Below are 116,052 nucleotides of genomic sequence, written 5' to 3'. Positions count from 1 at the left end.
GGGTATAAACAAAGGAGGCAAAGAAAAAGGTAAAATAGTATAGAAAATATGTTAAAAGGCTTTTTTATGTCCAGGGGAAGGAACTTGGTTCACGTTTTTCGCCTTTTTTCGCAAGTCGTCTTTTTTATCGAAGTGGTTGGCGGCATTTGAAAAACATAGTGTCTTACATCATCATCAAAATTTTACTTCAGATACATTAAAAAAGAAAGAAAAAATGCGATTCATATTCAATGATCTTCTTCATCTTCGCTTTTGGATTCAACTTCTTGACCAGGGGGTGGGGTGGCTACGTAGAGGTTCTCGGGATTGTGGAGCTTGACCTGATTGTCTGTAGGGACATATTTGTAGCAAACTGTATCTTTTGTTCTTCGTCGCGATTCTGTGACCAGCACGGCTTCAGTACTTTATTTTTTAAACCTATTCCGCTTTTTTGGCTTGACATAACAGATCCAAGAAAAAATTCTTTCTGAGTCTGCTTTGGAATATGGCAGGGAGAACACCCTCTCGGTGAGTTCTGTCAGATCTGAAAAATCTCTTTCGTCGGTAAAGTTTCTCATTTCACGTATTTATCTCCACATCAAATCTATAGTGATTTTGCTCATATCTATCTTTCTGGAATCACTAAAAGTATATGGTAGCTTGCGCCACTGGGAGTTAATATTTGTGAGTTTTGGAATGAGACTTTGAAATTAATTCACTACGACACCTAGTGACGGAATACTGGTTCTTTTAGTTCCCAGGGCAATCTTGAGGTTTACAAACTGAAGTGACTTAAAAAAGGATCACAGTGCGGGAATCGCTTGAGCGTCTGTGTCGCTGCGGTAATGTAAAAACATAAACACCTTTTTCGGAGAGTGCTCACGTCCTCAGGGGTTATTCTACCACTCTGCACTGATGTTAAAAGATACTGGGAAGAAGTCTTCTAATGACCGGAAATGACTCGGATTTGACGGATTAATCTCTGTAGAGTCTCTTAGAAACCTTTTTGGATAAAGTTGCTACAAAGAGCCTTGATGAACTTTTCACACTCAAACTGCAAATCTTCGATTAGAATCTTTACCGATTAGAATAAGGCGTTGAAGGAGTTGAAATCGTTGAGAGCATACTTAAGAAAAACCAAATACACTTTCGCGAGCGAGTTTTTCATTTCTAACAAGATTTTGTCTGCAGCAACTTGGCGGTCTTCTGCTAAAGCTAGCGTGAAAAACTTTTCAAGAGCACAGCACAGATCGAGAAGTCTCGCAATGTTCTGGTGAGCAGCAAGCCATCTCGTGTCTGCGAGTTTAAGCAGCTGTTCAAGGTTGTTTTATAGTACTCCTGAAACTCCATAAGAATCGCAGTTCTTTTTGAACTTGAAGAAACGTAATTAACAACCATCCTCACAAAGTCATCGACATTCTTTGGTATTTCGACTGTAGCGGCAGTAGTACCGCTGCTTAGTTTTAAAAGTGTGATGCTGTGATTCTTTTGTTTTATTGAGTACAACAGCAGATAATTCAAAAGAATAAATAATCCTAAAAAAAAATTATTTGCACAAGTTTTTAAGAACTGTAGCTTGTGTCGCGATTTTTTAAATTTACATGCATAAGTATAATTAATGTGAGTTTAAAGTTCTAAAAGGTTTTAACAGATTTGTCAAATTGTTTGAATTCAAATGTTATATCACTCAGTCTGTTAAGAACAGATTTGAAATTCTTCCCTAATAAGAAAATTGTTGTCATCCTGTCTTTTCAGCTAGGAAACTGTTATATTCAAATCGGTAGCACTGTTCCAATCCAGCAACAATTTGAATTCTCGACACGTTGGACATGGAAAGTTACTTAAATAAAGTAACCACTTTTATCTTGAGTATCCACTTTAAAAAAATAAGACCTTTCATTTTAATTTTGCATTTCAAATTATGAGCTAGCATATTTGTATTCATTTGGTAAAATTCTAGTTAATTGAATTTTTGCTATCTTGGAAAGTTGTAGGGTTAGGGAATTGAAATTTTAGGGGTAGGTCTACACAAACAACATTTGAAAGTAGACAACATAAACAACATTAATGTAGATCACCAACATTGAACAATAATTATTACCTTTTATGGTATAGTCAAGACTGGAATGTGGGCATTTGGAACATCATGCCACACTGGAATGTGGGCAAACATAATGCAGGAAACTTCCAAGATTGGAATGTGGGCATATAAAACATGTTTTTCCATAGAAAAACAAAATTTTTGAAGTTTTTATTTGGGCAACCACCCTGTCATAGCACCACAGGAATCACATATAGGCTTAGCTGGCACATTTTATATTACATCAATGAGACAAAAGTTAAAAAAGCCTCTTCTTTCATGAATATATGTAGAAAGTTTCCATAGATTAACACCAAAAAATTATATTGCATAAATAATTACAAGAAGAATTGCTAAGGATAACCTGCACTTAATCATAATTTAGAGTGAGAAACCCCTTAAGTTCAAATTTTCTCATGTTTATTCACCCCTGTTTAAAGGCCATGAAACATCAAAATATTGTTATCTTGACTTGACCAAAGGGCTTGTTTAAATGCCCATGGTCCAGTCTTGACTATAGCCTACCATAAAAGGTAATAATTGTTGTTCAATGCTGGTGATCTAATTATGGAATATAGTACAATAGTAGCTTAAAAAACAGTGTAAAGTTAACTTTTTGTAACGTAAGCAAAGATTTATGCTTTTAATAGTAACATAGGACCAAATTGACCAAAATATAAGCTGTAATGCACCAAAAGCTGCATCATATAGAGGAGGGGGAGGGGCATGGTTAGGGACCTCAAAATACTTTCCCATGGTGTACTTTTTTCTGTAGACCTACACCTGAAAATTTCAATTCCCTAACCCAATAACTTTTCAAAAGAGCAAGAAGTCAATAACTAGAATTTTACCTTCATTTCTTAGCATAAATGCAAACATTTGTCAAATATAGGCTAGGCCCACAAGAAAAGCTACAACATTCAACAGTGGCTCTGAAAACTATAGTATGTTCTAGGGAGGTATTTTGAAGTACCTAACTCTGTTCTTTCACCCTCTAGAGAGCATTGACCTTTGATGGCTTTGAAAAATTTTTGGTTTACAAAAGTGAAACCTTGCCTAATGGATTTTCTGCTCAAAGGAAGTAGGCTGCACAAAAAATATACTCAGCTCCACAACTTTGCTCAATTCCAATTTAGGCATAAATACATGAGCAGTCCACCACATAAGAAGACATGTTAAGAAAACAATTCTTACTTCATAATATGCACAATAATCTTAGTTAATACGTTTTGCAAAGAAAAAACCTTTATCTTTGCTTCTTTCTTGTTTTTACCTTAATTCCAACTTGGTTTCTCAGAACCTATATATTCCCAGTGTGCAAATATATACCCAGAATTGCATTCTGAATCTAAGTATAATCTCCATTTGTATCACAAATGAACTTTACATCACCCCCATGTTTTGCAAATATGTACCCTGATTTGGATATATTTAAGCTGCATATTGATGCAGCTTAAAATTCTATTCAAATAAAAATAATTATATTTTCAGAAATAAAACCAGAGAAAAAGAAACTGAAAATCAGGGATGTAATTTGCTATTGAGAAGGGGGGAGGCAACTTTCCTGGACTTAGATGAAGTTACATCACTGCTGAAAATTAAGCAAGCATGTTGTTTTGTCAAAATTCCAATGGGTCAAGTAGATCAAATTTGAACCTGTCAAGTAGACAAATTCTAAGAATTGCAAATTAGAATATGGCTAATATATTAGCTTAGTAATATCTTCCCAGCATATGTACGCCCCCCCCCCCAAATATACAAATATATACCCAGAATTGCATACTGAATCTAAGTATAATCTCCATTTACACCACAAATGAACTTTACATCACCCCCATGTTTTGCAAATATGTAACCTGATTTGGATATATTTAAGCTGCACATTGATGCAGCTTAAAATTCTATTCAAATAAAAAGAATTATATTTTCAGAAATAAAACCAGAGAAAAAGAAACTGAAAATCAGGGATATAATTTGCTATTGAGAAGGGGGGAGGCAACTTTCCTGGACTTAGATGAAGTTACATCACTGCTGAAAATTAAGCAAGCATGTTGTTTTGTCAAAATTCCAATGGGTCAAGCGGATCAAATTTGAACCTGTCAAGTAGACAAATTCTAAGAATTGCAAATTAGAATAGGGCTAATATATTAGCTTAGTAATATCTTCCCAGCATATGTACCCCCCCCCCCCCAAATATACAAATATATACCCAGAATTGCATACTGAATCTAAGTATAATCTCCATTTGCACCACAAATGAACTTTACATCGCCCCCATGTTTTGCAAATATATACCCTGATTTGGATATATTTAAGCTGCACATTGATGCAGCTTAAAATTCTATTCAAATGAAAACAATTATATTTTCAGAAATAAAACCAGAGAAAAAGAAACTGAAAATCAGGGATGTAATTTGCTATTGAGAAGGGGGGTGGCAACTTTCCTGGACTTAGATGAAGTTACATCACTCCTCAAAATTAAGCAAGCATGTTGTTTGGTCAAAATTCCAATAGGTCAAGTAGATCTATTTGAACCTGTGAAGTAGGCAAATTCTAAGAATTACTAAGTAGAATAGAGTTAATATATTAGCTTAGTAATATATTCCCAGGGTATGTTTTTGGCCCTGGATTCATTACAGAAAATTTCTATTCTTCTAACATAACCCCTTTCCAAGATAGCGAAATCAGCTCCTCTAAAACCTCATCATATCTTGATTAAAATGTATTGCTCCTAAATATAGATAACAAATTCTTAATCTTAGACCTAATGTGTATAGGTTTAGATAGCCTAGTTGAGATTAGCAAACAGTTGGAAATAGGCTGGTTAGGATTGGCTTGCTATAATGTTGGAAAACATGATCTTTTAACATTTGAATTTGTACAGAAGTTATCTGTAAAGCATAGCATATTCAAATGTATTTATTCTTTTTCACTAAATATGTCTTCAAACTAATCTCTCAAAGATTGAGTCTGTCTATGATTAAGATAGCCTACTTGTTTTAACATTAAGAACCTATCTCGAAAATTAGACTGTATTTTCTAAGATTAAACTCAAGGTTTAAATGTGTATCCAAGATTAGGCTCACCCATTGACTATTAGTGTATTTAAAATAGTCAGCATTACTTATGGCTAAAATACTCAACCTTAAATTGCAGCTTGGAGTGATATAAGGATTTTCCATCCTTGTGATGCTCCAGTGATGAAAAAAATTTTTTTGGTGTAGGTTGTGGTTGTTGGTCTAGACTCTTGTGGAGGACTCTGTAGCTTCCCAATTGAAAGGAACTCCTGGCAGAGCCATTCCTTATCAAGGTGGGACTTGAACATGTCAGTTAAAGATGCAGAAGCTATTTCCTCATACAGTTGATTCTACAGATTGATGACTTTTTGGCTGAAGAAATGACTTCTATGTCTACTTGTGGACTGCTGCATGGGGAGCTTCATTGAATCTCCTCTAGTACCAGAATGCAAGGGCTGTGGAAAGAGACCAGGAAGGGCGTTTTTAGAAAGTTTTTTTTTGGTTAGAATCATATCACCCCTTTTTATTTAGTATGTCAGTGTTGACAGCTTCAAACAATGTAGTTTTTATTTGTGTAGAAATTTATTCATGCTGCTAATCATCTTAGTAGCACAACACTGGACATCCTGAAGCAAATTCTTATCTCTTTTGAAAAAGGGACTGCCAATGACATTCCAACCTCCAGATGTGGTTGTACAAGCACCTTATATAACTTCATAAAAACTCTTGGGTGTTAGCTGGAGGTAGTTCTTTTTATGATACCAAGGGATTTGTTTGCAGAAGATGAAACAGACTTAGCATAGCTGCTAAACTTTAATTAGTGATCAACAGTAACCCCAAGATCTCTTTCATCAGAAACAGCAGAAAGGAAGTTGTATTGAAGGAAATACTTATGATGCTTTTTTGTGTTTGCCAAAATGGATGACATCACGTTTGTCAACATTAAAAGCAAGGAGCCACTTCTTAGCCCATCTTCCTAGACTGTCAAGATCTGTTTGAATTGATTGTTGTTCAGAGGGAGTAGCCACTTTTCCAACTAGTCTTGAGTCATCAGCATAAAGGGTAATAAGATTTGAAAGAAGGGTGGGTAGATCGCTGACATAGAAGTTTAAAAGTGTTAGTCCAAGAATAGTGCCCTGTGGCAAAAACTTAATCATGTTATTATTAAGAAAACACATCTGTTCCCAGCTCAATGTCAAGCTCAGTGCATAAGAATAGTTTTGAAGAAAGAGATCTAGGAGCACTAATAGATAAACAACTAAAATCCCATGGCTACTGGCAACAGGTAGTCACAAGAGGTCCAAACAAAGTGTTTTTATTAGTGATAGTTCTAATAATGGCAGCATTGAATCTGACGTATCTAATAGCCCAAATAGTGACACAAACAGCCAGAATAGAAGTAGAATGCATTAGACAAGCAATGGTCTAAAAGTTGTCTTGAGGAATATACATTGTTTAAAATTCCATAAAATAAAATATACACAGTCATTGCTAATTATATTGAAACTTGAAGAAAGGTTGTCTTTATTTGGGGTTAAGACCTACCCTGGGAGGCCAGCATTCTTGATCAGATGAGAATATTTTCAAACTGTAGGGACAAACCTTGGTCTGTACTGGAGGTTGTGGTTCCATGTAGTAATGCACCCTTTGAATACAATTTCTTTTGTTGATCCTGTTTATTTTTTTCAGATAGCACCAGGCTTGGAGATAGCACCAGGCAGGATTGGGGGCTGTCTTTAAGCAGCCCAGAGCTTGCCAGAGAATTTGTTATAAGCCAAGCCAATTTTCTGGAGGTTTTGTTTAGTTGCATCTTTGCATTAAATTCTATTACAGTCTGTTTTTTGGTGATTGTTGCTCCAACTAGTTTTGTTGCACAGGAATATGGGGCTTATCTTTTAGAAAGGCAGACTTCAATGAGGAAAAATATCCTACTTTTTGGGTTACCTACAGGCTAGTCAATATGGTCTTTCTATAGCACCTTTGAATCTAGTAGAGCTTCCAGAGAAGTATCATTTTAAATAATGATATAGGTTCTTATTTTAGCCAATAGAAACTTATAACTGTACTTTTTAATTTTGAAAAATCTGCTTACCCATATTAAATAATTGGAAGTTTATCAGTTTTGCTTACTCAAGTGATTTTTATTTATGATGCTTTGTTGCTCATTTTGCAATAAAATTAGTATACCTTGTTTTTTTCTAGGTGGGACATGCTTGGAGAAATTTCAATGGACAAAATTTAGCAGTGAGTATTGTAATATCATGCATGGAAGGTATGCTAACGCCTGCTTATTTTGCTTGCATTTTAATGCTTGTAGTTGCTTTATTATGCTTTTTCGTATAGGTGACGGGTTTCAATAAATTCATCATTTGATAAGTATATCATATAACTAAAAATACTGATAAAAGCTTGCAACTATGCAAGTGCTGATGAGATGTTCCAAGACAAAATTGTAAGTTGTATCAGGGACCTGAAAGTGAGCGAAAGACTTCTTCTAGAGGGTGACGCTCTAGCGCATGCATCAGCTGTTGAAAATTATCAAACCTACCAAACAACCCATGCACAATGGAGAGCATTTGAAGAGCAAGAACCCCACCAAATAAAGACGGAGATAGATACTATCCACAAATACAAATATCAATTCCAAAAGCCTGAAGGTACAGCAACCCCTAGGAAACCTTAGCAGTGCTATTTCTGTGGAGGAATGTACTCACCCAGCCATATTTCTCCTGCAAGAGGCAAAACCTGCTCAAAGTATAAAAAGCCAAACCACTTTGCACATTTGTGTAAAAGCGGCAAATTTGTCAATGCAGTAACAGAGTTCAAGGATAACCCAACTGACAACAGGGACGAAAGTGACAATGTCTTTTTGTATGCCATAGAAAGCAAAATCTATAATAATAAAAACAAAGCTCTTATCACATTTGAGATAAACAACTCCTTGTCTGTAAAATTCAAGGTAGACAGAGGAGCACAAGTGAAAATCTTACCTACCAAATTCTTTGATGCTTTGCCCCATCAACCGCCACTAATACAACGTACCCAGAGACTCACTAGTAACTGTAGATCAAACATTCCTGTCACAGGTGTGTGCCAGATGAAGTGTAAGAACCACTCCAACAAAGCTGAAACCATGCCTTTTTTCATTGTTGAAACCTACTCGATGTAAATTCTCGGTTTCAGGTCAAGTATAGACTTGAATTTAGTTAAACTACTTCTGAGTGTCAGTAAGGATGATGAAATTCCATGCAGTGACACCCATGCAGTCAACAGGACAGAAGTTATGTTGACTGCATAGGAAAGCTTGATGGAGAATGTCACTTATACCTGAAGGATGACGCAACCCCTACTGCATACCCAGCAAGAAGAATCCCATCATCACTTCAAGGAAATTGGAAGCTGAAAGACATTGCATGGAAGTCGAGGAACGTAAATAGTAACGAAGACCACACTGCCTTTCCATCACAAACACCAAAAATAAGAAGCACAATACGGAATATCTCAAGACAGTGGGAAACAAATTGGAATAAATATTTCGGCCCTCAGCACTACAAAAATAGATAAGAAGAAAAAACTTATAACAGTATAAAATCAATAAAACTAAAATGAAAAATTTTTCAAAACCGTTCCAGTATCCTTACCTCAGCGAAGTTCAACCAAGACTGATAAATAAATTGTGATGAAACAAGGCAATTCATTGAAATGAAAGTGAATGATTTAAAAACACGTTTTTGATCCCAATCTTGCTTTTTTGGCCGCTGATCTTATAGGTCTATTTGTGACAGGTTCCGTATTAATATCTATTGATTTTTTATAATATTTCGTAAGGTCATATTAAATATTCATTCTAATTTCTTTCCCCCTTTCTTGAGAAATTCCTTTTGTTCTTCTTGTTTTTGGTGTTTGAAGTCAAGGGAATAATTGAAAAGATCTCCAGACCAACTGATTGGGCCAATTCAATGGTAGCGGTATAAAAAAAAGGACGGCAGTTTACGCATATGCATAGACCCTGTCGGTTTGAACAAATCCATCAAAAGACCCTTCTACCCAATCACTTACCCTGAAGACGTAATATCAAAACTCATGGAGCGAAGTTCATGAGCCAATTGGATGCAAGATCTGGGTATTGGTCGTTGGTCTTGGAGGATGAATCGGTAGACCTAACAACATTCAACACAATTTTTGGTAGATACCGTTTTAAACAGATGCAATTTGGTATCATATCATCCCAGGATGAATTTCAAAGACAAATGGAATAGGCCCTTCAAGGAATAGATGGATTTGCTGTTATCATCGATGATCTTCTCGTTTTTAGATCATCCCTTAAAGAATATAACAAGAGGTTGAAAGCTGTACCGCACAGAGCAAGAGAAAAGGGCATCAGATTCAACAAAGGGAAATGTCACTTCTTTGTCACCCGCGTGACTTATTTCGGACAAGTTATCAGTGAACAAGGAATGTAACTTGATTCCGAAAAAGTCAAAGCCATCAACTAGATGCCCACACCGTCAAACCCAGGAGGCCCATTCAAGACAGAAACAGTACTTTGACAAGCATTCTAAGCCTCCATCCACGCTCCACGCATGTGACACCGTGTATTACCAAAAACAAGCAGAGAGTCAGTCAGTGGGGTATTGCAGACATCATAGCATCAGCAGGTCGCCCAAGATCATTCCATATCACGATTGAAGATGGAACTATATTACAAAGAAATAGAAAGCACCTACCAAATGCATTATTCTCGACACGCGTACAGAACAGATAGCAGAGAGGAAGTGATGTATTCACGACACCTACGAACAATCCAAAGTTCATCATACCCCGTGCAGCTGTGTCACCGCCTACCATATCATTCAGTACACCCTCACCAAACAAATCCAACACTGGTACCACTGATAGCCCACCCCCAGGTAAAGACATTGAGTCAGAGGAGAAGTCAGTGACCAAAACCAGATACAGACGGCAAATCAAGCCACCCAATAAGCTAAACCTGTGACCTTTTGAAAGTATGTAAATATTGTAAATAGTGCCCCAGTTTCTCTCAGTTCTGTGTGTTCAAGCAGTGCTGCAGTGAAGCCCATCATATACATGTTATTGGCTATGTGTTGATGATACTATAGATTGTCGAGAAGCAAGCCTAGCGCCTTTTCTGTAAGCTCTTTCAAAATAAGTGACAGTGCTCTAATACAGAATAAGGAAGATGTAATATCATGCATGTGATTTACGCTAACGCTGGCTTGTTTTGCTTGTATATTAATGCTTGTGTTGCTTGGTTGCAGTTGCTTTATTATGATTTTTGTTATATGTGCCTGGGTTCAATAAATTAATGATCTGGTTGAATTCTACAATTACCCTTTTTAAGCAACCCTTTGTAAAGTCTACAAAGTATCATCAAATTTCCACATATTTCTTTAAATTTCACTTGACAGCCAGATGAGGTGACAAAAGAACTTAGAGTATCTGACCGTTTACTGATCACTGTTTAAAATAAGAAGATAGAGGATCTCAGGAGATATGGAATAAATATATGATAATTGGTCTTTACCAACAGGTTCTTAGTTTATTGGCTGTGTAAAAGTATACTTATACATCAACTTAGGTGCATATATGTGTCTGCTTTAAGGCAAGAGATTATTGGGTGAAATTAATTAGAATAATATAAGAAACAGCAAAATTTTTTACCTCTTGGAGACAAGATAAAATATTTAAATGTCATTACCATTTTTGGGTGTTAGCCTAATCCCTTCATAAATTTAAGAAAGTCCATTTGAAAGTTACAGAATTTGAATTGCATAAAATGATTCAAAAATTGTATCCAAAGTATAAAACGATGGATGACACAGACGCAGATCAAGCGCTCAAAATTCACGAAGATAAAAACTGACAAAAGGCTGACCTATTTAAATAAAGAAAAGATGTAGCATCATTATAATAAAATTCAAAGCCATATTTCAAAATTTATCTGGAAATTTCTCACAGTCTTTGACATCTGTTGTGTTGGAAAATTGCATTTGGGAAGTTGTGTTTCCTGAAAGTGGTGTGGGAGAAAGTTGTTATTTAGCTTATTTTGTTTAAGTATAAATGTCCTAGTGTTGCTTGTTTATTGTATCTTTGCAAAAATTTTCTATTTCCGGAATTCTTCTCTAAAAAAGTTAAGAATACAAGGACATTATGCTCTGTTTAAGGAAAATTCTTCTTCAAACTTAATTAAAAAAAAACTCATAAAGTAACTCAGAGGAAACAAACCTCATTCATAGACAAAGGACATGATTTTACCAAATTCTATGTCAAAAAGCTCTTGCGTCTCGTACAAAATAAGGCGGTTATACTCGTCTGTAAAATTGAATTGGCACAATAAAATACATAATGTTAATTTGGTATACCCAACATATGTGTTATCAGCCCCTTGTAATTTCTAAATCACAAATCTGACCATAATTTTCCATATCTATTAATTTCATATACTTCAAGATATGCCTTGATGAGTTGAATCACTGGATTTCTATCTTCTTATTTTTGGTGCTTTCATCGAAAGCTTTGATCTTAAAAAAGTATGAGCCCTATTCATCCCTCAATGACTTACTTAATTTTTAGGTAGGAATTTGTCTTTGACTTTTTAACAAATTTATATATTTACCTATTGCTGCATGCCTAAGCACAGGCTTTCTTTACAACGCTTCGTTGTACAAAAATGTAAAACGATAGAATAGGTTAAAATCTACTAATCTAAATCCAAAATATGTATGTATTTCAGGGTAAGTGCAATGCTTAGAATTGGTTGCTACCTGCAGACTTAACAGGATAAAATGCGACTAGATATGTATTAATTGCAAAATAGGCCAGTCAGGAGTGCTGTTATTTAATAATTTGATTTTTCTATCCTTTATGGTTGTATTTAGAATTTAGTACTAAAAACTTGTAGCAAGGAACACTTTCAATTTGTGGAATAAATTTTCTTTCCAAGTCTCTGAAATTTTTGTTTTCTTGTGATTATGGTTCTACAGCATTCTGCTATTGTCGCATATCAGAAGAAGAGTAACGCTGGCCTCGTTAGTCATCCTGCGAGTGGTGCTCTTTACTCTTGCTTCAATTAGACAATTAAACAGGGACCAATGTCTGTACGAGGCCCTGATTCAAAGACGACTCACAAAATTGTCTGATTCGATAAACCTGGCTTATGCCTGAACTGTGTTATTATTTAATTAATTATTGTGCTAGTGTGCTTACTTTATGAATCTTAATTTTGTCTTATTTGTCATTTTCTTTGTTTCTTCTTCTCTTATACTCGGTTTGTTATTGTATTTACAGTGGGTAATAAATAAATTCAATTAAATATAGATCTGTTCTAATAACGATTTTGTTTGTTTCAGTCATTATTGTCATTAAGAGATCCGCACGCTGAACATCATGAGCTGTTGCGTCAAGGCTGGAAGTTTGCCGAGACGTATTTACAGGATGAGGGCCATCTTTGTCCCCTTGTTGTTTATCATCTCAGGTAAACACTAGTTTTTTGTAGCTTTTGATGTGGCACGTTTTAAAAAGTGTAAGGGCTGTTTCCCATTCCTTCAATATGATGTGAGCTGTAAGCACAGGAAGGCTTAGATAATGACGAGAATAACACAACACTTTGACTTAGATAATGCCAAATTTGTTTACGTCATACTCATTCTGAGCATGAAGGATTTTATTGGATGGTTAAAATAAAAAAAAATGGTCCTTTTCTTGTTGAATTATTTTGAGACGCTAATACATAATCTCTATAGAGTTTCAGAGTTGCCGTATAGCCAAGCTGAGGTCAATCTATTGTACCACTACAGGGTTGTTTGCAGAAAGTGCCTTGCTGCTGCTGAGTACCTTTATTGCATCATTTGGCTCCTCTTATTTAGATTAGTATGGAGACGCTTTCACATAATCTTATCACCAGATTCAAATCCTGACCCATGCTGTGGGTTACACCTGGTGAGTTAGGTCATGTACTATCAAGCAGAAACCCATGCCTCTGCTCCATTGCAGGAACGACAGTATGGTTAATTCCTATATAGTTTGTTTTTCTATACAGCTAAGAACTGATAAGATAGCTCTGGGATTGGCTGACCTTAGCTGAATTCCAAAAGAAATCAGACAAATTGAAGTTTAGTTCTAGTTCTACGTGGATCTGGAATGTGACTGAATTTATTATGGATGGGTCTGGCGTTAGATAAATCTTGATATCATCTAACCATTATTGTGAATGAGTCTTGACGAATAATTTTGCTATTATTTTAATGGGAAATATAAGGACTAGCAATATTCTGTGAAACTAAAGGGACTGGAAGCTAAAGCCAGCTTCTGAAAAAAAACAAAAAAAACAGTGGTTAACGTTTAGCCTATTCGAGTAAACACTTACAAAGAATTATACAAAATGAATGAAACAAATTAATGAAATGAAATGAAAGGCTTAAACCCTAGCGCATCTTAAAATGAAAATAGCTGTAAGCCATTATTTTAACTCTGACATATTTTTCATTGAATTTTAATAAACATGTTATTTTGTATTTCTGGCCATTGTTTCATTTCGAAACAAAAAAAAAATCCATAGAATTTTCTGGAATTTTTGAAAAGTCTAGATTTTCTGGAATTTTTTTCAATTTTTGGAATTCTAGAAAATTCTAGAATTTTGACATTTTATGGTCAAAATTTTCTGAAACTAATTTGGAATTTGGACTGAGACAAAGTAATTCTAGGGCATATGGTCTTCCCTAACCTGAAAATCTCCACTCCCTAAAATTATTTTATCTTGTTCCAAGAACAAACTAATTCTAAGTATTTGAGAGTTTTTTCTTTTAACAAGTTTCTGTTGATTGGAATTACTTTTAGGTAAAACCTGAATATATTAGTCCTTGCACAACAAGAAAAGCGTTTCACCAAGACAGTAAAAATGTATCGGTTTGAGTTTAGTGTCTGGCTTCATAAGTGCTCATATTGTGGATTTTCTTTTTTATATGCGGTAGTGTGGTCTTCAGAGGGCCTTGCTTCATTTAGAAGATTAAAGTTTAGATTTAGTTTTTCAAAATAAGAACTAGTGTAAAATTTTTAAGTTGGGGTTTAAAATTTAGAATCATTTAAAAATGCTTAAAAACTCACAAGTGACAATCATATTAATATTAAACTAGGGTTATAGAAAGTGATGAACTAAAATACTTGGAACAGTAAAATAATGACCAAAGGTGAAAAATACATTACAAATAAAACTTAAAAACAGCAACAAAATAGTGATCCAAATTAATGAACTACCGTAGATGGTAAATGCAACAAGAGAATTTCAAATCCCGGGAAAGTCTGTTATATGCTTTCGGATTCAAATACAACCTTGTACTAGTGATGCCTGACGATAATAGGTATGGTATTTCAGGAAGGAAAACGCACCTTGCTTTGCTTCATAGCAGCATTGGAATGAACCTTTAGCGTGTTTTTCTAATCAGAACCGTGTATGCAAACCGTATTGCTAGGTGACCTGGAGGGTGGCATAAATATACAACTAGTTGGAGGTAATAGACTTTAAAGGGGCTAGTGTGTGATGTCAACTCTTATTGATGGAAGAGCATCGCCCAGTGTGATAAGCCGCGTAGCACCCAAGATGTGCCCAGGCTCGCGTAAAGCCTATGTAGCTTCCAGGGACTTCTTTGTCCCAGCTTAAGCACGTTTATGTAGACTTTGCAAAGAAATTGTTTGTCGTTGGCGTCCACTGGTGGGATCCGTCTGTTTACTTCAAGTCATGACAATTTTCATTATTTAGGTGATGTGAAAATTGTGAAATAGTACGTTACAATAAAGTTTTAAGAGAAGAGAATCTTTAGGAAAAAAGAAAATATTTCGACTAAACTTGCACTCTTAGATGAATAATTAAAACGCGCCTAAGTTATCTTAGGCGCCCCTTTACTCCTTAGTTTTATGGATTGTCGAGGGATATGTGAATCAGCTGATGGAAAAGCTTTAGTGACAGTCCTATCATTACATAGTAAACTATATAATTACATTAAAGTGGTTAGTAATAAGCACTGAAATATTTTGCTAGAATTGGGCTGAATCAGGAGCTAAGTGTGTCACGTCCTATCTCCAATCAAAGGCATCATTTTGTCCTAAAAAGTACGGCATTGATAATAGGGCACCATGGTATCAAAACGAAGAGGCTAATCTTTCCGAATCTTACATAAAGTGTATGGTTTCAGTGTCTTAGCCAGTAATATTAACCAAATAAATGCATTTTGGGAGGTTTTTATCATTTTGGCTGTAAGAATACTTATCGGTTTGAAATATAACGTTAAGAAGCTGAGTCGCTTAAATTGGAGATAAAACAAATGTAGTGGTGATGCTAGGTAACGAAAAAACAGATAAAGTGGTTTGTGTAACTTACCTAGATGGCAGTATTAGCAAAGATATTGAATCCAGTGAACATTTAAAGAGTAGAATGGATGTGGTGGAGATTTTGTTTTTGTTCAAACTGAAAGAAGCATGAATGTTAGGACAACAAGCCTACAAACTAAGATTTAATTGTTGCGGTCATACAGAATGTAAAGTGCGGTTCTGAACTGTGAATGTTTCTTCAGGCTGAGAAAGTTTTGTTAAATGCTTTCCAAAGGGTCCTGGTCGAGTGGATTGGTGCGCTGGATTCGGGATCCCTTGTCTGAGGGGACGCGGGTTCGAATCCCAGTGTATCCAATTCTTCAGTTTGGGACGGGGGTCAGTGGCCTGACTCTGTAAGCTTAGCCAGAGTCGACCCAGCTCTAAATGGGTACCTGGAGAAATCTGGGGAAGGTAAACAGGAAGGGTGTGCGAAAGCACAGGATGGCTGGCCCCCAGCCCCCCATTGCACTTCCTGGCTGAAGGGCCGAGAAACGGAGATCAGCACCGCCGGTACGGACTGTAAAGTCTAATGCCGTATCCTTTACCTTTTTTTTTTTTTTTTTCCAAAGGAAATGTCTAAGGATAGTTTTAAGGAATGTTTCAACCGAGCAAATATCAAACAATATTCACTACAAAAATGTGGTTTGATTCTATTTTCTAAGGCTTATGAAAGAAAATTTGAAATGGCTAGGGCATTTTTTATCCAAGAAGGATATCAGATTTCTAGAGGCTGTTCTTCTTAAGATAAGGTAAGATTTATATCTTATCACAAGCCCGGGGCCGTATTCGCACTTTAGTGTCAGTATTAAATCATAAAATTGCAACCAATGAAAAGTCAACAGATAAAAACTCGTAAAGTTTAAACAGGAAAAACAAATTTAAAAAAAAAACCTAGCTAGCAAAAATTACAAAGTTCGCAATTGCAGAATAAACACTAAAACTATAAGATAAAAGTGGAGTGAGAAGGTGGTGGCTATTGATTTAAAATTTCAACTATGTGAGGGATGAACGTTCATCTATATCTTTCGATGGAAACTCTTTTTGGGGCAAGAAGGGTTATTTTTCTTGAAATAGAACGTGGGAGGCGAGTTTAGTGGGGAGGATAAATGTTCGCTAGGGAAAAGAAAAGTAGTACGAGGGTTATGTACGGCATTGTGTGCAAAACGCAAGGAAATTTGTCCTTTCCTTCCCTTAAGAGTGACTAGATTTGCTCTCTGAAGAAGGGAAATGTAAGGCACTTTAACCTCATTGAAGATAAATCTTAGGCACCTTTTTTGAACTGCCTTTTATTCTGTCCGACCATTTATTAGAGATATCAGGATGCCAAACAGGATATCCTGTCATCCATATAAGACTAACGAAAAGTTGGTCGTCCTGAAATAGCGTAGGAAGAGGCTATAAAAAGGTATTAAAAGGACCTTGAGACTAGAGAAGATGGGTAAAGACTGAAGCTTTGAAGAGATCAGGGAGGAGGAGGAGCCTATGCAGCTATGTCGGCCTTACGTGGTTTGGCACTGCATTGAGTTTTTAGTAGTTGTAGTTATGGTAATATTTTGCAACGTAAGTTTCTTTAAAAGACTGGAGTGCCCAAATAAAGAAGTGCAGTTATAGTTATTATAGTTATGCAGTTATAGTTATAGTTGTAGTTATGGTAGTATTTTGCAATTTAAATTTTGTTTAAAGACCGAAGTGCCCTAAGACAGAAGTGCACAAGGCTGATATTCTCTATCCAAGCTTATGGGGTGCTACGATTCTCCAGTGCATTTTGTGACCAACCAAGTATGCTCAAGCATTGAATTTTCCTCAATAATTAATATCCCTACCTCACTTCACTAATATACGATAAATTTGCTTTTCTTTCCAGGGCTTTGACCTTTTACACTGAAGGGAACCACCAAGGACTTTATGCTGCCCAATTTGGAGTTGTTAAGACCTTTAGGACAATATTCAGCGAATCTACAAGTTCCTCATGGCTCTTGAAACTGATGTCAGTCGTGTTAAGGGATGCCAGAGATGTGGCTGTTTTAGCCAATGATCGTCTGAGCAGAACTGGTGAAGCAAAGCCAGGAGAAATTCTTGAAAAATGTGAAAAAGAACTAAAGGAGGTTTTTAGAGTATGCTCTGGAAAGTAAGTATTGGCGAGATTGTCCTTATCTATGTTGTTTTGGAGGAATTTAACATAAATGATCCGAATTGCAGCGGTAGCTAGCAACCTAGTAAAAGACGATCACGTCCCTTAATAAAAAGTACAATAGTCCATAACTCTTAAAAAAAGAGTCAAATCAAAACTAGAAGTGCACTATTAGAACCACCTTGTCCGGAGCCCCTATATAAGGAACTTACCGTCTCTTGGCTTGAATAACGAGAAAAATATTATTGACTTGAAAATAAAAAAAAAACGGCTGAAACTACGATATTTTGCGTATACGGCATCCATTTTTCTCTCTCCTTCTCCTCAGATGGCTTGGTACTGGAACATCGTAGAGAGCTGTTTCATGGCTCATTTTAAGGAAATTGATGTGGTTAAAAACCTTAAGTAATTAAAAAAAAACATTTTTTAAATGTAATAATTTATTTACGAAAAACTGCATTTTTCTATAACACATGTTATTGCTCCTGTTATTAACATTAGGAATTTGTCAGATCTACGTGCTATTGTAATTAACAACAAATTATTTAAAATAAGATCAGTATTTTACAAAGAACTTTTACCATTACAAGAAGTTTGTAGACATAGTTATGTAAAATGCAGTTATTTTTGGGGGGTTATAACGAAAAAAATCTGAATTAACTGCCGACCTTCATCCAAAACGAAAGATAGTTGTTCGACACGATCATTTGAGATGGATAATAACAAGCGGTTTCAATGTAACAAAGATTCATAGAACCCTCCATTTTGATCAAAAACCTTATTTGAAAGTGTTTATCGACACTTTTTCAAGAAGCGTTTTGGAGTAAAAAAAACGGTTGAAAGGGAAATCTTTAAACTCATTTTGAGCTCAGCCTTCCGTAAGATTTGCCAGTCTCTATATTCGTGGTCGATGTGGCGTTGTTACCAACCCCAAAAGGATGTGCCTGAATTGTTGCTGATAAAAATGTCCTATCGTTAACCATCATAGACTAAAATGTTGTCCCTCCATACATATAAAACGATTATTTTATGTAAAATTTATTGTTGTTGGTAGAGCAATTAGAAATTTTCGAAAAAACTTATGCTGGAATTTTATTACAATGTGTGTATGTGCTAATACCCGGGAGTGGGACAAATTCAAGCATATTTCGGGGCCAGAGATTCATTATTTCTAGAAGCTAAAACTCAAAATTTACTAAATGATTTGGAAAATGGTAAGTACATTAGCTCCCGAATCGACTTTATTGATTGAAACAAGTCCATTTAGCTAGAGGTAGTGAGGCACCAGGTCCCAAATAATCTTTTGTTTTTAAAATCCGAGACGAGCAGCGGCTTGATTTCCAATGGTTTGCTTGCATGTACTAATATATAGTGTGTGTACAGAATAAGGAAATCAAAAAAGTTTGCTTGGGAGTGCCTACACACTACGTCATGAACAATTTCGGTATGAGTGTTTATAAAAACTGCGTAAAACGCAACATTATTCCAAAAGCAAAAGTCATAGCCATTCGTTCTTTAAGATTAAAAATACACTTTGAGTGGAGAAAAACGTCATGTCGGCCGTATCGGACAAGGCCTTTTTGTGTCAGGACGGTGTAAAGGTGCCTCGCCTGACTTCCTGTAATGGAGAAAAATGCCATGTCGGCCGTATCGGACAAGGCCTATTTGGGTCAGGACGGTGTGAAGGTGCTTCGCCTGACTTCCTGTAATGGAGAAAAACGTCATGTCGGCCGTATCAGACAAGGCCTATTTGTGTCAGGACGGTGTAAAGGTGCCTCGCCTGACTTCCTGTAATGGAGAAAAATGTCATGTCGGCCGTATCGGACAAGGCCTATTTGTGTCAGGTGCTACCCTGTGGTGACTTCCACACCTCAGACAGAGATGTATATGTACAGCATAGATATCATCTCAGTCTGAAAAACTCATCAGGTAGAGTCATTGCTATCCATAGTAGGCGGTATGGGGGTTACTAAATATATCCAATTTTCTCTTTAGTTGGGAGGGGGGTCCATCTTTTCCTTCTCTTTTAATCAGCAATTTGGAGTATATTTTCCGTGGGGTAGAGTTTTTGTTGTTACTTCTATATGTATTCTTTGTCAATATTTAAAAAAATAATAAATAGAAAATTAATACTATAGTGTTTTTTTTTATCACTTCAAATCACCTAAGTGTTTTCAAACGTGTTATTTTTCCCTGCTGTAGATTTTTTATTAAAATGTTTTTTCATTTTCTGTATATTTTGTATTGTATTCATTGTAAAAAAAAGTGATGATGATCAAAACAATGTATTGACCGTTTAATAAAAAAAAAATTATAAGTATTTAATTTTTCTTAGAGTATTTATTTTGAATAAGAAATATACTCTATTTTTTGTTCTTGAACATAGAAGTAGTAGGAGTGAGACGGAAATTACTATTTATTCAATAGACAAATGCATTTTACGGTTAGTTGTATTCAAACCAATGTGTATCAATTTAAAAGTCCATTTAGATGGTTTATTTGTGGGGCATCAATGCCTGGCAAAAAGATAGTTTTAATGAAAGTAATTCAAAATCGTAATAAAATGTCCCAACGAAAATAATCCAAATCCAAAAAAAAATATCCAAACAAAATAATAACCTATAAAGGTCGCATGCATGACAAACGTATCAAAACCCTACGAATGTGAGAAATGGTTAAATAAATTAAAAAATTTGTTAAGAAACGAAAATTTTGTTAAATTGTGGCCCGAAAATGTTTGGGAGACGAGGAAGGGTACAATCAAAACTTTTTGATTATCAATATTTTGCCCCGGGCGCAAGAGAGGACAGAACCGTCACTGCTGAGAGCTAATTTTATTATAGGTAATTTGTAATACTAGTTAATAGTACCAAGCCACCCAGGGCCAGTATAATGCTTATTCGGCCCATTTTCACTCTTTTCCCTCTTCTGTCAAGTACTTATTCCCTTTACATCCTTTTTAGTGACCTCTTCCCACCTCTTGGAGGATGTCTGCTTTCCTTGGTAGAAGAATAATTTTGGCAGCCTATCATCTCTCATCTTTATAACGTGATTTCAGAGTTAATCCTTTTTTCATATATATAATTTATTGTTTGCAGTCTTTGCAATAAGTAGCTAAAACTGTCCTTAGGCAATTTCAGACAGTTCGGGATAACAAACCGTAAATAAGGAGTGACTCCCTCCCAATAGTAACCGAAACAGTAAAAACAGAATTTTGACTAAAATTGATGCATCAAAAGAATAATACATTCTAAAAGTTCGAAAATTTGCGATTTTTTTGCTTCACTGACCTTCGAATTCTGAATTGAAAGCCCCCCTACCCCACGTATACAAGACACTTTCCTTTCGTTTTGAGTTTTAATGGGGGTTTTACCTTCGATTGAAAATACTTCTTTTTATTTTTTCCTTTTCAGCTCGTAGATACTAGATATAAAAGGAACATGATGAACTTCGTTTAATTTGTAAAGGGAGCCCTCTCTTCAACAACTGGAAATTACAAGTGGCCGAAAATAAAATAATGTTTGACCAGCAAAATCTCTGAGACTGGTCTAGCCCAAGGGCGAAATCGAACGTGGTTTCTTATAGAAAAGTCTTAATCATACTCTTTACGATCAAGAATCAGAGTTGTAGTTTAAAAAATTATTTATGATAAAGTTTCCGAGATTTTATAGCACAGTTAGTTTTATTTGAGGACCCCCCCCCCCCTTCCTCTCTTGCTCCCGTGATGGGCTAGCAGGTATTTCTATTTTGGTAATTTTCACCTGTAAACTTTTTTATTAGCAACGGTAATATTTGAAATTTATTATTTTCTAGGTATTCCGGAGGAGAGGAGCAGAATAAAAAGCAAGGAATGCTGCTTACCGTCAATCAAATGTTTAAATTGTACTTTCGTTTGAATAACTTGGAGTTGTGCAAACCTGTGGTCACAGCTGTAAATATTCAAATTGATGCTGGGATTCAGTTTGAGAAAGCTCATTTTGTAACCTACAAATACTATTTGGGCAAAATTGCAATAATGAATTTGGATATTAAAAAAGGTTACCTTTTTTAATATTACTCTTGATCCTACTCCCTCTATTACTGCCAGGTTTTTCTGCACAGGCTCTCTCTGGCTGCTATTCCAGGACCGTTTTGGGGAGTCTGTTTCCCACTGATGACGTGTCCTTAGTAGCACTATGCTCACTATTTTTGCATTCCCTCATTTTAATAATTGTTTTCTGATTTATTCCTTTTTTTAATATTTTCAATTAATTTTAATCATTATTGAGAAATATGACTTGTGGTAATGACTAAAATAAACGACACTTAAGAAATCTCAAATGAAAGGTACAGGACATTGTGTAAGATTAATTTGACATTTTCGGGACCACATTTATGTTACTAAAACCAAACCAAATAAACGCACATGGTCGAAAATAAATTGTTTCTTCTATAAATATTTTTAAATATTACTATATGGAAGGCAACTTGTATGTCATTGCAGTAAAATGCTATTCAATATTAAATTTACGTGTACTATGTATTGGTTAAACTTCTGAAAAATAAAAATACACAATAGAAAATAATTCATTTACTTCATTAATATTGAATTGTCAGTACACAAAAAGTATAAAATTATTATTACTTAAAATATATTAAACTTTAGGGTGGGATTTGTTTCTCTATGCAGCGTGCCATCTAAAAAATAAATTTTTGGCAGGTTTAGATTTTAAATCAAAATTTAATTTTAAGAGGGAGGGAAGTTTTATTATCCTTGTGTAGTTTTCACCTTTTATTGCACGAATTTGTCAATGAGTAAGAACAAGAACAGTAACTGTTGAATCTTAAAGTTGCAAATGGGTGTGATTTTCTTTTAGCATTTCTTTTATCACAAACCAGAAAATGCTATTCAAAATAGAAGAGTATTAAGTATTAAGAGTATGAAGAGTATTAAGAGTATCAATCGTGCGTAGAATAACTATGTCAGTGCCTTTAGTGAGGGTACCTTTTTCTTCGTAATGTTTTGTTTTTTCTTTGTTTTCTTTCGTTTTTATGTTCTATTTTTATCATACCCCCCCCCCCTAAAAAAAGACGCTTTTGCTTGTTTGTACATTGTTATTCAGTAAATTCAGTATTTTGGATAAAATAATTGCAATTGCTTTTATTCGTAGCCCTGAAATTGGTATTAAGTTCGAAAGACCCTAGTTGAAACCAAGAAAAATTAAAATGCTTGGTAGATGTTAAATCTGACAAAAATACCTTGACAAAACAAAATAATCCTACGTTGGTCTTATGTTTAAGTTTCTTTTATTTTAAGCGGACTTCTTATAAATTTAATTACTATCAAAAAGGATATTGCTTAGAAAGGCATGTCGTTGAATTTTTTGTCTTCACATATCATTCAACTTAAAGAGAGAAAAAAATCTTATAATAAAAAAAGGACATGAGGGCCGCATCCAGGATTTTAGTCCGGGGGGGATACAAAAGTTTTATTACAAAAAAAAACTTCAAAAGCGCGTAAAAAATTGGTTTGTATTCAATTCTGTTTCGTTTTTACTAGTCTGACAAACATTTTCGAGGGGGTGGGGGGGGGGTCAAACCTCTACCCCCCTGGATACGGCCTTGGGTTACATTCAAGGTCATTATTTCATCTGTCCGTAGAATTTCGATCTATCTGCAAGATAGAATTTTATTAATCTTCACAACTTTGAAAATTAGATTCTGTGAGGAGTCAAATTCACGCCTGGCTTTATTGCATTATGTATTATTACGTTACTACTCAAAACTGACGTATCACGTTATTATAATTATCACGCCGGCAGTCAGATATCATGTCGATTTTTTCTAGTCAAATTTAGAATTTGGGATGGATTCCTGTGCATATTTTTGAAAAAGAGGGCGTAGCATAAGCAACACCCTGCTTTTGAGGTTTATATTCCCTGTGAAATACGAGATTTGTGACAAGCCCACTGCTGTAACTTCCACTAAAACGACAAGACACTTGTATCATTGGGATTCATCAGCTACAGATGTCTTCATTCACCGAGCCAGAATTGTGATACTGTTTGGACTTTTTTTGCTTACGGAATATTCTAAATTTGCATAAAAATAGGTGAATTATTCTGTTTTCTCCGTATTTTAGAATATCAAAATTTGAATTTAACTCAGTAGTTCTTAATAAAGTGAAATGTCGGCTATCAAATTGGTGAGAAAATCGTTGTTTCTGTGATGGACGGTTGGGCTTCACAGGGAACATAAACCTTAAGTGAAACAAAATTAAAGTCTTATTTATGATGCTACTTATTTCTTTTTACATAAAAAATTTTACCGGTTAGTAAATTACTATAATATGTTGAGCAGTAAATTTGAAATCAAATTAATTAAGAGAAAAAAAAGGTTTTTGGGAAAATATTGTTGGCTTGAGATTGTAAACTATCTTTCAATACAACTAACAAAACCTGGTATTGTTTGGTCTGCTGATCATGGCGGACATTCAGTTGGTCCTGTCCATGTCCTTTTGGGTTATGCCAGAATTTTATTATGGAGGTCTTAAGTTCCTAGACGCAGAAAATGTAAAATTTTCTTTTTTAGAAAAACTGGGTAGCAGAAACATTTTTGTTTGTTTCCACCCAACAAATAGACACGCATTGGTAATAGTAAAGAGTAAATAAAATTGAATGATACCTTTTATAAAAATAAAGGAATACTAAAATGGCTTTTATTTTTTCCGCTTAAACGTATGCGTCGTTGGGAGGTTGGGTGGATGTCGTAAGGGAATATATAAGAGTAATGAGAACTTCTTGGGAGGGTGTAAAAAGAGAAGCTTTGAATAGATTGGGATGGAGGAGAAGCAACATTGGCCTCAGGTGGCTCGGGGCTGCAGTGAGTTGTTAATAATAGTAGTTGGTCATGAGCTGTCCTGTTCCTGTTCCTGTTCATGAGGTCCTGTTCATATCTGTGCGATGGATTTTTTTATTTTCATTTTCCGATTCAAAAACGAATACCAATAGTAAAACAAAATATTTTATTTTTCATGGCTCATTCAAAAATTGTTGGCCTTGTTCCGGCCGATGTTTTTGAAAGAATAGAACAGAAATTTTAACAATGTCGAAATGGTTTGATAAATTCAAGATTCAAGTAATTGAAACACAGTAAGTAATTGACTGAAGTCTTTGTAAGCAGTATAGCTTATTGATTCTCTCATGGAGATGGTTTGTTCATGGAGGATGTTAGTTAGTTTCTAAATTTTTGTCGGTTGTTATGCCGGGCTCAGTTAAAGTTCTAAAATGTAAGGATACAGCATAGCATAAAAAGAAAAGAAATGAAGACCATTCGCGACATCAGCAAATACAAATATCCGTTTAGTCGGAGAAGTGATAAATGGTTAATCCCAACAGCAGCGTCAAGTCATGCGAACTTAGGAGAGGGTTAGAATGCATTATTCAATATCCTGGGTATTTGAAACCCAATGATATTTTAACAAAAAATTTCAATGGAAATAGCGAGCGAAGTCATTTTCAAACCCCCAAACCCTCAAAAAAGGTAATTTTTGAAATCTCGGGACAGGGTATCTAGGAGGGGAGTCTAACCCCCTTGATCCCCAATATTAACGCCATTTCCAAAAAAAGTTATTCGGATGTCCACTCAAACAAGGTGATTTCTTTCATAGGTTGGCGGCAAATCCAGCTGCCGTGGATAAATTTTCTACTCCTTGGGACCCTATGAAACTTACCTTGGGGGGGGGGGAGAAAGAAGTATTTCTACATAAGAATCTTTACCATAAAAAGATTCGTACAGAATATGTAGAGTAAATATTCGAAATACACCTTTTTCGGATTTGGATGAAAGCTAGAATCAGCCACCGGTCCATTTTTCTAGTTATTCAGTGGTGTTCATTTTTGAAATAATGTCTTGAAAAACTTAAAATGATCTCACTTTTAATCAGAAAGGCGAACAGCAATTCACCTAGATATGTCTTGTATTCGTTTTCGCTTGACGAATTGTTTTTCTTGAAAATTTGTTTATATATATATATATATATATATATATATATATATATATATTGCAATTTTTTTCCATTTTTGAAATAATGTCTTGAAAAATTTAAAATGATCTCACTTTTAATCAGAAAGCCAAACAGCAATTATCAAGATATTTCTTGTATTCGTTTTCGCTTGACGAATTGTTTTTCTTGAATTTTTTTTTTTTTTATATAATTCATTTTGTTTCCATTTTTGAAATAGTGTCTTGAAAAACCTAAAATGATCTCACTTTTAATCAGAAAGGCGAACATCAATTCACCTAGATATGTCTTGTATTCGTTTTCGCTTGACGAATTGTTTTTCTTGAAAATTTGTTTGACTCTGGTTTTATTGTTCGTAATACTTCTGTATTTTATATAGTGGTAACGTATTTTGTTGTTCTTTTTTAGCTGCTGACGATCTCGACGTCGCTTTTCAAAATTGTCATAAAGATAGTCCAAACAATAAAAGACGAATACTTGTTAACCTCATTCCTTTGAAAATGTTAATGGTGAGTATACAATTCCTAAGAAATAGATTCGCTCTGTCTCGCTTTTTATCCTTTTGTCTCTCTTTGTTTGTGTTAAAAACACGCACAAACGCTGATATTCCCAGCCTGTTGATGACAGGGTTGTCAGGAAAGCACCATAAAAAGCTTAAAATTAATAATTGTTGATGAATTTCTTCAACAACTTAATTTGACCAGATAATTAATTTCCCTGGAAATACTTATTGCCTAATCTTCTAGACTAAAGAAATTAACACGTCTATTAAATTATAAAAACTTATTCCTATGTTCCATGGCTATCTGAACTAACAAACCTGCCCGTCTTATAGACTCCAAATTCGTGCTTAATTATAAATCTAGGGCAAATCCATTATGTGTACCAATGAGCTCAAGCCTCAAATTACTCACTTTGCCCATGGAACCTTGTAAGTAGTTCGGGCATTTAGCCCTCGCGCATGGAACACGTCCTATATCACAAAGGGATTACGTCAATTGTGATGGGAATATTAAAAAATTTCCCTTTTTACTCTGTTTTACGGCTAATCAGCCAATGTTTCTTATGGTGTTAACTCGTATTCTGTAGCCCGCAGCATAGGCAAAGGGTGTGGAATTTTACTACTCCTAATCTTGACAACTTTAGACAGAGCGAATTTGTGGCATCACTACTCATTGCATGCTAGCATATCACTAATTATTTACACGATGAATGGTAAGCAAAGAAAAGAGCATCTTTCTCAGGGAGAAATACGCGTTAGTCAAAGCAAATGAGATAATGAACAATCAGGTTGTTTTCTTGACTTGTTTTCCTTGACTCCCAAGTCATGGATTAAAGCTTCGTCGCCATTCCTTCACACTGGGTATGAATAAGGACCATTACTGTAACGAATCCTTCCTAGATACTTTATTATTTCCCAAATTAGAAGAAATTTAGCTGTCAATTCAATATTCTCTTTTAAATCCATTTCATGATCCATGTTTCAAAATAATTTTGCTGTACCCAGACATTATTTATCTGGCAGTAGTACCATCCTACCATTTTCCACAGAAAGACTTTAAAAGCTCTCGTTAGTTTAATCGTCAATCAGTTCAGTGCCTAGGTTTGGTCATACACTCTTCAAGGTCAATGAGTTTTCTCGGAGATTCATTTCAGAATCTTCTAATATAAAGCTCAGTCGATCAATTCCCCAAAATGGTATGGATTGAATTGAGGTGAAATTCAGTGTATATAACTGTAAATTCTGTGTGTTTTCCAATAAAACTGTGGCTGTACGTCTGATGCCACTTTTATTTTTGCATATGGTAGTATTTTTTTCTAAATTTGTGGCGCCAAGTATAATTAAATATCTGATTTGCTTCTAGTATTTTATTGATATTTTTAGATGATTGTTGAATCTTCTTTTGAAAGAGTTCACAGAGAAAATTTCTGGGGTAACTTCAACTGGAAGATCATTCCAGGTCCAGATCAGTGTATACCGTCAGATGAAGCTTTTCTTCAAGTACTCTGTTCTCGGCCTGCTAGCCTCAAGATAATTTGACCGACCTGTGTTCCTTTGTATCTAAATTGTTGGTTGGACAGTTGGGAACAAAAATACTAGAAAGCTGCAGAGAAAGAGGTAAAGTTAAGTGCTTGTGATTAAGAACTATCGACGCTACATAAAACCTGGCGCTAACAGACTGGAGAGAGTCGTAAGGAACGACTAATCCTGCCCCATTATCTCTATTTTGGATCTTTTGGAGTGGTGCTAGCAGCATTTTGGGAACACCAGCATACAGGAGGGCATCCGTAATTGGCATTATGTCTGATACAAGGCTTGTAAAGTGGGATGATCGAACTGAGCGGTTGAAGGTTTTCGCAGCAAATAGCTATCCACAGCTTCCTTAAACAGAAGGTTTTCACCCGATCGAGGCGGGTGTTCCAGAGGAGAGAGATCTGTAGTACTGTCCTCTTTCTTTAGTTGCTACTTTCTTTAGTTATTCCACTAACTCTTTCAGTCTATGTACGATAGGATCAGCTCCTTCTGCTCTGTTACTCCGTCGTATTTCAGTTGTACAGTTAACAATTTAATTTCAAACATATTTGACAATCCCTATAACATAGACAAAAAAGATATACTCCTTCTAATACTAACAACTCACTGCAGCACCAAGCTGAATGAGACTAACACAACTGTGCACGCTCCTCCTCCACCCCAGTTTTGTCAAAGCTTCACTCTTTATTTTCTCCCTTGAAGTTTTAGTTTCCTTTAAATTCTTCCTTGCTAAATCTTCCCACCCTATTTGGGGACAACGTGTTTTTCGTTTGGTCCCAGATGAATAAGTGGCAATTGCCCTAAAATCTTTCATTATTGCCCTAAAAAGTGGGATAGAACCATATACTTCGCAGAGCTTGTTGTTTTACATATGGTGAGTCGCACAGATACCTAAAACTATCCGAAGATAATCCTACTAGACAATATTAAAAAAAATTTCCTCTATCTTTCGAAGTGCCAGCGTTTCAGAACCGTACTTGGCCAATGCCATTGTCGTAACTTCTGATATTCTAATATTGGCTCACAAATTTTTCTTCCTATTCCTCTAAACTTTTTTCGACTATGACAAAATAACCTAGACCTTGGCTATTCAACTTTATACATCTTCACTGCATCGAACTTTTTTTTACTGATAATACTACACAGGTAAGGGCTATCCACTTTATGGACCTTCTCGTTACAATTACCTCGCCTTCTATTATTCCTAGTGTAAGTGACTTGGCCTTGAATTATTTCAAAGCTTTTATTGGATGCACTGTATTATATGTAAATGATTTCAAGGTGATTTGTGGGTGTCCGCGTCATCTATAATAATATAGACTTTTCATCCCTTAAGTTTTGCTTTCCCTTCATTCTCTCTCCGACAAGCTCCAGCTCTGAAATTTCAGTGGAATCTGACAAGCTGGAGAAAGGAGTAAGGCATTTGTTTATAGTGGCTCAGAGGATGAGTCGAATGGCTAAACTTATTTTCCAGCAATCAATCAGACTATATCATAATTTATATTTATCTTGTTTGGCGTGGAGACCGTTTGGCACCCTTTTGCAAGTAGCCTCTCGGGCATGATAGAATTCTTGCACCCTCCTCCCTACTGTGCTACTGGGAGAAAAGCTGCTAAGAAAGATTTGCTTCTTTCAAGACAGGAATGAGTTTCCTATGTGTAACAGGAAGCATATTTTTATCCGGAGGTAGTTTCAGATAAATACATAAGCGAGAGTACATATATCAGTGATAGTGAATCACTGAAGAATTTAGTCGACTTTTAGCGGCTTTGAGGAGTATAACGGGATGGATGAGGGAGTCAAAGTCGCGTCTGATGTCGTAATTAGCGAGAATTAGACATTCTTCTGAGGATTTGGTATCAGTTAGTGCAACCGTATAGGCTATAGCTGTGTATTAACTTCAATCAGAATTTAAGCATCAAAATATACATACGCAGCTTAAAAAAAGTGGATTGTCTGATGGAGTTCAAACATTCTTTTGTAAAACTGGAAATGGAGGGACTCCAACTGCTGAACTGGATTTCCACTCCAAATCTCTGCTCGATTTTCCTTCATTTGTAAAATTTTTTTACTAATGGTTTTTTTTATGTAATTTTAGGTTTTTAATTCCCATGATCAAGGAATTGCTAAGAATTGCAGATCATGACTCTTTAACAACATCACATTAACATTACCCTTTAAGCTGCCATTGTCTAATGTAGTAAATCCCACATATTTTATTATAGTACTTACTTTCACTTCTTGATTATTAAAATGGAATTGATAGCTCCCTTCTTCATGTTCTTTCCTTTTTTTAAAAATAATAACTTTACTAGTTTCAACATTCAACTTCAGTTTTTTCGTCCCTAAATATTCCTCTATCAGATTTAGAAGCATCTGCAAATTTATGGTGTTTTAGCGACCAATGTGATACCATCCGCAAACAATAAAAGGGATAATTTTTTGGACGTTCAACTAAATTTGGGGGCCTACCTTTTCTGTGAAAAATCATCAACATCATTTATAAAAATTATTAAACAGCTTAGGAGATAGAGTGCTGTGCTGTTTTACTACTAGCTTAATTCTAAACAGTCTAGAAACATTATTCTCAGCTTGTATTATACCACTCATGCAAGAATGAATAGTCACTATCAGTTTCACGAATAAGCTAGGGAGGCCTATTCTGAGCTCTGCAACTTTCAATAAATCTCTATCCACACTGTCGAATGCCACATGAAGGTCCAGAAATCCCACATAGAGCCAAGTTTTACCTTTACGTGTTTTTCAATAAAAGCTTTCAAAATAAATGCTTCACCATCCCGTATCCAGTCCATAAACCTCCTTGTTCCTCATATATGATATTATTATAAGTCAATCGATTAGCTAGACTTGTATCTAGTATTTTCTCTATTACTTTGCTAGGGCAGGAACCAGTACTATTAAACGATAATTCTTGTGTGCTTGCGGGTCTCCTTTCTTAAAAAACGGTATAAATAGTAATTTCTTCAATTCGCTTGGTCATAGCCCTGAAGCTAGCACCTGATTACACAAAAAAAATTTATCAGCATAAAAAATGATAGAGATTTCTTAAGTATGGCTCTTGGTATACCATCCTACCCTGCAGCACACCCTCCTTTTGAATTTTAAACGCCAACTTAATCTCCTGATAAACTTCACCCATTAAATCAAATCATGTTTTTTCGTTGAATAATGAACCGCTCCTGGGACCTATGCTAACAAATATGTTTCATAGTTGCTTTATTTCTTCTTAAATATCCCATTTTGTGGAGAATTTTGTGTGATAACCCCAATAAAAGGGATAGGACATAAGAATAGATAATCATTATTTAAACTTGATCACATATTTACTCCAAAGTGCAATTTGTTAGTGATTAGATGTTGAGAGCTTCTATCTTTGACATACAAACTATTGGAAGTAAACTAAATTTTTCAGTATGTATTCGTTTTCTGAAATTTGATTCTTTACTCCAATCGAATAATAATGATCTGGATTTTCATTTTTTGCAGGGAAAAATGCCCAGTACAACCTTGCTTGAAAGATATAACTTGAGACCTCAATTTGAAAATTTGGCAAGTGCCGTGAAATCTGGGCATGTGAAGGCATACAGGGATGCAATCAAAGAACAGGAGGAATTTTTTACAGAATCCAAAACCTTCTTGGTCATCGAACACTTAATTGTAGTTGTGTTTAGGAATCTCTTCAAAAGGGTGTAAGTAGCTTGTATCGGTCTTTTCCTTTAGTCTCTTATTTTCATCTTTAAAAAAAGATGCCAGTTTTGCCTCTTTTTAAAGATACAAGTTGATTTTTGCATTTAAGTCTAGTTGCCATCAAGCCATGGCTAATTCGTGCCAAAGCCAAGACAAATAGTCTTAGTGAGAGGCGAAGCTGGCATAAGCTTTTTTCAGGATTGTATAAAAGTGATGTCATTTTTACTTATTGATAGATAGATACTGCCATCCTAGGGTAGAACTGAGGTATGAACCAAGGTATATATATATATATATATATATATATATATATATATATATATATATATATATATATATATATATATATATATATATATATATATATATATATATATATATATATATATATATATTTATATATATATGCCAGAGAGATATATATGACATATATATGCCGAGATTATTATATATAATCTCGTCATATACACACATATATATATATATATATATATATATATATATATATATATATATATATATATATATATATATATATACATATATATATATATATATATATATATATTTATATATATAATCTGTATTGTTTATATTGAGGGAACTCTCTATACCTTTTTTGTAGTAGTGAAATTTACCCTCAGGTGCCCGTTCGCTCTAGGGGAATACTTTTGGAATAAGCCTGCAATGTGAGTGCTTTGGAATGGCAGCTACTTATTTAAAAACTTTTAGGAATCTCGTCAGAAAGGAGTAAGTAGTCTCTATCCTTTTTGATACTAATTGTTTTCTTTTTTTATCTCTTTATTTTTCTCCTTAAAGAAACAATAGTTCCTACAGGCGATACTTTATAGTTTCTGTAGGGATGCAATTCATTCCTGGAGTATTCATTCTACTTTAGAACCTCCGGAATAAGCCTGCAATGGAGTTGCTCTGAGGTAACTGTTGCTCTGTCATCTTATCTATGATACGCAAATGTTTTCATTGTAATATAAAAGACTAAACACGTTTTCTTGCCCGCGCAAAAGGTGGATTTGAATCCAGCTCTTTTTAGGAGAGTACAAATTAAGGAGGTGAGGAGAGCATTCAGTCCTTCCTTCCAAAATCTGAATTTTCACCATTTCTCACACAGTATTCTGTATTTTTATTTTCAAGTTTTTTATATCGAAATTTTAATTTTTTTTCAGGATTTCTTTCTCCATTTTTTCCTTTTTCTCTTTTAAAACATTTCTTTTTCCATATTATGTTTCTCGCTCGTAATTTTTAATTGCTTTTTAAATCTTATTTCGAATTTTTGTTTGTTCAATTTTTGTTTCTACTGTTTGATTTTTTTTTTTCAAATTTATATTTCAAACTTTTCTTCTGTCAAGCTTTTGCTTTTCCGTTTTTTTTTTGTTTTTTTTTTGGGGGGGGGGTTGCTAAACTGTTCCCAATGCTAGTTCTGTAGGCATCTTACTTTTTAACTTTGTATGACTAAACTACTGAAGGAAATAGAATTTGAAAATCATGACATCTTGGTAGGCCATTATCAAGAAAAACAATTCTTCCTCTTACTTTTTGTCCTATATGACTTTTTTCTATTAATCCTGTTTTATTGTTTATCATATAGGCTATGTTATGTAGATATATTCTATATATTTATATATATATATATATATATATATATATATATATATATATATATATATATATATATATATATATATATATATATATATATATATATATACATCCTGATATTTATAAATATATATATTTATAGGCTTTAGAGACTCTTTCTTCCAGGCATCAAATATCAGGAGTAACTCAAGTGCCAATTTCATATTTTGAGAAGGCCCTTGTTCTCTCTGGCTATCCAACTGACAGCTTTGAAACAGAAGGAATTGCGGCATCTTTGATCTACCAGGGGAAAATGAAAGGTATGCTTTAGAAGGGTCTGAATAAAATTCTGTAAAAAAAAAAAATCTTGATTTAACGAAAAATCGATAAATTTTTAACTTTGAGAAATATATATATATATATATATATATATATATATATATATATATATATATATATATATATATATATATATATATATATATATATATATATATATATATATATATATATTATTGTCTTTGTGTGTATGTTTTGCGAGTTAAGGGTGCTAGAATAGGTTTGAAAATTAATGTTAAGAAGACTAAGGCTAGGAGTTAGTGAAGATGAAAAGATGACGTTGGGTGACGAAAATATTGATCAGATGGGCAGCTTCACTTACCTTAGTAATATTATTAGTAAAGATGGTGGGAACAGTGAAGATGTGAAAAGTAGAATAGCCAAGGCTCAGGGTGTTTTTTCCTAGTTAAAAAAGTTTCGAAGAATACGAAAGTAAGTCTGCTAGCCAAGATTAGAATATTGGAAGGTTCAGTTATGTTAAATATGGTACAGTGGTTAAATATGGCTCTGAATTATGGGCGCTCTGGAAAGCAGATGAAGATTACCAGATGTTTTCCAGAGAAATTGCCTCTTGATTGTTTTGGGTACCCGGCTGACTGACCGTATTTCAAACAGTAGGCTGTACGAAAAGTGTGGTTCAATCCCGTTTTCCAGGGCTATGATGAAAGAAAGGTTGAGATGGCTAGGGCATGTTTAGCGGATGAAGGATGACAGATTGCCGAAGATTGTCCTTTTCGGCCAACCGTCTACGACTAAATGCAAAGCGGTTCGATTTAGTCTGGGGTGGAAAGATGTCGTAAAGAAAGATTTAAAGGAAATAGGAGCTTCCCGGGAGGGTGTAAAGAGGGAGGCTTTGAATAGATTGGGATGGAGGAGAAGCGTCCGTAGCTGTGTTGGCCTCAGGTGACTTGGTGCTGCGGTGAGTTTTTAATAGCAGTAGTAGTAGTAGTAGTAGTATATATATATATATATATATATATATATATATATATATATATATATATATATATATATATATATATATATATATATATATATATATATATATATATATATTATCAGCAAAATAAAAGAGTGGTTTGAACCCATGTGAAGGTGTATGAATTAGATTTGAACTAAATAAATTGACCAAGTTTTCTCTGTGCATATTTTCTCATTATCTGTAGCTATACTCGGCGAAATATTCTCATTCCATGCCTCTGTGGTGAGTTTTATCGGAAATCTTTCTTCCACTGTATTTTTCCAGTTTGCCATAATTTTTAAAGACCGTAAAGTCCCATTCAATAAGTTTGTGTCAAAAAGAAAAAGATAGACCCTGGTCAAAATGTGAATTATCATATTGTCGTATCATGTTTGTCTTTTCATAACCCCGTTTGCCAATGAAATGAAAATTTTAACCTAGTGAAAGAACGAAAAGTTGAATGTCATTTGATTGGTTCTCTTGTGTAAACGTTTATTGCTAATGTTATTTTTATGTTGCTTTTATTCCCTTCATGTGTGTCCTTATTTATTTTCCTTAAACAGGCGGCAGTATTGGCTCTGTTGGACACTAAATCTATTGTGGAATAGATCAAAACCTCATATATATCAGAGCCTGGAACACTTCACAATGACAAAATTTAAGTCATTTGGCTAGTTTTGTGCTCGAATGATCTAGGGCTTGAACCCGCAAGTAAAGATATAAGCATTATTCCCGCCTCAGTTTGAGCATTCAACACGGTTGTGTTTCCACTTATAGACAAAATTGTGAATTTAAAGCCAAGAGTTTGTGACTGGGCTAGTTTATTTCAGATTTTTTCCCGTCTGCAGCTATAGTACCCTTGAACGTATCGATAGAGCATTACATTTCACGGAAACCTAGTGAGTTGGGATCTGATGTATCAGTTTTTTAATGTTTATTTAATTCCACCACCTCCCTCAGTGTTACCAACGTTTTAAAATCCAAAGCCAACGCTAATATCTATGTACCTTTTACACATAAAAACCAAAAAAATTAATTTTTAATGTATCAGTTAATGTAAAATTTGACCATTTAATACTAAACTGATTAAATTATTGTGTATTCTACAACCAGTTACCTTTCCATAAAAGAGCATCCGCCTCCACGGTGGAACCAAATTATAATTAATTCGAAAAAACTGTTTTTTAATCACCCGTAAATCACTCTGTTTACCATTTAATTTCCATAATCTTAAGTACCTTCAAAACACTCTATATTAAAACACTCAAATACCTTCAACCACACTTTTTATAAATATATAATCGTGCTACTTTATACTTGACCAGTTAAATCAATAAGAGTCTATTTTCACTCTCCCTGGTACTATAAATTAAGTATTTGCTCAAAAATGTCAACTATTTCAAATAAAGTATCAATTTCCATCTTACCATTTTCATTTGCTTACTTTTGTCTACTCCTTTTCATCACTTATTTTGAAATTTATCTTTCTCTCTTTTCTTTTTCTCATTGCCGTATTTATACGTGTAAATTATTCCAAGTCATGACTTACTTAAGTTAAAATGAACATACGTTATTAATATTTGTCTCGTGTCTTGTGGCTTACACTTCCTGATAATTAAAGCATGACCAATTCAACTTAATCAGATTTCATTCTTACTGTCTTCGGTGCACTAGCTCCTTAATTTATATGATATTAGTACTATAATTGAAGCTGGGCTTGAAAAAAACAACCTCAAGCCTCCCCGACGCAAGGTATTCTCTCTCGAGAATATCGAACCTTAAGTTTAATATTTGGTTTAATATACATAAAAATGTAACAAAAATGCATATAAACCAATTTTTGATGCGTCTTATATTATTTTACCCCCTTAACATAAATGGTGGTTGCACCTTCGGTTGTGATTAAGTGTTGTATTTTACTCCTAAGTATTTAAAAAATTAGCGATATCTCTTAAATAATTTTAACTTGTGAGAATAAGTTTCGATTTTGACTTCTTTTTTTTTCTAGGATATGTTGCACACAAACAACAGAAAGTTGTACTTTCTAAGCATACCCCATTTCCTGCGTTAACATCGTGTGACCCAAATCCTTTTGAAACAATGTAAATTGACTAGTGAAAAAATTGCGTTTTTGTATTTTACTTTTATAAATAAAAAATTGGTTTAATTTGTGTTTTAAATTATCTAGACATAATTTGTGTATTACATGTACGTAGCTTTGGTTTCCAAGTTAGTTTCAAGCTATGTTTTTAGGCTGTTTTTGAAACAACATACTGATTTTCTTCTATTATATCTTTTTAACCTTTAGTTATGTATTTGAATAATTATACTTAAATGCTCTTGATAATTTACTCCTTTTTCAATAAGTTGATGTTTATGTCGTAATCCAAATCTTAACCAGATATGAAATTTTCAAATTTCTAATGTAGTTACTAATGTGAAATTATTTTATGTGGAGTGAGCATTTCTTCAAAACTTCTACCCTCTCGCTCTCGCGGCTGTATGAGTTGCGCTACCTTTGGGGATATTTATATTTTATATCTTGACCTTTTTGATTAAAATTAAAACCTTGAAGTTTTAATTTGACTTTAACTTTATTTGAGAACAAAAACTTGAAGACCTGCTTTATTCTAACAAACCGTGGGACTAAAAATGGCGTGGGAAGAAGTCTAGTTGCACTTCAATCACCCTAGGCCCTCAATAAACGCCCTACAACTCGCAATAGGGAGTTATATTCTATTATAATTTAAATCACGATTTTTTCTAAATTTTTAAGATATATATCGTTATATCCTTCAATCAATTAGATTTAATTTTATTCTCCTTGGTAAAATAAGTGTACAAGTAACTAGCATACTTTCTGAAGGGGGAAACACCCCTCCCCCAGAGTACCTTGGTGCTGATAAAAAGCACGCTATTTAAGATAACGCTATATTAAGATCACGAAGAACTACCTAGTAGATTTGTAAAGTCCCATAATTCTAAAGTGAGAAATTTTGTGTTTTAGCGTCAGAGCTGCGTGTAAATTTGTTCTCTAGCTTTTCTTTTTGTAGGAGGGGTGAATTTATCAAACTAGTAGTCATAGAATTTTAAAAGGTATCTCATTAGAACGAGGGGTGCGGTGTCTTCTATTATGGGTGTTCTTGGATACGTCTCCTGCTGTTCAAGTGCTAAAGGCAGTGGAAATGAAATCTGATTGGTCTAACTAGTTAAAAGGAAACTTAAAGTGTTGTAGACTAAAAAGATGTGCTGTACTTCAAAGAACCGAATTTTTTTTTCTTTAAAAAATAAGTTTATATTTTTTATTAATTAGTGTGTTTATAGAATAAAATTCCCGTGAAAGAAGATGTGGCTGTCTTTTGAATCAGCAGTGTTAACATTTTTACAAATGCAAAGTGTTGTTAAATATTTAATTTTGCTTATTAATTTTCATAGTTCAAATACACTTTCTGCCTTTTTTTTTAATTAAACAAAAAACAAGATTTTTCAATTGAAAGTAAGGAGCAATATTAAAAACACACAGCAATTGTTCCGTATATGAGTATGGGTTACCCCCTCCTCAATCTCTCTCTCTTTATGCTGTAAGTTGTTAGTGCTTTTAAAAAAGCTTAGTATAGGTAGCGCAGTAGTACTGCTTAAATAAAGAGTGATGGGCGTAGAATGTATTGTTTATTTATTTATCCTTTTTTTTTTCTTTTCTTTTTTTTTACCAAGGCACTTCGCATAGAAGGTATTTTCGTAGAAATTTTAGAAGGAGCATGTTCGATTGGAACTTGAAAGTTCTAACCCTCTTTTTAATAGTCAAAAGTGATTGGAGGGCAACTGACCCCCTCCCATGCTTATTAACTCCCCAAATAGAACCAATCAAAATTTTGATATAGCCATTTTGTTCAACATACTTCAAGAGTCTAGAAACTATCTCTGGAGACGTCAACAGCCCTCTGGGTAAGGGCTGTAAGTTATTCAATTTGCCCACTATTTACATGTAGTATTTGTAATTGGGAAAGAGGCCATATTTGACCTTTAGTGTTCAAAAGAACCTAGAACATTCAGGTGAAGATTTCAGAGAATGTAAGGGAGTGGTTGAACTAAATCAAAACATATTATGTGCATATAGGTTATCAAAAGGGCGTAACTTGGAAATGACTCAGGTATTAAGTTGGAACTTTCGGGGGATGATTAATTGACCAAAAAAGCAATAAATGCACGGTCCTACTAAAACTAATGCTGCAACTGTTATTGCTACTAATGCTAGTGCTACTGCAACTACTACTTCTTTAGCGATTGTTACTAAGGCTGATGATATTGAGTTGAAAATTTGAGGAGCTAAATGAAAACGAATTAATTGCACACAGCTTTTCAAAAGGGCGTGTCAGTGACATCTTTGGAACGGCTTACCGGGTCAAGCTAATGCTTCTAGGGCAACTGGGCAATATTTACATACTACTAATGTTAGTGCCACTACTGTTACTACTACTACTACCAATACAACATTATTACCACTACTACTGCTTATATAAAACTAGTACTGCTAAGGGTATGAAAGTGAATATTTAAGAGAATATTAGCTCAGGGCTAACTGCCTGCCAATTAGCGCAAGATTTAAAAAATATTCTAAAGAAAGATGTTCCAATGAAAACAGATATACTTGCCCGCTTTAGTGCATTGCTTGAGCCGCTGCCAGGGGCTCTCTACGATAAGGGAAGGGATATTTGGAAAAGATGATTGATACTTCCAGGTGTCTTAAATAGTATGTCACCTCAGTTTATTCGTAGAATCTGGAAATTGTGTTAAATAAATAAAAAATCCCAGAATAAAGTAAATTTAAGGTTTCGTTTATGTATTTTTCCAAGTGTTAAGTATTTTTTCAATGGCCGTGTTTCCAAAGTATTAAGTACTATTATTAGGTTAATGTAGTGTTTCATATAAGTGTTTTATGATGGTCGGTGATCAAATTTTATGTTATTTGTACCTTTCGTTTATATTATTTTACTGTGATCATGGCCGTATGTTTGGCTTTAAAATACACTCATCTATCTATCTATTGAGGGGAAAGTTGAACTAAACCAGAACTGACTATGTGCATGATGGTTGTCAAAAGGGTGTTTTTCAGGAATGGCTGAAGGCATTAAGTCGGAACTTTCTGGGAGTGCTTTGGGGGAAGATCAATTGACCAAAAGGGAATATGTGTACGCTACTACTGTTAATACTATCACTACCACAGCTTCTGCTAATGCTACTACTACTCCAACTATGATTTCTGTTGCAACTAACACTACGGCTAAGAATATTAGGAGGAATAGTTAAACAAATGTTGAGGGGGGTCATCTGTTAGTAACCTATTACTGCTAGTAACAGTAATACTCCTACTACTATCACTGTCATTAATGCTACTACACATTTTTTGCCTCCAGGTTGTCAAAATGCTGCTTCAGTAATCTCTTAGGAACAACTTAGAGTTTGAAGTTGAAACTTACAGAGCTTGTTGTAGGGGGTGTTGAACTTAACAAAAGGCTAATATTTGCATGCTATGACTACTACTTCAACTGATACTACTAATACCATTACTGCAATTATTACTACTTCTTCTAACATTGCTACCAAAGCTAAGGGTATTAGACTGAAAACTTTTAAGTAATGTTGAGAAAGTGTTGACCTAAATCAAAACGCACCATGTGCATATAAGTTGTCAAAAGGACACATCAGCAGTGTCCGAAGAATTGTTTGCGGAATCAACCTTTCAGTGTGTGTAGGGGGATTTTGCAAAAATCAAAAGGTTTTATGTGCACACTGCTACTACTTCTGCAATTATTGCTACTACTAAAGCTAAGGCTAACTGAGGGGAAATTTACACAAAAAAGTATCAAATTTACCTAACAAATTTGATCTTCAAAAATAAGAAAGAATCAGGAATCGAATTCTTTGTGAAAAATACCTTCATATGTAGTTATGCAGATTTTCGTCGTAGTGCGAAATTAAAAAAAAGTGTCTGTGAGACAAGATGGTTGGAAAGAAATACGACAGAGATGCAGTACACAGCTAGTCTCACAAATATTGTGGACGCTCTTTGCGTTATTTCTGAGTGGCAAGAAATTGAGGCACCCTCTAGAGACAAATTTCTTAGTGCTGCTTTTTGTAGTAGTGAGTTTCTTGTTACGGTAGTTTGCATGAGTGATGATTTAGGAATGACTCTTAGTCTAAGCTGATATTTACAGAATGAAAATATTACAGTGGATAAGGCAATTTATTTAGTTCAAGATTCTTTAAGTATTCTGCATGAAAAGAGAGACAATGCTGAGGAAGCATTTCGTTCAATTGTGGGAAGTGTAGCGAAATAGCTGAATCTCTTGATGTAGAAATCATGGTTTCACGCTTAAATAAGCGACAAAAGCACAGGGGAAATGCCCAGTGGAAACTAAGAACAATGCTAAAGAGTTTCCATCTACATTCCCCTATTAGTAAATGTGGCCGAAGATTTAAAAAGTAGACGAGACCAAAGGCTGTGGCTCTATTGCTTGCAATGATTATCCCTACCCAAATGATGAGTGACAACCACCATGATGATGAAACAAAAGACAGAATTATGTCAAAGTTAACAAAAATGGTAGGCATGTTTAATTAATTGCTTAATGTTTCACAAAATGGGTATCTTATCTGGAGAAAGAAGCGGGAAAAGTACTCAGAAGCTGACATGCCAACATATGCATTATCAAGTTTAGCCCTGTGTGACTACGATATTTTACCACTCACTTCAAAGTTATTGCACATTTTGGCCTCATTACCTGCAAGTATTTCCAGCGCTGAACGATCTTTTCCAACGGTAAGAAGGCTGAAGACATGGCTGCAGTCATGAATGAGAGAAGAGTGATTGACAGGACTTGAGCTTATGAACATCTACAGGGACGTAAAAGTCGACCTATACAAAGTCGTCGACATTTTTGCTAAAAAATACAAAAGAAAAAGAGTTTGTTTTTATTTTTTAACAATTTTACTTCTGATTTGATTATCTGTAGATGAATCTTTGAAGTAAGCTGGAATCTACACTACTGTTGGCAGTCACGAATGAGTGTGTTTTGAGTGGAACCAAAACAGTGCGTCAATGGACACAACATGACTTTTTACTCTTACGAGAAGGAATGCATAGTGATAGAAGATACCTAACTTCACTTATTGAGTGTGTTCTGAATAATACACAAGTACCATTGTATTCTCTAACTCATATCCCGCTTACTAGGGTAATATTTATGACAAGGCCACTTTTCACCCTCCCTCCTCCACGATTTGAAATTATTTAAATTGCTCAAATTTGTAAGATCATTCTATATTTTCGACATGACAAAAATTAGGTGAATGCATTTAGTAGAACGGTCGTCTTTGGGTTAGGGGGGGGGGTGTCCTACCCTGCCGAATACGTCATTCCACAGTATTATCCTTGATTACAAGAGGTAAAATATGAGTTCAACACCAACAGGAACATTTTGCCACAAGAAATAATACACAATAAGCCCTAGGGCCATGTCAACAATCGACGTATTGGAAATTCATGGAATATGAATGGAAGTTAAATCCCTTTCCACCCATCTTGTCTCACAAATACTTGACACCCCAGCTCCCACTACATTAGGCAAAACAGTATTTCTTTTGAATGAAGCGGTAAAGAAGGAAACTGTTTCCTTCATAGAAACTGTTTCCTTCATAGTGCTAGTAGCGCTTCTTACACATTGTAATGAAGACGATTTTGATACAGAAGATTTAACGCATCATTATAATATGGGCACCGTATTGCATTTGTAACTTCCTTCTGTACTTCAGACACTGCACCCCAAACCTCAGAGGCCATGACATTGCATCCATCTGTGCCAATAACAACGCAGTCTTTTAATGGCAAATTTAGTTTTTTCAATGTATCCAGAACTAGCTTGCCAAGAGCTCAGCCTGTTAAAATAGGCTCATTTGAATTAGTTGACTTTTCCAGGATGGATTTTTAAGCATCAGCAAATTGCACAAGATATTCTCTCACATACATCGACTACATACCTTAACACTATGTTAACCTGAGATGCATGAGAAACATCAGTTGCTTCTTCAAAAACTATACTATAAAACTTACTATTTTAAACTTTGTTTAGTAAATTATTTAAAGTTTCTTCTCTGATACATTCTATAATATGATTTTCGGTTGTCTAGCTTATGTATGTAGCTCTGGAAAATTTCCTTCATTTACGGGGGTAAGTTCAATCCCATCAATAATAAGACGGCCGTCATCTCTCTCATCTCCCAAAGCTAAGTTTTGGCCTAAAAACATAATGGAGTGAATTATTGGTTTCAATCGTTCTCTATGTTTATTTACATGAGCTAAAGAATGTTCATTTATTGGTTCATAATAATTTTCTTAGGGTTTCGGTGGGCCAAAAGGAACAGTTTTGCTGTTTGAATTGCTTCTCGGTGATCTAAATTTTGGCTGTTTTTTTAAGATCGTCTTCTTTCCCCAAAAGTTTGCAAAGGAGTAGAGTGGGGTTAAAACAAGTTTTTGAAGACTAGCATTCTTTTCCTAACCACCAACATTCCCTGTGGCGAACAAAGAGCAATATTTACAATATATTGCTTGCTGACTAGCGACAAATATTTTGCCAGTTGGCTTCGATCAAGAAATCGTTTTTCTTCTTTTCTGTCCAAAAGTCGATATTTCGAAAAACCGTTGATTCTTTTCCAATTAACAATACAATTTCATTGCGAAAATTCAGTTCATTTTCTGCATCGGGCATTGAGCTGAAGATAAACGTTGTGTCACTTTGAATTGATAGTAATGAAGTCGAGATGGTAGATGTGCTTGATTCACTTACAGATATACGTTTATTACGTGCACTTAAATGTTATGTGGGTGTTTCTTCCGACAAAATATTTGAAATAAATTTTATTTTTAGCTTTCACCATTGATAACAATTAACAAATGTATTATTGTAAATACTTTACCGATAAACTACAACAGTAGCATAGTGATCTTAAACTTACTAAGGCTGTCATAATAGAATAGTATTTATTTATGTCTCGTTGAAAATTAGTTTCACCAATACAACAATCCATTTAAGAAGTTATATTTTGATAGAGAAGAAGATGATCTGTCATGTGGGGGCTTAAGCACTTATATTTAAAAAGGAAACAACGAAAATGTCTCATTATTTAAAAATTTACTAATAAAAAGAACAAAGTGTTACTATTTGCAGTAAAAAAAATTACATAAATAACATAAATGCTCAGCATTAAAAAAAATTGTGGAGATAGCAATGCAACATTACCATCAAATTTGTTAATACCTGAAAGTAAATCATTTTCAATTTAGACAACCAGTTCCGGAGTTATTGGCGTTACAAGGCACACAGACGTACGTGCGTATGCATTACTCATAGAAAAATGTTTACCAAAACAAAGTTATGAGAATAATGTGTATTTAGTTCGTACCAAGTTTTTCCAAGATCCATCCCCAACCAGGCCTCCTTTCCCCCTTTCCATAACAGATCCAATGGACTCAATGCTAATACTTCCCACTGCATGAAGTAATAAAATATTTGGACCTAAAAAAAGGAAGTGGTTTTATAATAATAATAAATAAAAAAAACAAGTTTTTTTAAATGAAAGTAAGGAGCAACATTAAAACGAACAGAAATTACTCCGTATATGAAAGGGGCTTTTCCTCCTCAACGCCTCGCTCTTTACGCTAAAGTTTGACTCTTTCTCTTAACTCTATTTTTTTTTAAACAGTAAGAAACTTAAGCGTAAAGAGCGGGGCTTTGAGGAGGAAAAACCCCTTTCATATACGGAGTAATTTCTGTTCGTTGCAAGTTTTAATGTTGTTGCTCACTTTCATTTATAAAAACTTGTTTTTTTTTAATTTAATTTCTGGACGTTTTTGAAATGGCTCTCCGCACATAAATAATTAAAACGAAATTTGCATATTAATTAATTGCAATTAATCGGAAAAGGAGCGAGGGAGAAGGCCTAGTTGCCCTCCAAGTTTTTGATTACTTAAAAAAGCAACTAGAACTTTTAATTTTTTATAAACGTTTTCATTAGTAAAAAATATAAGTAACTTACGTAACGAACTTCTATATTCGTATGTTTTAATTGCGTACATGAGGGGGTTCAACCTCAGTCGATATCTCTTTCTTTACACCAAAGCTTAGATTTTGTCCCAATTCCTTAAGAATGACCTCTGAATCACAAAGGCCGTAGAATAAATAGTTGAAATTACTAAAAATACTTTAGCGTGAAGAGTGAGGTATAACGAGGAGGTAAACCCCTATATGCGTAACAATTTTTGTTCGTTTTAAGTTTTAATACTGCTCCTTAATTTCAGTAGGAAAAACTTTTCATATCTATTTTTTCATTGTTTTTTCAAATAATGCTAGAAAATCCTGCGCCCCCTTCATTGAAATTCTCTTTCCCCATGAGAAGTTTCTCCATGGAAATATCCTCCCAAATACCCCCCCCCCCCGTCAGCTCTCCCCCCTAAACCAACTAAACCAAACAAATTCCCCTGAAAACGTCGGTACACTTCCCAGTAACCATTACTATATGTAAACACAGGTCAAAGTTTGTAACTTGCAGCCCCTCCCACAGGGACCGCGGGGGAGTAAGTCGTTCCCAAAGACATATTTATTAAATTTTTCGACTATGGTGAATAAAATGGCTATCTCAGAATTTTGATCCGGTGACTTTGGGGAAAAAATGAGCGTGGGAGGGGGCCTAGGTGCCCTCCAATTTTTTTGGTAACTTAAAAAGAGCACTGGAACTTATAATTTCCGTTAGAATGAGCCCTCTCGCAACATTCTAGGACCACTCAGTCGATACGATCACCCCTGGGGAAAAAAAAACAAACAAATAAACACGCATCAGTGATCTGTCTTCTGGCAAAAAAAAATGCGAAATTCCACATTTTTGTAGATAGGAGCTTAAAACTTCTATAATCAGGTTCTCTGATACGCTGAACCTGTTGGTGTAATTTTCGTTAAGATTGTATGACTTTTAGGGGTGTTTCCCCCTATTTTCTAAAATGAGACAAATTTTCTCAGGCTCGTAACTTTTGATGAATATAACTGATCTTGATGAAACTTATATATTTAAAATCAGCATTAAAATGCAATTCTTTTGAGGTAACTATTGGTATCAAAATTCCATTTTTTAGAGTTTCGGTTACTATTGAGCCGGGTCGCTCAGTTCGTTACCACGAACTGTTTGACAAAGCAAATTTCCATTTTTAAATTGCAATTCGATGTTTAAGTCTAAATATGAGTATAGGATAGATTAAGGCCAAAACACACTGTTCCTTGTCGGGACTTGTTATGTGCATCAGCATACCCTATATAATATAGACATCTTTTAAAACACCCAAAATACAATTGTCGAAATTTATGTTTTCCCGACCCATTACAGATGTCAGCCCACCCACAACCCGGTAACACACTTCAAACTAGTTTAATTTAAAAAACCTTTTAGAAATTAAAATATAAACCATCAAGTAGGAGAAATAAAACTATAACCATAGATAAACAGTAACTACTTGCTATAGAAAGTAGAGATGAAACTTGAAAAATACCGAAACTCATTCATCCCATCTGCTATTCCTTTCTCTGAATCATGTAGTAAATACATATACAACTACGCTTCATTCTTTCATCTTTAATAATATATATATATATATATATATATATATATATATATATATATATATATATATATATATATATATATATATATATATATATATATATATATATATATATATATATATATATATATATATATATATATATATATATACATATATATAAATAAGTTGTTCGTCTGAGTGACGTCATTTCATCAGGTCGTCACGAAGTTAGTTGTCGTCATGTTTGCTATGACGATGACGTCATTAAAGGTATCTAAGAAAATTGTTCAAAGACAAATTTTTAATTGTAAGAAGATCGTGGACGGAAAAATGTTTAATTGTAAAATGACTACAGAACCTAATATAGACATCTTTTAAAACAGCCAAAATACAAGTGTCGAAATTTATGTTTTCCCGACCCATTACAGATGTCAGCCCACCCACAACCCGGTAACACACTCCAAACTAGTTTAATTTAAAAAACCTTTTAGAAATTAAAATATAAACCATCAAGTAGGAGAAATAAAACTATAACCATAGATAAACAGTAACTACTTGCTATAGAAAGTAGAGATGAAACTTGAAAAATACCGAAACTCATTCATCCCATCTGCTATGCCTTTCTCTGAATCATGTAGTAAATACATATACAACTACGCTTCATTCTTTCATCTTTAATAATATATATATATATATATATATATATATATATATATATATATATATATATATATATATATATATATATATATATATATATATCTATATAAAAATAAGTTGTCTGTCTGTCTGTGGATCAGGTGACGTCATGTTTCTGTGTCGACTGACGTCATGAAATTAGTTGTCGTCATTTTTGCTTTGACGGTGACGTCATTCAAGATATTTAAGACATATGTTCACGTAGAAATCTATTAATGTTTAAGTTTACAATGACTGATGAACTTACCATGGCAAAAGCCGATGAAGATGCTCAAAGAGTCTATGCCAAAAAACTTGCTGCTGATAGAGAAAGTCAGAAAAGAAAGCGTGCCGAGGAATCAAAAGAACAGCAAGGAAACAGGCTTGAGGCTGATAGAGAAAGAAAGAACAGAAAGCGTGCCGAGGAATCAAAAGAACAGCAAGGAAACAGGCTTGAGGCTGATAGAGAAAGAAAGAACAGAAAGCGTGCCGAGGAATCAAAAGAACAGCAAGGAAACAGGCTTGAGGCTGATAGAGAAAAAAAGAACAGAAAGCGTGCCGAGGAACTACCAGAGCAACGCGGAAGCAGACTTGCTGCTAAAAGAGAAAGTGAAAAAAGAAGGCGTGCCGAGGAATTACAAGAACAGCAAGAAATCAGGCTTGCTGCTGATAGAGAAAGTAAGAAAAGAAAGCGTGCCGAGGAATCACAAGAACAGCAAGAAATCAGGCTTGCTGCTGATAGAGAAAGTAAGAAAAGAAAGTGTGCCGAGGAATCAGAGCAACCTGAAAGTTATCGCCTGGCATTCAGGTACAACCCAGTCGATGATTATAGCTTGAGTAGATGTGTTCAAATCGGGACAATGTCTAAAATTTGTCCCTATTGCAAGGCCTTGAAATTCAATGGTGAAACAATGGGAATGTGTTGCGCCTCAGGAAAAGTTAAACTTCCTCTATTGGCTGCACCACCAGAGCCATTGAAGACGAATGAATGCTTGCCTGAAAAATTCTAATTTATGGGCACACGTAAAAATATTAAAATTAACTACAAATATGCGTGTCCGATTGCAAAACGATGACTCTGGTCAAACATTTTCAGATCAATTGCTGACAATTGGAAACGGAAAGCTCCCAGTAGACTCAATTTCAGGACGTATACAACTACCTGCTGATTTCTGTAATTTAGTGACGTCCAAAAATGAATTGATTGAAAAAGTATTTCCGAATATTCTAAAAAATTATAAAAATAATAAATGGCTAAGTGAAAGAGCGATTCTCGCACCCAAAAATATAGACGTCCACGAAATCAACAATATTGTTTTGACCAAGATTCGAGACCAGGCAGTCCTTTACAAGTCCGTCGACACAGTTTTGGAACCAAATGAAGCGGTTAATTATCCATCTGAATTTTTAAATTCCATAGATCCTTCAGGGTTTCCACCACACGTGCTACAACTAAAAATAGGCGTACCAATAATACTTTTAAGAAATATCAACCCACCAAAGCTTTGCAATGGCACGCGACTTGCCGTAAAAAAAAACAATGGAAAACCTAATAGAGGCCACAATCTTGACAGGGCCTTATGAGGGTGAGGCTGTTCTTATTCCTCGCATTCCCATGATTCCAACGGATCTGCTTTTTCAATTTAAAAGATTGCAATTCCCAATTCGATTAGTATTTGCAATCACCATTAACAAAGCTCAAGGTCAATCATTAGAAAAATGTGGTATAGATCTTAATACTGATTGTTTTTCCCATGGACAATTGTACGTTGCATGTTCGAGGGTCGGTAAACCTGACAATGTATTTATATGCAGCGACAATTGGACAGCGAAGAATGTTGTATATTCGCAAGTTTTACATAGTTAATTTGTATTGTATCTATCTATCTATCTATCTATATAAAAACGAGTTGTGTGGATGCATGTTTGTTTGTTTGTAAAAGAGCGTTTGCATATGACGTCATTATTAGTACATACGGCTTTGTATATGCACAGACAATGGGAAAGCCAAGAATGTTGTTTATTCGCAATTTTTACGTAGTTTGAAACACATATATAAATCTATCTATATTCACAGGTGGGACACAGGGACACAACTACAATGGCGCATAACTAATATGGCGCGTAACGACTTACGCGCGCGGGGGGGCTTGGGGGGGCGCGAAGCGCCTCACCAACTAGGTGTTGGGGTGGCGCGAAGCGCCACCCCAACAGCTAGTCTATATATATAAAAATAAGTTGTCTGTCTGTGGATCTGTGGATCAGGTGACGTCATGTTTCTGTGTCGGCTGACGTCATGAAGTTAGTTGTCGTCATCTTTGCTATGACGGTGACGTCATTAAAGATGTTTAAGACATATATGTTAACGTAGAAATCTATTAATGTTTAAGTTTAAAATGACTGATGAACTTACAATGGCAAAAGCCGATGAAGATGCTCAAAGAGTCTATGCCAAAAAACTTGCTGCTGATAGAGAAAGTCAGAAAAGAAAGCGTGCCGAGGAATCAAAAGAACAGCAAGGAAACAGGCTTGAGGCTAAAGAACGCAAAACCGTGCAGTTAGATGAAGATCCACCTGGACCGCGAGAGTCAAAACATATCAAAACTGAAAATGATAGCGATGATGATTGGGTTTAGGATTTTGACTTGGATAAGGTCATCAATGCCTACCAGAATTTAGTTAAAAAAACAAAGGTTCGGCGATATGTATTTCATAGTGAAGCTGAAAAATAAAGAAGAAAAAGAAAACTGAAAAAAGAAAAAATGTAAAAAACTAAAAAATACTAAAAAGAAAAAACACTCAAAGAGAAATTACAGACCGGGACACAAATGACGACCGGGACAGAGGGAATATAAATAACGACCGGGACACTCAAAGAGAAATTACAGACTGGGACACCCGGACACAAATGACGACCGGGACACAGGGAATATAAATGAGGACCACGACACAGGTATTTAAGAATATCGTTCAAAGACAAATTTTTAATTGTAAGAAGACCGTTGAAAGAGAAATTTCTAATTGTAAAATGACTGAAGAACCTACAATGGCAACGGTACCACCATCGAAGTAGATAACCAGTGGGTTGTTCCATATTCCCCATTATTATCAAAAACATTTAGTATTTGAGAACTGTAAACGGTACTATACATGACACTTACCGTAGTGCATGCCAAGCTCTGAATTTATTGGAGAATGACCAACACTGGGATAACTGCATCAATGACGCGTGCGAAACGTCAACCCCAAGTCAAATTCGTGCATTGTTGGATTCGAGACCAGGCAGTCCTTTACAAGTCAGTCGACACAGTTTTGGAAACAAATGAAGCGGTTAATTATCCATCTGAATTTTTAAATTCCATAGATCTTTCAGGGTTTCCACCACACGTGCTACAACTAAAAGTAGGCGTACCAATAATACTTTTAAGAAATATCAACCCACCAAAGCTTTGCAATGGCACGCGACTTGCCGTAAAAAAAAACAATGGAAAACCTAATAGAGGCCATAATCTTGACAGGGCCTTTTGAGGGTGAGGCTGTTCTTATTCCTCGCATTCCCATGATTCCAATGGATCTGCCTTTTCAATTTAAAAGATTGCAATTCCCAATTCGATTAGCATTTGCAATCACCATTAACAAAGCTCAAGGTCAATCATTAGAAAAATGTGGTATAGATCTTAATACTGATTGTTTTTCCCATGGACAATTGTACGTTGCATGTTCGAGGGTCGGTAAACCTGACAATCTATTTATATGCAGCGACAATTGGACAGCGAAGAATGTTGTATATTCGCAAGTTTTACGCAGTTAATTTGTATTGTATCTATCTATCTATCTATCTATATAAAAACGAGTTGTGTGCATGCATGTTTGTTTGTTTGTAAAAAGAGCGTTTGCATATGACGTCATTATTAGTACATACGGCTTTGTATATGCACAGACAATGGGAAAGCCAAGAATGTTGTATATTCGCAATTTTTACGTAGTTTAACTCCTGCAGACGAAATGAATGCTTGCCTGAAAAATTCTAATTTATGGGCACACGTAAAAATATTAAAATTAACTACAAATATGCGTGTCCGATTGCAAAACGATGACTCTGGTCAAACATTTTCAGATCAATTGCTGGCAATTGGAAACGAAAAGCTCCCAGTAGTGGGAAAGCCAAAAATGTTGTATATTCGCAATTTTTACGTAGTTTGAAACATATATAAATCTATCTATATTCACAGGTGGGACACAGGGACACAACTACAATGGCGCGTAACTAATATGGCGCGTAACGACTCACACGCGTGGGGGGGCTTGGGGGGCGCGAAGCGCCCCACCAACTAGGTGTTGGGGTGGCACGAAGCGCCACCCCAACAGCTAGTATATATATATATATAAATAAGTTGTTCCTCTGAGTGACGTCATGTCATCAGGTCGTCATGAAGTTAGTTGTTGTCATGTTTGTTATGGCGATGACGTCATTAAAGGTATCTAAGAAAATTGTTCAAAGACAAATTTTTAATTGTAAGAAGATCGTGGACGGAAAAATGTTTGATTGTAAAATGACTAAAGAACCTACAATGGCAACAGCCGAGGAAGCTGCTCAAAGAGTCTATGCCAAAAAACTTGCGGCTGATAGAGAAAGTAAGAAAAGAAAGCGTACGGAGGAAAAACTACAAAAAAAAACTAAAAAGAAAATACTAAAAAAACTAAAAAACTAAAAAAAAACTAAAAAAGGTAAAAAACTAAAAAAAGGTAAAAAACTAAAAACTAAAAGAGAAAGGTAAAAATTACAAAAGAAAACTAAAAAGAAAAAAAAACAACAAAAACTAATAAAAAAAAACTAAAAAAACTAAAAACTGAAAAAGAAATAAAAAAAGGAAAAAAAAACTGAAAAATAAAGGAGAAAAAGAAAACTAAAAACCGGGACACAGGGAATATAAATGACGACCGGGACACTCAAAGAGAAATTACACACCGGGACACAAATGACGACCGGGACAAAGGGAATATAAATGACAACCGGGACACTCGAAGCGAAATTACAGACCGGGATACAAATGACGACCGGGACACAGGGACACAACTCAACAGGGACGATAGAGGGGCAAAGGGGGGGGGGGTATTTAAATGACGACGGAGATACAGGGAATATTCGATTAGCAATCACCATCAACAAAGCTCAAGAACAATCATTAGAAAAATGCGGTATAGATCTGAATACGGATTGTTTTTCCCATGGACAATTATATGTTGCATGTTCAAGAGTAGGTAAACTTGACAATTTATTACACAACTAATACGGCGCGTAACTAATACGGCGCGTAACGACTTACGCGTGCGGGGAGGGGGTCTTGGTAGGGGGCGCGAAGCGCCACACCAACAGCTAGTTTAGAATAAGGTAATGACAGTGCACACGAGAGATGTTTAGTAATGGCGACGCACATGTGGGTGTTACGCAACGACAGAGCATAGGTAGGATGTTACGTAATGACGATGCACACGTGGGATGTTACGTAATGACGGTGCAAACATGGGATGCTCCGTAATGATGGCAATCACATGGGATGTTACGTAATGACAGCTTACATGTAGGCTGTTACGTTCTAACGGCACACGCATCGGTGTTACATAATTCTTTAAGATATTTTTTTCTTCGTTTTTTTTTTCTTTCAAGGCGTTTTTTCTTCTGGATTTCATTTTCTTTCAAGACGTTTTTCTCAGCGAACCTTTATATTTCAAAGATTTTGTGTCTACATTAGGATTCGAAAGGAATCCCCCCTCAATGGAATGGAGCGCTAACCAGTTGACCGCAGGCGGAAAATCGATTAATAGAATTTGCTTATATTTGAAGTACACCTGCTTGTTAAGTAATGCCTTAGAAAGTATTATCAGATAATCTTTCAGTTTTCTCTTAGAGCATTGCTCTTAGCAACAATTTTTTTTTTTACGATCTTCACTACACTGAATTTAGCACTTATATTAGAGGCAATTTTAACGAAAAAAACCATAGTTTCAAGCGTTGACTGCTTATTTTCTTCGCTGGTAAGACATCAACGTCTTTACTTAACAATCATTAAAAAGCGAACATTTTTGTTAAATAAATGATTCTTGTGTCTTTTAAAAGAGCTTTATGAGGTTTGAGATCGTTTAAACTTCATGGAAAAATACCCATTGGCGTTTGTTCTGATGACTCCTAAGAATGAAACCAGCGTGACACAATGCACCAGCCCAAATGACACCCTTCTGGCGCACCTTATCAAGCCTAAGTGTTTTTGAGCTTTTTCTCTCAAAACTAAATTTATAAACTAAGAAATGACCATCGTTTTTATTTGAACAGCGGAAACTTGCTATTTCATAGGAAAATTGCGATGTTCCATGGCAATTCCCAGCCTGTGACACTAAATGGCTAAAACACGGAACCCTCTAGCAGGCATAATCACACATTTTTCGGGCATTTTTCTGCGAAAATATTCGTTTACACTAGATTAGATCGTTTAAAATTGATGAAAATCCCATTAGAGATTCTTCTGATGACTCCTAGCAATTGAAGGGGCACATTGTACCAGCCCCAATGACACCCTGTGGAGGCACTTTATCACACCCAAAAGTTTTTCAACCTTTTTCTCTCAAAATTAATTTATAAACTAAAAATTGACCACCGTTTTTATTTTAAACAGCGAAAAATTGCCACTTTATTACTAAAAATAGCGTTTCTTCTGATGACTCCTAGCAATTGAAACCAGCGTGGCACAATGTACCACCCTCTGGTCCTAAGACATTTTCCGGATATTTTCTTGCTAAAAATCATGCATTAAATCCATTGGTTCATGTTTTTGGAAGCCGAACCTCCGTAATACACCGTTTAATTTAACGCCACCATGCCACCCTATGGCTCGCCCTCTGGCATCGTCTAGAACCCCTCATCGTTCCTAAGACATTTTAAAATTATTTTTTTATAAAGTATATCTAATTATACTTCCCCCACTTCTTGCCCCTCGGATACAATGGCTCCACCTGCAATTCTGCTGGCTTCCACCCCGGTTACACCAATTCCAGTTCCCACTATGCCCGCTCCGATCCCAATTCCAAATATGGCTCCGGTTACGTCAGTTCCAGATTCCCCACTTCTGCCGTCTGACTCCACTTATTCCGCTCCAAGTACCGCTGATTCCAAGATTTGGTATTCAGCTCCTTCCGTAGTAGTCTATGGCTGGAAAATGACACCCCTCTGGCACACATTATCAAAACCTAAGGTTTTTTTCAACTTCTTCCCCACAAAAATAACTTTCTAAAATAATTATGACCATTGATTTTTATTTAAACAGCGGAAACTTGCCATTTCATTGATAGAATGCGATGTTCCATGGCTATTCCCAGCCTCTGACACTCAATGACTAAGACACGGCACCCTCTGGCAACCAATATCACACATATGACATTTTTTGAACATTCTCCTTCCAAACATCTGTTTACACTAGAATCGTTCGTTTAAACTTAATGAAAAATCCACAATAACCTTCCTTCTGGTTTTCTTGGCAATTGAGGCCAGCGTGGCACAATGTACCACCCCAATGACACCCTCAGGCGCACATATTAAGAAATCAAAAATTCTAATAACAAAATACAAAACACTTATTAAAAACAAAAAATAATTCTTAGAAAACAAAAATACATACTAAAAGATCATAAATTCTTCTTACAAAATACTAAATTCTTCTCACAAAAAAAAAATATATCCTAAGAATTCACAAATTCTCATTAAAAAACAAAAATACTTCTTATAAAGAAAAATATTCTTGAAAAGAAATATATCATAAATAAGTCCCACAAAAAAAACATAAAAAAACAAGTGCCATAGTTATATTGTTTGAAAAATACAAAACACTTCTTACAAAACAAAAAAATCTTATTGCAAAGCAAAAAATGATTCTTACAAAACAAAAATACTTTCTAAAAGATCACAAATTCTTCTTACAAAATTCAAAATACTTCTTATAAAAACAAATATGATTGTTAAAAACAATAATACATCCTAAGAAATCACAAATTCTTATTACAAAACACAAAATGCTTGTCATGAAACAAAAAATAATTCGTAGAAAACGGAAATACATTCTAAGAAATCACAAATTTTTCATACAAAATACAAAATACTTATTGAAAAACAGAATATTTTTAATAAAGGAAAAACACATTCAAAGAAATTCTTACAAAACAAAAATACAAAAACAAAATCAGAGATTGTTCTTACAAAATACAAAATACTTCTTACAAAGCAAACATAATTTTTAACAAAACAAAAATACATCCTAAAAATTCACAAACTGTTCTTACGAAATACTTGTTACAAAACAAAAAGTACTTCTCACACAACAAAAAATAATTCTTAAAGAACAAACATACATCGTAAAGCATCATAAAATCTTCTTACAAAATACTTTTTACAAAACAAAAAAAATCTTTAAAACAAAATGCATCCTAAAAAATCACAAATTCTTATTACAAAATACTTCTCATGAAACAAAAAATAATTCTTACAAAACGAAAATTCATCCTAAACAATAACATACTGTTCTTACAAAATACAAAGTGCTTGTTACAAAACAAAAAATACTTCTTACAAAACAAAATTAATTCCCACAAAACGAAGAATATACCCAAAGAAATCAGAGAGCGTTCTTAAAAAATACAAAATACTTCTTGCGAAACAAAAAATACTTCTTACAAAGCAAAAAATAATTATTACAAAACTAAAATATATCCTAAGAAATCACAAATTTTTATTACAAAATACAAATACTTCTTACGAGATTATTATGAAACGAAAATAAATCCTAAACAATCACAAACTGTTCTTACAAAATACAAAATACTTGTTACAAAACAAAAAAAAATTACTTATTCCAAAAATTTCTTACAAAACAAAAAATAATTCGTACAAAACAAAAACGCATCTTAAAAAATCACACATTCTTCTGACAAAAATACAAAATACTTCTTACAAAAAAAAAATTCTTAAAAAAATGCATCTTAAAAATCAGAGGTTGTTCCTAAAAAATACAAAATACTTGTTACTAATCAAAAAATACTTCTTACAAACGAAACAAAAAATAATTCTCACAAAACGAAAATACATCCTAAACAATCACAAACTGATCTTACAAAATAAAGAATACTTGTTACAAAATACTTCTTACAAAACAGAAAATAATTCTTACAAAACAAAAATACATCCTAAGAAATGAGAGATTATTCTTATGAAATACTTCTTGCAAAACAAAAAATACTGCTTAGAAAGTAAAAATAATTCTTACAAAACAAAAATACATTCTAAACAATAACAAATTGTTCTTACGAAATACAAAATACTTGTTACAAAACAAAAAAATACTTAATAAAAAACAAAATTAATTCCCACAAAACAAAGAATATAACCTAAGAAATCAGAGATTGTTCTTAAAAAATAAAAAACACTTCTTACAAAACAAAAACACTTCTTAAAAAGCAAAAAAATATTATTACAAAACTAAAATGTATCCTAAAAAATCATAAATTCTTATTACAAAATGCAAATACTTCTTACGGGATTATTATGAAACGAAAATAAATCCTAAACAATCACAAACTGTTCTTAAAAAATATAAAATACTTGTTACAAAACAAAACAATATTCTTACAAAACAGAAATACATCATAAGAAATCACAAATTCTTATTACAAAAAAAATTCTTCTTACAAAACAAAAAATTATTCTTACAAAACAAAAATACACCCTAAACAATCACAAATTCTTATGACAAAATACAAAATACGTCTTACAAAACATAAAATAATTCTTACAAAACAAAAATGCATCTTAAAAATCAGAGGCTGTTCCTAAAAAATACAAAATACTTGTTACTAAACAAAAAATACTTATTACAAACGAAACATAGACAATTCTCACAAAACAAAAAAGCGTCCTAAACTGTCACAAACTGTCCTTACAAAATAAACAATACTTGTTGCAAAATACTTCTTACAAAACAAAAAATATTCCTTACAAAACAAAAGTACATCCTAATAAATCATAAATTATTTTTATATAACGTAAAATATTTCTTACAAAACCGAAGATAATTCTTACAAAACAAAAATAAATCCTAATAAATCATAAATTTTTATTACCAAATGCTTCTCATAAAACAAAAAATAATTCTTAAAAAACGAAAATACATCCCAAACAATCACAAACTCTTCTTACAAAAGAAAAATACTTGTTGCAAAATACAAAATACTTCTTAAAAAACAAAAAAATATTCTTACAAAAAAATATTCATCCTAACAAACCATAAATTCTTTCTACAAAATACAAAATACTTCTTACAAAAACGAAGTAAAGTCTTAAAAAACAAAATTACATCTTGAGAAATTAGATATTGTTCTTACAAAATACAAAATGCTTGATACAAAACAAAAAAAAACTTCTTACAAATCAATTAATAATTCTTACAAAGCAAAAATACATCCTACAAGATCACGAACTATTCTTACAAAATAAAAATACTTGTTACAAAATATGAAATACTTCTTGCAAAACAAAACTGATTCCTATAAAAATGTTAACGATACCCTATTACGTAACAACTAAAAGTAGAGTCCTATTACGTACCATTCGCATTCTGGCTGTCTCGGAACGATTGGATAGGGCTCTCATTAAATGCAAGGCTATGGTTGTCATGGAACAGTGGGATAGGGTTGTCATGGAATGATGGGATATGGGTGTCATAAAAAGCATTATGCTGTCACTACTAATTTGAAGTTATTTTCGGTCTTCAAGGAGTACTGACAATGGATACCAATCTTGGCGTTCTCATGCCAGGCTCGAACCACAATACTTTCACCGTCACCGTGCAACCTCCTTGCTACTGGTTTACCCTTTACTGTGTTTTCTCCAACATCACAGAAAAGTTAAAGCTGATCACAGAAAAGTTAAAGCTGATCACAGAAAAGTTAAACACTGACTAAGCATGAATAATTTTACTGTGTGTGATGAAATTTGAAAACGATGGATACTTTTCAGTTCTTATTTCTTGAATATACATTCGTAGTATCCGATATTATAATTGAAGAAGGAGTCATAATAATCTCTTTTTTGGAGAGGAGGGGGAAATCTACTAACTCTGATTATAATACTAGAATTCATATTATTGACAGTATTCAAAACATTGTCTTAAGATATCCTTAGGTACTTTTTTGACCGACTGTAACAGTAAGCTGTACGAGAATTGTGGTTAGATCCCAATTTCTAGGGCTATAATGTAAGAAAAGTTAAGTTGAATAGACCACGCTTGACAGATAACCTAAGACTACTTTTTTACTATTCTGTACTGTACCTCTCTTGTACTCATGAAAATAAAAATTAAACCTGTATTATGTAGATAATTTTAAGAACATGCCTAATTAGGGACGGGATTAAGTTTTCATGGTGAATCGTCGTTTAAAATTCCCTCCAAAAATAGGAACTAAAAAAGAACTGATAATTCGAGAAAATGTGGATAATGCAGGAACAACGAAGGAAAGGGGAGGGAAACAGAATTTGTTATTTACAGAAATATAAAACCACGCATTAGAATAAAAAGCGAGGTTTCAAAAGGCGATGAAATAAGTAGTACAAATTCTGTGATTTCACAAGCAACACGGATTGATCCAGCCGGGACAATTGCTATAAAAACAAGTGACATAAAACTATTTTCCAAAAAAGAGGTTACAGCTGAAACTACCATAAAAATCGTAAAAAATGACTAAAATACTTGTGAAATTTATTATTTCAAAGAAAATGACATATGGCTGGGACGGATCTAGTAAATAAATTATACAGAAACATTAATATCAATGGAGACGCTAATCAGAATACAGAAATAAGTTCAAATATTGCATGACTGCCGGTAAATACAAAGAATAATTTAATACTGGTATATTCAGTCACTGAGACAAGTTTAACAAACACAAAATTATCAAGGCGGCAAATTTGTACAAGAATCCTGAAAATAGGATACAATAAAGAAAAGAGAGGAACAACCTATCAAACCGTTATTTTGATATTATCTGGACCAAAAGCAATAGCTGAAATGGGAGAGAGAAATTGAGGTAGAGAGAAATGAGAGACAGATAATGATTAGACTGAAAGATTTGATATAACCATTATTCAACCTTCATATTTCTGTTTCTGTAAATTTGTCCTTTATTTTCCTTATATTTGTCCTTATCTATAAGTGGAAAAGTTTCATCCGCCAAAAGCAACAAAAAGCTGACGGACCTACACAATAGGCTTTATTGGGGCTTGTTATCTCACCGTAGTTTAACCCGTTTGTTTCATTAGTTTTTCTGCAGATTTACTTTCTTGTTTCGTGTCCTTTTTCCTATTTATGTCTTCTTGTTTGAAAGCGGTTCATAGAAAATTTTCCTTTTGTGTAGCACTCGAGGCAGGTTAATCCTAAACAAAAACCCTCTGGCAGTAGTCATCCCGTGTGTATACCTATTTTACTTTAGAAATAAATATATGGTTGTTATCTAAATCATTAAAATTAATTTCTACCTAAAATATAACCTTGAAGTTTTTTATATTCTCTGCCTAAAAGAAGTTTATATTAATTTTATACTAGAATACCAAGAAAAAGAAGTCTGACATGAATAAGCAAGCAGATATAGTTTGGGACAAGTAATTCAATAATATATCAGAATTTGTGTTTATAAGTAGTGAACAGATATTATGAAAAACATCACAAAACATTGAATAGTCCATAGGTAGTGGTTAAATTAATCACGGTGAAACTTCGATACATAAATTAGCATACCTGATGGAGCACACAGAACAGCTATTTTTGTTTCTTTCTTTTTTTTCAGATGTGCCTCAATCATTCTTTAGGGTTATTTATTGAGAAATAATACATTTTTTTACAGTTCATTCGGAATAGGATTCAATACCACACCAAAATAACCAGCATATGATTTTGGAAACACGGTGAGACGTACTAATTTGTGCGTCAGTCAATGGCGAGTAGTGAACTATTGAATATTCAAGGAATTGTTGTACATAACATTCAGTATATTATATCTTTAAACTATAATTTAGTACCAATTTACTTTTCACAAATTATTTGTAGTTCTAAATTCTTATTAGCCCAATTTATCTCGAACACCCAGTATTTACAACCATTCGTGTTTTACACGATTACCCCTACCCCTTAAATACTTGGATATTTTGGAAGCTAAGTCGAAATTTGTATCTTATTTTACTGTATTATTTTAAAATTGTCTTATTTTGAAATTTGGTTAACATTCACAGTTATTTCATTTGACTTAATTTGGAGATGAATTTTTAATATAACTTCATTCTAAAGATATTTAAATAGTAACAAAATAATAAAAGTTTGACTAAATAAAACAATTTTTATTTTCGTTTCTTTTGCTAAAATTCCTTTTCAATACTTCTTCAAAATAAAATTAGTAGAAAGTTGTGTGAATAAGCATCCTTAAATGTATGAATAAATTTGAATTATACACAATAAATACTTATTTTCAAATACACACATACTAAATAGATAAAAGACTTTCAAAAAGAAAATTGTGGAGTCACTGTTACCCATAAAGATCGAAGCTGTAACACTTGAGAAATAACTCACAAAAAGCATTTGTTAAGCTGCTGTCCAAGGAAGGGTTAGTAGGGCAGTCATGTTTAGTCACACTTCTTACATACATTGTCTAACTGGCCCTCCATTTGAGAACAGCTTAGGAAACACTTTTCGGTAATTATCTAAGAAGCAGAAAAATGTGACCTTAACGTCACATTTGTGCCAGCGTCCGCGGTAATACAAGAATCTAAAGCGAGCATTTTGGGTTAACAGGGTAGCTTTGATACAAAAAGGAATAATGATAACAAGGATGAAATCAGTTTTTCTCTTATTTTCTTTGGTTAAAGCAGCCTCTATGTGGTCAAACAACTAGATAAAATATCTTATTAGTTCATTCTGAATGAACCTGGGTAATAGAAATACCTCAAAGAATTCGAAGGTCACCTTTCTGTTTACGACCGTTACATTTTTGACCATTTGTAGTCGAACGTTGGTGACCTTAAATGACACGCACGTTTGCGACCTTAGATGTGATATGACATAAAATGTGAGACTTTCAGGCGTAACAGCAAGGATATGGCGATTTTATTTTCCAGGTTGAAAATATTTTACAAAATTCAGCCAGGATTTAATTTAGCATTGATGACAGAATTGCATTAATTGTGGATTTGTGGGACTTAGGTCGTCCTTTCTGACTCCAAAAGGGGTCAGGGATCAATACTAATTAGAGTTGCGTTCGATTTAACAGAACTTAGTTAACTAACAAGTCTACTTATTTCGCTTTTAGGGTTTTATTTACCAGAAAGTGAACTAAGGAAGTTTACCAGGCTTTTGCTAATAGAACGGACAGTTCGGCAGATAATTCGAAGTTGCTATAACGTGAGCCGTACAGGAAATTATGAACAAACCATCGGGTTTAGGAAAAGAGGCCTGAAACAGTGAAAATGATGAAGTAGGCCGAAATCATCTTGGCTAACAAGGAATCAACTTTCTTTTTGAAAATTTTACGCCTCTTGTTTCCTTTTACAAGAGGAAAAGTAAACCCCAGCATTAAAAATACAGTCACAGCGAGTAAACTCTTTTAATAAAGAGCTGCGTCATTCAATCTGGCAAATCCTAAATGTATCATCATATTTTTAAGAGAGCGAAGACTTTTACCGTAGAGGAAAGCATGAGCCGAATTAGAATTTTTGGCCAGAATTTCTTTGTAGATATCTAACAACGAAGAATTCTTAATACAAGTTTCATAATCAACTCTTCAGTTAACTAAGAATCTGTTTGTTAAAAAAGTTCACAGTTAATGAAGAATTACAGAAAAAACATCAAAATCTACTTATTAGTTAACTTATGAACTAAATCGAACGAGGCTTAGATTTACACTCTACTATGTAAAAGATATACGGTATTACACTAGGTCAATGAAAATCAAACGTTAAGGCTTGGGGCATATTTATGATTAATTCTCTCCATTTTGGATTTACTGTTATTCTTTACTTGCAACGGACCATTCTCAGAGAATGCACCTTTCAAAAACATGCAGTTAACTATTGGGAAAAAAGCTTATGAATTACAACCAATGTTTCTACTATAGCCAAATTTCTACGACAGAAAATCGAGTTTACCGAAATTTCACCGAAAATCGATGTTGGCAAGTACGCGAACGTTTACACGAGATAAAAATCTGGAATTTTTAGGGAGACCTGAAGAATCCAATTTTGCTTTGGGGAAATTCGCGCAAGCCCAAAAATATCGGGATAGTGAAAGCATTGATCGTCAAAAGTATATGGTGATTCTACTAACAAATATGTTCAAATTATGGTGTATTATCCAATCCCCAACAGGTAAAAGTATGTAACTACACAAACGGTCACTTTCAGATTTATTATCAGGTATACTAAACAAATATGATACATAAAAGAAGTCTCGACCCAATGGGGTCAATATACCTAATATAATTTATAGCTGATTTAATCTATCAATAAACGGAGATAAATATATAAAAATAACTAAGTCATATATTTCACATATGATTTCCTACAGAAAAAGTTGAGCATAACACCAGTAGGCTAAGAAGGCTAATAATGTTATTGGCCTTACTAATATGGCTAATAACCACTGGGCTATTAGCTGAATACCCAAAAGCCTCGTTTTGATTCTAAAGCAATTCTCGGGTTCGACATGGGTCTACTTCCACCAAAGTTGGAAGAATTGACAGGTTACAGCATTTCAGCATTATAAGTACATAAGTATTTCAGCAGGGGTTAGGCTTAATCAATAGGCGTTGTGTTACGCCCATACATTTTAGAAGAGAGCAAAAAATAAAAATAAAAAAGGGTATCTCTTTTTTTCTTAGCTTTCATTTATCAAAATTAAAGAAATAAGAATTTAAAGAAAATAACGGAAAAAAGGGATATAAAACTTTCAAGCAAAGTTAACGAGTGAGGACAATAGATTTATCCCATTTAATTGAAAAATAATATCTGTAGCTTCGAATCAATTATCAAAAGTTCAATTCTAAAAATATTAAGAAGAATGAAAAAGGCGCAAATAGCTTTTAAGCTTCTGTGTATATTCCAACCATCAATGGATCTGAACAACAAATCAAACTAACACATAGAGGTTTAACTAACGAACTAAACTACACATGATCCAGACTACAACTCTCAGATTCAAACAAAAGAAGAAAAAAAGTGTCACACATCATACTGTGAATTACTACAGCCATTTCTTTAGGGTGAAAACAGACACCAATATGTACCTGATCTGTTCAAAGTTAGAGGCCTCCACAAATTTTTAAAAATGAGGCCTCTTATTAATATGAATACTTCCAGAATGAGATTCTTAGCTTTTCAGGCCAACATTTATGACCTAAACACTAACTCATCACAATTTTCTATGTTAAAATTTGATTACTGCATAAAAATACTTCAAAATTCATTTCACTCCATCGCATTTACATCCTTAAACTTTTTTTTAGAGGTGAATGGGGGTCTGAGTTGTCAATAATTAACTTAAGGAACATAAATTTAACATTTATCAGGGGTTGTTTTTTTTTGAAATATCTAGTTCTTGGGGAGTCAATTTGAGGCTTGATCTAAACGACCCAAAGTCAAGTTTAAGTTAATTGCACATAAATAAAAGTTCACTCTACACTTAACCTCACAAAACATTTTGCAAATATAGTATGTTGACATCTGCTTCCCTATGGTATTGAACCGCTTTAAAAAGAAAAACCTATTAAAAATAGTTGCCGAGTTTGATGAGGAGATCAAATATCTACTAGAGAACTACAACTAATATCATTTGGATCATACGATTGTTGAAACAGTATCTGTTAGTCGATGTGCTTCATGTTTCTCATCAAGACTCTTTTGACAACAGGGACAGTTATCGATTCTACTCTTGAACGAAGATCGTATTTTCTAGAAAAAAAAACAACAAGTGAAATAAAAGGCTGAAAAAGAAATGAATTTAAATTATTGTAAAATGTACCTAATTTCACTTGATACGACCTTTTTCCTTACGTTTTCACTTTTTAAGAAAACAGATGCAGTTTAGTCTATCCTGTGCCATGAAAATTAGCTATAAAAGCGACATTTAATACAGTCGCCAAGTCAAACAGCTCACCACCTTTTAAAATTACATGAATACACACAGGAAAAATTATCTTTTAACTAAGGTCCTAAAACACTTTTTTTGCATTATTCCACTTCTGCTGACAGAATGAGCAAAGAAATGTTGAGTAAAAATACTAGGTACAAAATTCATTTCCAGTAACCAAAAACTAACAGGATTTGTCATCAGATTACAAGTAATCCATAGAAACTACATCCCATACTTAATTAAAAGCTAAAATTAAAAGTCCTGTTAGGTGCATTCCAGGGAATCTACTTGAGGAATGTTCTCAAATGTTTGAACAGGCTATAAAAATACTTACGCCCTTTACGATCCTTCATTTGTCCTTTATTGGTGTGAAATTTTTACATCGAAACATTTATTAAGACAACTATAAACGAAAATAAAAAAAGTGCAAAAAGCCATGGATATTACGCAGTCATTGGGCTAGTATAAAAAGGAGGAATGCATTGTATTCGGTTAGTAAAATTATACAACGAGATCTAGATCAATATATTTTTAAATATTATAATAATGCACTTAGTAAATTTTTAAGACAAACAAAAGAACACTGCTATTCGAGAATGTTCGAGCTGAGTAGTGATAGCCCTTTGAGGACCCGAAAAGTGATTATAAGTGGTTCGATCAAAAACTGGAGGAACTGATAAGGATAAACGTGGGAGTGAAAAATACCAAGCAAAACTTAACGATAAATTGACTGGCAATTTTTCTAAACAGGTAATGAAACTAGACCGTCAATAAGAATCATAGGATAGCGCAATAGTGATGGCTAAGTGAAAAGCGATGTGGTCACAATGCCATATTTGTTTTTTTATTTTGCACTAAGGCACTTTGCAGGGAAGGAGTTGTCACAGAAACTTTGCAGGGTATTCATTTGAATTGAAATTGAAAGTTGTAGTGCCCATTTAAGACCTGAAAGTGAACGGAAGGCTACCCACCCCATTTCTTACTGGGCTTATTGTGAGAGATATTCAACTACCCAAAAGGCAATCTACTTCTAATACCTCCACTAGTAATACTACTACTATTGTTGCTAATACTACTGATACTACTATTACTACTGCCGATATTACCAGGGATGAAGCTAGGGTTTTGATTTTGGAGGGGGGACATAAATAATGTGCCGACAAGATCGTCCAGTATAGCGACAAATGAGGACACACAACCTAAATTAAGACGCTAAAGACGCTTAATACTCAAAGCCTTGTTCCAAAGTTTGACCAGAGCTCCAAACTTTGGAGGGAGTCATTCCTACATACCCCCCCCCCCCGTTAGCTGTGCCCTCAAATACCACTACTACTAAAGCTAAGGGTATTAAAGGGAAAATTTGAGCAAACTCTGAGAGGATGTTAAACTAAATCCAAACACGCTATGTGCATGCAGGTTGTCAAAAGTACGCATCAGCAATGCACTAGGAACTGGTATGGGTGTTAAGTTGAAACTTTCAGCATGTGTTGAGGGGTATGTTGATAAAAAAAGGAGTTGCTATGTGCATACTACCACTAATGCTATTGCTACTACTACAACAATTGCTACTACTGAAGCTAAGGGTATTCTGGTGAAGCTTTCAAGAAATGTTTAGGGGGATGTTGAACTAAATCAAAACACTTTTATGAGCATGCAGATTGTCAAAAGGGTGGACCAGCAATATCTCAGGAACGGCTTATAGCATTAAGTTAAAACTTTCAGGGTATGTTGAGGCAGATTGTGAATTAACTAAATACACTATGGGTATACTATTGCTACCACTGCTACTACAATTACTATTACTAATCAAGCTAACCATATTAAGGTGAAACTTTCAGAGAATGTTTAGGGGGAGTTTCAACTAAATCAAGACACACTATATGCATATTGGTTTTAAAAAACACATATAAGCAATATTTAAGAATGGCTTGGAGCAGCAAGTTGAAACTTTTAGGAAATGTCGGGAGGATGCTGAACTAACCAAAAGACACTCTGTGCGCACTGCTACTGCTACTACTGCTGTTAATTCTACTTCTACTACAACAGCTACTACTACTGAGGCTAAGGTTATGAAGATGAAACTTCAGGGAATCCTTAGGGGGATGTTGAACTAACCAAAAGGCCCTAGGTGCATATTACTGCTACTATAAATGGTACTACTATGGTCTACCACTAGTATTGCTACAAGATCAGGATGTCTACTATTGTGAATGTTTATTTCACAATTAATTTTCTGAATAGGATTATCTAAATAAAATTCTAAAATCTGAGCCATCCAAAAATAATTTATCTGTTATTTTCAAAAGCAATTTAAATGTAGCGAATTTTCTCAATTCTGGTAATGATAAAGCCACAGCTACTTGTCAAAGAGTGGTACATCAAATACCCTGTAGTTGTGGAATTTATTAAGTTGATAAAACTATCCTAAACCTACGATCATGGTTACAACGGTACAGAGAAAGCATAGCAAAACCATTACATTGTGATAATAGATGAGCATCTTTTGATTCCGCCTTAAGCAACCACGTTTTATATAATACGAACCATACTATCTTATTCGATGAAACAATTCTAATTTACAACGACCTTGGAATCAAACAAATTGTTTTTGAACCAATTGAAATCGAACGAAATTTAAATAATAATACATCCTTAAATAGAGACTTGGGTGCGTATAGACTGATCCCTATGTACGCAAAATTAATTATAGAAACTAATGTTATGCGCAACAAAATTATCAGGCAATCAAAATGTCACAAAAGAAATAGGAGACTGACAGGACAAAGGGTATTTGTTCAAAATCAGGCAGGTTGAAGGACGTTTAGGAATTGTTCAAATTTTTAATCAATTCAGGCAGGTTGAACGAACAATTTTTTTGTTCTGTCAGTCTGGGCTGAACCTGTTTAAAATGAGAAAGCCTAGACTCTTTAAAGAATTTGTGTAAATGATTTTAGTTAAAAAATTATCGATGTGATTTTTTGAGCAAATCTGATTTTCTTATTTGTTTTATATTGTATTTAACTGATGACGACTCTTCAATATATCAATTAAATACAGAATTCACATTAAAATAAAAGATGAAACAAAAAACTAATTGAAAGTAATAAATCTATCTTACATCATATTGCTCCCTGAGTAAATTGTAGAAGGAACAAAAAAGGACGAAAAGAAGTAAGAATAAAGAACAAAATATAATTACCTCCACCCACGTGTCTCCAGGAGCCTTTATTATTTCGAAAATGGCGAATCCAGGAATGACTCCAAGTGAAAGGGATGCGAAAAACCAGCCGAGTAGAATTGCCCAACGTGGATAATGGTAATTGATTCCATCTGACACATTATTATAAACAGGCTCAGTGTAGTCAATCATACTGAATATCCAAATAGCCTTCAAGAAGAAAAAAAAATGTCCAGTTAGACTTCGAAAAGATAAATGTATTTATGCATAAATATAAACAAAACATTTATATGACTTTAATCCAGGAAAAACGGCCAAATTATGTAGAGAGAGGGCGAGGAAATTAGGCTTTGCAACCCTTTTCTCCGTAATAAGTCTTCAATTCAGGTTTTTATCTTTTAAAGCAAAAGGCTTTGCAACTTAATATCTAAGCCTTTCTCCGAAGGCTAAGAAGGACTTAAAAACTTTTTCTTTCTTTTTTTACTATTATTTACCATTTAAGTTAAAAGTATTGGCATATCGACTTTTTATGTTTATTATATCATATTTACATGCAACGTATGGAAAGAAGGAGAGGGAACGAGAGGCAGAAATATGGGGGGGGGGGATTTCCATTCTCTTTTCTTAGTTTTGCTAAAAGAATTTATTTCCTACAAGATTAAAATAGCGAGGAAATTCTCATTTTAGAGGGTCTTCCAGAGGAGAACGCCTTAAGATTAGGTAGAAAATTCCACTTCTTAGAAACGTATAACAAAAACTAAAAGGATTATTTGCTTCTTTTCTTCCTTATTTAAACTTTATATAATTACATCTGTACAGGCTCTTTGCGAACCTGGCATAATTTTTTATCTTTTCCTATTAAAACAAAAATTTCAGTATCATTACCTGTATCCTGGTGATGATCATTGGTTTTGCTATGAATTAAGATTGTGGAAGGTCTACAATCTTTACCTCATACACAGGCAAAACCAAATATTAGAGGAAATTTGAATACAACAATAATTACTACTTCCTTTCCCAAAGATTAATTTCTGTACAGGTCTTATTTCATGTCTTGTTTTATATAATCATGGTATAGTCTGATTTTAGTCCTGGCATAATTTTGGGTCTCTACATGCAGAGCATCTATTTCAGTATTAACTTCTTCTTGACGTTGTTCAAGCTGCAAATTTCGGGCAAAGTTGCCCGGGCAAATTTTGCCCAAAAAATTCATGAAATACCAGTTTTGATCATCTGATCTCAGGTTTTTATCTTTTAAAGCAAAAGGCTTTGCAACTTAATATCTAAGCCTTTCTCCGACGGCTAAGAAGGACTTAAAAACTTTTTCTTTCTTTTTTTACTATTATTTACCATTTAAGTTAAAAGTATTGGCACATCGACTTTTTATGTTTATTATATCATATTTACATGCAACGTATGGAAAGAAGGAGAGGGAACGAGAGGCAGAAATATGGGGGGGGGGATTTCCATTCTCTTTTCTTAGTTTTGCTAAAAGAATTTATTTCCTACAAGATTAAAATAGCGAAGAAATTCTCATTTTAGAGGGTCTTCCAGAGGAGAACGCCTTAAGATTAGGTAGAAAATTCCACTTCTTAGAAACGTATAACAAAAACTAAAAGGATTATTTGCTTCTTTTCTTCCTTATTTAAACTTTATATAATTACATCTGTACAGGCTCTTTGCGAACCTGGCATAATTTTTTATCTTTTCCTATTAAAACAAAAATTTCAGTATCATTACCTGTATCCTGGTGATGATCATTGGTTTTGCTATGAATTAAGATTGTGGAAGGTCTACAAGCTTTACCTCATACACAGGCAAAACCAAATATTAGAGGAAATTTGAATACAACAATAATTACTACTTCCTTTCCCAAAGATTAATTTCTGTACAGGTCTTATTTCATGTCTTGTTTTATATAATCATGGTATAGTCTGATTTTAGTCCTGGCATAATTTTGGGTCTCTACATGCAGAGCATCTATTTCAGTATTAACTTCTTCTTGACGTTGTTCAAGCTGCAAATTTCGGGCAAAGTTGCCCGGGCAAATTTTGCCCAAAAAATTCATGAAATACCAGTTTTGATCATCTGATGACATAGCAACAATCACAACTTAATTAGTCGAATAATTATTAAATCTTAAATTTTTCTAACTTGAAGGTTTAAAGGAATAAAAACTGTCACGAAGGCAATTGTTCGAAAAAGGAGGTTAATCCTAATCCTTTGGGAGAGGGGAGGGGAATGAGATAAAAAAACTCTTCATCTAGTGAAGTCTGGAGTACCATCAACTACCTGAAGTAATTTGAGTTTAAGCAGGTGGGCAGTTGAATTGAACTCCAAAGAAATATTACCTTATCAAGTAAGAAAATCCGACGCCCCTGTCCTTCCCCTCAGTTTAGGTGCCTTTAAAGAGAGCCTGGATCAGCACTACCTCGCCCAAAGTTTCTAAACAGAGTCATCAGCACCTATACAGCCGATAAAGAGCAACAACAGCGTCTGATAATGCTTCAGGAAAAACCGAGTCCCCAAAGGACTGTCTTAATTCCCCATGAATTCTACCCAGACGCACGTGCCACCACCTTGAATTTGATTTGGTTTGTTGAAGTCCATTCACATGTGTGCTTAGTTGCAATGCATTGTATAGAGCCGCAACTTATGCCTGAATTTCCGCCACTATGAGTATAGGTGAACTAAAATAAAAGTACTATTCTTTCCTCTGATTGGTTATAATTTATAAGCGAATTGTAGGTCTTGCAACAGAATTGTAACTTATCATAATAAGATTCTTATAAATCTTATCATATTAAAAATGAATCTTATCACAATAAGATTCTATTCCACGCTGCACTTATCAAAAGGTCTTAACATGCTTAGTAATTCCATTAAATGCAAAAGTATACATTTAGCCACACAGTGGCTAACACACCATGCCACACACAATGCCATAGTACGCGTCAATGAGATTTCTTATGGAAAATCTGTGGGTTTCTAAGGAATCAATAAGCGAAAACTTCAATTATGCGTCGGAAAAAATGCATAATTTTCTTGCACATTTTCCCTTGCACTAAGCTCAGAAATCATAGTCATCTTGGAGGAAAAGACGACTAATTCCATCTAGTTTAACATAAATGAACATATAAACTTTAATAAAATGAAGTTTAACATATATATTCTAGAGGACTATTACTTGTATCTAGTACAATTTTTTTTTATACTGAAAGAGCAAAACAGGTGGATTTGTGTACATTTCTTAACTTGCCAATATTTTGTACACGAATCTTGCCCTAAATTACTTTAGAGCTAAATTTAAACTACACATTGACCCATAATTTCTTCTCTGAACATTAGCATAAAAACAAAGAGAAAAATAGATATGACTGTCCTGCATCTCCTTCTTAAAGGAGGTGCAAGGGGTGCTCCTTCTCCGTCTTTTAACGCAACTGGTTTAATTTTGTGGTTTTTTCTTTACTTCTGGATAGATAAATAGCCGCGACTTCTTAATACCCGATTAACTAATGCTAAATGTAAATTTCTAGAGAGAAAAAAATAAGTTCACCTTTTTAAAACCTTCACCTTTATCGGCACCAAACCCACGCTGAACAAAGCTTATTGCAATTAATTCCAATATATTATTTAATAACCATAATCGTTGTGTTCTACTGGACGTGGTTTGGACATCAAAGTTAATTTTCTACAAAAAAAAAAACATCAACAAAATCTTTCACACCCATTGAGCCTTTGAATCTAACAAAAAATAATATTAACTTATACTAATAGAAAAATATACCGGATACCAGGAGTTTTTAGTCTGTAAAATAACGAATGCAAAAGGTTTCAAAATTTTTTTGAACGCATTTCAATAATTGCAATTAGCAATTCAACGCCGAAAATCATAAAAATCAATTACCACGGTATAAACAAAAAAAATTATAAAAACGGTAAAAATGGTGCAAATGGTAATAAAAGACAATAAAAACAAAAAATTTTAAGCCTCAACATTTTTTGCAAGTAAGTTCTTTGTTCTCTAGAATTAGCGCCTCCTATGTGAACAAAACTTACCATAATCAAACAAGGGGCCATTACAAGCCAACAAACACGAATATAAACATTTGGCAAACTCCCCGTCATGTCTCTAACATTCCGAGCCAGTCTATCTGCACCATAAATCCATACGATGGCTATTACTTCAAAGAAGGCAATGTACATCAGACTAATAGCTGCCGTGTAATAATCGATTAACGTGAAGTAGTAAAATCCACCCTAAAAAAAAAAAAAAAAACAATAATCAACAAAACACAGCAAGTTTTATTCTAATAGCTCAAAATTCGAAAATAACAAAGATATATTTGAATTCCTCACCAACCATTTTTACTTTCTGTTGAAATAACCTTTTTTTAATTTAATAACAAATAAGCTGATTTTCGGCAGCTTATCACCTTTATCTTAACCCTTTTTTCAATAGAGCCAAAGAAAGCTTGGATTGAGCCACATTTTTCACATGGCTTATTACTCGATATACAGTAAGTCAAACAAGTATCTAACACTATCCTTAACAATTCATCTGGAAAAATTCTAGTCCATCTTCCTCAGAAGATATTACCGTGGATTACGCACTAGTTTGATTTTTTCGTAGCCTGATATCATTTCTTAATCCTCAATTATTCTTAGTTTAAGCAACTTATCCTTCTTAACATTTATTTTCAAACCTATTCTTGCACCCTTAACTCTCAAAGCCTTCAGAAATTCCCCTGATTCCTCTAACATTTGAATTTAGGAAACTCAAGTCACGTACATAATCGATAAGTAGGAGAAATTCGCGTTCCAAGTTGATACTATTTTCTCCCACAACCTTTGCCAGGTTCCTTAGGACAAAGTCCGTTCAAATAATATATTAAAACAGAGATGCTGAGCTGCTGATTCTGCATTGAACCAACTACGAAGATTGTTTCCTACCTTAACTGCAATAACATTGACAATCAAGGCCATATCCAGGGGGAGGGGAGTTATGGGGTTAGACCCCCCCCCCGAATTTTTTTTGACTCGTAAAAACATAACAAGAATGCATATAAACAAATTTGTAATGCGTTTTTAAGTTTTCTTACCCCCCCCCCAAGCAAAAATCCTGGATACGTCCTTTTGGGGAATAATCCTTAAAGTTTACTTACCTGGTATGCAATGATAAGAACTTTGCCAATGCTTTTCTACAAGTGTATTACTTATCTGGTAAACATCACAAGAACATGATTTTTGCAAAGTAGTCTGATCATTCAGACACATCTCAGGTATTAATCTGAGGGTGAAATTCGGTCGACGCATCTTTTTCTCTCCCCTAAAACGACACTGCTCTACTCTCAAAACTTCATCGATAGTGTTTATTAATTCAACAAGTATCATCACGCAAAGTAATTTACCTTCTAAAGAAATATGTTTGTGTAGATTAATTATTAAACTCATTCGTATCACCTTTCTTCTGAAGGATTTAATTAACACTTTCTAAAATCACTGAGTATTCCTCTTAGTAAGAAAAAAACATTATATAGTATTAAATATTATAACCATTAAATATTATAATTTTGGGCATCTCATCTCTAGCTTCGCAACCATCATATTTCCCAAACTCATTTACTGCGCTATCAAAGTCTAAAGCCTTTTGCTTTTCGATCCTTTTAGCACCGTCTGTAACTCCTGCTTTCTAACTCCTCCTAATTAAATAGATCTTATTTCTATTCCAAATAACAAAGTAAGGTAAAGGTAAAGGATACGACATTAGACTTCACAGTCCGTACCGGCGGTGCTGATCTCCGTTTCTTGGCCCCCCTCATACTTACATCCCTCATACTTTCATAAAATATATTACTCATAAACTTCTTGTACAAAACTCCTCTCTCCTTTATCAAAGTTAAAGCGTTTTCCCCTGATATTTCTAACTGCTCTTCAACCTTCCCTTCCTAAGACATCTTCTGGTACAACCCAGGCCATTTTCTATAGTTATCCCAGAACAACTCTAGCTAGAACTGTATGATTAATACCTTTGCCAGCCTAAACAATGTTTTGAAGCTTCCTTATTCATCAGGAGTCCTGCTCCCTCCCTATGTACCCCGTTATTCCTAACAGAATAAATCAGCTCTGTGGCACCTGATTTTATGTCTTCTAACAGAGAGGGATGAGCTTCCAGAACACCTAGCGAGCCTAGCTAGGAAAGCACTAGGTCTCACTAGCGCAGGTAGGGGTTAATAGCTTTATCTCAAGCTAAATAAAGCGTGAAGCCCAGCTTTGAACCGGACAGCCATCTCAATCCCTGAGACTCCCCGCTGAATGATGAATTTGTGCAAGACTTGGGCCATTTTTATCACTAAATAGGATCTAATCCTTTCGAAAAGAGTCGACATCCGCCATGAGCAATCTCAGGTTAATTACATCCAAGTTCTAATGCTTGTAATAAAAAGTTATTGCAATACTGTATCGTTTATTGCGCTAGAATTTCCTCAAGGAAAGCCAATCCTCGAAACCAGTCAACAGCACAGTTCGAAGTCACGATTCTTGTTAGGGAAACTTGTTAAACCTAAGCCAACACCCAAAACAGACCAAACAGGCAGGGGCCTTCCCTTCAGAGAATATGAGCAAAGGACAAAGCGTTTTGTGCCTAGCCTACCCTCATCAGGGATTTCTGATAACCTTTTTTATGAATATTAATATGACAATTAAAAAGGACTTGAACTATCGGGAGATAATTGACCAATAGTAGAAACGTTTCCTCCAGCTATAAGATCACATGCTCTATCTTAATTAAACGAGAAAAAAAATCACTTCTTTGAGTTTACCCTATTACGTTAAGTAAGAACTGTTTAATGTGCCAAAGACATCAAACTGAAAATTTTCCGCCCCCTGGCTCCATCTTAGAGCTATATATGCCTGAAAACTGGAATTTTCTAATATTTTTCAATTGGTTGTTATACAATTACTAAGATTTTTATGTTGCGGAAATTCTCTCCTGGGTTGCCACACTGAATCACAAAAGGAAACAAGTGGAGACTACTTGCTTACAAACAAGCCCAACCAAACGGCTATAACGCCCGATTTATCCGCGTCTCATCGACGAGCAATACAACGCTCAAAAGGCTAGTAAAACTGTAATGTTCAATAGGACAATTGAAAAAATATAGGCAAATTGGAATATGTAAAAATTTAGCAATGAAAGTGATATTTTTTATCAGAAGAAAATAAGGATTCTACTGATGTCTTAATAGTCAATGAAGGGATAAATATGCCTGAACAGAATATCCAAATTGATTTTTCTAAATGATTCTTTTGTATTCAAGTCAATTAACAAATAATTTGGAGTGTATAACCTTGAATTATTTCAAAAGTATCCATACTAGTGCATATCTTAGATTTAAAGCAGTGTTTGTATGTTGCAATAGCAATCAGGAAAGCCAAATTTCCTAGAGCTCCATGATCGTATTTTTTAGTTATTCTATGCCAATTTTCACCCAAACTCCTTATTTTCAAACTTGGCGCCTGCTTAGGGAAACACTATATTACTGCATATCGAAGTCTTTTACATTAAAAATTAAGTTCTCAGGCTTTCCTAATTTTTGAGACTTATATGGTTTTGTAAGTTTCCACTTAATTAATTTAAAGAAGCATATTCCATTTTTAGTGTCCTTGGCACCATACTGTAAATGCTTTTTTTTTTTTTTTTTGACGTGACTTCGTGGATTAGCGTAATGTAGACTATTTTTTGAACTGAATTAGCCACAAAAGACAGCCAATAATAAAGAAACCAACAGGATAGGGCAATATAAAAATGGCAGAAATTTCTGGCTGTGATTCAGCCTGGTCTTAATTGAGTATCTACAATACAATTTACAAAATCTAACAAAATACTTATTTGCATAACCTAAAAAACGTATACAATAAGAAAAGATTTACAAATTATTGGATATATTTTTCCTTACAATTTCTATTCCTCTTTTTCTTGCGAGTTTTCTGCTAAATGAGTATATTACTGTCACAAATTAGCTAAAGATACTTATAAACTATTCCTCCTAAATAACTGAATCCGAGAAGTAGAAAAAGTGCAATGAATGTAATGAAGATAGTGAAAAGAAGTATTTTTATTTTGAATGAATACTGTCAATAAAGTGAAAAACTGGAACTATCTTTAAAATTGGAACTATCTTCCATTATTAGTTTTTTCATTTTACTAGAAAACTCGTACACTCTTACACTCTTTTACACTAAAATTCCTACACACTTTTACACTCTAACCAAATATACAGCATGCTAATAATGAAACCACCCTACCAGCCACCCCCCTAATGTGCAAATATATAGGCCAGATTATATAAGTATGGTGATGCTGAACCAAATAAGCTTTCCCCCCCCCAGCACCCAGATGCAGGATTTTTTTTCATAATTAGACTTTTCGTTTTACTATAAAATTTTATATTACAAAACATATAATAGATTGAATTTTACACTCGAACCAAATATACAACATGCTAATAAGGAAAAGGTGACAATGGATTAAACTTTCAGACTACCCTATGCTCATTTTTCCCTTATGTATATTTTAAATATTAACTGTTTAAGGTTTTCATTCGTTACTCACGTTATTTTATGACCGTTTTTTAATTTGCACGTGATTTCACAGATTAACATGAGTTGGATAATTTTTAGTACTTGAACTGGCCACACAAGACGAACAAAAGTAAAGAAACCAATGGGAATAGGCTAATAAAAGAAAAGTGGCAGATGTTCGAAGATCTTCAGTGGCAACATAAAACACATAAAGCTAAAAAAAAACCGTAATAAAAGAAAGATTAATAAATTATACAGAATTCACCATAAGCAACGTATGACTTTAACGAAAAGAAAACTCAACTGAGTAATAACTTCCAACATGTTTTATAAGAAACACCGCTCCTATTACCGACATGCTATCTTTTCATCCCCACCATCTTAGCCGCTGGTTCCCAACCCCAGAGGCATACGTTTTCCTAAGCGGAATTCTAAGTTTTTAGCAGTTTTTGAGACACCACTAGCAGTTTGCTTGTGATATCTATTCCCGGGAAATTAAAATTATATGGCAAAATTATTTTGTAGAATTAATAAATTTCCAAAACTTCCAGTGCGTGTACTTATATACTAGTACTTCATGCATTGACGTAGGTTTTACGTCGCACAATCGCCAAATAATGAATTCTGAGAACTTCTAAGCGGAATTCTAAGTTCTTAGCAGTTTTTGGAAACACCACTAGCAGTTTGCTTTGACATATATTCTGGGAGAAATTAAAATTATATGGCAAAATTACTTTTGCAGAATTAATAAGTTTCTAAAACTTCTAGTGTGTGTACTTATATAGGCTGCTAGTACTTCTTGAATTGACGGAGATTTTAAATCGCACTATTGCCATATAAGTCAAAACAATTTTTGGTACTTGTATGATAAACCCCCTACCGCTTAAGTTGTTCATTCGTTGACGAATTACAGAGCCTTTTTTTTTGTTGGTTTCTTCCAGCTTAGCGTGAGACAAGACAAAGAGAAGTGACAGAATAGATGAAAAATATATAATTTGGGCTATATATTTATACATTAGGGGGTGAGGGCAAAGTAATTGGACCGTTTGAAGTTAGAAAACAATTCTTACTACATAATAAGTAGGATACTTGTACCTGACACATCAGGCATGCAGACCCGTTATACTTTGCCCCCCCCCCCGAAATATGCAAATATATAGCCCAAATTTGTTTCTAAAGTATTATATTTGTATCCTATTTTGGTATATTTCGTTAGGATTGAGCGTCAGAGAAACATATTAGAAGAATATTTGGTAGGGGGTATATTATACAAGTGCCCAATTTTCTCAGGTAAATGTTACTAGTATATTATCTCAATTCACCAGTTGGTGTTTGAGATTAACTAGTTCTTTTTCCCAAAGTACTTTCTTCAAAACAAGTGCCTGCCAATTTTCATTTTTTACGTCTTATTGTATCAATTGCATTAGTGAACACAATTTTTTTATATAGCTTTTCTTTCAGCCACGTGTCAAATAATTTATTTGAACGCTAATCAGGATATGGCACTTTAAAGTCATTTTACAAGCCCCAGCATCGGCTGACCGCCACTAAGACAAAGGGCCCATTAGCAAATTTTTCCAGAGGACTAACTATTGTTGAGAGCTATCAAGAATCTGTGGTTTTACTACGAAATTTTACATTCTATATGTTGGTAACCGTATCAATCAAAGCGGGTACAACCACAGGGAGCTCCCATAACGACGGAATTACTTAAATGATAATTCCTTTGGCATAATTTTTGGCTTTCCTCGAACCGGTATGCTAGAACATTTTCAGAAATTACTTTTTCATGCTCTTGACAAAGAAATTCTGCTCCATTTAATTAAAAAACAAAATCCACACTTTCTGATCATGTAAGTTTCATTAAAACTAAAAATATCTCTATCTTCAGCACAGACCGGGAGAAGTTAAATGATTATTCTAAGATTCCTGGGAAAATTGGTGTCCATTTTTAGTTTTCTATCACTTATTCAGGTCAATTCTAAATAATTTGGCCGTACAAACTAAAAAAGTCTATAAGGGACGAGACACAATGAACCTTTAAGGTACCGTATCCTCTTAAATAAATAAAAAGGATTAATTAATAAATAAAATTTACTAAAATTAATTAATAAAAGGAATTTGTAAACTTAATTAAAGGATTTTATAATTAATAAAAAATTAATAAAAATTAATAAAAGGATTTTATAAAAATGATTAATAAAAGGATTAATAAATCTTAAATAAATTAAAGGATAAATTAGAAGGAAAGCGCTACCATAATTTGAGGAAGCCTTGAATAAAACTAGGTCCTAGATTCATGCATAAGAAGGAAATATGCTTTTCGTCAAATCCCGATAGTTGCTTATAAAATATCTCGTAAAAAATGAAACAGAACGATAAAAGAATAAATACTGAAATAAGAATAGAAATGGTCTCACCTCCATCACGTTAGGAATACCAAATATGAAGGATACAAAGCAAATGAGGAGGACAAGCACTTCGTGTCTTTTCAGGTACCGCTCAATTAAATGATGATAGCCGTCCTTTAATGATGTTACAATTACTTCAACGGTTGCAAACTATAAAGGAATTGTGGATTAGAATAAAAGATTCTCTAATAACTATCCCTCCGGTTATTGAAAAACATAATAAAAAAGGATAGTTAGGCCCGCTTCTAGTGCAGTGACTGACATATATTTACAATTCACCTAAGAATTTTTCATCATCATAGTCCTGGCAATTTCAATGAATGTTTTTTTTGGTTTTTGATTTTATTGATATTTTTTCATGTTTATTTACTCTGAGGGTTTGTATAATGTATAAAAAGAGGGTAGATGTAGCAATTTCCTTTAAATTAAGCCATTAAAAAGCTCACTATGATGTCCCCGTGTCCCGAAGAGGAAAAATCAATGCTTCACATGCAAAAGAGTGGTTTTCCTTGCTCTTCAAGGGACTTTCCTTGTTGTAAAACAAGTCAAGGGAGTGTAAGTTTCTTGTATAGGGGCTTCAGCCAAGACGACCCCAATGGTGTACTGATGAATCGTTCTGATGTAATTTCTAGGGGGTTTCGGGCTATTTTTCTTTACTACTATGGGCCAGGGTACGTCCTTTAGAAAATTGCAGCTACCCCTGAACCATGATTAACACTAGTATTGTCGTCTTTCGGCAATTAATTAACATTCGTATTATCTCTGCTACGTTCTTCACTAAGTATCATCTGACACTGCAATTATGAAAACACTAAGGTATTTAGAGAAAGAATAAATGAAGGTGATGAGGTGATGTTGGGTAAGAAAAAGATAGATCAAGAGGATATATTCTCTAACCTGGGTGGTATTATTAGTAAAGATAGTGATGCAATGAAGGTGCAAAGATTAGACTAGCCAAGGGCCAGAGTGTGTTCGTTCAAACTTGAAAAAAGTTTGGAAGAACAAGAAGATATGTCTACCAGTCAAGACATGATTATAGTGGATATGTGTTGACATGGCTTAGACACGATTTGCCGATAAAGGATGGTAGATTACCGACAACTGTTCTCTTCGGCTATCCATCTGCAGTGAAAAAAAGCAGGCTGTCTCCGAATGGGATGGGAAAGAGTTTATAAGGAAGGCTTTAAAGTAAGTTCCAACTTCTGGGGGGAGGGGGGTACGTGAAGCTTTGATTAGATCACGATGGAGGTAGAGCGTGTACAGCAGTGTTGGCTTCAAGCGGCTTGGTGCTGTAGCGAGTTGTAAGCAGTAGTCGTTGGTAATAGCAGTATTAATGTCTCCATTAGTATTTTGAGTTGCGAGCTTTGTTTTACTTTCATTATTTTTATTTTGTTAATGTTCCGTCCTTTCTTGTTCACGAAAGTTTATGATTTAAAAATAAATAAAAAGTCATTAAGAACAAGGAATATTCAATAGACAGGAAGAGTCATCAGTCAAACAAAACAGAGAAACATTTTAGCCCTTTTGAAGACAGAACAAAATTAACGGCCCTTAATGAGCCTTTTAATAAATACGTATTTTTAAACTGCCACTTTCGGAAATGTCTACCATTACAGGACAACGATAGTATTGACAGCATATATTTACCATATATTTATATAATCTATTAAAATTCTTACATTAAAGCAATTTACAATAACATATTACATATTTGTACTAAGCTATTTTCAACAAGATTCACCTTGAAAAATACTCTTCCTTTTGCTTTTGATCATTATTCTCATCATCCTTAAAATTTGCACTAAATTCAAATTCCTTATATCCCATCTGAAATAGCTGAGTTTAACGCCTGAATTGCGTATTACCTTATCCAAGACACAGTTTTTGAGTAGTCTCAAAAGAATTACCACTTAGAAAAAGTTATTCTTAGAGCTTCTATTAATGTTTGTTTTTTTCCGGCAACTGATTTGATTTTTCTTTCCATCTTGCCTCTATTTGTACCTTTAATATCAAGTACTAGTATAATATAAAGCAACCACACTTCTTCCTCGTTCCCCGCTATTTACCAAACATTGGAGTTTTGCGGGGTTAACGTTTAACTAAGGAATGTAAAGCAGAGCCGTACAATATGAGATCTTGACGCTTCCGAGCATAGACTACATCCATTGCAGTTACCGTCTTGTTCCTAGCACGTTCTGTCTTAGTGACAGCGTCGGGAATAAAATTTGTACAACAATTCTCTAACTGAAACAAATATTTTGGCAATTACAATACTTGCGCAAGAGGGAGGGGGGGTGTTGGAGACGTGGGCTGACGGCTCATATGGTTTTCGCAAAGAATAACAGGCAGTATACACGCTTGAAGGCTAATAAACACAATTAGGAGCCAAGATGTCTAGAGTAGGAAAAGAGGTAATGCCCAAGTACACCTCCCAACAGCTCTTGAGACTTTCATTCTGATTATTTTTTTCCCTATTAAAGACAGATATATATACACAAAGGTGGGGAGATGCGAACCCCTTCCACCGCTAGTTATAGAATATAATCTGATCCACCCTAACCCCTTTTCAGGATCGGAAGTTTGTGCTGTTTTGGAATTGACTAAAAAAAATTTTTTTTCAATTGAAAGTAAGAAGCAATATTATAAATTTAAAGGAACACAAACTATTTCGCATATGAAGTGGACTGCCCCTTCCTCAATCTTCGTGCTTCATGTCAATGTCTTAAAGCTCTTTAGAAATATTTCTTAATCAAAATCAAGGGCCCTTGTGTTGGAGTAGTCTTTCCGTCTTTCGTAAAGAATCAGAACAAAAATCAAACTTTAGCGTAAAGAGCGAAGGCTGTGGAAGGGTACCCCCCCCCTCATATACAGAATACTTTATCTTTGTTTTGAGTGCCAATGTTACTCCTTAATTTCGATTGAAAAAACTCTTATTTTATTAATTTCTTACTGTTTTTCAAATCATACCAGGAAATACCCCCCCCCCCCCCACCTTGTAACATTTCTACTGACAAATTTTCCCGGAAACTTTCTTCCTCACAGGAAAAATCTTCTCCCCATGATCCAAATTCATCCCCGCACAGAATTACCCCGAAAAATTTACGTATATTCCAAATAACAAATACTGTATATGCACAATATGGGTAAATTGCGTAACTTACAACCCTTTCCCCAGGGACTATGGAGGATCATGTCATCAACAAAAGCATAGTTATCGGACCTTTCTACTATGACAAATTAAACGGTTATCTTAATTTTGACCGGATGTCTTTAGGGAGAAATGGGCGTGGGAGGATTCCGTTCGGATGAGCTATCTGCTGATCTTATTGGACCATTGGTTTGATACCCTGGGAAGAATAATAAAAAAAATATATATAATAAGTAAATAAACACGCTTCCGTCATCTTTCTTCTGCCAAAAAAAAAACAAAATTCCACATTTTTGTAAATAAGAGCTTGAAAATACTGTAGTACGGTTCCGTGATATGCTTGATTTTTTGGTGTAAGAGCCCTTGATGGGTACCATCAAATTTAATGAACTTTACATATTTGGAATCAGCATAAAAATCCAATTGTTTTGATGTATCTTTTGTTATAAAAATTCCGTTTTTTAGACTTTCGGTCACTATTGTGAGGATTCCACGAAGCATGGTAACGTAGTAGTCGACTTTGTTACCACAAAGTCGATAATAACAAAGGAGTAGGAGTTAGTCGAGACAGAGTAAGAGAAATAGTAACAAAGGAGTTGAAAACAGGGGTACCTGACTATCAATCCCAAGGCAAAGGAGCATTCCAAAGAAAATTATAGCCCAGACTGTTGAACCAGGCATTTTAGCTAAAGCTTGAGGATAGGCGACAAACACTAGTCCAGGACCTGAAAATATGGTTAATTAAAGTAAGCATCCATCTACAAACACATCTACTAGGATCAGTAAAAGTATCTACGAATGACCCACGAAGGCTACGAAAAATGATTAAAAAATAAAACGCTACTAAATGACAAATCACAAAAATACATCAAACTAATAAAATAAATAATCATATCTCGGTAATGACTACATAACAAGCATGAAATGACTCGGCTGCATTTCAAAAAATGTTGTGACTCGAAGCAATTTAGTCCAAAACGGACAAAACGGGAATTTAGGGTTATTTAAATATTTACACCATTCTTCTTTCTTTGGTTTGCTACGAGTTTGATTAAATAATAAACCAAATTTTGCCCAGTAAGTGATTATTTTCCCTAGAATATTAGAAAGTAATCATAAATTATATCCCAAAAACTTAGAAATATAAATGAATTGTTGACATGGTCTATCTACCCTAATGAACAAAGACAGGCTGGATGTTAACGTGGAAACACCAGACCTTCCAATCACCAAAAAATGGACAGTTCAGTTGTAAAAAGATCGATGATATACCTTCTGGTTCTTTAGCATCTTAAGAAATCTTTAATTTGCATAGTCCTACAGCATAAACTATGTTCTAAATACAACTTTTATACTGAATTCCAAAATATAGACAGATACTTTTTTTTCACATTCTTCTGTCACAATATAAAGCTTTCGGCTTTTTTTTGCTTAAGCAGAATAATGTTTTTTTTACACATTCTAATCTACTTTTCCTCAATAGAATGAAAATTACACATTAAATAAGACTTTAAATATTACTGCATATGGAAGCTCATTTTTAAAATATTCATCGAAGTTCTAAGGATGGAAAAATAGGTTATAACGAAAGACTGCAAGCGGACAAGTCAGAATCAGGATGCCTCAGATTGTGCTGAAATAACAGCACAGTACAAAAATTATTTAAAACCCTGGGGCTCTCTCTACAATTGTTGGTATACGATTAAACATTCTGTCACAGAGTACTTGAACACGGATCCTCTGTTTCCTAAAAAGAGCCTCATTACTATTTGGATGTTTTCAAACAAAAATAGCAATTAAGACGGACTTCTATTGTGTATTAAAAAAAAAAAAAAAAAAAAAAAAAAAAAAAAAAAAAAAAAAAAAAAAAAAAAAAAAAAAAAAAAAAAAAAAAAAAACATGATCTAGCATAAAATTCTAACAAAAATTCTGAAAACTAAAGATAGAAGTATTTGCAATTTTTATATCTTTATTTGCTTTATACTCGGCAAAAGATACAAGAACAGATTTTATCAAAGAGGTAGAAAAAAACAATGACATTAATTACACCTTAGATTATGAAAATACCTGTCTTTTATCTTTGTTTAAAAAAATCAAAAACTACTCCCTTACATTTCGAGAAATTATCTTTTTTTTTTACCGTCATTGACAAAAAATCCTAGCCACAGATCGTCATTGACAAAAAGTCCTAGCCCCCACCCCACTAAAATTTCAAATATTGGCGCTACCGGCAATGGGTACATCTTTCTTCCTCTTTTTTCATTCTTTCTCTTTTTTAGCCTACCGTTCTAAATACTTAATGCTCTGTAACTATTTTTTATTCCAGAAAAAGTAATTCAAGAAAAAAACATATTTATACTTAAAGAAAATTTAAGGTTGGGTGCATTTTAACTTAGACGTTTAATTTTCTATAAAATCAATACATTGGTAAAAATAATTTCTGCTGGATAACGATGTGCTATCAGCGGCGCTAGAAGTTTAAACTCCTTTCAAACCTTTGGTAAAGCAAAAGGTACTCATCAGAGGTTACATTCCTATATTCTATGGTTAAAATGTTGAATAACATTACATAATTTAATTACATAAGAGCTAAGGTGCTAAGATTCCTTAAGTACTCAAACTGGCGTTTTGTCGTTATTCCCCGTATTCCTAGCCTCAGGTCATTGCACAGAATTCGGTACACGATTCAGTTTTAGCTATGTGGCAGAAACTTGAAACTGACATTAAAAATTAAAGATGGATTATAATAAGATATTTGAGAATCGTGTTCGTTATAATAGGTGCAGTTCCATGAAATTTTACTCAACTTTTCGCAACCATGTTATACTCTTTGTATCTGGTATTTACTCTTTGCCTCGTGAAAGTGATCAGAATCGAATCCACCCTTATTATTTTCGTATTATAAATTTCTTCTTTATTTCCCAAGTTCTTATCGGAATAGAAAGTCAATTACTTGGTTTATTGTTACTGGTATTATGCGTACTTTGCACCATCATCAACAAGGACTTGCTTCTGAAGCATGCTTAAGGCGGGGCCCTCATCCCCATCTCATCTGGTTGCTTTACGCTGATTAGTATTTGTATGGTTGTTTATTTGCCTTTATGTAGAAAATTTTTTTCCCTCTTTTGCTCCGCTGTTTTTCATTGTATGATGGTAATAAATGAAATTATATCCCCGAATTTTTTTTTCATTTATTCATCCATTGCAGCGCTTCATCATTGTAGTTTTAATATATTCCTACTCATTTTAAGATTGAGAGTCATCCACTCTATATTATTGGAAACACACGTTGGACCAGTCTGAGCTCCAACTGCTCCTCTACACCTGCTCAAATTTAAAAAGTGAGTAAACCCTTCTTTAGGTTTTGATGTAGATACAGCATTTCGTTGAAATACTCTTTTAAATGCTTTTCTAAGGATAAAACCAGAAAATAGCGTTTATTACAGTCTAAAATACACGTTTAACAACATATTTGATTCCAGAGCTGTGCTCAAAGGGCTTCTGAAATAAAATTGTACGGTATTTCACGGATATTGAGTGAACCAATAAATTCACTGAAGACCAGTCAAGTTACAAAAATGACCTAAAGAGCAAAAGAAAAGAGAAAAATAAAAGATAAAAGTAACATAGGCCATGTACCAACTGAATAATAAGAAAAAAAGGACTAAGAGTGCTACACAAGCACCTCTGATACACCGTTTTATTGATAATCTGGTTTTTGCGATTATACCTTTTATTTATTTATTGATTGCACCACAAGCCTCAGGTCATGTTGCTTTTTCTTATTAGGTTTATTTTCCAAGTTCAGTTCAAGGGGTGAAGTAAATATTTGGCCAGATTTGGCACAAACGAGGACCAAAATTTATTTTGCTCCATTAAAAAAAAATGGTGAACAGTAAAGACAATAAGGGAAGCCAAAGAAGTTACACATGAGCCAATGTATGATTTATTCTCCTTTCAAAGTATGATCTTTGGACATTTGGATTCTAATATCTGGATTTTTTTAATCCGGATATTTCGGCAACGACCTTCGCCAAGGTTTCTTCAATGGCAATGTTAGAATATTAGCTTCCAAAAGAAGTCAATAAGAAAAGATAGCAGACGTATAATTAAAACTGACAAGAAAACATTGACGAAAAATGAAAACTCGTTGTTCAATTTCAATTAGGAAGATGGATAGTTTCACCGTCTTTTTCCTGCTTTTACGTATTTTTTCTTTATTTATTGTTGTTGACTTCTTTCCAAAGGTTAGTTTGTTATTAATGGCATTGAAGTTCTCAGTTCTTTTTCACTGGCTGAATCTTTTCCTCATTTGAGGTCTTTTTCTTCCCTAGTAAATAATCACTCCTAGCCAGAGCAGGCCTAAAACTTGTTTACAATCAATTTGGTCAAAATGCCTTACCATTACTGACAACTTCTTCAACTGTAGTGCCTTGTTCATAGGCAAGGTTGCCAAGCGTAGCAAAGACACACATTCCAGCCAAAATGCAAGTAACTGCGTCCACAAGAGAAATCAAAATTGTGTCCCTTATGAGGCCGTTATTAAAAGGGTTGTAACTTGCAAAAGCTATTAATGAACCAAAAGCTATGCCTATCGAGTTGAAATTTTGTGCGGCTGCGTTAACCCAGACCTGAAAAATGTCTTCAATTATTTAAACTTCAAGATAATGATTTTTTTTATCTTGGTGAATAGTTGCGTTACGATAGTAAAACTATCCAGAGTGGGTACATAGCCAAAATTATACCAGGTATTTGTTTTCAAGCTCAGTTTATTCACTATTTGTAGGGCTTTAAAGATTGCATAGATAACTAATATATCTGCTTTAACTTGGCAACCAAATTATTTCCTAAAATTGTGTCTGAGATGCTTTTCTTCTACGCTACGTTCTAAAACGCAATCACTAAGATACGAACAGGATTTTAAGCAGTATAGGCTTTTTCCACTTTGGCATATCTTTAAAATCTTAATAAATCCAAATTGAGCAAAGACATAAAACCCAAGATACTTTGGTGGGAACCCAAAGCATATATTTCAAAAGCTTCGCTTTCTATGATTATATCTATTTCTAAGCTTCACTTTCACGACAAACAGTTTGTCTAAGTTCAGCAAAAGTCTGTGCCTTTCGGACAGGGAAGAGGTAGAAGTATTATATTTTAGGCTGTGGGTCTAGTCCTGAAAATGATATTCACCTAACACTATTACTTACCAAGAGAATAAAAGCCTATCATCAAAAAATAAATAAAAAATCTAGAATTTCCTAAAAAAAAAATCTGAAATTCTAGAATTTATCATCTACATTGGTAAAGTAAAAAAACATAGCAAAAGAACATTGTATTACTTAAATTTTCCAAATGCTCAAACTAATTATATTCTAAATGCTTGAATATATTCGCTCAAAAACTGCTTTGTCCCCAACAATAAATAACTCGTAACTAAAATAATGAACTGAACTTTGCTCAAAAATTTTGCTTTGTCCTCAACAATAAATAACTCCTAACTATAATAATGACACTTATAAAAGCGGAATTGACCTAGTAGACGAACTTACGAAAGGGACACAAGGAACAATAAAATTGCAAGAAAAAGATTCTCACCATTTCTAATCTGGAAAACTAGTTCTTAAAAGTAAAGTTATGAAAATAACTTTAGTAGTGTACGGTAAGTACCGAGGAATAGGACTAAATTCAGGCTTGGAATGGTTTCCTGGTAGCACCAGGTAATCGGAAACCTTTTATATTTTAAATCATAAATTTTATGAGCATATGGTAAACTATAGATAGCTATATACCCCTCCTTACTATCTCTTTGGCTGCTGCTCATCGTTTCAGCCAATTGATAAAGATTTAACTGCGTCAATGGATTTTTACTGGATATAAGCTGTGTCTTGAACAGTCTTGGATAAAAATTAAGCTTAATATTTGGTATACAATTATATTAACTGCTAAAAAACTCTTTGGTTCAGGATTTTATTTGACTTTAATTTTATTCTCAATGGTGTAATAAGAACAAAAGAAAATATAAGATAAGATGTAGAAAATAACATGTAAGATAATGTATATGTATAATGTATATTGTAAGGTAATGTAATGTATAAGATGTAGAAAATAAAAATGTAAGATAAGATAAGAAAATATAAGATGTAATAAGAACAAAAGAAAAAAGAAAATAAAATCATTTTCAGTAAAGCTCCAATGACATAGTAGGCATTTGACTTTTATATTAAGTGAAGGAGGTAGTAGCCAAACTCTTATTTGTAGTGATTTTTGTTCGTTTTAAGATTTATTTAGTACCCGTTGTATGTTTGTTTATTCAATTTCTGTTCTTCTTAGGTTTCATCTATGCTTTAATGGTAATTTGAGGTCGTTTTGAGGTTGAATTATTATAGGTAATGTTTCTGCTGTATGGTCTTTACTTTTCTTTGAAAAACTTCACTTTCTGAATCTTTTTTTCAATTAATTTCTGTTCGTTTTTGATTGCCAAAGTTTCAAGTTTTTCACCATTCCCAATTTCAAAATTAATTTCTTTTTTTAATATCAAATTTTCATCGAAGTATCAAAACTAGTATCAGGGTAACAATATCATAGTAACAAAGTAAAGAAATTATCAAAGTAGCCTATACAAAGTATCAAAGTAACAATAAGCAACGTGCATAACTCACAACCCTAGCCACATAAATCAGTAAATCAAAATATCAAAGTCAACAAAGTATCAAAGTAACAATAAGCAACTTGTATCCCTTTCCCTGGGGGCTGGGGGGGGTTCAGTCCCAGAAGCATAGTTATTTGGCATTTGGACTGTTTTGAACAAAATCAGTATCTCAAAATTTTGACCAAATACACTCGAGGAGTAGGGGTTGGGGGAGGGGCTGGTTGCCCTTTGATCACTTTTAACTATGAAAAATGAGAACTTTCAATTTTTAATCACACGAGCCCAATCCAAAGTTAAAACGAACATCTCTTCAACAATAACCTTATATGTTAACAATGGGCAGCTTGCCCCGGGGGCTGTGAGTTATTGCTATTTGACTTTTGGACTGATTACCCTCTGATCGCTTTTGACTCTTAAAAAGGGCACTAGAACTTTCAATTTTCAAACCAATAAGCCCCTCTGAAGTTTATACGACAACCTCTTCTATAAAAACCTTATATGTTAACAAAAAGCAACAAGTATAAATTATAAAAACCGTATTTTCGACACTATACCTTAAATTAGGCATCCTTTTCTCCGACCACACTGCCTTTCTATGACGAACAATAAACGTTCGAATGGAGTAAATCCATTTATTTAGACAATGAAAACAGGTACAAAGCTCTAGGTATTTCGATCAAATACACAGCAACCGTCATCAACAGAAATACTAATGTTTCTACTGATGACGGTCGCTGTATATGTGATCGAAATACCTAGTCTTTTGTACCTGTTTTCACTGCCTAAATAAATGGATTGATCCTTGTTTGAAAGTTTATTTGATAGCCCTTGTAGCGAGGGCTAAGGGGGGATATCGAACCGAGAGTCTAGTTATTTGTTATTTAGACTATTCTGAACAAAATGGTCATCTTAAAATTTTTATCGAAAGCATTTGGTAAAAAAAGACGTGGGGAGGGGGGCTTGTTGCCCTAAAACCACTCTTGACTCTTAAAAAGAGAACGTACCGATAACTAGAACTTATTGATTTGAAATCGAATGAGCCTTTTGCGAGGTCTATGCAACCACCCCTTTGATAAAACCTTATAAGGTAATTATAGACAAATTGTATAACTTATAGCTCTGCTCTTCGGGTTGTGGGGGGGGGGGGGTTGGTGGCTCAAAATTTGACATAATAAGAACAAGTTAACACACCAGCGGATAAACACGGAAAGGGGCAAAAGTGTCGGGTTATTCGCTTCCCCCTTACTTCCCCTTGGCTGCCTCCCTTCTTCCCTTTCCCTTTGGCATTCCTCCCTTCCTCTGCCCTCTGACACACGCTTAGCAATTACCGAGAATCGCTTACAATATCACACAAACCTAATTATTACCGCTGATAGTAGCTAGATAAAAAATACAAGTTTTTTTTTTTAACTGCAAGTAAGGAACGACAGTAAAACTTAAAACGAACAGAGATTATTCCGAGTATGAAAGGGGTTATCCCCTCCTCAACGCCTCGCTCTTAAAGCTAAAGTTTTTTATGGTTTTAAAAAGTAAAGTTGTGAGAACGAGTCAAACTTTAGCGTAAAGAGGAGGGCATTGATGAGGGGACAACCCCCTTCATACACAGAATAATTTCTGTTCGTTTTAAGTTTTAATGTCGCTCCTTACTTACAGTTAAAAAAACTTGTTTTTTTATATAATTTCTGAACGTTTTTGAACTAATGCATGTTTTGATTTTGGCTCACCGCAATGAATAATTAAAACGAAATTTGCATATTACTTTTTTTTTGGCTAAATGGCTTTCTCATAGTTTGTAACGGGCGATATTGATAAAAAAAAGGGATAGCAGAGGAGGCCTAGTTGCCCTCCCATTTTCGGTTACTTAAAAATGCAACTAGAACTTTTTATTTTTTTACGAACGTTTTTATTAGTAACAAATATACGTAACTTACAAATTAACTTTCGTAACGAACTTCTATATTTGTTTGTTTTTATTACGCATGTGAGGGGGTTTGCCCCCTCGTAGATACCTCGCTCTTTACACTAAAGCTTGAATTTTGTCCAAATTCTTTAAGAATGACCCCTGAATTACAAATGCCGTATAATAAATAGTTGAAATTACTAAAAATACTTTAGCGTAAAGAGCATGGTATTGTGAAGGAGACGAACCCTCTTATATATGTAATATATTCTGTTCGTTTTAAGTTTTAATACTGCTCCTTACTCCCAGTTGAAAAAACTTTTTTAATTTATTTTCTTAATATTTTTTTTTAATAATACTAGAAAATTCTGTGCCCTCTTCATGGAAATTCTCTTCCCTCGTGATAAATTCCACCCCCGCCCAACGCGAAAAAATCCCCCTGAAAAAGTCTGTACATTTCCCAATAACCATTACTATATGTAAACAGAGGTCAAAGTATGTAGCTTCGTTGGAGATTAAGTCGTCCACGAAGACATAGTTATTAGGTTTTTCGACTATGCTGAACAAAATGGCTATTTAAAATTTTTGATCCAGTGACTTTGGGAAAAAATGAGCGTGAGAGGGGCCTAGGTGCCCTCCAATTTTTTGGTCACTCAAAACTGGCACTAAAACTTTAAATTTCGGTTAGAACGAACCCTCTCGTGACATTATAAGACCACTGGGTCGATACGATCACTCCTGGGAAAAAACAAACAAAACAAACAAACAAATAAACACGCATCCGTGATCTGTCTTCTGGCAAAAAATACAAATTCCACATTTTTGTAGATAGGAGCTTGAAACTTCTACAGTAGGGTCCTATGATACGCTGAATCTGATGGTGTGATTTTCGTCAAGTTGTGATAATCTATGACTTTTATGGGTTGTTTCCCCCTATTTTCTAAAATAAGGAAAACTTTCTCAGGCTTGTAACTTCTGATAGGTACGACTAAACTTAATGAAACTTATGTATTTAAAATCAACATTAAAATGTGATTCTTTCGATGCAACTATTTGATGTAAAATTCTATTTTTTAGAGTTTCGGTTACTATTGAGCCGGGTCGCTCCTTACTACAGTTCGTTACCACGAACTCTTTGATTCACTGCAAAACAGCGCCCGAGACGAACACAGCAGCGCGCACTCCTCCTCTACTCCTCCCCCACTCCAATCTATTCAAAACTTCCATATTTATCCGTCTAATGAAGTTCAAACTCCTTTTAAGCCCTTTTTTATGATCATTTCCATGCCATTCCGGGAAGACCTGCTTCAAGTTGGGGGGTTGGCCTTAGATGGATGACCAAAAAGCACAATCTTTGGTCATCTGTCATCCTTCCGTCGTAAATGTATTCTATTTATATATTACTATTTACCCTTGTTGAACCGACTGCCGAAGATACTAGGGACTCAGTTGAATTTTACTTACACTTGCTGGGGCAAATAGACTGTATCCCAGGTAGGAATATGGTGTTTTTACTAGGAGGTTTTAACACCCAGGTCGGCATAAACAGGGATAAATGGTATCCAGGCCAAGGTAAGTTTGGCGTAGGAAAAGAAAACAGTAATGGCTACAAATTTTTGAATTTTGTAGGCATAACAATCTAGTTATAACCAATACCGTATTTGGTCATAAATGGCCCATAAGGTGACATAGTATTAACCTGAGGGAAAGACACCAAACCTTATTGATTATGTTACAGTAAACCAAAAGACTGGCAGAATCAATGCAAGATACAAGGGTATATATGAGTGCTGTTATTGATGTTAAAAGTAAAGATCACCATCTAGTGGAAAAAAGGGAAGTACCTAACGATTTTAGGAAAACCTTAATTAAACCACTGAATAAGAAAGGTGATAAGAGTGAGTGTTATAATTATCGATGCATTAGTCTGGTCTCTGTAACTAGTAAATTACTTAGTAATGATACTTTTTAGACTGAGAGATGCTGTAGACAAAGTTCTAAGGGAAGAATATTGTGGTTTTGGAAAAGGCAGAGGATGTGTCAACCAAATTTTCACTCTTAAGTTGATAACTGAGAAATGCCTTAGCTGTCACACACCTTTGGTCCTCAGTTTTATAGATTATAAGCAAGCGTTTGATTCTGTTGATAGATGTTCTTTAGCAAAGGTCTTTATTCTTGTATGGTAAACCAGACAAATACATTAAAGTGATTAGTGCTATGTACAAGAATAGCACTGCTGAAATTAAGGTCAGAAATGAGGTAAGCAGCTGATTCGTATTAAATCTGGAGTTAAGCAGTGTTGTGTTCTATCCCCCTTTATATGGATCATTTTGATGAACTTTGTCTTAAGGAGCACAGGAAAGGCAGTGGGAGACCACGGGGATGAAAAGGATGAACGATGGGGATGAAAAACAGATTATGCTGATGATTTTAGCGTCCTAGATGAAAGTGTGAGCAGATTGAATGAATTTTTAGAGGTTTCACAAGTTCAAGGTGCTAGAATAGGTTTGAAAATTAGCATTAAGAAGACTAAGTCACTAAGGCTAGGAATAAGTGAAGATGAAAGGGTGACGTTGGGTAACGAAAAGATTGATCAGATGTTCAGCTTCACTTACGCCGGTAGTATTATTAGTAAAGACGGTGAGAGTAGTGAAGATTTTATAAGTAAAATAGCCGGGGCTCAGGGTGTTTTTCACAGTTGAAAAAAAGTCTGGAAGGATAGGAAGATAAGTCTGCAAACCAAGATTAGAATATTGGAAAGTACAGTGATGACAGTAGTCAAACATGGCTGTAGAGCATGGGCGATCCGAAAAGCAGATGAAGATTTGCTAGATGTTTTCCAGAGAAATCGCCTACGGTTAGTTCTGGGTGCCCAGTTGACTGACCGTATTTCAAACAATAGACTGTAGGAAAGATGTAGTTCAATCCTACTTTCTTGTGCTATAATGAAAGTAAGGTTGAGATGGCTAGGGCACCTTCTGTGGGTGAAGGATGACAGATTGCCGAACATTGTCCTTTTCAGCTTAAGACTAAACGGAAAGCATGTCGTCCTCATCTGGGGTGGGAGGATGTCATAAAGAAAGATTCAAAGGAAATGGAAACTTCCTGGGAGGGGGTAAAGAGCGAGGCTTTGAATAGATTGTGATAGAGGGGGAGTTTGCGTAGCTTTGTTGGTCTTAGGCAGCTTGGTGCTGCAGTGAGTTGTTAGTAGCAGTAGTAGTAGCATATGTATAACAAGTATCTGCTTTGAGCATAAAAGTGGTTTATAAGAACATTATATAAGTTTTTTGGCTGGACAAGTTAGTTTAGGGCTGCTATAACTTTAGTATTGTTTAATTGGCGGTGTATGCTACTAGGCATGTGCATACCTTAAACCAACTTAAGTTGGTTTAAGTGTTGTTTAAGTAGTTGGTTTATGGTTGCTTAATTTTGGTATTGTCTAATTGGCGGTGCTTAAGTATGCCACAAGGTATGTGCACTGCTTTTTTTATTATTTAAGACTGTATACATATTTGTGTTTAAATAAAATGTTCTCATTCAAATTCTAATATCTGTAATATAGCCAGTTGCATTTCGTTGCTTAGAAATGATTTCTGGTACCCTTGAAAGGCTTATAGACATGGAGACAAGGATGTATTCAGGATTTTCGTCCGGGAGAGATGATTTTCTCAAGGGGGTTTACAAAAAAATTAAACAGACACATCCTAAGTTTGTTTTATATACACTTTTTTTTACCTTTTACGAGTCGGACAGAATTTCCTGGGGATGGATTCGAACCCGGTAGCCCCTCCCCGTCTGGATACAACCTTGCTTGAAGGGCTTCTCTTTAAGCCGAATTCCACACCGCTTGCAGGTTTTTAACATATATGAACGAAAAACCCAAAGCAGCATTACCTTCGCTTCAAGGAATTTTTATTGCTTGTATCTCTAAAGTTACAAATGGTATTAAACTAAAAATAAAAATCACAGAAAAAATAAATTATATAAAAGTAATAAATATTTTTATGACAACATTTTTCATTTATGCCTTATCATCATGGACAATGTCCTTATAAATATTTACAATTACCTAATCGTCATTCCGTTTTATCTGGACACTTTTGTCGATATGCAAAGTCGAAATGCATTATCGGTTAGCATCAGATAAAACTATCAAAACTATAAAGGATGATTCGTCATGGTCAATGGATGGTTGTATTTAGCATCGTACTGTAAATTTAGCATCGTTCTGGATTTTTTTTTTTTTTATCAATTTGTGGCGATGGATTATGTCCATTATAGCGGGTGACGAGGAGGAAGAATATTTTGAAAGTGAATACAACATCCATTTTGACTTCAGTTCATATAAATAAAGAAATAAAAATGAGACCAATTCCGTCACTCGAGCCTTTTAAAAAAAATGATAGATTTCTTCATTTGTTTTATGTCTTTTGTTTGTGTATCATCATTCGGAAGGGGAAGGGGGATGTCAAACAAAACAGTCTTTATTTATTAAGGTACGATGCGGTAAGACCGTAGTGCTAAAAGAGAGGTAGTGAGAACACAGAATTTTTTTTCACAACATTGTACTAGGACCACTTTAGTTGGACCAAGGGATCATCACAGTAGATAATTAAAGTTGAATTCTAGGAATTCAGGTCGAGGAGGACGATTCCAAAAGCCTTATGAGCGTCCGTGTCAGCTCCACGCGCTGGATTTTTTTTTTTTTTTTTTTTTTTTTTTTTTTTTTTTTTTTTTTTTTTTTTTTTTTTGACGAGCAGGAGATAATAAAATCATATTTTTTCTTATCTTTTATTATTATATCTAAAGCTACGAATAATAAGACTCAACGACAAAATGAGACAAAAAAAAATGACATAAACATTACAAACAAAGGTATACTTTGCACAATAAAAAACATTTCATTTCGTTTTATCTGGAAACCTGCTATTATAAAGTCAATAGGCATTATTGCTCTTACCATAGCAACAGATTAAAACTATAAACAGGATGATTTTATTATGATACTAATTGATATATTTTGGATCATTCTGTTTATTTTATGTCGCTGCATTTTCATCAATGGATGAAGTCTAAAGAATAGAGAGAAAAAAGCCAAAATATAGGCAAAAATATTTGGTTTAGAATATTATATAATATTTACTCTGATTTCAGTTAATTCTTTGTTCGTGTTAAAAAATCAGCTGTTTAGGCTGATTAAGGTATTAATCATACAGTTCTAGCGTGAGTTGTTCTGGGATAACTATAATTAATGACCTGTAGTGTAGTAGAGGATGCCTTAGAATGGAAGATTGAAGAACAGTTAGAAATATCAGTGAAGACACTAAGTTTGGTAGACGAGAGAAGGGCTTTGTACAAGAAATTTCTCAGTAATATACCAAAGAAGAATAGAAGGGATGTAAGGGAAGCAGAGAAGGTATTAGAGTATAGACTAAAGGGATGAAAAAAATGGATGACTAAAGGGATTTATGGTTGTACGGTTTTAAGCCGGCTTTTACGCTTTATATTAGAATTGAGAGAAAGATATTAGCCTTGACCTGCACTGGTGGGACCTATAGCTTTTCTAACTAGGCGTTCTGAAGTTCTGGCTAGGAGTTCTGGAAGGTCCTCTTTCACGGTTAGGACACATTGAATCAGTTGCCACAGAATTTATTTATTCTGTTAGGAATAACGAGGTACATCAGGAGGGAGCTGGACTCGTGATGAACAAAGAAGCATTAAAGCATTAATGAGGCTGGTAAATATATTATTCATACAGTTCTAGCTAGATTTGTTATGAGATAAGTATAGGTAATGGCCTGTGCTGCAGCAGAAGATGTCTTAGGAAGGGAAGATCGAAGAGCAATTAGAAACATTAGCGGAGCAGCGTTAAGCTTGGTAGAAGAGAAAAGGGTTTTATACAAGACGTTTCTGAGTAATATATCTTACGAGAGTGGAAGGGATGAAAGAAAATTAGAAAAAGTTTTAGAGTTTCAAACAGTTCGTGGTAACGAACTGCAGTAAGAAGCAACCCGGCTCAATAGTAAACAAAACTCTAAAAAACGGAATTTTGATCCTAAAAGACACATCAAAAGAATCGAATTTTCATGCTGATTTTAAATATATAGGTTTCATCAAATTTAGTCTTTGTCGTCAAGAGTTAAGAGCCTGAGAAAATTTGCCTCATTTTGGAAAATAGGGGAAAACACCCCCTAAAAGTCATAGAATCTTAACGAAAATCACACCATCGCATTCGGCGTACCAGAGAACCCTTTAGCAAAAATTTCAAGCTCCTATCTATAAAAATGTGGAATTTCGTATTTTTTGCGAGAAGACAAATCACGGGTGCGTGTTTATTTGTTTGTTTGTTTTTTTGGTTTTTTTTCACCAGGGGTCATCGTATCGACCAAGTGGCCCTAGAATGTCGTAAGAGCATTCTAACGGAAATGAAAAGTTCTAGTGCCCTTTTTAAGTGACCAAAAAAATTGGAGGGCACCTAGGTCCCCTCCCACGCTTGTTTTTTTCCCAAAGTCAACGGATCAAAATTTTGAGACAGCCATTTTGTTCCGCATAGTCGAAAACCATAATAACTATGTCTTTGGGAATGGCTTTACCCCCTAAATCCCCAAGGAAGGGGCTGCAAGTTACAAACTTTGACCAGTGTTTACATACAGTAATAGTTATTGGGAAGTGTACAGACGTTTTCAGGGGGATTTTTTTGGTTTGGGGGGTGGGGTTGAGGGGAGGGGCTCATTCGAGAGGATCTTTCCTTGGAGGAATATGTCATGGGGGAAGAAAAATTCAATGAAAAGGGCGCAGGATTTTCTAGCATTGCTATAAAAAAAAAACAATGAAAAAATGAACATGAAAAAGTTTTTTCAATCGAAAGTAAGGAGTAGCACTGAAACTTAAAACGAACAGAGATTATTACGCATATGAGGGGTTCTAAAAATACTTTAGTATAAAGAGCGAGGTATTTAGGAGGAGATAAATACCTCGCTCTTTATGCTAAAGTATTTTTAGTAATTTCAATTATTTATTCTACGGCCTTTCTGATTCAAGGGTCATTCTTAAAGAATTGGGACAAAACTTACGATTTTGTGTTAAGAGCGAGGGATTAACGAGGGTACAAACCCCCTCGTATACATAATAAAAATATAAGAATATAAAATTTTGTTACGTAAGTTACGTATATTTTTTACTAATAAAAACTTTCGTTAAAAATTAAAAGTTCTAGTTGCCTTTTTAAGTAACCGAAAAATTGGAGGACAACTGAGCCTCCTTCCCCAACCCTTATTTCTCAAAATCGTCTGATCAAAACTAAGAGAAAGCCATTTAGCCACAAAAAAAGAACTAATATGCAAATTTAATTTTAATAATTTATGTGCGGAGAGCCAAAATCAAAGATACATTAATTCAAAAACATTCAGAAATTAAATAAAATTAAATGTCAGAAATTAAATGTTAAAAAACAGAAAGGAAGCAGTCACTTAGGACTGGTCATAACTAAAGAGAAGACGAGGGCCTTAATTACTGATAAAGTCAGAATTAAGCAGGGCTGGGTGGAAAATTTTGCAAATGCTTTAAGCCGTGATAAAGTTGAAGGAAATGATATAGAAAATAATGAGTCAATGTTTTGTTATTTGGAATTGATATATAATGTTTTCTTTTTGTGAAGGAGAAATACTTAGTTATTTTAGAAAGTGCTAATTAAAGCCTTTAGAAGAAGAATGATAAGAATGAGTTAAATAATTAGGCTACACAAACCTAATCTCTTTAGAAAGCAAATTACTTTGCATAGTGATACTTATTAGGTATCACCTAATTTCACCTTACTATTCATGAATATATATTACCTTTTTACGAGTCGGTGGGAGGGGGGGAGAGAGAACCAAACCGATAGCCCCCTCCCCCTGGATATGGCCTTGCTTAGAGGGCTTCTATTTAAACCCCATGCACCACCACATGCAGGTATTTAACATATATAAATGGAAAAAAAATGCAAAGGAGCATTACCTTAGCTTCAAGGAGCTGCTCCCACTTGGGTTGAAAGAAGAATTTCAGTCCCATTTCGCTTCCTTCAAGTGACAATGCTCTCCATAAAAAAGCTCCAATCAAGAGATAGGGCACTGTGGCAGTGACGTAAACAACTTTACCTATGAAATAACATCAAAGAAAAATGAACCAGTCTCTATAGCCAAATAAATACCAAAATTTATTTTATTATTTTTTATTCTCTTTTATAATATACTTTGGTTTTGTTAATGCAGTGTCACATATGCAGTCGACTCCCGATAATTTGACACTACGATAATTTGATATCTCAAATTTTTCAAATTGTTCAAGCCATTTTTCCACTCTTTTAAATGTTCCCCCCTCTTTTTTCTATTATCTGGAATTCCTGCCAAGAACTGTAACTTGTTTGATCGTAATCGTACTTTTTTTTCTTTTATTTTTCACCGAGTATACTGTAAAGTCCTTCCAGTGAGATTTGTTTTACAGACCACTTACTTAATTTCAGCTTGTATTTTAAAGACGGAATTGGTCTTGAGTTTTTTTAAAGTCGTTGTTTAAAACTGTAAATATCAGAAAAAAAAAGACCGAAAACCTCATACGAGAGAATGTTTTACAGAAGGATAGAAAATTTCTTGAAAAATGTGAAAAGAATGAGCCTGGACTGGACGGTTGAACAGCCCAAGCCTGGTTAGTAAAAAAAAACGCAAGTTTTTTTTTCAACTGAAAGTGAGGAGCCGCATTATAACAGAAATGTGCGTTGTACAAATGCGCATACAAGTGGGGTTCCCCCTCCCCAATACCTTGCTCCTTGCTATGGTTTTTTAGTACTTTTAAAAGCTTCTTATTAAACAGCCCTTGTGTTTCATCAGTTTTTCTTAAAGAACTGGGACAAAAAGTCAAATTTTAGCATAAAAATCAAAGTATTCAGGAGGAGGCAACCCCCCCCCCTCATATAGGGCTGTAGTTGATATAGTTTTTAGTACTTTTGAAAAGCTTCTTATTAAACAGCCCTTGCATTTTATCAGTTGTTCTTATAGAACTGGGACAAAAAGTAAAATTTTAGCGTAAAGAATGCAGTAATCAGTAAATTTAATCCTTTCGTTTCATCTGAGATAGTAATATGTGAATTTGTAATCCGATTTTTTCAAAGCATGAGTTGTTTCTGTATAGATGTTGCTTGATATTTTATTTTTGCGCAAGACTACTGTTTATTTTATTTTTTTAATTATCAGAGCTTCTTAGTTTGATTCTTCATTAAATGTACAGCTTTATCATTTTAAATCTTTAATTTTTCCTTTTGAAGTTAGCTCTACTCTATTGGTATACATTGTTATTCTGAATTACCAAACACACTACGTTCATCGACTACGTTCATCAATAACAGTTTCCCCGCCAATGGGGGCTCCAAATTATGCGAGCCCTGTAGTATCACTTCTTGAACTAAAATGTCATGTAGGTACCTGAATAATGATATTTTTAGAGCTTGACATCGTCACATATTACACCCTAACCAAAAATTTCACACAGCCAAAAACCCTATATTATAAACATAATTCAGCAATGAAAAAGAAGAGAGAACACGAGAAAATTACGAAAACTACTTGCAATAATAGTTTAAAAAATAATATTGCCAAGACATCTTACGTGATTAAGCCTTTAAAGTCAGCTTCAAAAAATGGTTGCAGCATCTGCTGCAGCCTAGCAAAGAACGAACTCTGGCCCACCGTGACTGAAAATTCAAAAATACGTTTTGAAAAGGACTATCAAGGGAAGTAGAATCTTCATTTGAACCTGGTTTAAGAATGGTAACTATGAATTCCATTAATTATTATGGTAAGAGTTTTTACTAGTAATGGTAAAAAGCTGTACTAGTTCATGACATTTTAGTCAGAGGCTGGCACTAAATTGTTTGTCAAGCATTGTTGGGTTAGACAGCGGTGTGATGTGTAAGAATTGTTGAGTGTGTGAAGGCCATTTTGGAAAACTGCACCATAGAGGTAATAGTGCTGAGGACTAACGATTTTGGACAAGAAACAATACTCTTATAAGAAATAAATGAATAAATCATCAAATATTATATTAAAAGACAAGAAATGTAAGTTTACCGATTTGTTAGGAAGTTTAAATTTTCTTCTTTTTCTTCTTCTTCTTTTTTTTCCTTTGTGCTGACTCAACACGCTCCTGTATGTTTTTCAGTGTGATACACTCTGGCTTTCCTTTACTGATTCTGACAACCAGGATTTACTTCATCCAGAAGGAAAAATATGAATGACTTTCTTTCGAAGAAGAGCTTTATGAGTCTACTGCTCTTTATGGGCCTTCCCCAGGCCACTTAGTGTGTCTTCAGGTGGCAATAGGGGAACGCCCTACAGATTTGTAGGGTACCTCCATAAGAGACACGGACCAAGGGGGGACCTTGGTCCACACATCCTATGAGTAACAAACTTTCTCCCAGTAGCCTAATGGGTTGAATTGCATGGTGAAGCAAAACACAATTGTGGGAGGATCCTCTATAGGAGGACAACTGCGGCAGGGCGTAAGATCCAGATATATGGACAATGGCCTCTGCAAAGGGCTCTCTCAACCCTTTGCGGGGTACCTGCAAGACTGGAGACCTTGCGGTCAACTCTATTCTCACATGAGGAGTGGCGCCCCTCCAGGAAATTATAACCTAGTAAACGACACAGCATTCTCACTGTATTCTGATTAATGGATAATTCTTCTGGGCCTGCTCTGTTTTGACGGGCGTTTTCGGACTGAGAAACCTCTTCTTAGCTAATTTATCTACTATGGGCTGCCTCCCCATAGTAGTATAATATTTTTAGACATAAATATATAAATATATGAGTCGGAGGTAATAGGCTTGGGAATATCTGTGCAGTATTTTGACTCTTGCTGATAGAAGAGAATCACCAAGTGCTAAAAAGCATGTTGTGACCAAGATGGGCCCAGGATTGCACATAGCCTCTATTCGTTACTGGACGTCCCAGGGACTTCTTGCTGTCCGACTCTAAGCCGGCTTAAGCACTTCGTTGTAGACTTGAGAAGATAGATGGGATCGATGCAATCCTAGCTTAGGTAAATTTGGCGTAGGGATAGAAAACAGTAATGGCTACAAACGTTTGCAATTTTTTAGATATAATAATCTAGTTATAATCAATACAGTGTTTGGTCATAAAATGACCCATAAGTTGACATGGTATTCATGTGATAGTAAGACAGCAAACCTTGCTGAATATGTTATAGTAAAAAGAAGACTGGCAGGATCAATACATGATACCAGGGTATATACAAGTGCTGTTATTGAAGTTAAAATTAAACATCACCATCTAGGTGTGTCTAGGGTTAACTTAAAGCTGAAATTTCGGAAGGGTAACTACCTCACTGGAAGCTATGAGACTCCAGATGAGAATTTGCCAGAAATTTTCCAGGAACAGTTGAATACTAAACTTGAGAGTTGAAATTAGACAATGCGGAAGACAGTTGGCATAGTTTTAAAAAGACAATTCATGAAGTTGCTGACGATGTCTTAGGGTCTAAGAATATTAGTGAAAAAGCTTATGTTTAATAGACAGGAGAAGGGTTTCGTGTAAGAACTATCGGAGTGTTAGATCATATAAAAGCAAAAGGAATGTAAAGAAAGTGGAGAAAGTATTAAAATATGAACTAAGGAGGTCTGATGTGGAGGTCATGGATAAAATTGCCGAGGATGTGGAAGATGCAGCTAGATGGCATAACAGTAAAATATTGTACTGGTATGTTAATAAATTGAGAGGGAGAGATCAATCTAGACTCGTTCCAGTTAAAGATAGCAACGGGGTCACAATTAGTGATAAGGAAAGAGATAAAGATAGATGGGCGGAACATTTTGACAATGCGCTAAACCGAGATAGAGCTGCAGGAAAAGATAAATAGGAAAATGAAACAAGTCCGTGATAACTTAGATGTGAAGGAAGATTTGTTTTGCGAGAAATAATTAGCGACAGTACTAAAAGGATTAAAAATAATAAGGCTCCATGTGGTGATAGTGTGGTAAATGAATTTGACCTGAGGTTAGAAATAAGTTAGGGAAGATTATGAATATGATTTTTGAAAAAAGGAAAGTACCTAAAGGTTTTAGGAGAACCTTACTTAAACCATTGCATAAAAAAGGTGATAACATTGAGATATGTTGTAGAAAAAGTTTTAAAAAAAGGACAGTGTGGTTTCAGAAAAGGTAGAGGATGTGTCGACCAAATTTTCATTCTTTGGTTAATAACTGAGAGGTGCCTTAGTTGTCAAACACTTTGGTCCTCAGTTTTATAGATTATGAGCAAGCGTTCAATTCTGTTTATAGAAGAGCTTTAGCCAAGATTTTTAGCGACAGTACTAAAAGGATTAAAAATAATAAGGCTCCATTTGATGAAAGTGTGGTAAATGAGCTTCTTGAGTAAGGTGGCTCTGAGTTTAGAAATAAGTTAGTGAAGATTGTGAATCTTATCTATCTTTAGCGACTGTCTTTAACTTAACGCATCTATCTGATGCATTACTACTTTCTACAATTAGTGATACGGAAAGAGATATAGATAGATGGGCGGAACATCTTGAGAATGAGCTAAACCGAGATAGAGATGCAGGAAAAAATATACAGGAAAATGAAAAAGTTTGTGATACCTTGGATGTGAAGGGAGATTTGTTTTGTGAGGAATAATTAGCGACAGTATTAAAAGGATTAAAAATAATAAGGCTCCATGTGGTGATAGTGTGGTAAATGAGTTTCTTAAGTAATGTGGCTCTGAGGTTAGAAATAAGTTAGTGAAGATTATGAATACGATTTTTGAAAAAAGGAAAGTACCTAACGATTTTAGGAAAACCTTACTTAAACCACTGTATAAGAAAGGTGATGAGACGGAGAGATGTTGTAGAAAGGTTTTAAGAGAAGAACACTGCGGTTTTAGAAAAGGTAGAGGATGTGTCGACTACATTTTCATTCTTTGGTTAATAATTGAGAAGTGCCTTAGTTGTCAAACACCTCAGTTTTATAGATTATGAGCGATCGTTCGATTCTGTTGATAGAAGAGCTTTAGCCAAGGTCTTATCCTTGTATGGTATACCAGACAAATACATTAAAGTGGTTAGTGCCATGTATACTATAACATTGCTACGGTTAAGGTAGGAAATGAGGTTAGCAGCTGGTTTTGCATTGAATCAGGAGTTAAGCAGGGTTGTATTCTATCCCTTTTCATATGGATCATTTTGATGGACTTTATCTTAAAGAGCACAGGAAAGGCAAAGAGAGAGCACGGAATCAAATGGGGAGAAAAAACTCGCCTGGACTTAGATTATGCTAATGATTTAAGCATCCTAGATGAAAGTCCGAGCAAAATGAATGAACATTTACAGGTTTTGCGAGTTGCATTACAGGTGCTAGAATAGGTTTAAAATTTAATCTTAAGAAGAGTGAGTCACAAAGGGAAGGAATAAGTGAAGATGAAAAGGCGACGTAGGGCTCCGAAAAGATTGTTCAGGTTGGCAGCTTCACTTACCTTGGTAGTATTATTAATAAAGACGGTGGGAGCAGTGAAGATGTTAAAAGTAGAATAGCCATGGCACAGGGTGTTTTTTCACAGGTAAAATTTTTTTTTAGAAGAATAGGAAGACCAGTTTGCAAACTGAGATTAGAATAATGGAAGGTACAGTACCGACAGTGGTCAAACATGGCTCTTAAGCATGGGCGCTGCAAAGAGCGGATGAAGATCTACTAGATGTCTTCCAGAGAAATTGCCTACGGATTGTTCTGGGTACCCGGCTAACTGACCGTATTTCAAACAGTAGACTGTATGAATGATGTGGTTCAATCTCACTTTCTAGGACTATAATGAAAGAAAGGTTGAGATGGTATGGGCAAGTTAAGAGGATGAAGGATGACAGATCGCCGAAGATTATCCATTTCGGCAGCAATGGCAACTCGGAAAGCAGGTCGTCCTCGTATGGAATGGGAGGATGTCATAAAGAAAGATTTAAAGGAAATGGGAACGTCCTTCGAGGGTGCACAGAGGGAGGCTTTGAATAGATTGGGATGGAGGACGAGCGTTTGTAGCTATGTTGACCTCAGGCGGCTTAGTGCTGCGTTGAGTTGTTAGTAGTAGTAATAGTACTATTAGCTTTTTTGTAGCTTGGCCACAGACATGTTCGGGCCAAACCTTACTCCACCACTTATGCTTAAAATCTTTCCCCTATTATCAAAATATTCCCAGACTTAAATAAAATCTCGGAAAATTATTTCAAATCTTGTAAACTGTTTTTTTATCTTAAACCCAGGACCTAAACCAGGGCCATTTTAAGCTTTGACGCTTCTAGGCCCAAGCAGTTTTGCAGGACCGTTTTTCCCAAAAATTCGGGAATAGTGGAAGCAATGAATAGAAAGCAAGTGATAAGCCAAAAGTAATGATAGGGAAAGATGATGTCAAACTATTAGCTGCCATTCTTGGGAGACTTCTAAAATCTTATAACTAGCCACGGAATTCCTGTATTGTTTTAAGGTCATTTTCCTGTGAATAGGCACCGCGGCGGCGGGAATGCGCCTGGCACTGACAATAAATCACATCAACAAAGTTTCTGTCAAGAAAAAAATCACTCAGTGATAACTTATTACACCTCCTGACATTGTGCGCCCCTTGGCCCGGGCCTAGTGGGCCAATTGGTAAATCTGGGCCTGATCAAAACTAGTTTCTTGCGATTAACTTCAGTATAACCGAAATAATTCCAAAGAGATAGAAAACTCTCCCGTACAGCTTATGCATATTGATCCCCTCACCGGCGTCTTGTCTTTTTTTTTACGTATTTTTCTCTTTGGTTTTCTTCTTACATTTACATCATCATTATTTGCACAATTACTGCAGTTTTTTATTTACTATCCATATTTACAATTGTATTGTGGGGGGGGTCTAAATCTAATAAAATACCCTTTATTAGCTAGCTTTTGACCACGTAAAGTTTTCTTTTGAGACACAAAAACCAATTAAATTCAAAAGACAATGAAACACATTATTCTTGAGATCTACCTAGGCATACATTTCTGCAAAATTCGCAAGAAATTTGAGCAAAGGATGAAAGAGCATACTTTATATTATTTTCATACAGCGAGGAAGTCTGAACATTAAAGTAACAAAATCATGAAAATAAACATGTTTTCAGCCACCTGGATTCATTTTGGATCTATTAATACTAATTCTTTCTGAAAACTAAGATTTTCTTTTGGCTAAAACTAAATTATGAAGTTTTTAGGGCTGGCAAAATATAAGTTTCCAAAGACTGTGAATATAATATAATATACAGTCTAAGCGAACATTACGAACTAAGCGTAGTAAGCAAGAGATGCAAGTTGATTATTATTCATAAATAGTTGCGAATCATGATAAATATAATCAGATAATACTGTATACAGTTCGATAAAATTAGCACAGTTAGATAAAACTGTATACGAAAAATAATCAACTTTATGTAATTACTTTGTATTGTTCCAGCTCGGTCAATTCAATTTCTCACTTTTCCGATATTAGATGCCTCAGGACATATTACTTTAGGTAGTTGGAATTCCTGCTTCATCTACGGTCATCGAATCCGAATACCTGCCACAGTGTTTAAGGGATCAGATAATAACAACTAGCTTGTTTGTAGCTAACAATTAACAATTGTTAGCAAGAGCCACTGGTATACCAGGGCCACACCAAAGGGTATAGATAACTTTTAAGAGGGAAAACTGGTGATAGTGTCGAAAAAGTCATCAGCGGCATCTAACATTTGGCATTTAACGACAAATATTGATGATGTAGTGATTTTTTTACGGAAATAGCGCCATTTTCTTCTCTTATAAATAATTCAAACTTTTTTGGCTATAATACTAGCTAATTTCTTTTTCACTCTCAGTTTTTAAGGCTTACATACAAATCATTGCTATTTGTTTTTTATGTTTTACTTTTCTTTTCCTATGTATTTGTATAACAAATACTTTTATTTATCTGCTCAAATATTTTTATTTGAGCATATATTTAAAATGATAAATCTTTGTAAAGAAGAAAAAACGAGGACAATTCAACCAGTGAAAAAAAGGAAGAATAGTGTGCAGACATTTCGGTCAACCCCTCTGCTCAACCGCCCTCAGTGCAAAAAAGGAAACAATGAGTTTAAAAAAATGATAAAAATACCCAGGACAAAATAAAACAAAACAAACCTTAAAGGTTTCGTCTTTTATCTACACTTTTTATTCATTATTTCTTCTTTTGCACTGGAGATAGTCGACCAGAGTTCTCGACCGAAATATCTGTATACTACTCTTCCTTTTTGTACTGGCTGGAATTATCTTTGTTTGTTCTTCTTTACAATTTTCATTTTGTTATGGTTAGCCAGTGGGATCTGGCTAACCATATTTGTTGGCCAGACATTATTTGTGTCAACAGTTTACGGCCTTTGTGTGACAGCCATTATATCTGCGCAGAAGATATTATTTGCCTCCTCCTTCTAGAGCTATAATGAAAGAAAGGTTATTATGGCTAACTCAAGTTCTACGGATGAAGATAATTGGTTACTAAAAAGCAGGACGTCCTCAAATTGGACAAGAAGCGATCATAAGAAAGAGCTTTAAGGATATTAGAATTTAACGGAAGAGGGGCGGCGGGGGAAGGTTGTAACAAAATGAAAGTGGAAAGAATTAGGGGAAGGTGAAGCGGGCACTACTTCATTAACGTCCTACGGTTTGATGATGCAATGATTTGTTAGTAGTAGAAGCAGGACGTGTAGGTATGATTATTGTTCGAGAGTACTCCTTGGTTACAGTGAATAAATCACTACTAAGATACGCAGCAAACCTCAGCGAGGAGAATCAGTAAACTAGGAATGAACCAAAACTTACCAGATGATTTAATTCCCTTCCACAAGCAAAAGTAGACGAGAATCCAGGCCAAACAGAGATATCCAAAGAGGTCCCATCTCATGCTTCCCATATCTTCGATTCCAGTTGTTACTTGTAACACATTACGACTGGAAAAAGGAAATTCCACATAGCATAAAATTTCATCAATCTTAGCGTAACTTTCCAGAAACAAAACTTCAAGATATTCTAATATTCATATTTTAAAATGTATCCCGTGATCTAATAACTTATTGGCAGATAACGTGCAATGCCTGGCACACTTTCTCTTTTTTATTTCATTTACTCATCTTTCTTTGGCTTTTCGTTTATGAGATGGCAATTATTTAGAGATACTGTAGTATTGTCCGTTCAATCTCACTTAATTGTTGCAATAAAGACAATTTAAAAAAAAGGGGACAACCGGGTTTGAACCGGTGACCTCTCGATCTGCAGTCGAATGCTCTACCACTGAGCTATGTCCCCGTGATTAAACAACTATTAAATACAAAATATGCTATTCTCCCGGAACACGAATATGGGACCACCAGACAGGGAGGGGAGTGGTTCAGAAAAACGACCGTGATATTTGTAAAAAGCATAAATAAGAAATCTAACGGTACTATTCTTTTAACCATGTGGCGTTTTCTTCAGGAGAGCCGATAAATTGCAATTTTACCCCCCCCCCCACCCAACAAAACGATTTATCCAGGTTGCGAAATTTCGCTGACGCAGTAAGGAAACAGTACCATACAAAGGTTCTCAGCCCGTATCATCAGAGATGGAAAATCAGTCTGTGGCTGATCCCCCCCCCCTTCATTTTTAGCAACAATATAAATATGTTCTTTTTTACTGACCGACTTGATTAGGCAACATCACACTTTTGTGATTCTTGTCAAAAACAGTTTAAAAAGCTTATCTCAACGGAAAGCCGACAGGCAGGGCCGTATCCAGCATTTTTTTCGGGGGGGTTTCTTTTTCGTTACAAAAAAGGGCTTCAAGAAAAAACTCATCAAAAGTTTGGTTATATGCATTTTTATTATATTTTTATGAACCAGATATGATTTAACACATATCACCATGCTAACCCCTTTCAGAACAGCTTTACAAGCGGTTTTGACATTCTAGATGTGTGAAAATGTCAGATATGACATCTCGTGGCTTGGGAATTGTGTCAACCCTAGCGTCATAATTATTTGATCTTTGGGCTATTTCGAACGAAATTGCTATCTCAAATTTCTGATCAGATGTCTTTGTGGGAAAAAGGGCACGAGAGAGGGGCAGGTTGAACCCCCTCCAAAATTTATATGTCCGCCCCTTCAATATGAAGTTGCTCTGGAAAAAAAAATAAAAATAATAATACACTGAAGGGTTATGGCTCTTTACTATAGTAAACACTAGAGCGTTGCCTTTTAGTCTAAAATCCAACAAGTTTTTGAATTATTGCAGTAAAAAATATAGCAGAAGCTAAAGAAGGCAAAAGAAGGCTCATCAAGGGGTAACAACTGGAAAGAGGAGGTGTCAATTGGTGTTCACCCCAATTTTTTCGGCCCCGCTAGATTTTCAAAACTACTCTTTTTGGGATTTTCATTGAAAATACCTATCTTTACATTATCATTTTAAAGTCGAAAAATAAAAAAAAAATCACTAAAAATTTGGAAAAAAAAATTTTGCCCGTTCCATCCCGTCTTTATTTGAATGAACTGATGACATCCCTAAGGCTTACTAACTTTTTTAAGCATGCGTCATTATTGTTGGCAAAACAAATATCATGATTGCAAATTACATTTATAATCTTAGTTAACAACTCAGTATTCGATTATCCCTTCTCAAAATAAATTCTTAAAAATCATCGTGTAAATTTCCAATAAAATAAAAATAAAAATATAAACAATGAAAAAAGGTTCCAAATTGGTAATTCCTGCATCACTTTCATGGATTTTTGCCTGAAGATAGAGTAAATTTGAAATCAGTACATTTAAAGGATCGGCCAAAACTTTATTTTCGTCGTAACTCCTTAAATTAGGTATGCTTTTCTCAGATCACACTACCATTCTATGACGAACGAATAAACGTTCAAATGGGAATAAATCGATTTATTTAGGCGGTGAAAACAGGTGCAAAAGTCCAAATACTTCGATCACATACACAGCGATTGTCATCAGTAGGAATATTCTACAGACGAAAAATTCTACTGATGACAGTCGCTATGTATGTGATCAAAATATCTAGACTTTGGCACCTACTTTAACTGTTTAAATAAATGGATTTATCACCATTTGAACGTTTATTTGTTCGGCCAAAATTCCAAATTTTTAAGACCATCTACTCCAGTTTTTTAAGAAATTTGGAAAAGCAAAGTTTGAAATCAAAGTATTAGGACACGAGGGATGAAAAGGGTTTATTCTTGGGCTAGAAATTTTATTTTTTATTTTTCAAAATTTTAAGATAATATATTTCCGCTTTCTAGGAAAAACATAAAAGTTAAATAAACAGAAAGCAGAAATAGGGCCAATACTCAATCGAGAGGCGTTGCTGTTCAACAGCAGCAACTATACAGCTCTCGATCGCTTTTTCAAAAAAAAAAAATCAGAAGTGGGATGAGCATTTTTATCTGAGACTGAGATACAATAGAAAATCACTTACTCAAAGAACTCCTGAGTTGATGGTACAGAGTTGTTGGGAGGTGTTTTACCTTCAGAATAATCCCAGCATCTATCAGTGCTCCAAGTATTATTTTGACAGGATGACCAAGGAAGTTCGTTAGAGAAAGAAGAAACGAGGTAGTACATTACCCAAGCAATTATTACATTGTAATAAGTGGCCAAAAGGAAAGATATGACAACGGTGGCAACGCCAGCTCCTTAAATAGAAATTACTCTGACTTCATATCTTTTTTTCAAAAAACCAATTCCATTACCTTTTTTTCAGTAACTTGATGGGGAATGGCGAGGGAGAAAAATTTAGTATTACATAACATAAAATACACTAATCTAACCAGATTAGGGTATACTAATTACCAGAACTTTTTGCGTCCTTAAATTTTTGGTGTTTTTTTTTTTGCAAAATGTAGGTATTATAGGAGAAAAAAAAGGTTTTTTAATAGCTTATCAGAGTATTCCTCTGCAGTTTTTTGCTGTAAATTTAAAAGTAAAACCAGACTGCTTAACGTCCATAGTTCTTGTTAAACAATCCATGAAAATTTTTTATCTAAAAAACTTTTAAAGAAAGTATGATAAAATGATGGGCGTTAACAAAAGAGGAATTATTTTTGATTCAGATTACAAAACTGTATCACAAAATCTTGGCTGTAAATTCTAATCATAAGCAAGCTGAATTCTACAAATGGTAAACGGTTTTGCGTAAACTAGTAATAATTAATAATTTATTGACACCCTCTGCACAGAAAATGCATCATAGAGGAGTTAATAAAGAAAGAAAAAAGAAAAGCAAAAAACACTCACGTAACAACAAAAGAAGAGAAAAAACTTGAACTATAGGTCGAACACTAGTGATATTTAGTTCAGAATGCACGCAAGAGGGAAATCAACAATTCTATCGCAACGCTCTTGGAATTTGGTGGCGAGTATATCCATCTTTTCACACATTTCTAACACTCCATAGCGCCTAGAAATGTAACTGTTTCGTATCCAAATGGGTATACATAGAAAATATTTGCAAAACCGAAAAAATGCTGAACGGATCTGTTTACGCTCACTTTGAGTAAATGATCGCCACACTGGTATCAGGAAAAATCCATGCGGTTCAAAAAATGAATTGTATAGCCGACCCAGTGTTCATTTATCAAATTGGCCTTTTACCCTAACACGCAACCCATATGATTTTCTCAATTTCTCCTTCAGCGAGTTTATAATAAGTGTTCTAATAGCTTTAATCGAGCTCCCAAATGGGAGACCAAGATACTTGAGTGAAGAAGCCGCAAATACAGTGCTAGGACCAACTTGAATAGCCGCATTTGGGAATTGTTGGGAACCCGAACCGAAAACAATATGTTCTGTTTTAGAAGTTACAACTTGAAGTCCAATTCCGTTTAAAGCAGCGCAAACACTGTCTACAGCTTTCTGTAACCCTTGGAGGTCATCAGACAGAAGAAGAATATCATCTGCATATGACAAATGACTTGCATCTACATATGGCTCAATTAGATATGGCGGTAAATGGCGACACGCCGAACGAATAGCATTATTAAAAATCACAGGACTTAGCACTGAATCTTGTTTTATTTCACGACGAACATTAATACGGGTACTCACATTGCCTTCTACTCGCACGAGAATTGATGCTTTTCAATACCATGTCCACAGACATACACAAATGAAAGGGTCCACACCCCTTCTTAGTAGAGGTAAAATCCCTTGGGAATGTAGAATCTTATCAAAGGCTTTAGATATGTCAATCGCAAAAATGTAAAGATTCTTTTTCGAATGCTTATGACGTTCAAAAATCGCAAGAAAAGCTGCGTGGGCATTTTGGACACCAAGACCTTCACGAAACCTAAACTGTTGGTCCCCGTGATCACACTTATGACTAATTTCTCCATATAACATCTTTCAAATAGTTTTCCTAAAACTGAACATACTGTAATTGGAAAACTGGGTTACTGGAAACATTCATATTATACATGAGGGTCATTCAAAATTATGGACATATTATCATATGTGCGAAAGGGCAGGGATTGAGGGCCTGGTATCGCTAATAATCTCGATTCGAACAAAAGTTCGCGCTGTTCCTCTGTAAGTTCAGCCAGAGTAAAAATCATACTGAAGCCATTTTCTAGTATTCTATCAGAAATACTAAGCAAACAATTTTACTAAGAATTGCGCTTCCGTGAGTTGAAAAAAAAATGTTAGCTAAGACTGTTAGAAAACTTCTCTACAAAATTGGATCTTTGTTGAAAAATCTGCTGGAACATTTGAAGCATACTATTCACACAAAAATTGCATTGGTAGAAAATCCATGATTACAAATGTTTTTATAGTGGGAATATTGTTCTTAATTGGTTTCCTACAAATGTCTCAGAGATAGTCTAGTCTAGCTCGGCCCGCTGATTTTTTTTTCAAGCTTATAATTGAGATAAATCAATTTTTCTCTTCCCAGAGGGTAGACCTTTAATTTGATTGCCCTGTTTATTGTAGAGCACGTTTAGCAATGGAGTTTGAGTTAAGTGAACATGAAATAAGTGTGCCGTTTCCTTTATCGCTGATAATTAGAAATAATAGAGTTCGGACTAGTGTAAACAGATTTTTATCCCGCACAAAAAGGCTTGACTTTTAGTTAGTGTTTATGTTTTGCTTTAGATAGTGTGTACTCTTTTTCTCCTTTTTTCTTTTTGTAGTTTTTTTTTCTATTTTTGTTTCTGTGAAATGCCTGTTTTCGGTTTAATCACGAAATAAAGTATCTATCTAGGGTAGACCTTTCCTGGTGAACTATTTCAAACAAAAGCTGAAATACATTTTGTAGCATTTTTGATTGACTGTCTGCCACCTATGTGGAAATTCACGATGTACATTACCAGTAGAATTGCAAAAACTACCATCGTTATCTTCATATTCGACAAACTTTGTCATTTTTTTTCGGTGTTGGTGAATATTTCCAATGGACTTTTCCACGGGAAATTTTGGATTTCTGTTTCTGAGTCCTAACCCCCCCCCCAAAAAAAAAAAACCACACAATTTAATCCTATTCAATAATTTTGGACCCATTCCATATCATTTAAAAAATTCATTAGACAATTCAAGTCAATGTTGTTTTCGAGGTCTAACATCATTTTTGAAACGAATTTTGCAGACACTCGGGGCATATACAAACCATTAACTAAAATTGACTACATAATTAAAACTATGCAGAAAGCTGATTAAGCGTTCAGCCATCTTTCAAATTTTAAGTCTATGGTCCGAACGTACTAAACCGCAAGCTTTTACAATGATGGGAGATTGACAAGACAAGTGGTCATTCTCGACTGAGAAGAAATTCCGTTAGTTTAGGAGCTGACTTAGAAGCGATCTTTGAATTTATTATACAAGGTAAACACATTTGACCGGATCAGATATTTATCTTAAAATAATATTTATAAGAGTTTAAAAGTCCCCGGAGAAGATTCCCCTATTTTGAAGCAACATTTTTTCACAAAACCTGTTGCTCCTGTTTTTCTTCCATTTTCCACAATTAATAATCTGCCACAACACAGGTATACCACCTGCTATGCTTACTGAACACAGGCATATCGGTACTTCTATCAACGCAAGTCAAGAAAACACCGACCAAGTGGCAATTGTACCTGTACTTGATGATCAGAGATGCCACATATCCTAAAACATTCCAATCACATCTCGTATACATAAATTGGGCATTGAATATCATCTTATGGGATAAAACCTAAAATGTGTTGGCGATGGAATGAAAGTTGAAGAAATTAATTTTGACAAATCTATTTTGGTTGAATGTGTATTCCTAGTCGTTCAATCAAATGTCTAAATCTTCATCACGGTTCATTAATTTAAAGAAGATGTGATTGGCAATCTTAAAGTTTCGGATTTGAATCTCCCTCGTGGCAGGAGTAACAACATTATCTCCACTTATCATTATCTGCATCGTACTTATCACGTACACATCTCATGTTCAATAACATCAAAGACATTCTTTATAGCTTATTATAGCTAAAAAAAAAAAAGTTTTCTTAACTGAAAGTAAGGAGCGACATTAAAACTTAAAATGAAGTTTCGAGAAGTGTTGAGGAGGGATTAGTCCCTTTCATATACGGAGTAAAGCCTTTTTAAAACAGTAAAAAACTTTAGCGTAAAGAGAGGGCCGTTTAGGACGGAACAGCCCCTTTCATATACGGAGTAATTTCTGTTCGTTTTAAGTTTTAATGTCGCTCCTTACTTTGAGTTGAAAAAAACTTGTTTTTTTATTTAATTTTCAAGTAAGGCATTTTAGTAATTTTTAGCACTTACGGGAGGTCAAACTCCAACTCTGACCTTGCCTAGCAATGTAGTACACTGATTTCATAAAGGATTACTTAAATGCAATGAATAGAATCAGCTTAGTTTCGGCTACTAAGGGTGCGGAGACATACATTTGGTGGGCCATTGGACAAGGATCTACTGAACCAAAGCTTTAACACATGTTATTTTCTTATATCACAGATAAAAAGAGATATATCCGAAAAGATGAAAATTAGCCGGATAATAATGAATAACACCAGAAAATAAAGCCATACCAATATTTATTTTTACTAGCTATTAAATAAAAAACAAAAGCTAAGAGCTCATATGGCACTTGTGACGAGGAAAGAAGAGCTAAGAGCCAAGAGCTCATATGGTATGAGCTCTAACAGAATTCTAAGAATCAATAGATTGATTTAAAAGGAAAATCAGAGGCTTAATGCCGGTCAGGATTTAAAATAAAAGCTCTGAGTCACGATGTCCTTCTAAATATCCAAATTTATTAAGATCCGATCGCCCACTCGTAAGTTATAAATTCCTAATTTTTTATAGTTTTCCCTCTCCCTTTAGCACCCCAGATGGTCGAATCTGGGAAAAAGACTTTATCAAGTCAATTTGTGCAGCTCCCTGACACGCCTACCGATTTTCATCGTCCGAGTACTTCCAGAAGCACCAAACTCGCCAAATCACTGAACCCCTCCCCCCAACTCCCCCAAAGAGAGCGAATCCAGTACGGTTACGTTAATCACATATCAAGGACATTTGCTTATTCTATCCACCAAGCTTCATCCCGATTCCTCCACTCCAAGTATTTTCCAAGATTTCCCCCCTCCAACTCCCCCAATGTCAAAAGATCTGGTCGGGATTTGAAATAAGAGTCCTGAGACACGAATTCCTTCTAAATATTAGATTTCATTAATATCCGATCACCTATTCGTAAGATAAAAATACTCCAATTTTCACGGTTTTCCAAGAATTCCGGTTTCCCCCTCCAACTCCCCCCAATGTCACAGGATCTGGTCGGAATTTAAAAATAGAGCTTTAAAGCACAAGATCTTCTAAATATCCAATTTCATTAAGATCTGTTCACCCTTTAGTAAGTTACAAATATCTCAATTTTCAAAATTACCCCCCCCCCCAACTCCACCAGAGAGAGCAGATCCGGTCCGGTTATGTCAGTCATGTATCTTAGACAGATTTTTATTCTTCCCATCCAGTTTCATCTTGATCTCTCGGCTTTGAGTATTTTCTAAGATTTCCGTCCCCCCCCCAACTGCCCCCCCCCCATTGGCGCTGGATCCGGTTGAGATTTATAATAAAAAATCTGAGTTACGAGGTCCTTCTAAATATGAAGTCTCATGAAGACCGATTACTCCTTCGTAAGTTAAAAATACGTCATTTTATGACGTATTTTATTTACGTCATAGAGCGGATCCGTTCCAATTATGTAAATCACGTATCTAAGACTGTAGATTTCTGATTTCCCCCTCCAAGCCACCCCAATGTCAACAGATCCGGTCGGGATTTAAAATAAGAGCTCTGAGACACGATATCCTTCTAAATATCAAATTTCATTGAGATCCGATTACCCGTTCGTAAGTTAAAAATACCTCATTTTTCAATTTTTTCAGAATTAACCCCCCCCCACACTACCCCAAAGAGAGCGGATCCGTTATGGCAATCATGTATCTAGGACTAGTGCTTATTTTTCCCACCAAGTTTCATCCCGATCCCTCCACTCTAAGTGTTTTACAAGATTTTACGTTTCCCCCTCCCAACTCCCCCTCCCAGTGTCACCAGATTCGGTCAGGATTTAAAATAAAAGCTCTGAGACACGATATCTGTCCAAAAATCAAATTCCATTAAGATCTGATCAACCGTTCGTAAGTTCAAAATACTTCAATTTTTCTATTTTTTCTGAAATAACGGGCACCCACTCCCCCCCCCCGGATGGTCAAATCGGGAAAAAGACTATTTCTAACTTAATCTGGTCCGGTCCCTGATATGCCTGCCAAATTGCATCGTCCTAGCTTACCTGGAAGTGCCTAAAGTAGCAAAATCGGGACGGACAGACACACCGACAGGCCGACAGAATTTGCGATTGCTATATGGCACTTGGTTAATACCAAGTGCCATAAAAATACTTTTTCAACTGAAAATAAGGAGCAATATTAAAACTGAAAGCGAACATTACGTATATGAGGGGATTCATTCACCCCCTCTCCAATACCTCGCTCTTTACGCTAGAGTTAGAATTTTGTTCAAATTCCTTATGAATGACCCCCTGAATCACTAAGGCCTTTTGATAGAATAAATAGCTCTTTTAGTGCTACTACTACTAACAACTCAAGGCAGCACTAAGCCACCTGAGGCCAGCACAGCTACAAACGCTCCTCCTCCATCATAATCTATTCGAAGCCTCTTTCTTTAACCTTCCCAGGAAACCCCCATTTCCTTCAAATATTTGTTTATGATAACCTCCCATCCCATTCGCGGATGACCTGCTTTCCGTTTAGCCCTAAACGGTTCACCAAAAAGGACAATCTTTGGCAATCTATCATCCTTCATCC

General features: G+C 34.7%; 2 protein-coding genes and 1 non-coding gene across 4 annotated transcripts; 1 reads left to right on the top strand and 2 right to left on the bottom strand.

Annotated features, from left to right (window-relative positions):
• The first annotated feature begins 1,743 nt into the window (after nucleotides 1-1,743).
• LOC136041417 (PCI domain-containing protein 2-like) lies at nucleotides 1,744-59,659 on the top strand. Of its 2 annotated transcripts, none has more exons than XM_065726073.1 (9): nucleotides 1,744-1,829; nucleotides 7,279-7,320; nucleotides 12,447-12,571; nucleotides 17,324-17,587; nucleotides 21,404-21,627; nucleotides 26,001-26,101; nucleotides 31,135-31,337; nucleotides 33,118-33,251; nucleotides 59,493-59,659. In XM_065726073.1, the coding sequence occupies exons 1-9, from the start codon at nucleotides 1,809-1,811 to the stop codon at nucleotides 59,504-59,506; spliced, it is 1,128 nt and encodes a 375-aa protein (XP_065582145.1). In that variant the 5' UTR covers nucleotides 1,744-1,808; the 3' UTR covers nucleotides 59,507-59,659. The 2 variants fall into 2 exon arrangements, with proteins under 2 accessions (XP_065582145.1, XP_065582144.1); XM_065726072.1 differs by lacking the exon at nucleotides 59,493-59,659 and adding an exon at nucleotides 36,240-36,398.
• On the bottom strand, nucleotides 58,335-109,400 carry LOC136041416 (sodium- and chloride-dependent GABA transporter ine-like). The gene is made up of 9 exons (XM_065726071.1): nucleotides 109,164-109,400; nucleotides 106,521-106,648; nucleotides 97,631-97,770; nucleotides 85,489-85,717; nucleotides 81,699-81,811; nucleotides 77,948-78,088; nucleotides 71,004-71,204; nucleotides 66,966-67,154; nucleotides 58,335-63,585 (listed from the first exon to the last, which is right to left on the bottom strand). The coding sequence occupies exons 1-9, from the start codon at nucleotides 109,307-109,309 to the stop codon at nucleotides 63,472-63,474; spliced, it is 1,401 nt and encodes a 466-aa protein (XP_065582143.1). The 5' UTR covers nucleotides 109,310-109,400; the 3' UTR covers nucleotides 58,335-63,471.
• Nucleotides 106,932-107,003, bottom strand: Trnac-gca (transfer RNA cysteine (anticodon GCA)). The gene has a single exon. It is a non-coding gene; the product is annotated as a tRNA-Cys (tRNA).
• Nucleotides 109,401-116,052: the final 6,652 nt, after the last annotated feature.

Source organism: Artemia franciscana, unplaced genomic scaffold, assembly GCF_032884065.1.
Source record: "Artemia franciscana unplaced genomic scaffold, ASM3288406v1 PGA_scaffold_218, whole genome shotgun sequence".
In the NCBI taxonomy this organism is placed as follows: Eukaryota; Metazoa; Arthropoda; class Branchiopoda; order Anostraca; family Artemiidae; genus Artemia; species Artemia franciscana.
Note: the sequence above shows the minus strand (reverse complement) of the source record. Positions and strands in the feature narration are given on the sequence as shown.

Excerpts from the sequence above, each read along its gene's own strand:
- LOC136041417 (XM_065726072.1), top strand. The coding sequence starts at position 1,809 with ATGGAAAGTTACTTAAATAAA. Across the intron at positions 17,588-21,403 it reads TTTAGAGTATGCTCTGGAAA|GTATTCCGGAGGAGAGGAGC; the intron begins GTAAGTATTGGC and ends ATTATTTTCTAG. Across the intron at positions 26,102-31,134 it reads TTCCTTTGAAAATGTTAATG|GGAAAAATGCCCAGTACAAC; the intron begins GTGAGTATACAA and ends CATTTTTTGCAG.
- LOC136041416 (XM_065726071.1), bottom strand. The coding sequence starts at position 109,309 with ATGTACTACCTCGTTTCTTCTTTCTCTAACGAACTTCCTTGGTCATCC. Across the intron at positions 71,205-77,947 it reads GTATTCCTAACGTGATGGAG|GGTGGATTTTACTACTTCAC; the intron begins GTGAGACCATTT and ends TTTTTTTTTTAG. Across the intron at positions 63,586-66,965 it reads CTGGAGACACGTGGGTGGAG|AAAATACGATCTTCGTTCAA; the intron begins GTAATTATATTT and ends TTTTTTTTCTAG.